The 103,107-nt window shown below is 36.7% G+C and overlaps 7 protein-coding genes across 15 annotated transcripts; 3 read left to right on the top strand and 4 right to left on the bottom strand.

Annotated features, from left to right (window-relative positions):
* The first annotated feature begins 4,141 nt into the window (after positions 1-4,141).
* LOC139824807 (transmembrane 7 superfamily member 3-like) lies at positions 4,142-12,181 on the top strand. The gene is given in 5 exon segments (XM_071797354.1): positions 4,142-4,250; positions 5,971-6,312; positions 6,753-6,808; positions 6,810-7,025; positions 12,015-12,181. Coding segments are annotated over 5 exon segments (726 nt in total). The 5' UTR covers positions 4,142-4,144; the 3' UTR covers positions 12,021-12,181.
* Positions 12,182-21,896: 9,715 nt separating this feature from the next.
* Atp8b (ATPase phospholipid transporting 8B) lies at positions 21,897-76,267 on the top strand. Of its 8 annotated transcripts, none has more exons than XM_071797348.1 (16): positions 50,024-50,921; positions 60,166-60,745; positions 63,983-64,517; positions 65,790-65,848; positions 65,973-66,185; positions 66,376-66,581; positions 66,663-66,818; positions 67,009-67,651; positions 68,238-68,417; positions 69,028-69,769; positions 69,865-70,042; positions 71,081-71,229; positions 71,295-71,647; positions 72,071-72,296; positions 72,408-72,643; positions 72,729-76,267. In XM_071797348.1, exons 2-16 carry the CDS (start codon positions 60,599-60,601, stop codon positions 73,146-73,148), a joined length of 4,443 nt encoding a protein of 1,480 aa, XP_071653449.1. In that variant the 5' UTR covers positions 50,024-50,921; positions 60,166-60,598; the 3' UTR covers positions 73,149-76,267. The 8 variants fall into 8 exon arrangements, with proteins under 8 accessions (XP_071653453.1, XP_071653452.1, XP_071653449.1 ...); XM_071797347.1 differs by having other exon boundaries at positions 71,078-71,229; XM_071797346.1 differs by having other exon boundaries at positions 69,865-70,057.
* A 776-nt stretch (positions 76,268-77,043) lies between these two features.
* Positions 77,044-80,246, bottom strand: Cdk7 (Cyclin-dependent kinase 7). The gene is made up of 5 exons (XM_071797353.1): positions 80,043-80,246; positions 79,747-79,806; positions 79,556-79,664; positions 78,972-79,417; positions 77,044-78,888 (listed from the first exon to the last, which is right to left on the bottom strand). The coding sequence occupies exons 1-5, from the start codon at positions 80,094-80,096 to the stop codon at positions 78,541-78,543; spliced, it is 1,017 nt and encodes a 338-aa protein (XP_071653454.1). The 5' UTR covers positions 80,097-80,246; the 3' UTR covers positions 77,044-78,540.
* Positions 80,247-84,062: 3,816 nt separating this feature from the next.
* LOC139824802 (uncharacterized) lies at positions 84,063-86,471 on the bottom strand. Its single transcript, XM_071797344.1, has 4 exons — positions 85,979-86,471; positions 85,638-85,865; positions 85,238-85,524; positions 84,063-85,114 (listed from the first exon to the last, which is right to left on the bottom strand). Exons 1-4 carry the CDS (start codon positions 86,270-86,272, stop codon positions 84,847-84,849), a joined length of 1,077 nt encoding a protein of 358 aa, XP_071653445.1. The 5' UTR covers positions 86,273-86,471; the 3' UTR covers positions 84,063-84,846.
* A 2,123-nt stretch (positions 86,472-88,594) lies between these two features.
* On the bottom strand, positions 88,595-91,691 carry LOC139824801 (uncharacterized). The gene is made up of 3 exons (XM_071797343.1): positions 90,432-91,691; positions 90,027-90,316; positions 88,595-89,908 (listed from the first exon to the last, which is right to left on the bottom strand). The coding sequence occupies exons 1-3, from the start codon at positions 90,723-90,725 to the stop codon at positions 89,659-89,661; spliced, it is 834 nt and encodes a 277-aa protein (XP_071653444.1). The 5' UTR covers positions 90,726-91,691; the 3' UTR covers positions 88,595-89,658.
* A 463-nt stretch (positions 91,692-92,154) lies between these two features.
* On the top strand, positions 92,155-94,781 carry LOC139824799 (large ribosomal subunit protein mL65-like). Of its 2 annotated transcripts, XM_071797340.1 has the most exons (6): positions 92,155-92,437; positions 92,510-92,579; positions 92,640-93,122; positions 93,286-93,914; positions 93,992-94,385; positions 94,500-94,781. In XM_071797340.1, the coding sequence occupies exons 3-6, from the start codon at positions 92,644-92,646 to the stop codon at positions 94,714-94,716; spliced, it is 1,719 nt and encodes a 572-aa protein (XP_071653441.1). In that variant the 5' UTR covers positions 92,155-92,437; positions 92,510-92,579; positions 92,640-92,643; the 3' UTR covers positions 94,717-94,781. The 2 variants fall into 2 exon arrangements, with proteins under 2 accessions (XP_071653441.1, XP_071653440.1); XM_071797339.1 differs by having other exon boundaries at positions 92,157-92,437; positions 92,510-93,122.
* A 151-nt stretch (positions 94,782-94,932) lies between these two features.
* On the bottom strand, positions 94,933-96,144 carry LOC139824800 (lysosomal acid glucosylceramidase-like). Its single transcript, XM_071797342.1, has 3 exons — positions 95,940-96,144; positions 95,303-95,586; positions 94,933-95,079 (listed from the first exon to the last, which is right to left on the bottom strand). The coding sequence occupies exons 1-3, from the start codon at positions 96,069-96,071 to the stop codon at positions 94,968-94,970; spliced, it is 528 nt and encodes a 175-aa protein (XP_071653443.1). The 5' UTR covers positions 96,072-96,144; the 3' UTR covers positions 94,933-94,967.
* Between the last annotated feature and the right edge of the window lie 6,963 nt (positions 96,145-103,107).

Below are 103,107 nucleotides of genomic sequence, written 5' to 3'. Positions count from 1 at the left end.
CGGTGCGCAGCCACGTTCTAAGATGGTGTAGAAGTAAGACGCAAAAGTAGTTTAGTTTAATATCATTAATATTAACTATTATATTATAAAATTATAATATAGTATACGTTATGTAATATAATAGCTTTATTTATTATTAATATATTTATATGTATATATATTTCATATAATGTTATAACATATTATTAAAATATATCAATTAGATATTTTTATTAAGGTATTCTTAAATAATTTTATCCCGTGGTACTGTGAATTTACGTTTCACTTGTTTCTCGCACCGTTTGACTGGGTCGGAAACGTATCGTTCATATCGTAAACCTGTCCGCGGTGTCCAGCCATGCGCTAACATTATTATCGTCTACGTAATGTTGCATCAAAGTTAGAGAGTTAGAGAGTCATGCGTGTTATAAAATCCCTTTTACGAGTCGTGCTGGCAGATTATACTTCTACATTTGCGACAGAACTGGAGGTTGCGACATTGTTGAACATCATTTAGGTAGTGCTTGGAGAAAAACAATATAATAAAAGACAAAATATAATCTATGGACGTTGCAAAAGGACATTTCATTGTATTTGTCACGTACGGTTAATAGAAAAATTTATTGGTAAATATTTAACGAGATGATTTATGAAAAAATGTCGGAAATCACATTAAAAAAGATAGAAAACTTATTGCAAAAAATTGATGTCTTTCGAGGTGTCGCTATGCAAAAAATTCGAAAGTCTCTTGCTCGCAATGGTAAATTGCGAACGGCTTCTATCTAAATAAAATTACTTATTCATACTTTAATTTAATTCGTCATTGAATTAATAAGAACGAGAAAAATTTTATTTCCACGAAAATCACGCTTGCTCGCATTCGTTTACTTCTCGATCTTCGATAACAAAATATTTCACTGACAGGTCTAGCAAGCTAGTTGTTAAGAACGAGGAGGACTTTATTTCTGCTAAACTGGCGTTGCTATTAATGCGAGTACTTCCGAGGGCTCGTTCTCATTGATGTCAATCATCAACTCACTTACTCGCAGGTGATAATTCCGTGCGGTATAGCGCAAGGTGCTCCACGTGTTCGCGACTCTCGGCTGGTGAATCTAGATTTACGAGTCACGAGTATAATACATGACGGTGCGACATATGTTCCCACACGTGTGGGACGTGTATGATACGAGTTTCGCAAGGCGCCATTTGGTTGGACTAGGTGTATCTCGCGCAAGGTCGCATTGCCGAGCCTCGGTAGACGACCGAGGTGATACGGTTGCTAAAGGATATCTCCTCCCGGGGATTATACTGCTCTGAAGAGCTATCATTGCTTTGAATCATAAGTGGTGGTACGACACCTCGTCTCGCCTTTAAATATCCCGGAAGGAAGACCGCGTTAATATCGTCAAACGGTGCGTGCATCGCAAAACGTGGCCGCGAAGAGGATCCGCAAAGTCCGTCTCTGTCGAGGAGTTCGCGACACTGGGTCAATATAGAGCGCTCGCCGAGTAGACGACGGTGTTTCACTAATTATGCGAGCGTCACTCGTTCGGAACGACACCATCGGCGATCACCGGTATAATTGAATGAGGCGAGAACGCGGCGCGATAATAAATTCATTCGCGTTCAATCGATTCGCTCTACACGTCCGGTACTAATCGTCTGTTTGAATACGCTTTGTATGTACAAGGCATTAAAGCTCCTTTATACTACGTGACCTTTATCGATGATCTCTCTTGAAATGGACTCGTATTGACATTTGTCTTCTGCTTTGTATTAATACAAAATGGTCTTAGAATTCTGACGACTATTTTTTCTATTTTTAAATTTAGAATAAAATTGATTTAAAAATTGTCTTTATTGATCAAGCAAAATGTACTCCTATCATAAAACGTGCAACGACCATCTCGAATAAGAAATAAAGCGATTTATTTCTAGATGCTTTTCACGACGATCGGAAGAGAAATCTATGCTTTATATCATGTCCAAATAACTGGACACGCGATGATATCGTTCAAAATATCGCGCGAATCGATGCGAGTATCGCATTGCTCGACGAGCGTACGACAGCTTCACAAATGAAATGACAATTGTTTTGCTCCGATTTTGACCATAATGACGACACGACACTGCGTACACACACCGGTCGTTAATTATTTTCCGCGTGGAACTTTTTCGTCGGGAACGAAAACACGCGCCCGGTCGCGCCTATCCGATTATTCGTCAGCGCGTTCTCGCGAATAAATGTAGAAATTACGGGAACATTCCCATACGGTAATGTATGTGTTCGCGAGATCGTGTGCAATTAGCGTTAATTCGTTCACGAAGGATTTAAATGTCTTCAACGTGTGGGAAGATCAAATGGACTCTCTCTCTCGATCATGGACCTCCGTTCCTTCGCGGTGGCCTATTATGCGTTCTCCGTGTTATCGATGACCCTTGAAAAATGTATATAGCCTGCACTCGCCAAATAGATCCCTCTCATCTATCGCCTCAAACAGAAAGTAGAGTGACTCGATAAGTGCGTTGCGGATGAAGCGCTCGGAAATAGAGGCGATATATCTTCCGTGTGTTTAATGAGACCTCATATTTTTTTGCCTTACGTATTTCCGTGCAGCTCCGCTGCATATTCCTCGTAGCATGGCAAAAGATATAAGTGCTAAACGATACTAATTGTTTCATGTTAATGAGCTTAGAAAAGTGCGTTTACAGGAAACATTGCGTACGGCTTCCAGATAATTGACAACAAATCCTTGCTCGGTATCAATACATCTGCATGCAACGTCATTGGGTGTACGTGTTCGATATGATTCATCATGGTCACGGTAAAAATCATGAGTTGTTTGAATGGACCAAATTTGTCGAACAGAACGCTGCTAATCAGTGCGCTGTAATAGCATGGTTATGCTTCTAAGAATAGGACAAAACTCAACCATTGTATATTGATTTTGTCTTTAATTAATAGAATAGTTATAACCAAGATAATTCAATTACACAATCATATATAGAAAGATCTTGATAAAACAAAATTACTATGTAAAAGAGAGAGAAAGAAAGAGGGGGGAAGAGGAGCGATATTGAACTACACTTATATTATATTAAATACCATTACGTCTCAAAACGTTATTTAATCGACCTGCAAAATTGAAATGAAAATCTCGTTAACGCGAACGTGTCGGCGGTGGTCGGAAGGTGGAAACGCGAGCAATGATTCGTATAATTAACGGTAGAACTAACGGCAGAAATCCTGGCGAGCGGTCAATCGGCGACAACCAACGGATTAATCGAATAACGACACGGTACGTTCGATCGAGCGTGAAGGAATTATCGTAAGAAGCGTCATCGTGACATAAAAAAAAGGGAAATGAAAAGAAAAGAACATCGGTGTTCATTCATCGTGGGAGTTCATTTAACCCGGTTCGCGTGAGTTTCCTCATTAGTCGCCGCGGGGGGAGGGAAAATAAAGAGCGAAATCGACAGCCTGTCGAGGAACTTCTCGGCCCGGCGAACCCGGCGACCTTATCGGCGAGACGCGAATCGGAGTATGCCGAAATAAGCACGGCACGCGGTGGCGGTTTGATGAGAATGAGAAAATGACTTCGGTAACGAGGAAAGGCGACGGCGAGAGAGGTAGAAGTTGTCGAGTGAGTCTAGGCTAGGCACGGTGACACCCACCTTGCCAGTGTACCACTCCTCTTAGCTCGCTGGCCGAGGATCTTCTCAACGTCGGTGACGTTGCCGCTCCTTGCTGCCTCGAGCAGCTCCTGGTCCTTGCCCATGGTCCATTTACACCGCGATCAAGCCGCAGTGTTCGCCCCGCACCACTTGTCAAGGATTTGTGTTTTTCCTACGATTACTCGCGTTTCATTGATCCAACTTGGCCTTGGGGCGAACTGACGCGCCGCCAGCCGGCGGCCTTGCGAGTCGCCGGAGACTGGGAAAATCTGCTTCTGCTATAAATACGTAATAAGGGTGAGCGAGACGGCGATGCGGCGAACCCCGGCTCATGATATGGAGCGAGCGAGACGGAGCGCGAGTCGTGCGTACCGCCGCCGTATGAGCCGTACAGCCGAGTGTCAAATGACAGCTGTTGCTGGCGTCTGCGTCGCGACCCCGGCTCGCACTTGGACAGCAATTTGGACGAGTAAATATACGGTGGTGCGGGATGCACGCTAACGTAAACGAGCTGTTATCCTTCTATTGGGTTTGGTCGTTGTTCCTTGGTAACGCGACGGCGATGTTAAAAAACACGAAACCCATATCATTATCTGGTAAGCATACACAATCTCAATATTCAGCAAACTTTTCACGAAATTGTAAGCAATATCTTCTGTATGGCTACGTTTACACCCTGAATTAGACCTATACCTCAAATTATTCAACTTAAATTATTTAAGCCGTTTGCTGTAAACACTTGATAGGCGACCCGGACGACCTGAAATAGGTCGTTATCATTTGCGATGTAAACGCGCGATCACGCGCGACGCGTCCTAAAAGCTATTTATCTGCTTGTTCGGATTCGCTGCAATTCAGGGCGATCCCAAATATGATCCCGTCAAGGTCTCTTTCGGTGTAAACGAATGATGGACTAGACCTACTTTGGGTCACAATATAGGTCAGGCCGCGATCAGGTCGTTGGGTGTAAACATAGCCAATGATATTCAGGTATTCGAATACCTGCTCGCTATTCGAGATACTTGCTCATACGTATTTCAGGAAATACGTAAGTATTACTTGCATGTATAAATATAATTTAATACTCGCATATTTTTTTTTCAAAACGTGCAAGAAATTTCCGCATATTTACGCATTTGCTGTTCACAATATATACGTAATATTCAAAGATAAATGAAATCCGAATACTTGCTTGCTATCTCAACTATACGAGTAACATATACGGGCATTTGTATGTGCATTTTTCGAAATGTGCGAGTAGTAACTAGACGAATATAAATAGCAAATCGACAATTGTAAATTTTTATTTTTCTTGTGTAAATATTAAAAAGTTCTTGATTCTTATACTTGGTTTACTATTTTATTTTTTCCCACTTGTGGCACGGAGGGTTAAATAAGCCTTCAAATCCGGTGCATTGAACACCAGCAAATTCCAATTATAAACATGTTTGTACCTCCGATGCACAAGTGTTCGAATGGGTCGTATCGTCAAGTGCACTATCAGACTTGACCATGAAGAACAACGGTATGGTTGAGCAAAAATCAACCATACCGTTGGAAAGAGCGTACTTCAACTAGTAAAATCGCATGCTCGGTTTGGCTGCCCGATTTTTTTTCGAAAACACTCTCAATACATGTAAGTAATATATTATACCTATTTAGCGTAATGATTAAATATATCAAAACTTATTTTACGGATAAGCAAATCTTTATTATTTTTACAATACAAATAATGAATAGTAAATAATACAAATATCCTATAATAATATGGATAATACAAGTAATACTGATTGGGTATTCGGATATTCGCTTATTATTTATGTTTCGGGTAATGAGTATCTGAATACTCGGAAAATTTATTCATTAGTTTAAATTATCAACTCTAATATATTCCTACATTATATGTCAACGATTTCGGTCGATAACCGTGAATTAATCTATTGTTTTTCGAAAAATAAATCTGATGTTTCAAATTAGATTTAATACTAATTAGTGATTTAAATGAGATTTATACTAGTTGATTAATTACTCTTCAATCTTCATTGAATTGCTTCCATTGTGGAATTTTTTATTTAAAACTTTATTGCAAAATATGATATAAATGTTTTGACGTCTGTCGTATATTTTTTTTGTATACTGATTTATATTTAGAACAGGGTTATCTATAATTAATTTGCTCGTGTTGTGTCGCAAATTAGATAAATAGTTCTAAAGATATAAAAATATAACAAAAACGTTTAATTTCTAATAATAAAGTAGCACGTAATTATCGTACGTATTTTCATTAATATCAACGTTTGATGTATTGTATTGCAGACAGCGTCGGGCTAGTCGCATCTTTGTCGAATCATAGCGAGAATGACGCATTTAAACAACGAATAAATTTAGCCCCATTTAATCGCTCGAAAATCACTGTGACAGATGTTCCATCAGATATTTGGTTTATTATTTTACAAATTCATACATTTCAATATAATGCTACGTTATCTTACGACAAAGAGCTACTTGGTAAAGTGTCGAACGGAAGTTTATTCGGATCGAACATTGGTCTGTACTTAAAAACGCATAATGCAACAGCTCCAATACAAGTATTCTTAAAGCATGACAACGTGAACGATCTCGATGCGTTGCTCGTGATTGTCACATACGGTCAAAATGGTAAGTACAAATAATATTAATAAGATATACCTCTGTCTTCGTCACACTTTCCTTTTCGAGAGTAACATTTGTTTAATGGAATTAAATCTGGCGCCGGCGGCACAACGCTTGCCCATTAATGTAACATAAATTAATGACCATATTATATGTGTATAAGGACAATCGCAAGAGTACAATATTGCGTGATAAAGACCGAAAAATTATATGCTGTATTAAATTAAATGGCCGTGTTACGTTGATCGCGAGAGCACAAATAAATCGCAAATCATACTAAGATGTGCATTCGATTAATTTGCGGCGCAATCTCTATTATCTGTCGCGCGTATATAAATGGGTTGAATAGCTAACCGTTTTCGACGGTGTGGGCGCGATGGTAAAATTGATTGAGTATCGAGAGAATCCATCTGCGTCGTTCATTGGCCGATTGTTGTTTTCCGCAGCGCCGATACCAGGTAGATGTAACATGGAATTCGATATCGAGGTATCGCCGAATCAAAAAGCTCCATACAGAAGAATACGAAATAGTAACAGTAGACCCGCAGCCAGCCTCGGTTCTCGCGCCTGACGGTTCACCGATTTCCTGCGAAAAAAGCGAGGTGCAATACAAGTTGTACCGTCTTTATCTGCTTGGGCAGAACTTTACTCCTGATATATATTTCGACGCGATTGCGAGTATGCTGACCACGCAAGACATTGCGCGGAACGGCGACAAGGTATCGCGTAATATTATACATACAGATAAATGTCAATCTCGATAAAGTACCGATAAACCAGAAACTGATAGCACCATCATTATTTTCACTGATTATTCTATTTATTCAATTATTCTGATACATGCATTCTGATATATATGCAATTCAGTAATTATAGCTATCTGCAAGGCTTCACTGACAGAAGTTGCCGATACTCGTTTACTCTTCAAAAAATATATTGATAATTCATGATTAAAGAGAATTAACGTATGATTAAGAATATTTCTTGGTAGATAGAAGCATCTACGGTACGTTTCCGACGGCATCGGCACCGGCATAGGATCCATTTATGCCATAGTTGCTATTTATGAAAATTACACCTCAGCTTATGTCTCGATCTTTATGTGCGCTTGCAACCCTCTGCTCTACCGGGAAGTCATAAAATTTAAGTATGTCTTATCTTTTTTTAAATCACTATTCTGTTGTAACATAATGATAACAAATAATATTTGAATTATATTTGAAGAATTATATATTTTTTCACAACACTCTCTCACGGAAAGTCCGACTTTCCATGCCTGTAGAGAGGGGCGAAAGTGGCCAATTTCACGCCAGGGAGGAAAGTGGTTACTTTCCGCCCTAGGGAGGAAAATTGTTACTTTCCGCCTGCTAAACAGGGAGGAAAGTGGTATACCGGGCAGAAAGTAAAGTAACGGGCAAATCTTAGAACACATATAGGGAGCTTTCCAGCAAGTGACACACACACACACACACACACACACACACACACACTACACACACAGTCGACACAAGTGTTGATTTTTGTTTTTGTTACTCATTGCCAAAAAGAAAAATAAAACGACGTTTGTGTCGACTTGTGTCACTTGCTGGAAAGCCTCCCAATGAATGGAAGGGAAATTGAGCATCGAGTCCAACATCGTGCGAGAAAAAAATATACATTGTGCGAGAGAGAAAGGTAGTGGATCTCAATCGCCCGCAATGCGCTTGCGCATATATCGTCGTGGTTACTTACTGTTTGGAAAGAGAACAAAAGAGAAGTTACTTAGGGCCAGTTTCACAAGTGTCGGTTAACTTTTAATCTTAGATTAACTCACTCTTCGTCTTTTTCTAAGGGGGACGTTAGAAGGAGACGAAGAGTGAGTTAATCTAAGATTAAAAGTTAACCAACACTTGTGAAACTGGGCCTTACTGTTTTGAAAAGAGGTAGGCTGCATTTGGAGATCGTGCTATTAGCGCTATTGTATCATTCTATCTTTATCGCTCATAGCCCAGTAAAATGACAAAATTTTGAGGAAATAATACTGACTGGACTGAAACTTTGTAAACAGACTTGTTTTTAGGGTACTATCACATATTAAAAGTCCCCACGTATAGGCGCTACGTACGGGAGGGGAGGGTCCAAAAGATTCCAAAAATCAGTTTTTTGCAAATAACTCGGAAAATATCGACTTTACAAAAATTTATGTAAATATAAAAATTGTAGCTTACAAAATTCCACACAATTTCCGTTTTTTATTCAAATCTGTACGATCAAATGGAGCAGAGATAGAATTTTTTAAACACCGGTAGTTTTGCCTTGACTCGAGAGTCCATTTTCGAGATATCAGCGAAAAATGCGCGACGCGCGTACGCGTTAGCCTCTATTGAGAGTCCATTTTCGAGATATTAGTGAAAAAATGCGCGACGCGTGTACGGGTTTTTGTTGCGTCGCAAAACTACCGATGTTTAAAAAATTTTATCTCTGCTCTATTTGGTCGTACAGACTTGAATAAAAACGAAATTGTGCGGAATTTTGTAAGCTACAATTTTTATATCTACATAAATTTCCGTAAGTTGATATTTTTTGAGTTATTTGCGAAAAAACTGGTTTTTTTTTATATTTTGGACCTTTTGGACCTTCCTCTGCCCGTAACGTAGCGTCTACACATGGGGACTTTTATATGTTAATAGTACCCTAAAACAAGCCTGTTTACAAAGTTTCAGCCCAGTCAGTATTAATTCCTTCAAATTTTAAAAATAATTCTATCTCTGCTCTACTTGGTCGTACAGACTTGAATAAAAAACGAAATTGTGCGGAATTTTGTAAGCTACAATTTTTATATCTACATAAATTTTCGTAAAGTTGATATTTTCCGAGTTATTTGCGAAAAACTGATTTTTGGGACCTTTTGGACCCTCCCCTCCCCGCAACGTAGCGTCTACACGTGGGGACTTTTAATATGTTAAATAGTACCCTAAAACAAGCCTGTTTACAAAGTTTCAGCCTAGTCAGTATTATTTCCTCGAAATCGACAAATTTCGAGTCATTTTACTGGGCTATCATTAAATGTAAAACAAGGATAGAATAAGCAAATAGCGCTAATAGCGCGCTCCCCGAATGCAGCCAAAATAAGAGAATTTCGAGCAAAAAATGGTTTCGAGTGATAGCAGTGATAGCAGTAATGATGTATTTCTTGTGTTTGGCACACCAGATGAAATCTCGGAAGCAGCCAAAAATGCAGAACAATGTTTATTACCGGCAAAATCTAAAAACCGGTACGAAACCACGTACCTAATCTTCATGATCAATCAGATTTAGTGCAATAATTAAAATTATTTATATATATATATTTTTAAATTTTATTGTCATTTTAATTTTGTATTATGTGGGGGGCTTTGCCCCTGGACCCCACATCACTCTCTTTTTCTCTTTCTATTTAACTACACGCGCGTACAAACTGTACGAATAGAACATCAAACGCATACACTCTACAGGCATTCAAAAGTCGAACATTTCCGTAAAAAGGTGTTGTGAAAAATATCGTGTGCATCTCGGGTTGAAAGCTTTTTCAGATGTGTGATTTGCCGCTTTCGCTACTTTCGCCCCTTGGTGCACAATATAATATTTTGCGAAATGTACATTTCACGATAATAGAATTATGCCTTTGTTATTGTGAGATGCAAATTATTTATTATTTTTCTCTATCTTTCCAAACCCGGAAATATTTCTCAAACATCGCAACTTTACGCAAAACTACTGTACATTACATGTCTGTACATTACATTATGTACTCATGTTTCTCATGTTTCTCTCATTATGTGTGTTACGTGTTCATATTATTCATCATTTTTTCAGATGACGCAATTACAAGGGTTTTGGCACTGTTCCTGATTCTAAATTGTCTGTCAATTATTATAGAGCATAAATACGGTTGCATAGGTCTTTAAACTTTGTGTGCTATATGGTACCTGTGGGTACGCTGTAGCAAGAATCACTGATTTCAGCCATGGAAGTAATCATACTTGAGTCTTTTATCAAAATATTTTAATGAAACAATATATATTTAATACAACTTATCTCTTATAACTTACCTCTCGAGAAGACACGCGCGATCTCTAATGACCTTTGTCTCTTTCAGTCAGCATCCTGATAGGTTTGATATTTATTATTGTATCTGATATGATTTCCTCATATCGCTCAAGATTTGACACATTGAAGGACTTACCGCGATGTATCCGATGTACCGTGATATGGTTATGCAATATGACAGTTTTCTTGATGATGGCATGCATCACATATATTTACGTTCCAGGTACGTATTATGTCTCAACCGTGTTTTAGATTACTGCATAGCTTGCAACGATATTGCAATGAGGAATATAGAAACAGTTAATTCCTTTTTTCAAAAAATCACTTTTCGTATTTTTTTCCCCGCAAATAGATAATTTACATTCTAACTATCACGTCTAGTGCCACAAGTGCTAAAACGCGTCGCGAAATGCAACACAGAATACACTCGACGCGTGAGGATAGGGAAACGAAGGCAGAAATCGTAGGTTGTAGATAGCCTCTCCACGCCGCGGTGTTCGCGAAGGGCTGTTACGAATTATAGGAAAATAATGAAAGCCAGGCTTAAAAGCGGAGGGATAGAACAGTGCTGCCCCGCCACCTCGAAGTTAGTTCGAGTTTAGCGAAGGGATGAGAGGCGCACAGTCAGTTTCTCCCCGTAGCTTCTATCAATGCTGGCCGCTCATATGGAAATCTCGCCCGCTGAATCCCCCATGCAGAAGCGGCATGGCGCGCATTCACGTTGCCTCCCACCTTACTCACTATAATGCCGCGACTACCGGCGTAGTCACTACCCTTCGTCTACCCTTGCCTCGGCACAAACGCAAAAATATGTGCCCGTCGCCGCCGCGCCGCGCGCGTGATACGCGCGTGCACTTACACGCGCGCGCGATGCTGATCTACTCTGTCGGCGCGACTCCCACGTTACGGTGTAACCAGCTTGGAAGATTCGCATTTACCTAATTGTGTCCCCGTTTATTTATTCTGCGCCAGGGCCAATTTAGATTACGCGATGCATGCATGCGCAACTGCACCGGAGCGACGAATCGGGGCCTAATTCTATCCCGTCGACAGATGATCGTGATCGCTATTTACTCTAGGCCAACCGCTTTCACTCCGCACGCCAACATAAAATGGACGATTATGTTGTATCTGAGCGTCTATTAATTGGACTATCGAAATTTTCGTGCGCGATAGCGACATATGTTGAAATTACTAGACAAATGTGTGTATACACTAATGTATAATTTATTATCATTTTCTTATAGCACCTCATTATATGGTCATATTCCTGGCAGAACCTTGGGTGTTCTGGCTTGTGTTCATAATCTTGATATTTTTAATGATTACACTTTCGATGGAACTGAACTATATGGAACTATTTTTTGACTATAGTCAAAAGTCAATCAAATCTGATGTCATTGATAATAATGTGGGTAGATGGATCGAATGCATGATGCCCCTCGGCGTTTATCTCGTAATAACCGCGTTGAATTACTATTTCGAAAGTAGTAATAGTACTGTCATAATCAGGAGGGTAACCATACCTGGATATCATTTAGCCTGCATGTATCCATATCAATTTTCACGTATGTCTTTGTTATTTTATTTCATGTAAATTGAACTCGATATTACACTTTACTGACCAAATCTGTTTTCAGATGTAACTTTGATATTGCTCTGCTTTAATCCGACAATAATACTATTGACTGAACGGTATGTTTCTTCTTTGCTGCCTACCAATCATAATGATGGCCGTTTTTCACCTAACAATAAGAAGAATAAAACTCAAGAATAAAACTCAAGAATAAAACTCCCGCTAAAATTATTATTGAAATTATTATTAAAGATTGACTCATAGACAGGAGCCTCCACATGAGCTTTGGAAAAGCGTCAAGATTACTTAAGTTTTTAAGATTCATTAGTTTACAGTTTCCAGAATAATTATATAATTCTGTTTGTTAAAGATTGATTCAAGTCGCAAAAATTTCAGTTGATAATGTATTTGTATAAGTATCTAAAAAAGGTACTAGTGTTTCTAAAAAAGGTATGGAAAGTTTATTGTTGTGTCTTCCGCGATGGCAAGTAAATCCATTTTGAATGTAATGTGCTATTTAATCAGAGTGCGTGCGGTAGAGCACGCCCGTAGAGTTCTAGTAGATATAAAAATGAGTGTGTGAAGTTGGCCCCCCCAAATGATCCAAATATAGTTCTGTTTAGAGTTCTGAATTCTTTCGGACAATAGGAAGAGTTCCTGATAAGTTTTAAAAAGAGTTCTGGCGATTAAGATAACGAAAACACCTTTTGAAAAAAGGGGGGCCAACTTCACGATTTTTTAAATCAAATTTTGAGATCGAATAGTTCTGAATGGTCTAAACGCTTCATTTTGCGATTATCTAGAGTTCCTGATACACAAAAAATTTTTTTGGTTAATTAAAAAACAAAAAAAAATTTTGAAAATTTTATTTTAAAATCGAGTAGTTCTGAATGCCTTAAACGTTTTATTTTGCGATTACCTAGAGTTCCTGATACATAAAAAAATTTTTAGTTTAATTAAAAACAATTTTTTGGCAAAAGAAAATTTTCAATCATCTCTCGTTCAAATATCGATTATCTTGCAAATCGTTAGCCTAATCGCTTTGAGCCATAAGACTTTTCGTCACAACTCGTCGAAAAATGTCCAAAAGTCCTATCAGAACTATTCGGTACTCCAAAAAAATTTTTGACCCCGGGACTTAGAAAACTTTCAAGCATCTCTCGATCAAATGTCGGTTATCTTGCAAACCGTTGGCCTAATCGCTTTGAGCCATAAGACTTTTCGTCACAACTCGTCGAGAAATGTCCAAAAGTCCCATCAGAACTATTCGGAACTCCAAAAAAATTTTCGACCTCGGGACTTGAAAAACTTTCACCGTCTGTGAAGTTGGTCCGCCTTTTTCAAAATTCGGATAAATTTGTTAGAGTTCTGGATTCTCCAGCAAGAGTTCTAGAGTTCTCTATAATTTTTAGAAAGAGTTCCGTTATTTAAAATGACGAAAACACCATTTAAAAAATGAGGGGTTAACTTCACGGCGCCCCCCATTTTTGAAAAAATGAATTTTTTATGGTAGTTCCGGATAGATTTCGATGAGTTCTGGAGTTCCCAATAGGTTTTTATAGCGCTACGACCAATAATTCAAAAGTTACAGCCCTTTAAAGTGCCCCATTTCGAAAAATTTCTAAGTTCCTAAAAGTAAATTTTTTTTCGGAAATCGGCAGTTCCCGCGGGAGTTCTGGTCGCCCCCCGAAGAGTTCTATCAAAAACTATCAGGGTCCGAAGCGCTGCGACCAATATTTCAAAAGTTACAGCCCTTCAAAGTGTCACCTCTAAAATTAAAAAATTTCTTTTGGGAGTTCTGACGGGAGTTCTGACGGGAGTTCTGGTCGTCCCCCGAAGAGTTTTATCGAAAACTGTTATGGCCCAAAACGCTCCGACCAATATTTCAAAAGTTATAGCCCTTCAAAGTGCCACCTCTAAAAATAAAAAATTTTTTTCGGTAGTTCTGACGAGAGTTCTGTTTGCCCCCCGAAAAGTTCTATCAAAAACTATCAGGGTCCGAAGCGCTGCGACCAATATTTCAAAAGTTACAGCCCTTCAAAGTGTCACCTCTAAAATTAAAAAATTTTTTTTGGGAGTTCTGACGGGAGTTCTGGTCGCTCCCCGAAGAGTTCTATCGAAAACTATTATAGCCCGAAGCGCTACGATTAATATTTCAAAAGTTACAGCCACCCAAAGTGCCACAGCTCAAAAACTTTTTAAGATCCTAAGGGTAAATATTTTTTTCGGAAATTGGCAGTTGCCGCGAGAGTTCTGGTCGCCCCCCGAAGAGTTCTATCGAAAACCATCAGGGTCCGAAACGCTGCGACCAATATTTCAAAAGTTACAGTCCTTCAAAGTGTCACCTCTAAAATTAAAAAAATTTTTTTCGGTAGTTCTGACGGGAGTTCTGGTCGTCCCCCGAAGAGTTTTATCGAAAACTGTTATGGCCCAAAACGCTCCGACCAATATTTCAAAAGTTATAGCCCTTCAAAGTGTCACCTCTAAAATAAAAAAATTTTTTTTTAGAGTTCTGACGGGAGTTCTGGTCGCCCCCCAAAGAGTTCTATCGAAAACCATCAAGGTCCGAAGCGCTGCGACCAATATTTCAAAAGTTACAGCCCTTCAAAGTGTCACCTCTAAAATTAAAAAAATTTTTTTCGGGAGATCTGACGGGAGTTCTGGTCGCCCCCCGAAGAGTTCTATCGAAAACTATTATGGCCCGAAGCGCTACGATTAATATTTCAAAAGTTACAGCCACCCAAAGTGCCACACCTCAAAAATTTTTTAAGTCCCTAAGGGTAAATATTTTTTTTCGGAAATCGGCAGTTCTTGCGGGAGTTCTGGTCACCCCCCGAAGAGTTCTATCGAAAACCATCAGGGTCCGAAGCGCTGCGACCAATATTTCAAAAGTTACAGCCCTTCAAAGTGTCACCTCTAAAATTAAAAAATTTTTTTTGGGAGTTCTGACGGGAGTTCTGGTCGCCCCCCGAAGAGTTCTATCGAAAACTATTATGGCCCGAAGCGCTACGATTAATATTTCAAAAGTTACAGCCACCCAAAGTGCCACATCTCAAAAATTTTTTAAGTCCCTAAGGGTAAATATTTTTTTTCGGAAATCGGCAGTTCTCGCGGGAGTTCTGGTCGCCCCCCGAAGAGTTCTATCGAAAACTATTATGGCCCGAAGCGCTACAATTAATATTTCAAAAGTTACAGCCACCCAAAGTGCCACACCTAAAAAATTTTTTTAAGTCCTTAAGGGTAAATATTTTTTTTCGGAAATCGGCAGTTCTCGCGGGAGTTCTGGTCGCCCCCCGAAGAGTTCTATCGAAAACTGTTACGGCCCGAAGCGCTCCGACCAATATTTCAAAAGTTACAGTCCTTCAAAAAGTGCAACCACCAAAATTAAAAATCATTATTCAAAAGAAATCGCCATATACGGGTCGAGCAATAGATCTAAGGCAGCTCAATATTATATTATCTATATGTATATTAAATACGCGTATTTTTCAACATGTTATTTAGAATATTGATTTTATATCTTATCGGTTTTAACATACAAGTATTAACTTTCAATTATCTCTCGATCAAATATCAGTTATCTTGCAAAGACTTTTCTTATATATTATAGCTTCTGCACACAGGACGCGGAAACGCTTGCCGCGCGGCAAGATGCGACGCGGTAGCCAATAAACTTTTAGTTCTTATGGAAAAGCAACACGTTGATTGGCTACCGCGTCGCTTCTTGCCGCGCGGCAAGCGTTTTCGCGTCCTGTGTGCAGAAGCCATAAGAAAAGTCTTTGCAAGATAACTGATATTTGATCGAGAGATAATTGAAAGTTAATACTTGTATGTTAAAACCGATAAGATATAAAATCAATATTCTAAATAACATGTTGAAAAATACGCGTATTTAATATACATATAGATAATATAATATTGAGCTGCCTTAGATCTATTGCTCGAACCGTATATGGCGATTTCTTTAGAATAATGATTGAAAGTTTTTAATTTGGGTGGTGGCACTTTTTGAAGGACTGTAACTTTTGAAATATTGGTCGGAGCGCTTCGGGCCGTAACAGTTTTCGATAGAACTCTTCGGGGGGCGACCAGAACTCCCGTGTCTCTGTGAAGTTGGCACCTCACTTTCAAAAATCGAAAGATTTATCAACAGTTCTATTTGCACCCGCAATAGTTCTACAGTTCCTGCTAATTTTTAGAAATAGTTCCGTTGATTTAGTTAAAAAAAATGAATTTTGAAAATATGAGGTGCTAACTTCCCGTAGCACCTCATGTTTCGAAAAAAATAATTTTAACAATGACATTTTATAGTTCTCGAAAAGTTCTACAGTTTCTGATAAGTTTTAGCAATAGTTCCGGTCAACAAGTATTTTTAAACAAATTTTTAATCTGACCACGAGCACCTCAAGTTCCAAAAAAATTGATTTTTGCCATGAAATTCTATAGTTCTCAAACAGTTCTATAGTTCCTGATAGATTTTAGCAACAGTTCCGGCCTTTAAATATTTTTTTAACAATTTTTTACTTTTACCGCTGGCACCGCACACAAGAGTAAAGTCATGAATCGCAGGCAGTTCCGATCGACTTCTTGACAGTTCTCGATAGTTCTCGCATAGTTCCAACAGTTTTTATAGGTTTTAGCAACAGTTCCAGCCTCCAAATATTTTTTTAACAATTTTTTAATTTGACCGCTGGCACCTCATCTACGAGAAATACGGGGTGCTGGCAACTCCGATCGTTTTCTTCAGAGTTCTCGGCAGTTCTCACATAGTTCCGAGCATTTAAATACGTTTTGACAAGAGTTCCAAAGAACTCTGAAGAAAACGATCAGAATTGCCAGCACCCCGTATTTCCCGTAGATGAGGTGCCAGCGGTCAAATTAAAAAATTGTTAAAAAAATATTTGGAGGCTGGAACTGTTGCTAAAACCTATAAAAATTGTTGGAACTATGCGAGAACTATCGAGAACTGTCAAGAAGTCGATCGGAACTGCCTGCGATTCATGACTTTACTCTTGTGTGCGGTGCCAGCGGTAAAAGTAAAAAATTGTTAAAAAAATATTTAGAGGCCGGAACTGTTGCTAAAATCTATCAGGAACTGTAGAACTCTTTGAGAACTATAGAATTTCATGGTAAAAATCAATTTTTTTGGAACTTGAGGTGCTCGTGGTCAGATTAAAAATTTGTTTAAAAATACTTATTGACCGGAACTATTGCTAAAACCTATCAGGAACTGTAGAACTTTTCGAGAACTATAAAATGTCATGGTTAAAATTATTTTTTTCGAAACATGAGGTGCTACGAGAAGTTAGCACCTCATATTTTCAATATTCATTTTTTTTAACTAAATCAACGGAACTATTTCTAAAAATTAGCAGGAACTGTAGAACTATTGCGGGTGCAAATAGAACTGTTGATAAATTTTTCGATTTTTGAAAGTGAGGTGCCCACTTCACAGAGACAACTCCCGTCAAAACTCCCGAAAAAAATTTTTTATTTTTAGAGGTGGCACTTTGAAGGGCTATAACTTTTGAAATATTGGTCGGAGCGTTTTGGGCCATAACAGTTTTCGATAAAACTCTTCGGGGGACGACCAGAACTCCCGTCAGAACTCCCAAAAGAAATTTTTTAATTTTAAAGGTGACACTTTGAAGGGCTGTAACTTTTGAAATATTAATCGTAGCACTTCGAGCCATAATAGTTTTCGATAGACCTCTTCGGGGGGCGACCAGAACTCCCGTCAGAACTCTAAAAAAAAATTTTTTTATTTTAGAGGTGACACTTTGAAGGGCTGTAACTTTTGAAATATTGGTCGCAGCGCTTCGGACCCTGATGGTTTTCGATAGAACTCTTCGGGGGGCAACCAGAACTCCCGCGAGAACTGCCGATTTCCGAAAAAAAATATTTACCTTTAGGGACTTAAAAAATTTTTGAGGTGTGGCACTTTGGGTGGCTGTAACTTTTGAAATATTGGTCGGAGCGCTTCGGGCCGTAACAGTTTTCGATAGAACTCTTCGGGGGGCGACCAGAACTCCCGTCAGAACTCCCGAAAAAATTTTTTTATTATTAGAGGTGGCACTTTGAAGGGCTATAACTTTTGAAATATTGGTCGGAGCGTTTTGGGCCATAACAGTTTTCGATAAAACTCTTCGGGGGACGACCAGAACTCCCGTCAGAACTACCGAAAAAAATTTTTTTAATTTTAGAGGTGACACTTTGAAGGACTGTAACTTTTGAAATATTGGTCGCAGCGCTTCGGACCCTGATGGTTTTCGATAGAACTCTTCGGGGGGCGACCAGAACTCTCGCGGCAACTGCCAATTTCCGAAAAAAATATTTACCCTTAGGATCTTAAAAAGTTTTTGAGCTGTGGCACTTTGGGTGGCTGTAACTTTTGAAATATTAATCGTAGCGCTTCGGGCCATAATAGTTTTCGATAGAACTTTTCGGGGGGCAAACAGAACTCTCGTCAGAACTACCGAAAAAAATTTTTTATTTTTAGAGGTGGCACTTTGAAGGGCTATAACTTTTGAAATATTGGTCGGAGCGTTTTGGGCCATAACAGTTTTCGATAAAACTCTTCGGGGGACGACCAGAACTCCCGTCAGAACTCCCGTCAGAACTCCCAAAAGAAATTTTTTAATTTTAGAGGTGACACTTTGAAGGGCTGTAACTTTTGAAATATTGGTCGCAGCGCTTCGGACCCTGATAGTTTTTGATAGAACTCTTCGGGGGGCGACCAGAACTCCCGCGGGAACTGCCGATTTCCGAAAAAAAAATTTACTTTTAGGAACTTAGAAATTTTTCGAAATGGGGCACTTTAAAGGGCTGTAACTTTTGAATTATTGGTCGTAGCGCTATAAAACCTATTGGGAACTCCAGAACTCATCGAAATCTATCCGGAACTACCATAAAAAATTCATTTTTTCAAAAATGGGGGGCGCCGTGAAGTTAACCCCTCATTTTTTAAATGGTGTTTTCGTCATTTTAAATAACGGAACTCTTTCTAAAAATTATAGAGAACTCTAGAACTCTTGCTGGAGAATCCAGAACTCTAACAAATTTATCCGAATTTTGAAAAAGGCGGACCAACTTCACAGACGGTGAAAGTTTTTCAAGTCCCGAGGTCGAAAATTTTTTTGGAGTTCCGAATAGTTCTGATGGGACTTTTGGACATTTCTCGACGAGTTGTGACGAAAAGTCTCATGGCTCAAAGCGATTAGGCCAACGGTTTGCAAGATAACCGACATTTGATCGAGAGATGCTTGAAAGTTTTCTAAGTCCCGGGGTCAAAAATTTTTTTGGAGTACCGAATAGTTCTGATAGGACTTTTGGACATTTTTCGACGAGTTGTGACGAAAAGTCTTATGGCTCAAAGCGATTAGGCTAACGATTTGCAAGATAATCGATATTTGAACGAGAGATGATTGAAAATTTTCTTTTGCCAAAAAATTGTTTTTAATTAAACTAAAAATTTTTTTATGTATCAGGAACTCTAGGTAATCGCAAAATAAAACGTTTAAGGCATTCAGAACTACTCAATTTTAAAATAAAATTTTCAAAATTTTTTTTGTTTTTTAATTAACCAAAAAAATTTTTTGTGTATCAGGAACTCTAGATAATCGCAAAATGAAGCGTTTAGACCATTCAGAACTATTCGATCTCAAAATTTGATTTAAAAAATCGTGAAAGTTGGCCCCCCTTTTTTCAAAAGGTGTTTTCGTTATCTTAATCGCCAGAACTCTTTTTAAAACTTATCAGGAACTCTTCCTATTGTCCGAAAGAATTCAGAACTCTAAACAGAACTATATTTGGATCATTTGGGGGGGCCAACTTCACACACTCATTTTATTTTTTGTTTAATACACCGCGATGTTCGTTTTTTAATTTTCTTTTTACGGAATGAATTAAAGGTATTATAATTAATAGTCGTGAATTACATAAAGTTGTGCAGCATTATTAAATATTTAATTATGTATTGTATGTGATTATATGAATGTTTCTTAAATATTTTTTAGTATTGTGCAATGTATTATGATCTATTATATAAGAGCTTACATAACGTTAGTGGAATATAATATTATAAATGTGGAATATAATATTATAAATGTGGAATATAATATTATAAATGTGAAATATAATATATTAAATGTGGAATATAATATTATAAATAAACAATTATGATTTGGCATTAAAATGATATAACATTTATTGAATCGAGACAGTGACACCTACAATGGTTCTCTATTTCCTACTACTACAATCTTAAAGTTAATCACAGCAACAATATTATCTCATTTATTCACAACACTTACATAGATTACTGTCGCAATAATATATTATTCTCATTAATAAATTTGTTAATATTCGTATATTGTACTTAGTTGTTATTAGTAGTATCATTACAGATAATAAGAAAGTCGCGTAACTACTTCCGCGTAATGTTGGTTGTGTAACGATTAAAGCATAATTTCGCCGAAACGCATTTCACATGCATAAAATTGCGGTAACGTTCAATTCGCAAAAGTTCTATTCAAACGCAGATTTACAAAGGTAATGTAATAAATGAGAAGTACTTTAATCTACTATTCGCCAAATGCACAGCCTGTTGCAAGTACAGCGCCTGTTTGCGGAAAATCTTCGTGCAGACGTATATAATACGCAACCATTTAGTGGATGCGTATTCAATTTATCCTGGAATATTTCTTCGAGTAGAGCAGTAATAACATCGATAAACGTAACAATTTATTTTTTCGATTTTATGTCATTTTTGTAAGTACTGAAGAATTGCATGTGCCACATTCAGAATTTTTGATAGATTTTTCGTTCTTTAATTAAAAAAAGAAGAATTAATTAATGTATAAACGCATAAATATGTGTAATAATTTGAAAAATTTAATTAACAAAATGTCCAAATTTATTCACAAAAAGATGTCAGATATTCCAGTCTACTTTGGATCCTGTGAATTCTTTGAATTGTGGGCGCTTTATATCTTTCTTGTGTGTTTATCTCTTCTCTATTTACTTTTGAAATTACATATATATATATACGCATATGTATATATTTAAAATGGTAATATTTTTACAGATAACAAAATTATAAAACATTTTATAAATCTAACACAAGGAAAAAGGGAAAGATTTTTTGTATAAAAGAATTGTATATGTTTAATTTAACGTTGGAAGAAGTTCTTTAAGGATTCTTTTCACGCTGAATGAAATTTCTATAACAAGGAAGTGGCTGATTCAAATAAAAAGTTGTCTCGAACTGGAGTTTTCGTCGCGAGATCGATTTTACATCAGTGCTACGTTCAAATGGCACCGAAGAATTTCCAGCGTTTCTTTAATTCACGCTGCTTTTATTTTCGTTTTCTTCCAAAAATATGACGTGGTCTACACGTGCGGCTACTCAAAATTCGTTTTCTTCCGCCTACAGCTGGTAACAAAGCATTCTTCTGATCAATACTACAACTCTGTGAAAATGACGAATTTCAAGTTTCAGAAATGATTAATATAGGTGCTTTTGCTTTTATATTGATTTGTTGATCGAGATATATAACAAAAATGATGATAACATATGCCAATTTATTTTTCATTAATAGCTCTAATTTCGAAGTTCTGTATTATATGTCTACCATCTATAAGATAATGCTTATTAGAATTAGAATCTTCAATTTATAAATAATATTAAATTATGGCGCGCGGATCCCTCCCTCCCAACCGCTCCATGAAGTCCAATTCAACCCATTAATATTTCGAAAAAAATTTTATACTATACTCCAGAAGAACCGACAGTCGGTACTCGACGGCATCTTAATTATTGAGATACGATAATTTACGCGCGCGGTTCCGGCGGTTCAAGTTGAAACTATAGTTCCTAGCCGTCTACGAGATGGCGTCGCAATGACCACTCTTCGCCGGAAGCGAGCGCAGGCGGCAGTGCAGTGTCGCAGTTCGCAGTGTCGGTTCGGTTCTCCTCGGCTCTCCTCAGTAAAAATATGGCCGGTACGTCGTGGTGCGCGTGTTATGTCGTCCTCGCCGTGTTCGCCGAGTGCCTACGTCCGTGCTGCGAGCGGGGTTAACGATTCACGGTAAGTGCAAGCTCGAGATTAATTAATACACCTGTCGAGTGGCATGTAAAGAGACATATCGGAATCGCCGGCGTCCGCGCGACGCGACCACGCGCGCGCGCGCGTGCTCGCGTCTGCCTGCGAGACCGCCGACGATTTTGACCGAGAGGAATTCGTTCCCGGAGCTGAGGAAAAAAAAAGGAGAGTCGTGTTCGACGCGATCAGGAGCGCTTCCCCTCGAACTCCCGTCGACCGTCCGTCGCGACGGTAACAGGTGTCGTCGCGTCGTATTAACGGGGCGCGAGTGCGCTCGCGAGTGCACGCGCACTCGTGCCCCGTTAAGTCGTGCGGGTAAAAGGTGCGACGTCGAGACGCTTTTCGCGAATTCGCGAGAGAGAGAGAGAGAGAGAGAGAGAGAAAGAGAGAGCCGCTCCTACCATCAATTCACCTTCGACGGGCAGGCGCGTTCGTCCGCCCACCTCGCGGTTTCGCGACCCTCGCGAACTTGGCCGCGAGTTCCGTTTTTTGCACGCCGGCGACGACGACGGCGCGCGAGAGACGCGCCAGCTCGCGTGGCCGCCGAAGCAACAGGTTTTTTGTACCGAGAAACCGTGCGGCGGCGGCGGCGGCGGCGGCGATCTCCGATGCTTCGCTGCGAGATCCGCATCCGTCGCGAGAGATGCGTCGTCGTCGTTAATCGAGAGCCGAGATTTTCAATGTGTTCCGTCAACGTCGTCCGGACGATCGACTTTCAGATCCTGGAGGATCTGTATAATATAAAACACGCGACGGTTTGTTAAAAAGTTATATCTCGTTTCGAACGAGGTAGACAATTTATTTATGAAGAACTTTGTTTAATAACTTTTTCAACTGATCTCATGTTTGCGCGAAGTTGAACTAATTCGCGTCAAATAAGCGTGTACCTCGGGAATGAGGACGCAACAATTGCGAATTTGAAATCACGGGATTTCAAAATTGTAGACAGATTTACGGAGGAGCGAGAGAGAAAGAGAAAGAGAGAGTGGTACGCCGCGATCGCGGAAAGGGGAATCGCGTCTCGGGGGAGCGGCGCGTGCTCCGTACCGCGCGTGAAAAATCACGCTGTGACGTAAGACGCGCTGACCTCAAAATTCGCGCCGCACGCACGTGTGCGCGCTCTTGCCACGTTCCCCCGGTCGCTTCTCGCGCGAGAGTTGAGGGATTTCACGCGACGCGACGTGGAAGGGAAACGAAATTTCGACGTAAGAATCGGTATTGGAAGAAAAGAGCGCCGCGCGCAAAGAAGTCGCTTCGGAAAATGCCGCGATTCAAGTTTCATTTGACCTCGTTTCATAATTTACAAACTCGGAGCAGAAATTTGACTCGATGTGCCAAATTATGTAACAATTGATTTATAATTGAACAGCTCAGCGAGAGAAAAAGAAAGAGAGAAAGAGAGAAGTCTTAAAAATTTAATGTTTTCTATGTAGTGCTCTACGCTCTGTAAATTAAAATGAGCATAAGAATATGTTACCTCAATCAGGGGTAATGTTATATAATAACGAGGAAAAATGTACTATTGCATATAATAGGTCTCTAGACATCGTCGTCGTGCCTCGTCGTTACCTCCGTAACTTTCATATTAATTAACTTCCTCTAATTCGCGAGATGTAAATTTCATACAAGATCGCGATTGGAATTGTGCTTTTCGCATAATGAAATGAAGGCGATATTCCGAGAAATGATACTTTTACGGCACGCGTGCGATTTGTAAAAAGAAAAGAAAGTATATCTTCCTCTCTTTTCCTTTTCAATTCTTCTCTCGGCGATAATTACCGCGGCACTGCTCGGCTATCCTTTACATTCTCCCTCCTGATTGTGTATTCGTAATATTTACGCGCTCTACTACAGCGACGATAACGTTTTGCGTATAATTATAACTCGACGTTGTTCGTCGAATAATTGTAAAAAATTGTACACTTTGTAATTGCTACCTCGTAGGCCTAATTGAATATTGCAGATCCGTTTCCCAATTTTACTTACTCCCTCGAGTAATTGCGACACTTCCTCGTGAGGAACGGCACACGGTCGCGAAAGAGTTAAACTTCTTCGGGGAAAAGCCGCGTCGCGCCTCTTCGCGTCGCGAGCCGACTCTCTCGCTTCCTCGCGAATGACGTAAGTTGACGCATCGCGGCCTCCTCGTTGCGCTCGTCCGCTAGCTAGTTAATGCTCGGGCCAATGCTAAGATCTCCATTGATTGGTGCCTCAAAAGCGAGCGTCACGCCGACACTCTTTAGCGAAAACAGATTGATAAATCGCGGACACGGCAGATTCGCGGGTATTAGTGACACCGCTCGTATTCCCGAAATAACGAGCACTTAACGTCACGGATCTTTTATTCAATCTTTAACAATCCTCGTCGACATATGTCGTTGAAATAAATTGAGACATTTTGCGTATATGCAAGTCTCCTCTTCTAAAAATATTATGTAAATTGCTCGTGCGGCAGTCGCGTCTTGCTCGAGATTTTAATTTGATGCTCAAGACCTTTGATAAATTAATTAAAATTAAATTAAATTAATAAATTAAAAAGACAAAAAGGGGCAACATAAGCGTCAGACGTGAATGTAGATTTCCATGTATAAATATAAACTTCTGATAAGTACCGGTTTGACATTTCGGAATATTTTTCCCGTAGAATGCTGCGACGTGAAAGGCGACGGCCGCGGCGCTCTCGGAATGATTTTCGGCCAGTGTCTAGAGGGTATTCCGAAAGCGTCCTCGGTCCGTTTCGCGCAAATGGAGATCCTTTCTCTCCGGCGAGGCAAAGACGTCGCACGACCTCGGGACTCGTCGGCGTCACGTGCGTTCTCGCTGAACAGAGGATATACGTCTCGTGCTTATGCAGATCCGTCGTCGTGCAATCTCTGGCCGCCTTCGTCGCGAGCGAATCCTCGAGCGCGCGCGCGATTTTCGCCGGCAATGACAAGACGCCCCTTTGTTGTTGCCAGGTGAATAATCGCGGTGCAAATAGCGATAAGTGACTCGGGGAATAAAGATCGCGACGACTGGCGCACGCGGGGCAAACAGTCGTCGATCTGTTTAACACGTAATCTCTTCGTAGCCTTGGAATCTGTAGATCACTCTACATCTTTTTTCTATTCGCACACTTTCTTTTGACATGTCGCATCGAGGTTTACAGTACATTGTGTTAGAGTTAACGCAATTCGGTTTTAACATTTTTTTTTATTAAGCGGTATCCATAATTAATGTAGAGAATCTAAGCCGATTTTTAGTACTTTTTGAATTAAAAAAAAAACCTAAATTTGAGAAAGTTATAGCTTGCTAAAGTTTCTTTGATGACGGCAACTTCAAAAAGGTATGACGTCATTTCTTGTATAAGGTTTCGTGTACTATATTTTCTTCAATTTTGAAGATATTGCAAAAATTCAAAAAGTTTACAAAGAAAGTGTGCCATGATCAGACCGCTTAATAAAAAAAATTTATGTTAAAACCGAATTCACTACGTAGGGACAATATAACGATAACTATTCGTGAATCTGTATTTATGATTTCACGCACAACGAGCTGAATTTACGAAATGAATATTACTTTTTTACGTAATTTTTTTTTCCAACGCGACACTTCGCGAGCTGATATAGCGTTCATCGCGTCGCGTATCGCTCGGTATAAATACGTCGCCTTATTATCGCCTTATTTTAATGAATAAGACCTGAGTTAAATAACCACAATCGCTCCGATTGTTACTCCGCGTAGTTGAAGAAGTATACGCTATCGTCCGCCTTATCGCGCCTAACGATCGCACGGACAGCATTAGGTCACACACATCGATTCCCTTCACCCCTGGCGTTTTCTGAATAATGGATGCATTTCCATTATTCGTGCGCTCTAGGGGATGTAATTCGCGAAGCGTATATATCCCGCTGTCGTTTTCGCACGGCCTGTCAACAGGCAACAAGATTCCCCGCGACGAAATCGTGACGATACGTTTTGCCGACGCGCCATCACGCATTACCTGACAAGTGTTCTCTCTCTTTCTCGTCAAGTAATATCGCTATAGAGCTAGATAATTATAGAATTATCTTACATACTTAAACGTTAATTACTATAACGTGAGGTCGTTAACGCGCGTGCACGTGGTGAAGTTTGATAATTCATCGTTGTTCCTACCGTCGTTTTTTTAAGCGACAATTAAACGTCGAGTATCTTGTATTTATCTTACAATTAGTTATCATCGATCTTTCTTTATTTCCCTTTGGACTCTTATTTTTCGCGCTAGTTATGTGGAAATGAATTATTCATTTTTTTAAACTTGCGATTCTAAGAGCTATATGAGGCGATATTTTGATTGTTTATTAGGATTGTTTATTAGTTTTGACGTCTTCAAGAATGGCCCGGCCTCGTAAATTGTTTTACCACGGTGCTCGAATGATCGATACGTCGAGATCAGCCGATATTGCGGAGATTTGTACGCGAGAAACGAGAATGTTACGTCTCGTATAGTTATCAGAAATATGAAGGCCGCGATTGCGATTTGCAGCGTAACGAGCATAAAACGCGTCACGCTGTTTACATTTTCGAGGAACGAAATGGCGATTTATCTGATTTATATCTGTCACGGAAGTTGATTTACGAATTCGTCGAGCATCCTCTCGTATCTTGTAAGATGCTAGAATGTTCGGCGTGCTCTCAGAGATTGCTAAACGTAAAAGGGTACGATTTTTTTACCCTTTTTAAAGTATGTAATATAGGTGATAAATTTTTATCGTAAAGTATACTCAATTGTGATAAGCTATTCAATTTCATAACATCTCGATCCAGTAATCTTGACGATCAACTTCACACGCAAGTGTTACGTTGTATTTTAATATTAATTGGAAAAATTTTCGTGGCTATATAATTTGTCTGTATTGATAGCAATCGCATTGTGTTAATGCTTTTTTTTTCGTTTAGCGATATATGAAAGTTTTAACGTCTGCGCTGTACGTACTTTCACACTCGAGTAAAAGGAACGACGAAAGCAGGCAGTCGTTGGCTGTGACGTAGTTCAATCACTTTCTCATGTCTACCATCGGCCTTGACCATCATTAAAAGGTCGGCGAAACAGACAAAAGTCTCTTCTAGAGGACTTAACTCGCGATGTATTTTTCATTCACAACTACCAAGCACCGCCAACTTCCTTGAATATATTTTTCACGTGAGAACAACGTGGGTAATTTAACAATTGTTTAATTGCTTCTTGTTAACCTGATATATATTCATCGGCCTGTCTTGAGTTTGAAACGAAGAAAGAGCGCGTCGTTGTGTACGTAAGAAACGTGCTTTTCCTTCTTATGTACCTTTACCCCGCTTATTTTATTGCTCAGCACAGAGCCCGATAGTATCTTCGTACGTATTACAGCCGTTAGATAAATCGCGAGATATTCTCGAATGCGCGAGACGCATTCTGTCAAACGTAAAAAAACTTTGTAGAGATACTCCGCTTTATCTTCAAGGACGTTCCTTAGAAATTCCTACTGATATGTCACGAAACGGAAATGGTTTGGAACGAGACGTATTCCTCTTTCGTAAAACATTGTCCACGGTCAAACAAATTGAGGTATCGATTTTTTTTTTCATACTTTTAATACGAAACCACGAGACGTGGCTTCACGTCTCGTGGTCGTCTTTTAAATACTTGCTTTTAATAATTATAGCTTTTGCCGCATTATGATTATCCATTTTGTAAGCCATTTTGTAAGCTACGTAGTCGTAAAGTGCGGTTACACAGAGAGACAGGATGCGTATGTAACCACGCTTGCTTGCCGTTATCTATAGAACGAATAACGTAACAAGTAACAACCGAGTGAATGTCCATGGCATATGGCATCATAGCTCGCGGAGTTCTCGTCGATGGCAGCGAGCTGCCTCGTTCTACCAATTTTCAATGTCGCGAACCTTTAACTCGACTCGATGATCTTGCGTGTTGCGTTCTTTATGTAACCGTCGATTATGGAGCGTCTCAGATTGAATAGGTTTCACAAATTGTTCAATTAATTTGGAATTTGTCTTTCTTTTTTTTTCTTAAAGCGAGAACGTTGAAGAAACTTAGATCTTTACTCAATTTAAAAAATTTTATAATCAAGCGAGATATCAAACCTTATCAAACTTTAGATCAAACATACTGTGAGGATATCGAACGGTATCTCTATATATATATGTGCATGATACCCGGAATGTATATCACACCTGTTTTAAAAATATTAAATAAAGTTACACGTGTCGAGACATACGATAATCGTATGAAGGAAATTAACTTTATCGCCTTTTCTGGAAAAAAAAAGAAGCTTTATACCCGTCTCGTTCTTTCGCGAGAAATCTTGACGTGCGTCGCCTAGCACAATGAAGATATCGATCTCACGTCGGGATTCATTAAATTCGCGTGGTACGTGGTACGCATCGATAAACATTTCATCTACGATAATGAAAGTCGAGATAGAATCTATACTATCAACGGCACCGTGAATATTATTAAGACATCGATAGAGTATAGCACAACAATGACAAACTTTTTACTGGTTGTTAAAATTATTAATTTTGTTACTAATTTCTCTTCCATATAAGCGCAGCGTCCACTTTCACAAAGTAAATAATTAAAATCATAAAGAATGAATTAATAAAATATTTCTATAATATATACTTAGTAGTTTGTAACTAATTTATTAATCTTTTTGTTATAATTAATAATATTATTGCATTATCTAGTTATTTAGCTCATTATTTATTACAAATTTTTTAAATACGTCTCTTATTTATCGATATTTTCATTTAATCGCGTTTGGCAGTGAAAGTATCTCTTACCAGACGCTATAATCGCGAGCTCTCGTACGCTTTCGGTGCACGCGCACTTGGACGACGCATTCCGTTCGTAGATAAACGTGACTGGCATCATTAGTCTCATGGAATCAATTAGCGGAGCGGCCGACCGGGCTCTCGCGATAACCAGTGACGAATACCGATACCCGATTGTGCAACATTTGCAGTTAGCCACTACTGTATGCGTTATAGCGACTGGATCCGTTACTTTTCGACAGTCAGCGGAGCGATTTGTGTGCAAAAATAACGAAAATTTTATTATTAAAATATTAATATATTAACTATACACACACTAGGTGCCTTGTATAATTAATTCCGCTGTCCTGGTCTAAGAATCTTTTAGCCAATGCAATTTCCTTTCCGCGAAAGAAATGGAGAAGAAAAAAAGATTTTTATATAAAACAGCATAATTAGAAAATTCTATCTTTTTATTCAATCTTTAATGGACTTTTACAAAATTTTTATTGGAATTTATGCAGGCGGTAATGTGAAAAAAGATTTTAGTTTAGATGTTTAGATAATATAATTATTTGATTTTTTTTCTATAATAAATGAAACAGAACCAATACGAATCTTACGCAATTAATTAGAGAAGATGCCATTTTCGCAAAAATTTTTACTGTAAATTCTTTACAGTGATTTTAATAAAGATACTTATTAGCATCAAAAGTTAAATCGATTATCGATTTAAGTAGGTAAAGTTACTACTCCAACAAAAAGTTGTGTTTGACGACCAACAAATAATCAACGCGCAGTTTATTGAGTTGAAAAAAGTATACAAAATTCACAAATAAATATTATTATTAGGTTACCAAGATCTAACCCGATTGAAAATAGCATTTTCTTTAATTAATTGTATTTTTTTTCTATGTTCAAAAATGTGACTACTGAAGTAGTATTCACGTTTTCTCTAAGACATCTTGTGCCTTGGGAGGAAAAGACATCGTATCACATCGTCTAATCGCGATAAGATATCGGTCAAATAGAACCCCACGTGTACAATATTTTACGATTTTCCTGTTGAAAGTAGGATGCGGCTTCTCGATATTCGAATCGCAATTTAATTATCTAGTCTCGCTCAATAATTGATTCGACAGAAATATGCAGCTTATTTTTCTGGAATTTGACGATTGAGAGAAACAGGTGTGCCAGTGTTTACTAACGAATAGTAGCGTAATTTTGTCACGTAGCTCTCGTTTGTTAATCGACCACCTGTCGAGTAGTATTCTTAAAATCATAGAAACATCTGTCAAATCCTTTCGCGACCGACTTTACATTCAAAGCGATATCAAACAAATGCATATAATCTGGAACGCGTTATTCTTTCACTCCATTTTTATTCCACTTATTTATTTTTTTTTTAAAGATCTTTTTTAATTGCAATTTCTAATCGCCGTACAAAAAGAAATCGTAAGATCATTCCGTGAGATATAATTTTCTATTCTGTTAATGCTGCAGGGAACTTTTATCATCCCATCGACGATTTATCTTATCAGACTAGGTGGCACACCTCTCTCTCTCTCTCTCTCTCTCTCTCTCTCTCTCTCTCTCTCTCCCTCCACCGAATCCTCGTAAATATCACACGAATAATCTACATTGAGAGAGAAAATGCGCATTGTCATTTCGAGCACCAAAATGGATAGCCACTGTATTATGCATCTAATCTTAAGGTTAAATCACCGCGCTTCAATGAAATACATATTTAGAATGTAAGCATAAAAAGTGCGTAGTCAGAGATATTATTTGCTGTTACGGTTTCTAATTACGCTCAATCTTCCCCGAGTGTCGTATTTGATCTTCGCGGACATTCACGCGGAAATCAAATATACGCACGTGTGTGAAGACAGCATCTCAAGTGTTAGCATCTCACAAAATAAACTGCAAATTCACTTGCATCCAGCATAGTTCTACAGTTCCTGATAATTTTTAACAATAGTTCTGATGAATTTACTATTAAAATCGCATTTTTAAGAAATGAGATGCTAACTTCCAAAAACACCTGACAGCATCTCATCGTATTTCGAATACATGATCACGGAGGAGTAAGATTCCATAGAGTTCTCCAGTCTAGACACATTCTGTCAATAGTTTCTGACGATTAAACTCCGTAGAAAATAATTTATAATTACAAAACCCATCTGATCTCATGTCTATGAAGCTGGCGTGGAAACTCACTAATTGTTTACAGTTCTAGAGTTTCTCTATGAGTTAAACAAATAATTCCGACCATTAAAGCAAAAGAATTGATTCAAAGTTGACTAAGACGACAACTTTACGCTGCGTCTTAATTTGTCTTACATAGTTCCTGGAATCTCATCAGATTTTGATTTGCATTTTAAGACAGATAAGGGTGAGATGCTAGTCGATATTCGATAGAGTTCTGGTCATCGTAAAATATTTTTCATGCAGTTCTAAACGTATTTAACAATTTCTCAAAGAGTTTCTGGCCACTACCAGCGTTGTGTTATTTTTAAATAATTAATACTGCCTGGAAAACGCATTTTAAGACAGATAAAAGGGTGAGATGCTAGTCGATATTCGATAGTTCTAGTCATCGTAAATATTTTTCATGCAGTTCTAAACGTATTTAACAATTTCTCGAAGAGTTCTGGCCACTACCAGCGTTGTGTTATTTTTTTAAATAATTAATACTGCCTGGAAAACGCATTTTAAGACAGATAAGGGTGAGATGCTAGTCGATATTTGATGGTTCTGGTCATCGTAAAATATTTTTCATGCAGTTCTAAACGTATTTAACAATTTCTCGAAGAGTTCTGAGCATTACCAGCGTTGTGTTATTTTTTAAATAATTAATACTGCCTGGAAAATGCATTTTAAGACAGATAAGAGTGAGATGCTAGTCGATATTCGATAGTTCTGGTCATCGTAAAATATTTTTCATGCAGTTCTAAACGTATTTAACAAATTCCGGAAGAGTTCTGAGCATTACCAGCGTTGTGTTATTTTTTAAATAATTAATACTGCTCGGAAAATGCATTTTAAAAGCAGATAAAGGTGAGATGCTAGTCGATATTCGATAGTTCTAGGTCATCGTAAAATATTTTTCATGCAGTTCTAAATGTATTTAACAAATTTCTCGAAGAGTTCTGGCCACTACCAGCGTTGTGTTATTTTTAAATAATTAATACTGCCTGGAAAACGCATTTTAAGACAGATAAGGGTGAGATGCTAGTCGATATTCGATAGTTCTGGTCATCGTAAAATATTTTTCATGCAGTTCTAAACGTATTTAACAAATTCCTGAAGAGTTCTGAGCATTACCAGCGTTGTGTATTTTTTAAATAATTAATACTGCTCGGAAAATGCATTAAAGACAAATAAAGGTGAGATGCTAGTCGATATTCGATGGTTCTGGCTCGATAGTAATGCTCAGAACTCTTCAGGAATTTGTTAAATACGTTTAGAACTGCATGAAAATATTTTACGAAGACCAGAACTATCGAATATCGACTAGCATCTCACCCTTATCTGTCTTAAAATGAGTTTTCCAGGCAGTATTAATTATTTGAAAAATAACACAACGCTGGTGGTGCCCAGAACTCTTTAGGAAATTGTTAAATACATTTAGAACTGCGCGAAAAATATTTTACGATCAGTAGAACTCTCGAATATCGTCCAGCATCTCACCTTTATTTGCATTAAAATGCGTTTTCCGGGCAGTATTAATTTTTTTGAAAACACAACGTTGATAGTGTCTAGAACTCTTTAAAAAATGCATAAATGTATTCATAATTATACAGAACTATGTTGGAAAAGCCAGAACTCTGAAAAATCGTTCAGTTTGATATATTTGTTACACTATATTCGTTAGTTTTTTACGTTATTTTAATCGATGTTTTTGGTTTTAAACTGCAGAACTCTTTATAGAACTCGTTTTTAACTGCAAATCAAAATCTGATGAGATATAGTAAGGGAACTGCTGTAAGACAAATTAAGACGCAGCGTAAAGTTGTCGTCTTAGTCAATTTTGAATCAATTCTTTTGCTTTAATGGTCGGAAATATTTGTTTAACTCATAGAGAAACTCTAGAACTGTAAACAATTAGTGAGTTTCCACGCCAGCTTCATAGACATGGGATCAGATGGGTTTTGCAATTATAAATTATTTTCTACGGAGTTTAATCGTCAGAACTATTGACAGAATGTGTCTAGACTGGAGAACTCTATGGAATCTTACTCCTCCGTGATCATGTATTCGAAATACGATGAGATGCTGTCAGGTGTTTTTGGAAGTTAGCATCTCATTTCTTAAAAATGCGATTTTAATAGTAAATTCATCAGAACTATTGTTAAAAATTATCAGGAACTGTAGAACTATGCTGGATGCAAGTGAATTTGCAGTTTATTTGTGAGATGCTAACACTTGAGATGCTGTCTTCACACACGTAATATACGCGCAAATATTAACACGTGATGTACTTAAGATACAGAACAGGCGTAATTCACTATAAACACTTTTGTTTGAGCTAACAAATTTTATGAAGCTAAAGTCTGTACTTTTTTTTCTCTTTGTTTCATGTTTTCTGTTTCGAAAAATGTGTGCGAGCAGAGCTCATTAAAATATTATTAATATAAATATAACATATATAATGCATTTTGCATTAAGAAAATTGAATTTAAAAAAATAAAACATTATTATCTGATTAGACATTAGATTGTATAATATTTTATGCAAGCTGATTTTTATTAAGATACATAATTCTTAATTGCATTGCAGCATTAGCATTTCGCAAATTATTGATGAAGTTTTTATTGCGATAAAAGCACATTAAAAATTATCATGTCAGTGAAATCTCATGTTCAATCTTCATTCGTGACTAAATTAATAGCACTTGCAGAAATTTGCCTCTGCGAGAATCCCTTTAACATTCGAAACAATAGCGAATTATTTTTAAAATATTGTCTACTTAAAATCCATTATGCTTAATATTTGTTATTAGCATCTAATATATTTAAAATGACCAAAATACAATATCAACATGACTAAATAACTTCAAAGAACTTTCGTGCTATCTTTAAACAAGCATATATCGAAATGGTGGAATGGATATGCTTTACATATGTCTCTTTGTACTGCAAAGAACCTAATCTACTTTATTTTTATTATCGATATTATCGTTGTTATATGAGAAGAAAAAAAAAAGAGAAAACATTCAGATTATTTTTCATTCGCATTAACTACACGTTAAAAAGTCGCTGGTATAAAATTAATTTACGCGCAGTAGTAAATCCCGATTTAAATCCGACGTATCGCGTGGACTTTAAACATATCGATGGTAACAACGCTGGATATTGTGACTTTTTACAACCAAATTTATGGCTATTTTTAGACGTTTTGTTGATAATGTTCTGAACTCGATGACGAATCAACTTGTGGTCGCAAAACTGTTGACGTGATTTCGACAGAATTTTATTTTTTTATTTTTTCTCTTCCAAGTGTTTGTATACATGTGACAAATATTATTAAATTTTAAACAGTTTTTTGATTAAATTTATTTTCCGTTGATAAGTAATATTTATCTGACTGCTCTGTTAAGATTGTTAGTATATAAATCTGCTGTGTATCTTTTGCGGTTGCCTTATTCTTCTGATGCTAATCTTTCGTTATCGTGTAATAAAGAAACCGCAGGTTAGGTCGCATTTAACTTGAATAAACGTGAGTTAAGCTAAATGGGACAATACCTATCATTGGCTGCCGCACCCTTCCTATCTCCGGCCCTACCCTTTCGGTCATCACACAGGGGGTTGTCCCGGTTACTTTGAAAATCGCCGCTTTCTAGGAGCTAATATTCCTGCATTACCGCAGGATCTTTATTGACCACAGTCACGGATGGCAATTTGAGACTTTTTGATTACGTGCGATATAGATACCACAGCATTTGGACATCTATGTATAAAATGTTTTTGTTGTATAAAATCTATAAGCTTACACGAATTAATATACTACATCGAAGTTAACTCTTTAGATTAAAATTAAAACCCGAACGTACAATAGCGGTGTAATTACTCGTATTTAAAAGGGATTGCTGTAAGTCGATTGGTGGATTTTGGAACTAATATGAATTTATTTGAATAAAATAAATTAATAATAATTAATGTTAATCGCGCGTTATAATAAATCAATCAAATAGTAAATCAAAATTAATAATAATACAGTTGTGATAATTAAAATGTGTTTTGGAAGCAAGTAAACGCACTGTAACTACAAAAGCGCGATTTTCAGAGTAGTCGTAGACGAGCGATTTGCAATTATTAAATCGCGATTGATCTATTCCTGTGACGCATCGACGGCTTACTTTACAAACCGTATTGTAGGCTTCGCGTATACATCAAGATATAGACTTACGCGCCGTCGCGACGGATGATCGACCCGCTGTCTATAAATCGTGCAATTATAGGGATGGATAGACTGCCACTTTTCCTCGCCGACGCGCCGAGGTGCTATTTACTATGCAAATGAAGCAATTCGGTGGCAAGTCTCCATTCTCTCGTCGTAAAGCAGCTGGACTATCACGTTATCTCGCGCAAAATATCAGGGCGGAGGCGCTGACACGTTGCAAGGTCGCGATGGTCGCAATGTATTATGAACGCGTGAGAGACGTTGGAGGCACGCCTTCGTTATACGCTTGCACAACAGATATTTAACTGTCCATTAGTTTCATTAATCGTTCGACATTGTGTTATCGACATTTTATTCGCGCCGATCGTAGATTCCACTAATTTTGAGGACAAATTATTCCTCGCAAAATCGCTCTTGCTAGTTCGCGAGCGTGCCTTTTATAACACGTGGTACATTGTTAAATATTAAAGAATAAAATTTAAATCAATACGTTGAATTAATAACATTTTGTTACTGTTAACTACTATGTATGTCAAAATTTATTATTTTAACACAAAACAGTATTATTTTAACTTTATTGATTTAGTTAAATTAACGACATATTGAGTAGGAGCAGTGGCGACCTATAGGAATGGTTAAAAACGAATATAATTGAATATAATTTGACACTACGAATTTAACTGTATGTGTGTGTGCGTGTATGTAAATAATATGGATGTAATTTTAGTATTATACAAAAATTTATTTGTTAAAACATATATTAAAAAATTTATTTAAGTTAGTGTAATTGGTCGGTGTAATTTAATTAACCAATACCACCAATTAACCATACTTATATCACATTAATTATATTATTATTTTGATATTCCGAACATCGACTATGTTACTGCAGCAATATACCATTTAAATAATATGTATAATATGTACCTATATATTCTGATATTTGCACATCTCACATTATGACATTATTATAGAGGGAGGGTTAATACTGCAGACATTATCGCGTGCGAGAGATCGGTGTAAATATTATTATATTATGTAATAACGCTCTATCGTCGTATTGAATACGTGTGCATAGACCATATATGTATATAAGAGCGAGAGCTAGTTGATCTACTCGCTATACTTTTGTATACATATATCGCATCGATTGACCTGCTATTACGTATGAAAGGGTATAGTATATTTATCGACACATGAATATCCACTGTGATTCTGAAAATCCTGCGAGATATAATATTTTAGACACTATTATAGGCTAAAAACGTTTGTTTTTTACGCATGCTCTGTCAAGTAAAAGAACTGTAAATTATCGATTATCATCTTCCCGTTATTTAAGCCATTCGTGTGATTAAAAAGCGGATCGATACGCTAGGAACATACATGGTTTTCCGCATATTTAACTTTCGCCGTGTGTTGTTAACGATGTTTCATTTAATTGTTTACTTTATTATCTTTACTTTATAATAACGGTAAAGACCGATACGCGCTTTTGTTGAATAACTTTTCCGTAACATTTGCTCTAATTTATATAACTAGTACCTTATGCAACTAATTGCACGTTGGAAAGGTCACGACTGAAAGAGTCACACTTACAAATTAATAAAATTGACGATGTGTAACAAGCTTGCACGAGGCTAATCCCGGCCTTTTTGTGTAGATCGCGTGCTTATTTTCACCTGTTTCTGTTACATCATAAATCACATTTTTTTTGAAAGAATACATGATTGCGATTCTCAAGTCCGACGACACTTGGCTTAATTGAAACGGCTCCGTTCTTTGTCAGACAAATGAAACTGTCGTGGCAATGATGTATCATGTTCGTTGTGCCCGACGCGCCTTTCCTGATATAATACCCCAAACACGTGTGACCAAGAAACCTCTGACATCGTCGAGATTTCCAGCCTTTTTCATTACGCGACTTCCAATTTCTCTATCTCTACCGAATTGCTCGTAAATATTATATATCAGCTCGCTGGATAATACAACTGTGGTGTTCGCGGACATTTCCGGAGAACTTAATTATCAACTCGCACAAGTGGGACGAACTCGGTGTCACGATACGTGGAGTATCTAATCCCAATTAGTGAAATTAATGTGCCATCAGCACGCATATATATATATATATATATATATATATATATATATATATATATATATATAAAATAAGGTGACATTATACGATAAATTACGAAAGTTGATTAAAATTAATCATTTTTTTAACGTTGGGAGATGAAGTTCCTTCTTTGGTTTTTTTCTTTATTTTTGGTATTCCTCAATTGAATTTTTGCGTCTATTTATATACGTATAGTTATAAGTTATAACGAATTTCAATATTTTTTCATCAATGTTACCAATGCGTTATAGCACCCGTGAGAATAAAAAAAAATATATGTATACTGCTTCAATATTGGACGTGCCATAATATTTGGGACAATGCCGGGCAAAATGTCGCGGATTGGCATTTCTAAAATGTCAATCGTGTCATGCATTAGCATGGTATTTCAGCACTTTGTTACTCTCAGTGACCTAGCTTCGATTTTTTTGTCCGAGATGCTTTTGTGTATCACAGTAACCTTGTTTATCGCTTAATCTTTTCAAATGTTCCACCCGCGCACCTACTGAAATATTACATTTATTTTTTTGCAGCATTTTTCTACATGGAAAATATGCCAAATTTGAATGAGAAAACTGTAATTATGAGTAATTGTCTTTTTTTAGTTTCGCACGATTTACCAAATCTTATATAAAATTATTTTATGTGTTAATTGGATTTTGAGATAATTTTTCTTCTGCTAAAGGAGTTTATTTATTTCTCGATACTATTATCGCATGACGACTATGACAAAAAATAAAAGGTTTAATGTCTGCTGCAAACAAGAGATACACCTAACAATTCGTCTTTATTTAACTCTATTTAAAATATCGTCACATCGAATGCGGATCATGTTAATTAAAGCTTTGTCTCATTTTCTCTTATATATTTTTATTTAAATAATTACTTCCTATCTTCAACAATGCGTTTAGAATAATCGATTATTTAATATGTTAATTGTATCGTTCCATTGTATCCGTTAATTGGTTTGACTTTTCGTTGATCAGATAATTTTCTGCCAAAGGAGTTTATTTCTCGATACTATTATCGCACGATGACTATGGCAAAAGATGAAAGGTGCATGTCTTGTTGCAAAAAAGAAATAAACCTATAATTTTTCTCCATTTAACTGTATTTAAAATATTATTTATAGTCATATCGAATTATGTTAATTAGAGCTTTGTCTCATTTTTCTCTTATATTTTGTTTAGATAATTACTTCCTAATTACTTCCTATTTTGCAACAATGCGGTTAGAATAATCGATATTATTTAATACGTCAATTGCATCGTGTGTGTTCCGTTAACTGGTTCTCTGATAACTGTCCTGTTGTAAGAGGCTCGCGGCGGTTTCCACCGTCGTGGAGGCCGATGTCGCGACGCGCGGTGCCGCGATTCCAGCCTTGCTCGGCCGCCTTCAATCGCCCGTCCCGTCAGTGCCCCGTCAGTCGAGTACGGCGCGCGCCTCCGAACGGTCTGGCCTATCGCGTGTATATACGGCGTCGAAGAGCGGAGTCACTCCGTCGCTCTCGGCACGAGCCGTCGTGACACGCGATCGACACTCCGCCGCGCCTAACGTACGTGACCGGATGCGAGGAGCAGTGACGAACAATAAGTCCAAGTGCTTTTCCCGTTCCGTGAACCGCGTCATTGTCAATTTTAGCCGAAAGAAAACGACTGGGATTTCACAGGCAGATTCGCCGACGAACAAACGCCGCGGGATTCGCGAAGCGACTGATAACCTCGCTGGGATTTACGCTGCAAATATCGAGGAACGCTATCGTATACCGCTCTGCCGGGGATTTTTATACTTGGGACAATAGAGGAGAAACGAGAAGAGCACCGACCGGGTCTTCTCTCGACTGACCGCTCAAAGCTTGCGGTGCTTTTCTAATCGGCGCGAGCAAGGTCACTTTTTCGAGTGGCGTGTGTCTGGTGATATCGGCAAACCGTTTTACAACGATAATCGGGGTGCCGTTTTCTTCGATCCGTTTCTCGTCGTACCCTTTAAATTTTCGCGCTGTGCGAGAAACAGGTTCGACAACGAATGATTCCTCTTCTCGCGACGCGAAAGATTTCTCAAGCTTTCGAGCGAGCTCATCCTCGACGTTGATCGCTCGATCGAAGATCTTCCCGCGACCTTGACCCCGCGGGGGTAGTTCAATCGATCGTCGCGAGCCAAGTCCTCACGTGGAGTATCGATAAATATCGCGTATTGAGGAGAGAATGGTGTGAGGCGAGGACGAGTCGGCAACGACGGCGGCCGCGCCGAGGACGTTCAACCGCGAGCGTAAAGTTTCCGCTGGGAATTCCACCATGGCGCGATGCCACGGCGATTACGTAGACGAGAGCAGTGATCGGAGAAAGTCACTGATTGATTGAGACTCGGGGATCGCGCCGCGGTTTGCTGTCTATCGTGTGTGGGTGAAGCGAGGAGGAGCGTGTGCGAAGGGCGAAGTTTTCTTCCGACGGTCACGAAGAGCGAACGCGCTAAATGAAAGTCTTACTATGCTAAGATATGACGACGAGGAGCCGTCTGCAAGGTGAGCGTGTTCGTGATCTCGCCTATCGCTTTCGTGCGGAACACCTGACGCAAAAGGAGAAATGTTATAAGAATGGATTTGCATTTATTATTGCGATACATAAAAAAAAACTCAATTTCTAATCTTCTTTTTAGTTCCAGTGTAGGGTTTTTACTAACTATTTAATTTTTACGGTATATAAGGAATGATTAGTAAACAAACGTATTTTGATGTATTCGATCTACTCGAGGAATTTAAAAACGATTTTTTTTTTCCAAGTTAAATGGCAGCTTTGAAATATTATATATAATAAAAAATGACAAAACTATATTTCTACACTGAGAAAAAAAATTTTTTAATCCGAAAAAATATTTAGTCCGATACGAGCAACTAAACATTTTAGTTAGTTTAACTAAACATTGGTTGAATTAATTAATTCTTGATTAAAAAATTTTAAAGGTTGACATAAATGCACTATATCTTTTTTAGTGCAATTTAATAATTGTTGAAACAACTAATGTTTAGTTAACTAACATGTTGAGTTGCTCGTATTGGACTAAATATTTTTTGGGATTGATAAATTTATTTTCTTAGTGTATAATTAGATTAATTTTCTTTTAACAGGAACTTTTTGTATAATGTAGCTATTATAATATTTAACTTGAAGAGTTTGAAAACTGAAGACAATTATGTTGCTCCGAATTGTGTGGAAAGATGAGTTTAGTTTTTAACAAGGAATACATCTCCCTTTATTAATTACACGCGCCTATTACCGAATTTTCGACGTCTTAGAAACACTCGATTAACTTCTCGTACTTGTATTTTAAAAGTGAAGATAAATTTGTGCGAAGTAGCTAAATTTGCTCGTGTTTTGTAAAAATGGGTTTGTATAAAAAAAAATCGAATTTACTCGTGAATTAAAACGATTTATTCTCGCCATGTTCCGAGGACGACGAGTTGCACGATGTTGCTCGTGGCCACTGAACGATCAATGAAGATGACGTTACAATGTCGTTTGTATTGCGCGATACATTACTCTTTCTTGGATGCTCATGCACGTTTCTTCTATGGACAGTTAGATATACGTACGAGAGGCGTGAGTTTACGTAAGGATCGCGAGCGGAGACCGCAGATCGTCGCATAAGATTCACTACTGTAGTCTGGCCGTATATAATTGTCTCTTAATTATTACATTGAATAATAAGCGGAACTTCGTATTCTCTTACTCTATATTATGCTATTCGTTCTCTTTTTCTCGGAGGCTATAGATATTGCTACGTAATACCGATCCCAGCTATACGATTACGCGTTACACAACTTATAAATGAAAATTGATTTATTGATAGACGCGTAGAGAATTGAGAGAATGACCGTAACATTTTCAAAATGGAAAATTGCTCCATATTTTGAGACGCAATTACGCACTCCGTCAACTTCGGGAACAGCTTGCAAAAGTTTGATCTCTTCTGCAAAGGTCATGATCGGAGCTTGGATATTTGGGGAATAGCAATCAATCCGTGGAAAAGTCAACAGCGATTCTGGCCGAACGCCAGTCGTGATTTCACCAATGTGCGTGCATCGGATCGCTTATCTTCTCAACGAGCTTTCGTTATTCGCGCGAGATGTTTTCGTTTCATGAAAAAAGAAGCATTGTAATCTCCTCTACGTACTTTGTTCATATTCTTGGCACTTTCCGCATATTTCCGAAATGACGATTTCAGAAACTTCGCTCTCGAGTGAGTTTTATAACAAGAGCGAATTTACAGGTTCTTCTTTAAATCTTAAATTATAATTTTTACGCAATAAGAATTTTTTGTATGTAGGCGTTACGTCTTATGAGTTACGTAAACTAGATGCTATTAAATGATATGCTAGCAAACGATAATATTAAAATTACGTACAAAAAATTCATTATATTCTACGCATAAAAAAACGATTTTCTCGTGAATTTGAATGTCTAGTATGTTTCTTCGTTGTTTGCTCGGGGAAGTATGATTTACTACCGGTTCTGCGACTGGCAATTTCTAAGACTCGACTCAGATTTCAGGCTGCGTGCACTCGACTTTTCGCCTTAGGAACGTGCCGATTGCATGTCGCGGCACTCGACATGACGAAGTTGAGTTTTCCTAAATATATATGGTCAGAGCAGGCTGCGTAATAATATTGCGTCTTTCAACGGGCGTCTGCTTTAGTGTAACGATGTGCAACAGTGCACACGTCGATGAACCGTGAAAATGACAACTCAAACAATGTCTTTACGATGTTTGACACCGATGCCCTTCTCCAATATTCCTACTCCCACAACTGTGAACTATTTTTGGTCAATAGTTGTGTAATTGAACGTCTAATCTTAAGCTGGTATCTCATGGCCGTTGCAATCGTTATAATTATTTACGAAAGTTTACGAATAATCGCTAAAAGTTTTTTCCTCGCGACATATGTTCTTACGGAGAAAAGTTTGTACGTGAAGAAAAAATTCTTATTAATTTTTTAAAATTTGTATGAAAAAGAACATAGAAAAGAAGTGGAAATAAAAACTTTATCACAATTGATATTTAAAATGCGCTTGATATTTAAATTACGCTATTTAATATAAACTGATGATTAACTTTTATATAAAAATTCAACTGCATTTGATAATGGACATTGGAGGGTTTCTGGATATAGGAGTAGTAGAGAAGAATGTGGTAAATTAGGACCTGATAGAACTCGGATCTCAGCCAAACTGAGAAATATAAGGAATGCCATGTGTGTGCGTGTAACTACCTGTCGCGTTAAAATAATATTTATGTTTCGATATTATATAAAGAAAGTATGCGAAGTATTCACATAAAATTGTAATACGTAATTACGATGACAAAATAACGTAATAAAAGATTCGGAGTGCGACACATGCATCGTCGCAATATAGGCGCGCGCAAACAGGTGGTACATGCATTGCAATATGCATGCACTCCTGCATGAGACTCTCGAGTCTTTAGTAACAATATAGGCAGTTCATACACGAGTTACTTTATCATACATTCATCGCTTCTTGAGATAACTAATGAGAAATGAAAATGCGAATTAATCCATTCTCTTTTCGATGATTTATATGTTTTGTGATTTCTCGTGGATACATTTTTAAGTCTGATATCTTTTAATAATTAATACGTAATAATTTAATTGCAAAACATTTTTTGATATTAGCAAACAACATTAATTTTAAATAAAAATATTTATACATTTTTTGAGTTGACAAAACTAGCAGCATCGGAAAAAATGACTAGCGATAAGTGGGAAACGCACGTTTGTATAATAATAATAATAATAATAATTGAAGATTGCTGATATTTTGATACCAAAATCTTCGGGTGAAATTGTCAGGATATTTTTGCAATATAATTATTGAAAATATATAAAATTTAATATTTTTGTGCGTATTCTCTCTTTCTTTCTCAGTTGCGTGATGTGGACTTTTAATGTGAAACAAAACGATGAATAAGCGTGTGTTTTATATTTTAGTTACTCATGGTATATAACGAGAGGAGATAATAATCCATGCTATTATACTTATGCGCATTTCAGCATAATCATATCAAACTTATTTATATTTAAACTCGATTACTCATTTCATATTCATGATTATATCATATTTATGTAGAAGTCTACGTTCTCGTTTTCCGGTATCTTTTCCTCGCCTACGCTCTGAACCGTTAAAAAGTCACTCATCGAAAGGACGAGCGATGATTAGGACGTTAGCACATTGATTTTGTTATCTCGATTGCTTTACGACCAGTGCTATACTTTGTGTTATGATATACGCGACGTAGGGAGATACGTATCGTTATCGTCGTGCAACATTTACTATACGTCTCGACGTATCGATGTGCAAACGCTTTCGGAGGATATAAATGTTTACGGTCCCAACAAGTCCTGCTTTCACGTCGAAGAACGCAATTTGACGTCTAAATGATTCTCACGAGAGAGTTTTTTTTATCTCAACATGTATATCTTATACGTATGAATATATTTTAAAAAGAAATTTAAATAATCTTTAAATTAATTTGAAAAAATATGAAAAATATGAGTTATTTGAAAAATATGAATATGAAAATATAAAAAATATATATACGCGACGAGAATGTTGGAATTTGATAAGGCTGCTGAAAAGAATTACGCGTATTTTGATTGTTTATTTAGTATTCTCAAAATGTAATATTGTAGATATTATCTTGGAAAATTTTGCTTTAAGATTAGCTTTTCTATCGTCTTGTACGCACAACCAACAGTCTTAGCAAAAGGACATTATTGTTCGCATTAGCTACAGAACTTAAATACCCATTCCCATTAGTAATTATAGCAGATAATCTGCTGCGATTATATTCATTTTTCACTACTTTTCCGCTGCTTGCTTTCACATAAGCTGATAAATATAAGTTATTTATTCAACTTTTTGTACGACATTACTATTATTTTCCCATTACAATATTGATCGACGAGAGCCTCTAAATATTCGGCCACTTGAGTAAAGAAATATTCCAAGTATTGATCCGAGGCGAGCTGTACCTAGTTACACGTGCTGCCATTATACTTTACAGTTTGCGAGTTGAAAATGGATTTTGCTATTAATAAATTCGCTTAACTGCCATAGTAAATTCGTCCAAGAAAGAATTATACATTTGTCAAAATTAAAACTAATTAAGATTAATAGACGCGTATCTTGCCAGCGCCAAAATTTTAATTTTGAAAGTCTTGGCGAAACGCGTGAATAAATCTGTCCTTATGCAACGTATATTAAATTCACAAGTTTCATTATAAACTAAAAAAAAAGTTAGAGGACTCATATCATTTTCTTTATAAATGATTGATACACGACCTGTGAAATACCCTCGGTGAAAAGATCGATAATATACATATATGTATATATTCATTCACTCTACCGCATGATTTATGGGAGCTGCAGAAACTCGTGCGGCCGGAGAGATATAGCTTTATCCGCGTTATCCGATCTTTATTATCAAGTCAGTGATGTCGCGCCGGCGAGGCTCGGCGTTGGTGTGCGAGAGTTACGTTAACCGTTAATTCATTACGATGATTTAATTCCGAGTACGAGCTAAGCGAGCTCGCGTAAGTTGATGCCCGATACCGCCTTCTTGGGTTGGATTTCATTCCACACACGCCGCACACGGCGTTAACTCAATTATCATCGTACGGACGATAAAGCATACGTTAAGGCCTCATTCATGCCGACAGCTGAAACCTTCAAACGACGTCACGGCTACCTACCCCGTGGCACGAGAAGCTACGCGGTTATTCGCGAAACGTTTCTGACGCGTATGAGGTCTCTTAAAAATTGTTAACTCTCTAGAAACACAGTTACCTTTCAACGAGGAACGTGTCGCTTACAAGCGGATTATATAATTTTTAATTAATATATTTAAATCATTTCTTTTTTATCGCGAAAAGTGAAACACGAGTCAACAGATGTCTGATGTTAGAATAAAAAAAAAGAACCTAGTGTAAAGCGACAGAGAAAGAGAGTTAAAACAGAAAAATTCTCGTGACAATCTTCGGGCCATACATCTCTTAGCCTCCATCGCAATCTCCGATCACAAACGCGCACGTGACCCCCCCCCGAAAGAATCCACGGTACGCACGCGAGGCCTAAACCGTCTGTGCAAGGCCACAACGCGAACTCTTAACTCATGTTCCCCGAAAAGGAACTTACAATTTGCGAATAAACGATTCCTTCGTGGACACGTCAGACGTGACAAAACTTTGCTGTGAATCAAGGATACGTGAATACGTAACGAGGGTGGTAAGCTGGCGCGACTTAGCTTCGATTGACCATCGGCCTGTGTGTATCGTTGATCCGTCGTACGGTCGTCCGGCGCGGCGGTGTAGCGGTGTGTCGGCTTATGCCGATGTGTCCTTGAGATACGCGATTGAGAACTGGATTTCATGCGTTCCATATTCCACGTTCGTCAGCTTGCCCTATTCTCGTGACCGGCCGCCATTAAATACAATACGTATTCGTTAAGTGTCCGATATACAATTTGATTGCGTTGTTAATTTTATATCGTGTTAATTTGTTTAAATCGTTAATTTTACGGGGCTAACGTTTTAATAATTAATAAATGTTCTGATTAATAAATGTTCGAATCAGACGCTATAAAAATTTAGAAGTGTTATAGCTACTTCTTTCCTTGAGTTCTGGCTTGCAAATTTCCCGCGGGGATCATACAGTGTATGATTAATTAGTTCATTTGTTTAGTGATTACTTGTCCAACACAGTAGAGCTGTTTATCGTAACAGAACTGTTTATTATCGTAACGGAATACTTTTAAAGCCAACTGTAATAGTGTAATCTAATACTGCGTTCAATGTTGATCGGCGGTGAAAGTGTTTAGAAACAGTGGAGCCTACGTGTATATCTTGTTACTGCAAATGATATATAGATACGCAAATAGAAGTATTTAATAAATAACTAATGAATGCGTAAATGATAATCGATATGATTGCTAGATATTAACGTGTATATATTTCCATCACAGATACGTATAAACACCAATATCTGGTATACAAATTATTTCCACAATATATCATATGTCAGTTTATTTATGAAGGTAAAGAAGCATCTGGATTTTTAATCAATAAAATATATAAATTAACGAGTATACGATTTACGTCATGATGATCTATCAGTCTTTATTTCCGAAAAGAAAAACAAATATTATTCTTGATAATTATTTGCCGATTTACGTACATGATATCTGAGATAAGAGCTTTAACCGTAACATTTTCACACAGGTTAATCGAAATTATGAATTATTTGTATCACTGCGTGTTTTAAATTGTGTGCATTTAAATGAAATATTTAGATATGTAAATTACTGTTGACTTGTAAAATATCTATTTTAACGAAGATTGTACAAACGAAAATCACTCTCTTAATTTAAAGTTAATTATACTAATTTGCGAACTTTGTTTTGTGATAATTTATAATAATGCCTATTGTTTCATCATGGTACTGTGATATTTGATTATTCAGAAGTTCGCACATTTGTCAAACATGTCATCTAGCTTCTTTGGTCGCATGGCGTTCTTTCAGAAAAGACGTCAGCATATTTGATGTTATATACATCAAATATTGAATACCTTTATATGAACAGACCCTTATCGATAGGCCGGACTCTCCATCTCGTCAGAGCTTTCCATCGCATTTTCCTTCATTTTACTGCCGAGTATTCGACCGCTCTCTTTTTTTATTGAACAGAACAATCTTTTGTAAGCAGATCAATATATCGAAATATATCTGTCATCGTGGAAAAGATGTTTATTTAAAAGTAGTTTATTTTTATAAAAAGTATATATATATATTTGAAAATTTACTTTTAATTATTACTTTTAAATATATATACCTACAGACCCCTACATATATGAAGAGTATAAGAAAAAAACGATCAAAGTCCACTTTTTGTTGAAGTTGATCTGATCATACTATCTTGTGGCATTTTCAAAGAACTTTCATAATTATCTGTTCTGATCAAGAACAGTTGTAACGTAAACTATTTGATGTCTTAAAACTTAAAATTGCGTTTTTTTCGAAATTACTCCGGATGGACATTGATCGTACATATAATATAAATTTTATTATATGTATATATATATGTATATAAATTATATATGTTATTTTATTATTTTGTAGAAGTAGACCTCAAAGCGAGACTAAAATTTATAAGATGTCAGGAAAATTCATTGACATTAGCTTGTTAATTGAACTAACAATAGAGCAAAAGAGTTAACGGCACTTGATCGCGGTCTCTCTTTGTTGCAGCCTGCACCCACGAAACCTAAGAACGTGGGAGCCGATCGGTGAAACTTGGCGGCGCGCGAGGGTGGTGTCCGCGGGCACCACCGAATACTGGGGTACCTCGAGGACAAGGAGGAAGTCCTGGAGGAGGAAGAGGCGGTTCGCAGGCGGGAGGGAAGGCGGGAGGTGACTATCCACCCCACATGGACGCCACCCCCAAAGGACCACCCGTACCCCCCACACCGGATATCCTGTCGTCATTATCTCGCCGCGGAATATCCGACTTAAGCGTCGTCGCGGTGTCACCGCACCGTGCCTTACGTCGCCGTCAACGCCGTCGAATATCCACCAGGAGGCCACCTTCATTGCTCGTCCTCGGTGGTGGTAATTGTCGCGTGCCGAGGAAACCATTAAGAACGTCATCCCCGTCGTCACCTACGTGCCTCGATCCTCTTCGTCTTCTGCGTCCCGCGGTGGAAGGGCCATCGATTTCACGTCGTCTCTACAACATTCTGGAAACGAGACGTCGCGCTCGAGGATCGTCCGTCGCTGCTGGCAGTGAGACGATCCTATCCCTGGATCGCCTGGATAGTTCCACGTGGCGCCCGAACACGACGACGACGTCGACCGCTCGCCAGGCGGAGGGAGAGTTTTTTACGCATCGGGTTTTTACACCACGTCAACGCGCGTTTGATGCCTACTTTACAACAGCTGACCAACGTCGTCGCGCCGGAAGGTCGCTCTGTTTAACGGCCGTCATCTTCCGCGTCGACGGATATATCGACAGACTCCGTCCACAAGCGCCTAACTCGAAAGTACAGCCTAAAACTAAACCACGCGAACAATGTCGCGCAGCGCTGCCACGCGGCCTATGCAAGGTGAGTGATCTCAAATATTTATTTATTGACTCGCGATACACGTTGCATTTCTTACACTCACCTTTTGCGCTACGTTATGATATAAGTATTTGTAGACATCAATGATTCTTATTAGAAATAGCACATGTACGATATAGACGTAATATGATACACGCGTCAACGTTGCATCATGGATAAGAAAGAAGCTCTATACTATAAAAAAAAAAACGTTAAATATATGAAATACTCGAAATAAACGCATGTCGATCAGTTTTGATGGCTCATTGATCTGTTAATTCTAATTTTACTTCTTTCGAAGTTTTTTTAAATCGAGTAACGGAACGCCTTTACGCCTTACGTCATTTTTGCTTTCAACTTCCCCGAATGATGAGGCCATACTTCCAGCGAAAACGTTGTGCGAAACGGAGTTTCGCCACCCACGCGTTTATTCCGGCAATCTCCCGCTATTCAACTGCTCGGTGATCGGTCTGTTATTTTCTCGCTAGATATTCTGTAAAGAGAACAGTCATGATAGCCACGTGTTCTCCTAATTTCGATAAACGACCTATTTTTAAAAATGAAAATTGTAATAATTCCTAATATTCCTAAACTGGCTCAGTTTTATGAAATTTGTTTATTTTTGTTCTGACATATCTTCTGATATCTTCTGATGATACAAACGCAAATAATATTGATCATCGCGCATATAAAGTTCTCTTACATTATTTAGAGTTACTTCATAAGTTTAATAATTCTTCTATCCTATTCTTCTTACTTCTTCTACAGCCGTAATTTTTGTAAAGAGCTAGTTTCTTTAATGAAAACCACACTGTTAAATATTAAAGTATGAAATTTGAACTAATACTTTGAAATAAATAACATTTTGATATTTTTAACTACCATATGTGTTGACATTTATTATTTTAACAGAAAATAGTATTATTTTAACTTTATTGGTTTAGATCAATTAACATTGTTTTAAATAACGACATATTGAGTAGGAGTAGTGATGACTTAAAGGTTCAAAATGACTCGAATTGAGTATAATTTGACATTACGAATTCAATAGTGTAGTACAGCTTTTCATTTTATAAAACACTGTTCAATGACTCTTGTTAAAATTCAGAACTTATCAATCAAAATTATGTATCATATTTAAAACTATCCCGCTCTTTAAAGCGAGACTTTTAATTTTTACCGACTCGTGTCGCCGTTCCCCGTTAAATAGCTCGAGTACTCGAGTTCTCTGGTCGTTCGTACCAGCTGCGTAGCAGCGGATCGATCGAAACATTCGAAACCCCGGTGCCGCACCTGCGTTCACCACCGTCAGTGCAGCAGCAACCCTCTTTACCCCCGTGGCCGTCGACGCACGGCGTCGTCTCGGCGTCTCGAATTTTCGCCGCGCCGTTAATCCTGGCGTCGCGACGCCGAGCGTCGCGTGGCGCCGTCGCTGGACGACGCCTCGAGGTCGCGCGTCTCGACACTCGAGCCAGCCAACCAGCCAGCCAGCCCTTGTGTGTGTCGTGCGAGACTGTTTCGTTACGTCGCGGTAAAGTGCGCCGTCGTGCTCCTCCGCCGGAGGGAGAGAAACGCGGACACCCTCGGTGCGTGCCGTTGATTCGCGATCCGCGGTGCTGTGCGTGCGTGCGTGCGTACGTACGTGCGTACGTGTGCCGTCCACGGGTTCGTTGTCAATCAGGTGTCCTTTCGCGCGCGCCGGCTCGTCGTCGTCGTCGTCGTCGATTCGCGCTTGGTGCGCTCGTGAGGCGATAACGGTGACGGTGAACGACGACGGATACGGTGATGGTGATGGTGTTGGTAATAATGATGATGATGCCGATGATGGAGAAGATGATGATGATGATGTTAGTGCCGGTGCTGCGCGAGACAAGAGACAGTGTCCGCCCAATCGCCGGCTGATCTACTCGCGACTCGCGACTTATATCCCAGAGGAGAGAGGATCTCGCGTGTGAATCTCCCATTAGACGTCGACGATAACGACGATGTGACCATTCGGACGTCCGTCTTACTGTCGTCATCGTCGTCTCGATCGCGTTTCAGTCGCAGAGGGATCGTGCCATGTAAAACGTAACGTAATCGCGGACATTCTCGACGAGATACCGAGTACCGGGACGGTATGATGACACGGATTCGCTATCACGCATGCCGACGTCATCGCACCTACATCCACCTCTCCGTTCGGATTTCTGGTCAATCGAGGGATTCGTCAGGGCGTTGATATATGACGAATGCACGACGATCCTGAGACCGACGTCTACTAACTGCGAATCTCCGTCGCGTTGATCCGCGTATACGCTCCGGGATAACCAACGTTGACCTCATCGCGACGGCGATCGATTGCCGTTTAAAAGCCTCACGGGCGTTCGTACGCGCCTCGTCGTCGCTGCACGCGCTTACGCGGTAAGGCTCCTCTCTTTTCTGACTCATACTCTTTTTCTCTTTCCACGAAATCGAGATCATATAGATTTTTTTTTTTTTTTTACCGAGAAGAGAATACGAACGAATCAATTGAGAGAGCATTCATTAGTCGCGAAAATTGTTTGGAAAAAGCTTTATTTATCGAGAAATGTTGATTAAATTGTTGTGGAATTTATTGTTTAATCAAGGGATGAGGGTATTTGATACTGAGAACTGAAAAATTGATCTATTTCAGTTCAGCAAGGAGCATCGATTAGCTCTTTATTTTTACCGTGTTTTTACCTTGTTTTTCAGCGGAGATCAATTAATTCACGAACAATCGTTTGATTTCCGGAGATGAAAAATTAATTTAGTTTATTTCGCAAGAAAACGTCAATTGAACTTTCCCTTCTGTTGTTTCCCCTCCTGTTGTTTCGGTGGAGATGTAATTATTGGTGAATTCTGTCGGTTTCGGGAAAAATTAATTTAGTCCACACAGTTGAATGAGAAATGCCGATTAAGTCTCTCTTTATATGTTTAAATCGGAACAGTCGGATTTTTATATGTGCGGAGCCTATTTATTTCTCTTTCTTCTCTTTCGGTCTTGAATTTGCTTTTTTTCTTCCTTCTATACATGGATGTGACGATCGTTAAAACGACGTCGGCGAGGGTGCTTTTGTTGCGAGCGCGACGAGAGTAAAGAAGTCGCTCCCTCGAGAACGACGTAATGACGAGTGGAAAAGCACCATGCCGGGGTATTGAAATGGGGCAGATCATCCCTTGTGGCCGAGGAAATCTTCAAATTGCATCGAGACTGTATTTAAGCGTATCTCGGGGAAAACGTGACGTCAACGTAACTTTGCTGGAGAGGATAAGGGACGGTTTAAAAGAAGCAAAAGATTTTTGTGTTTTATCCGGGTTCTCGTTTTCGATTAATTCGCTTTGTTAGAACGGGCAAAGAGGCCGCAAAGCGAGGAAGACAATATCGCGTTAGCGTTTATCGAATGAAAAGTGCATTTCCTTTTCGCCGCAGGATGAAAAGTAGGTTGCTCAACCTTTTTTTTTCGATGTTGATTTTGCAGCTGCATTTGCGTGCCTGTCGATCGATAAAGCCGCAGAGAATGACGGGACAGGATGAGGTTCACGTTTTCATTTGAACGCTCGGTGAAGTTTAATTAATTAGAAGTCTTTTCCAGCGTGTCGCGAAACGCGTCGTTTAACTTGTCTTTCACGATTTCACGGCGAGACGTTTATCGGCTCGCTCGAGCATAACCCGACCTTGGAAATGTATTCGCCGGGAGAAATTACGGTTAGCGTTACGTTGATGACTAGGGCCCCTCCACCCCCCGGGGGAATTTTTTCGTACGGTCGCGCGCTGTCAGAATAAATGGGAGCGTCGCCAATGCCACGTGTTGTTAATCATCTTTATCGGTCGCTTTACAAACGTACGCGCGGATCAATAATAAACACGCAGATGGACTGGACAATCAACTAGTGGCTGAATTATTGCAAGGTAAAAGGTAAATAGGTGGCTCATTGAGAATTCTATTATATTCGCGGAGTATCTTGATCGAAAGTGCTGGTCGTAAAGTCGTCGGACCAGCGGGCAGACAGATTGTCAATTTTGTAGCCGTACCAGGGCCAACTAACAATAAAATCAATTTGCACTGAAAACGAGCTTCCGTTTATCCTAAGCGTGTATAAACTTCAGCTGCACTGACCTGAGGAATCAAGCGGATGCGTTTTTACGAATTATTTATGGAACTTGTAAACATGTTCGCGCGCTATCACTAAAGTTTCTCATTATTGCGCAAAGAATTAAAAACCTGAATTTATGGCAAGAGATTCAATTGCTCGTTACGTGCGCTGGTTACGTACACTGTAAAGTCGAAGGAGGTTAAGATCAGTTATTGCTAGCTAGTTTACCGCCCGGATACTTATAGATGTAATGACGCAATTTACTTTAATCCGCCATTGCTTAATTGCTTCGCTCCATCGCGGCCGATGGAAATCTGGACCCCTATTACATGAAGTGTCTCGCTTCATCAGCTATAATGACTGTTGACATTCGTTGATAACTTTAAAATAGATTTTCGCATAATTTGATAGAACATCTAATCAACGTCGGTGACACTTAACGTCAGAGATTAGAGATTTTTGGCCGGGCTTCAAAGATATAAATGAATGATCAAAGCTTGTTTTTCGTCAGTCGAGCTTAAATTAGTTCCGTCAGTCAGCCTAAATGTTTACTTAAAGGGAAATTTAATTTGAGCCAAGATTTTTTTAGTCGAAAATTAAAAGTGTTTCGAGTCGCAAATTTTCCATGCATAGATTTTCTGCAATTCTATCTAAAGAATTTGCGATCGAAAGGACATCCGGCAATGGTAATAGACACTCTGTATAGGGACGTTGATTTACGCAAGACGATACTGCCTGTTGGCCTGGAAAACTTAAACTGGAGCAACGAGCAACCTAATAATGCTCGACACTCAGAGGGAATGAGCAATTCAGTTATTATTAATATCTCGCGGCTGGCTGTGTATACACATTGCGATGATTAAATATGTTCGATATTGTAGATATCGTATATCTACGTTGTGTCACCAATATCTACGTTTGATCATAAGGTACAAATTCTTACTTCGTACATCGATTCCGTATTAATCTTTTATAGATTTCTTTTAGAGTCTCTATACCATGGACAGAATACTTACCAGAGCTAAGGAAAAGTAAATTAAATGTTAATTATAATATTATTATTATTTTTTTTTTTTTTTAGAAAAATTACTTTAAATAAAATATTCTCTGAATTTTTAGAATTGCATGCAGGAGTTTTCTGAAGAAATTGATACAACTAGGATTTAGTTTCTAAGCAATTTTTAATTTTGATGATCTCGTGAATCTTCTCAAAGTTAGCACTCTTCTCAAAACACAACAAAACTTTCTATTAGATAATAAGCAACGTGTCAACATTTAGGATCGTAAAAGCACGACACGCTATGGTCGTACTGTCGTTTATGTCAATCTGTTTTTTTAACCCGTCGACGGAATTAGGCACAAATGAAACTAATTCGAGAGTAGCCAGCCGGCGATAGTATCGATTGGCCGGTCTGAATAAAATATACGTGAAGGAAAGAAAAGGAAGAAAAAATTTATTAAGAAAGTTTCACGACGTTTTAGACAGACTCTTTTTACGCGTTCCTTACGTTCCTTTTTATGCGAAATAGTTTGAAAATTGTTTTCACTCTTCGATCAACGAAAGATACTTTATCTTCGGAATATCGAGATTGCTGCCTACGTGATGATACCCCAGAGATATCTTGATTTATTTACTGATTCTAGATTACGTATATTAAAATAAATTTCGTTAAAGTTTACTTTCCGTATATTCTCTGGCAAGCACCTACAGATAAATTTATATATTTTATATATATATATATATATATATATATATATATATATATATTCTATGTAGATATCTAACAAATTTAGAAAAGCTTATAGATCTTTTTAATCGTAAAAAAGATTTGAGTTAAGATTTAAAATTTTCATGTTTTAATTACTTTGAGAAAATAAATTATTGAGCTTTTTTCCAAAAACTTGGAGCCATTATACAAATTCTGATAGACTCATGCGCCTAAATGATAAAATGTCGTCGGTTGTCATGCGACCATTGGCTCCGACAGCGATGTTAGGCGTCCCACTTTTACGTATGTTTCCTAGGAAATTGTAACTTCGCGTGGGTCGTTTCATTATTGTTTCATTATGCGATAATCCGAGAGTGAGGCCGGCCGGACTTGTGACCCTTCGACTTTTGGCATGCAGCGGTTCCTGTTGTAATGCAATACGGTTATGAAAATGATTTATTCTTTGTCCTTTCATTTATATACTTTTACTCAATTATTCTGGTATTTCGTGTCAAACAAAAAAATACGTAGTATTTTTCAATATTGTTTTAATATGATTGCTTTTGATAACTGGATTTTCAATTTGCACAAATTTATTTAAACTGAATCCCAGCCACGTTTGTGAAATCGTATCAATATATCAATCTAAAGAAATTATTTAGTTTGGAAGGCATATAGAGAAACAAAACGAAAATAGCATGTATACTTTCGCTTACAAAGATAATATTTGGTGTCGAAACTTGCGTGCGCAGTCCGGAATAATCGTTAAATCCAAATGGGTTTACGTTACATCGCACAATCGCAGCGTTTCTCATTACCATACAGCCGGGTTGAATAAAGGCGAGGGAAGGAAAAAAGGCGCCCGGCTCATCAGTATTGCTCGTCTGGGTGTCGCAGAGCCGATTGTGTCACCGACAAAGCCAGATAATTGAAACGAATGACAGGAGGTTCTGGTCGAATGCCAATTATCGAATACACATCGCCGTTACCGCGGCTGAAGGTGCAAAAAAGCTCTATGGCACGGTTAGCACCATATATCGCTCGTGTTCCTTGAAGTGCTTCATCGTAGCCCCGCGTAAAACGATACAACGACTTACATAACGGATCTGAGATGCTGCAAAAAGTGATGATGCAGCTGACACGATAATAAGAGCACGCGGGCGCGTCGGATTTATTTCGATTTTAGTTTCGCCTTCAAATTCATATTTTCGAGGAGCTCGTAAATGACGTAAGATGGACGAAATCGCGGTATCATCAAAAACATGTCTATAGAATATTCTTACGGAATGTTAATTTTTTTTATTATACAATATTATTTTTTCTTTCTATTTTTTTTTCTAAATCGAGACGTGGAAGCATTGTGAATGACATTTCATTTACAACCTAGCGTTACAAAGATGGTCTGTCATGCATAGCATCAGCGAGTTGCACAACGCATCTCGGATGCTGGAGACGATCGCGTACGACGACGATGCACCCAATGCGATCGATAAGAGAACGCACGTTGCATTTATTTCACGTTCTCTCGCATCGACGGTATATCCGTTTCGTCATCAATACCACGAATTACAATCGTTACTATGAAGACCGTCGGCACCTTTGTAGGTAATGTATATGGAGCGTAACACGATTCCTATTGAAGTCCGATGCAGATATATCGACGCCTGTTCCGGTTATTTTACAATTAATTCTACAATTAATTTTAATAATTTATTTTGCGTCTATGGTAAAATTCTCTTTGAGGAGGAAAATAAATAAGGTAAAAGTATCAATATATCGAGACAGGTCCCGATATAGGTGGAGAGTTAGTAATATATTTACGATATACTAAGAATTTTGAATTATAAACGCAAAAATAAAAATTAGTTCGCAAAATATAAGATATACAAAATATTATGAAAAAGAAATTGTATTGGCATAAACATTTGTTGAAATAAAAAATATTTTTTTATGGACATAGCTGAGAATCACATTTTATTAGTGTTACAGAATATAAGTCATAAGCAGAACGACAATTTTCTTTAAGATAACTATAAGTGTAAATATTAACCGAACGTGACTTATTGATATGTATCAATTTTCAAAGTTGAGATAGACAGAAGATATTATAATCCTTTTATACTATAATTTTTCAAGTGTTCACGTATTGGGTCATTTCAACTGGTTAACATTTTAATAAAATTTGATGTTCAAAAGCAATTTTCCAACAAATATTTACTTTTCCATTTATAAAATATAGTCTGCTTTCACACTCTACCATGTCTTTATCAAAAATTGAATGGTTCTTCAACTTTTAGTAAGAAAATTCTTCGTATGTACTCTGTGTCCCGGTATATTGATACTTTTATCTTACGTGACGCGTGCGCGAAGAGAAGTATAAATGGATGTGCGTATTTCGGTCGCAAACCTACACCTCGAGATTGCACACGTGTTCCGAACTTTCTCTTTCCTTTTTTCATCACTCGCGTTTTCGGTCCGTTCGAATTTTTGTTTTTGTGCGCGTACAATATATAGGAATGCTTCTAAGTCTTCTACTTTTGTTTTTAGAAAGAGATAGAGAATTGATTAGTTTTGATGTTTTATCAAGAGAGTGCGTCTCACATACACACACTTGCACACACCGAGCAATATATTGCCTTCGTATTGACGTAATTGCTCTACTCTTTATTTAGTTTCTGGGATCTACGGTTCAGAGAAAATATACGCAAAATTTCCCTCGCTTATTCTACAATTTTTACGATTTAGAAAAAATATGCAAGATCTTTCTCGCGTGTTTCATACGATAAACGAATACCAAATGTTTATCCATGCAAATTGTGGATAAAAATTTACGTCTCACCGCACAATAACAATTTAGACTATACTATTATAATAATCCGTTGTAACAGCAAAGAGTCATCACGCTACGCACTTACTAACGGAAGTGGAGTACCGCGCGGTTCCATTATTGTCGAAAACTCCGCGCTGTGCTTTTCCAGACGAAATCCAGACGAGATCACGAAAGCCCCTGTTATAGACTGCCGGCCGCGCGTCACTCTATGCCAGAAGATCCGGGGTTAATTATGCCGTACGTACCATCCATATCCGTACTCGCATATAGCCATCGTTCTATACTTAGCCGCCCACGAGTATAGAGTGATTTGTTTATGATTTCTCTGAGCGAGAAAGGAAACCGACAGTTGGTTTCACTAACAGATATCTAAGCTTCATCTTAACCGCCTTTCATCTTCAGATTGAAAGTAAAAAAACATTTATTTTTTATTCGGAAATAATTAAACAAATGATTAACTCAGCAAGAAAAGTAAAAGTTATCGAATTGTTATCTTTTTTAACCAACTTCAAAAAAAGGAGGTTCTATATTCGGCGTGTATGTATGTATGTCCACGATTTTCTCTAAAACTATTGGACGGATTCAAGTGCGGTTTTCACTGTCCTATAGAGCAATTCTCCAGGAAGGTTTTAGTACATAAATATCGCGCTAGAACATTAGGGTACGGAGCAGTAAGAAAATATGCGATAATAATTATTCATATTAATTTAATGAAGCACTAAGAAAGTATAAAATAAAAAATTTTTTTTAAATCGAACCAACTTCAAAAAAAGCTCTAAAAAGTTTTTAAAAAATAAAAAAAATTGAAAAAAGCTTTAAAAAAAGGATAAAATAATACTTTTAAGAATCCCTTTTAATTTTTTGAAATCGGTGCAAAATGAATAATACTTTTCAATTTTTGAAGTCGGCGCCAAATTAATGATTCTTAAAAGTATTATTTTATACTTTTTAAAGCTTTTTTCAATTTTTTTTATTTTTTAAATATTATTAAATGCAAAAGTAATATATTGTTACTTGTTCCATTTTCTGAAATGTTTCTGAACGTTAAACATACGTGTAAGTATCGCGAGCAAAAGTTAGACAGCGCTATTTCTATCGATGGTATTTCGGCAGTCTAGAATGCTGGAACAATTTCCTGGTTCGGCACCATTATATCTTATATAAGAGCCCTCTTCTATATATCGCGTCTCCGGCGCGATCGACTGATAGGTTTCGGCGGCGGAAATCCTTGGAAATCTCTCGGGCTCGGATACGCGCGCGGTCACCGCAAGGCTTGCTGGTTATATTATTTTGGGAGGAAGCCCGGATATTTTCGTTGCTAGACGCGGCAACAGAGGTGGCGGCTTCGGCGAACGATGACATCACTCTAGTATGCGGGATCAAGGACGGCGAAGAGCGAGCGTGCCGAACGCTACTCTGGAAGGATCTACTTGAAGCGTTCGCTCGAGTGCACGTGTACTTAGTACGCGAGAGGTGTTCTTGCTCTCGATAGCAATTTTCGAGGAGCGTTATCTCACACATTATGTTTATTAATTAAATATACGCCGATATATACTTTCGTATTTTTTTTAATGGTTTCGTGAAAGACGACGATCAGCTTTTAATTCACGCGCCCTTAATTAATGGACAATCGCTGTCGATTCTTTGCTTGTTTTAAATTCTCATTATCAGAAGTCGCTCTTTCTAAAAAAGAGAGAGAGAGCAATCTTGAATTGCTCGTCCCTTGCCCTTCCAGCATTCGCGATAAGCTCATTAGGGACGAGGCGGAAGTGCATCAGACGCGTTTCGCGATGCACAGTTGTTTTGTTACCTGCCCGATAAGGTCATTCTGGTCTAGAAGCGGAACGGATGCGCCGCTTTCCGAGCGGTCAATAGGTATTTATGCATAAATACTAAGGGTAGTTGATTTCATAGGCGTACCCAGAGCTAGAATTAGCGAGAAACGGACGGCCGCCTCTGGAAAACGGGATACCGCACACCGTCCATTGCGAGCCGTCTCCGGTTACTGACACATAAACGCGATAGTTAGCCTACACGTGGGTAGATAAGTGTGCGTTGCGATCTTTTTCTATGACATGTTTTCGTGGATGGGAAACGTCTATTTAACTTGGAGAATAGCCCGGCGAGTGTGTGCGTGTCGGATACAGGCGGCAACGTTTCAGTGCCTATATTCCTCGCTGTATCTATTCGATTTATGCACGCAGTAACTATTTTTTTAATTTATTCATTCATCAATCTTGCGAAATGATTACTTGCTGTACAATTTGGCAAATTTTCTTGTCTTACAACTACAATGGTTGACTTAAAAATATAACTTAAAATGATATTTTTGTACGAGTGCGTTTAAAAATCTTTTTAAATCTTTTAGAAGAAGATAAAGAGAAATTGCTTTTAGTATTTTTAATATGCGAACGAGGATTAAATTAATTAATTCAAAACGAGCCAATTGTGAGTACAATAATCTACTGGTTAGATGCCATTGTTTCCCTGCTTCCTTGATAACAGAATTCATCAGGAGAAGGCGTGTTAGATAACGCGTCTAACCATGAATAAACCGCGTTACCGCATGTAAGGAGAGCAACGATGATAATAATAATACGCCGTTCCTTTTTTTCCCTACACGTGGCAACTCGTTGCCAGCTCGAATTAGCCCTTATATTTCCAAGGTTGTATAAACAATTAAAAGAGTATAACCTGTAAGTTAACATTGATTGCGATACCAAAACGTGTTTTTCCGATACAAGCGATAACGATAATTTTCCCAGAATGTTATATTTTGGATAATAAATGATAAACTTTACTACGAGATTCATGCTTAATTCACTCTGTATCGCAACGATCAGTCTTCATTTGGAAAGTTTCCAAAAACCTGACTACAAGGGATGAATAGCGATGTAGCGTCGTAACAATCCCATTGCGAATAATCCAAGTTTGGTCTTTTCCACATCGTTGTTTTCTTGATCTTTTGCCGTGTACGATCTCGATGACAGGATCGCCGATTTCCTTGCAGAAGTTACTACTACAGACAAGACGTGGCGATCGCATTGAAGAGGAAGACTTTGACGTTTCGAGACCTTGTCGCGAGGAGAACGCGACTTTTTTGTCTTGTCTAAAAGGCAAAATTTTCGTGAATCCAAATTTCCGGTGACTTTGGAAGACCGAGAGAAGTCTCGGGCGGGATTCCCTCGCGGTCACTTCTCGCGGCGGCGGACAATTGCGTTCTAACGGGTGAAAGACGCGTACGCTCAGCAGGTGGTACGCAACATTGAGCACGGGGGCGTCGGGTGTTCGGACCCTACGGGAGAATGTCGATTGGACGACCGAGTCAATCGAGTCACCGGAACGAGAGGCAGTCGAGTGGTGGGTACGGTGGTGGTGCGGTGACCAGGTACGTCGGAATTTGGATCGCGAGGTGCCAGCTGGTGGACTAATGCGGCCCCGCGATGATCGGCGGAGACGAGAAGACCGCGGTGGTGGGCCCCAGGTGGAAGAACTATGTAAGAGGCGAAGCGCGAAGCGGGGGGGACGAGGTCATCGTCTCGCCGCCGGCGACGGCGGCGCGGCTCAGGTGCCAGAAGGTGGCAGAAGAGGTTGGCCTTATAGAGGGTTTATAGTTTGCGTAGGATAGACGATGAGCGTCGAGGTCGACACGCTGGAACTCGAGGTCTTCGAGGTGAGTCCTCAGCCCCTCTCGAGGATGCGACGAACGGAAGTCGGCGCGAAACACACCCGCGCGTCGTGGAAAAAGAAGCGGTCACGTTTGCCCGCGCTAACGAGGAGATCGTTACTCGAGGAAATGCGGAATGCTCGACGATTGTATCGAGCGGTCTCGCCGGCGAGATTTTAATCCGCGTGTTTAATCCGGACGAAGTAATTGCTTAACGTCTCGCTGTTGTTTTCGACGCTTCCGATTGAAGGAAAATTTCCCGGGATTTTTCTTTTCGTTGAAGAAACTTTTGGAAGACGAGCAGAGCATTTTTTAAATATATTATTAAATATATTATTTTGGGATTTTATGATTTTGATATTGATAACATATCAATCAATATTATTTTTTATTATCTAAGTTTTTATTAAATATAGATGATACGAAGAGTCTGTAAAGACTGTCTTGTATATAATTTGCAAGCTTATATTAAACGAGCAGGATTTTACGTCTATTTTCGTGCTTATGTAACTTAAGTATCTGACAATAATAACGTACTACAGAGTTTTAACCATAGTTACAATGTTGCCTGTTGCGTAACACCATGGCAGAAGTTAACCACGATCTCCATTAAATTAGAACTTTTTTCAAAAACGTTTAAAAAATTATTTTTATAGAACATAATATTTTTTTTTTACAATAACGTTATAATAATATGTGTATATAGAATTTGGCCTTTTTTTACACTAATGCAACGCACGAAACGTGCGAAAGATTTTAATTTCGTTCGGTATCGAGTCGAGAACAATACTTGTTGGGAGAGCAATTTGACTTCCTGACTGTACAACGGCGAGACTGTAGAGTTACGCAATTTTCGATATTATGCAATGGACTTCCGTTCGCTAGCCCGCGTGCCGTTTGACAAGTAATGCGCTTTGGACGAGACTTTGTCGGCGCGAATGAGCTATCATCGCGGAGCATGTAGATCCGTCAAGTTTTTTTCGATTAACATGAACGCACTCCCATCCTTATTCGTTTTTTATTCCCATAACATATTATTCATACCGAACATTTATACCTGCCTGCCCACATAAGGAAAAATGATCAGCGCTTAGAGATAATTGATAGCCTTGTCACTGCGATATATCTACTCTCGTGAATACTTATTTCAATTATGTAAAGTGCACACGAATTCACACGCGAGTATAAAAATATAATATAAAATTGAAATTATATATGTACATATGTAATAATATATATGTACAGTGGGGAGCTCATTTATGCTCCCCACTGTACATATACGTGTTTATATGTTTTCTAATGAAATAATTTTTTAAATCTAATCTTGTTATAGTAAAGTGTTTTGATTTCACTGATCGATATTCCCTTGCACTTTCTCAAACGCAAGTTTAATCTTGTTACACGTGGAATTACCATCGCGTGTGGCTTAGAACCAGCTTGCGAGAGTAAATCGGAGCATTTGAGCCAGTCGGTCGAAATATTCAGACAGTTTGGTCAAGCAAGCTCCGTACACATTTTCAATCATTACAGAAGATTTCAACATTCGCAGGGTCAAAATGCAAAACGCGAATATTAAAAGGATAGAATCGAAAACATTTCATATATAATCAAAGATATTAATAAAAAGATAATAATGAGATTAGACTTTTACTCTTTTAACATTAGAATCTTAATCTTTTAAGATTATAAAAATATTACGCAAAATGTTCTTCGCGGTCTTGCGTTTGTTTATATATGATTATATGCATTTCGCTTCTGAGCGACTCGTACATCGTAGTACCGATTATCAGCGTAGACTTTGACATACACTTTCTCACGCGCGTACGTCATCCGCGGAGGGAAAAAAAAATCAAACGCGGCAGCGCACGGTCGCAGCTTATAACGGCCAATAAAGCTCTTATAGACGTTCAACTTCACGTTCATCGACGTGCTGAAGCTTTATCGCGGAGTACCGGAAAAAGTCTCGATTCGCTTTGTCCGTGACATGTTTTCACGCACGCGTGCCGCGCGATCTATATTCGTATGGCGCCGCGCGCGCGCTGCTTTTCACGCGTTTTCTAGAGCACCCCGCGATCTTCGGGATTTATTTTACGCAGTCCACACGAATGGCAAATTGCTGCCGGCAAAGTGGAGCACACGCTGTGCAATCGTCCTTCACGAAATCAATACCCCATTTGCACAGAATTTCACTGTAATTGATAAAGATCTCTTCTTTCTAGAATTCTAACGCTTCTGATACGATTCGAAAATAGTTTAAGTAGATCCCCTAGATTTTTTATACTTTATTTTTAGAACTTTTTTGAAAACAAAAGTTTATCGATTATATCTGTGAAAAAGGCATGCTAGCTTCACAGAAATGTGTAATCAATATTTACGAAGAGTAGAGATATATCGCAACAACGGCTCCTTTTCGAGTTAACGTATGCATGTGAAATTATTGTATCAATCTTAAATCATCCTTATTTTTACATTTGTCATGAAGAAACAAATGTATTTTTTCTGCATCTTCATCATCCATGATTAGCCAAGATTAATTGGTTTGAATCGGTTTAGATCTCCTTTATGAACAACGTCCCTCGCGCTTTTACGCAATCCCGCAATCCTCATAAAAATATATAATATCGCGAGGTGACGTTGAAGTCTCGCGAAGGCTTCCCAAAGTGGCCGATTTCTTTTTAAGCGTCGACAAACAAGATCTGCAGAAGCAAATAATGGCGCCTATTTTAATCCTATTTTAAGCTTGGAAAGTATTAAATCTAATAGTCATCACAGAAGCCTCCTGGCTAATAGTCTGACTGTATAGGCGGAGTGTTTCATCAGGTGCCGCGTCTGTTGTTAACAAAAAATTCATGAACAATTACTACTACCAAATTCTTGGCTACTTTTCGGACAATTCTATATCAACGAAATGAAGCCTTTGCATATCTTCGACGCCAATCCTCGACTTTATCTCTACCCTGCGTCTCTTTACTCCCCCGTTCGATCTTTTCTACGCGCGTCGCGAACAACGGGAATTTTCACCCTCGCCCATGACCGTGAACGTTAGAACGAAAAAGCGCATTTGTCGTGCCAAACGGCGTGTCCTCGACCGATCGTTCCTACCTGTCCTTGAACGTGAGTCAAGTAACGTGAGCGTTCACATGTCGCGCCGACCATGAAGGTGAAGGACTGCGACGGCGAGGTCGAGTCGGCGGACGCGACGACGCGTCGCGGTGCCGCGAGGACGACGACGGCGATGTCCAGGAGCGGCAGCGAGGCAGGCGGGCAACGCAGATGCTCGATGCAGGAGGCCGAGGAAGACGACGACGGTGGCGGTGGTAGCAGTCGCAGGAAGCGGAAGAAGCGACGGAAAGGGCAGCGGAGCAAGCAGCTGCAGCTGCAGCAACCGCAGCTGGAGGTGCTGACAACCGACGGTGGTCAGCAGCGGTCGCACGCGACACTCACCCTCGCCTCGTCGTCCGACGAGGTGGAGGCGATGGGCGAGTGCTCGAAGAGGGACTCGTCCAGCAGCCTGGGCGGCGGCAGCCGGCACAACACTCTGCGAGAGTCCCTGCTGACGGTGCTGGGCAAGCTGGTGATCTGGAAGGGCACCAGGTACCGCTCCGCCACCACCGCATCGTCCTCCTCATTGGCGCCACCGAGTTCGCCACCCGCCACCGAGTGCATCGGTCGTAGCACGTCCTTCTTCTCCAGCGGTGAGTTCCTACGAACGAGATCATCGGCTAGTTTTCCCTGGGAGTCGCACCGCTGGCTCGAGTCAAGGTTCCGGACGACGTGCATTTATATAGTTGATACTTGCCAAGGCGGATATAAACAGTTACCATACGTGTCGATGCGTGACAATTTCTCTTTGATGAAGTAGTCTCGCGATAGGATTTGATGATACGTGATAGAGAGCAAAATGATATAAAATGATATATCTTATATGGAAATATATTTTTGCGTTTAACTTGTAGGTTTCACGAAGAGAGTTTCTTCTTGACATAATAAATTATTACTTAATTTTGTACGTTCCTATTCTATCTTATATTAATATCTCGGAATTTTACATCATTGGGAAGAATAAACCGCGAGCTTCCTTGACACAGTCACTATTTGGCACCAACCGCGTGCGCGTTTCCATTTAACTGACACGCTGCATTTAAATTTTGTTTATGTTACTTTTTATTTCGACTAGAATCCATCGCAAACAATAGTGCATGCACAAAGTTACGCAATGGATGGACGGCGATCAATGCCACTGATTTTAGGTATAATGCAAGTTTCAGCGACATATACTTTGTACAAAACTATCCAAGGCTCCGCGCCTCGGACACTCGAATAATTTATTAAATTTCATAAATAAAGAAAACGGAGTATGTAACACCCACGTAGTTTTCATGAACACGTGACGGCGGGGTGTGCCTACTACGCAAGGATCGATTCGATCGTTCTTCGTGGTAATGCCATGCAGTAGTGGACTTTGCCACACTTCGCATGACGAGCCAACGATTAATAGTTTATCCAGTTATGTGGAACTGCCGCGGTAGATATATTACAAGCGAATGTAAAGCAATGCACTTGACTATAAGACCGATTAGCGGCGAAAAAAAAGAAATATCCGGCGCAGCTACTATATTTTCTATTTTAAAGGCTGTAAAATTATTATTTGTTTTGTTCCGGTGTATGGTGCGAAACTTAGAAAATAATACGTGATTAAAATAATTTTGTTTGCCTAATCGCTATGTAAAGAAACGTTTATTTCCCTTAGTATCTGTAAGTTTATTGCAACATCCGCATTCTTTTTTTCTCAACACGATCTATACATGGTAAAAATAGACAACGAAAGTATATAACAATCTACTGTAGGATCTAATGAGAATCATTGATGTATATAAATATTGTTGTATATATATCAGCTACTGTTATACAGACACATGCGATAAATGTTTCGTTTATTGTATTATTGTATTCTATTATTTTTACAGAAACAGAGAGGCGGATTCGCGCCAATAATCGCGAGTACAACTCACAGTTTAATTATGCGGTAAGACGGAACATATCTTCTTGCATTACTCTTATCAAATCTTAAAAATTAAAAAAAAAATGAAAAAATGAAAGGTATTTAATGTGTAACGGATATGAACACGAATATTTCTATTGATTTGCAGAATAATTACATCAAGACGTCCAAGTATTCGGTTCTGACGTTCCTACCATTGAATTTGTTCGAGCAATTTCAGCGGCTCGCTAACTTTTACTTCCTATGCCTGTTGGTGCTTCAGATGATCCCCGCCATATCCTCTTTAACCCCTATCACCACAGCCATACCGCTTATAGGGGTACTCACACTCACTGCCGTCAAAGATGCCTATGACGACTTTGTAAGTATTCCGTAATCAACGTCTTTACTACTTTTTGCTACATTTTGTGGAAAAAAATACCAATATATATATCATCAAAATAGATACATAAAATTATAAAAACATCTTTTAGAACAGTATTCAAATAAAGTAGACTTTATACAAAGAGTAGAGTATGATCCGCGAAAACTTAATACAATTTAATTTCCAGCAACGGCATAGCAACGACTCTCAAGTAAATAATAGGAAATCCCGGACGCTGCGGGGTTCTAATCTTCGTGAGGAGAAATGGTCGCAGGTTCAAGTGGGCGACGTAATTAGAATGGAGAACGATCAGTTTGTCGCAGCGGACGTTTTGCTGCTAACGACGAGTGAGCCGAATGGCCTCTGTTACATCGAAACAGCGGAATTGGACGGGTACCGTTTATGAAAATCGTTCAATTAAATGTAAAATTGTGTATCTATGAAGATGTAATAATCTCTATAAACTTTGTGTAGGGAGACGAATTTGAAATGTCGTCAGTGCCTGCCCGAAACTGCCGAGATGATGGAAAATCACGAATTAATCGGCCAGTTCGATGGAGAGATCGTTTGCGAAACCCCTAATAATTTATTAAATAAATTCGACGGAACGCTAACGTGGAGAGGAAAAAAGTAAGATGAACGCTATATAAATGGAGCACAGCGAGAGCCAGATAAAACGGAATATTCCACAGAAGGCCACAGTTTCTTGTAGAAATTATATATAAAGATATCTGATTCTTGCTTTGCTCGCGTCAAGTTTACTTAACTACTGTTTATCAGCGATACCGATATGATACTAATATTTCACAATTAATTGCAGATACGCATTGGATAACGACAAGATTATTTTACGGGGCTGCGTGCTTAGGAACACGCAGTGGTGCTATGGCATGGTGATCTTTGCGGGCAAGGATACCAAACTGATGCAAAACTCAGGGAAGACCAAATTTAAAAGGACCTCTATAGATAGACTGCTGAATCTTCTCATCATCGGGATAGTGTTTTTTTTACTTTCCTTATGTCTGTTCTGCATGGTCGGCTGTGGTATTTGGGAAAGCCTTGTGGGCCGTTATTTCCAAGCGTACCTACCGTGGGACTCGTTAGTGCCGAGCGAACCCATTACCGGTGCCACAGTGATTGCCCTACTCGTGTTCTTTTCGTACTCTATCGTACTGAACACGGTGGTGCCAATCAGTTTGTATGTGAGTGTCGAAGTTATTCGGTTCGTTCAATCATTTTTGATAAATTGGGACGAGGAAATGTACTACGCGCCCACGAAAACGCACGCTAAAGCAAGGACTACCACGTTAAACGAGGAGCTGGGCCAAATAGAATACATATTCTCCGACAAAACCGGGACGTTGACGCAGAACATAATGACTTTCAACAAGTGTTCTGTGGCAGGCAAGTGTTACGGCGACATCATTGACGAAGTTACCGGCGAAGTCATCGATTTGAGCGAGGTGAGTCGTTCTTTTATTGACGCGAAGATCCCTAACTCGATGCTGAACGACAGGGTACGTGCTGCAACATAAATTTTCATGTTATTACAAAATTATACATATTATCTAAAATAAGACAAATACATTATCCGCATTATATTAGCTATGCTTCCAATGCTGCGTGAAAAAAAAAACGTCATTGATCATATGCTTTCGCTGAAAATTCTTTGTTATTGTTATAGAGGGGTTACATACTGCATTGTTACGTTATATATGTTATATTCTTTTTATTACAATCTGTGCTACATTTTATCGTGAATTATAGCCTATAAATAATCATGCGAAAAGCTATAGAACGTCCTTTTTTTTCTTCTTGCAAAACACGTTAAAACATGTTTACATTAATAATGCAATTAGCATTAAAAATTGTCCTTGCACACTATTACATGCATACGTGATTTGTTGAATATTCCTGATTGTCTATATCGTGATTCCTTTTTTACTCATACATGATAATTGTCTTCAGTTACATGCGAATATGATATCAATTCGTGGTCATATCTTTGCAAGAAATTTCATATACTTAGCATGTGTGTGCTGCATGTAGACGGACAGAGCTGTTACAACGTCGACGATGCGGTGGAAGAGCGGACAGGAATTTGTACGTCCAGTTTATACACCATTAAGTGGTCCGAATGTACGTCTTCTGGAACAAGCAGACAGGGTGTCTAATACAACACCGGAACCCGGGATCAACGGCAGCCCAAAGATTCCACACAAGTCTTCAGTACGCATGTTGATAATTAGCACCTCTTGTCAACGATCACGAAATCTGTACACGAAATCTTTACACGCTATCGCTTTTATCTGTATACCCCGTTGTCGTCCTAATTGTATATATCATATTCAATATCATCTGTTTATCGTTACACTAGTAACTTATCGCATATAATATCATATAAGTAACAGAAGCATTTCTATTGTTTTTATTATACGCTCAATAACTGTATCTGTAGTGTTTGTGCACGTTAGAACTTTACACTGTGCCATAAACTAGATAAATAAAAGTCGTACCTATTCCTTGTATCACACAAACGCATGGTTAAGGCTAATTTCTTTTGTAGCTATTTTCTTGTAATGTATATACTTTGATACAATGATACAACTAACGGTATATAATCCAGGTCTTCCAACAAACCTATTTTTATGGAAACAAGGTACATTACTCTGGATAATATGCTTTCTAAAGCTTTCCGTCTAGCTTTCTTTCCTTTCTTTTTTAACAACAGCGGATTTCCCGATCTCTGCCAATAAGATTAACTTTCTTTTACATTAACCTCGTGGTACACGAACAAAGTGCAAAGTTCTTAAAATAAATTTCATTACACATTTTGCAGACAATGCCACCCTTGGATTTCTCGTTTAACAAGGACTACGAACCAGACTTTAAATTCTATGATCCCGCGCTGCTCGAAGCTGTGAGACGGGAAAATCAGGACGTCCACAGTTTTTTCAGACTGTTAGCACTTTGTCATACCGTTATGCCGGAAGACAAACACGGCAAGATCGAATATCAAGCACAATCGCCCGATGAGGCTGCCTTAGTATCCGCGGCTAGGAACTTCGGTTTTGTCTTCAAGGAGAGATCGCCTAACAGTATAACGATCGAAGTAATGGGAAAGAAAGAGATATACGAACTTCTCTGCATTCTGGATTTTAATAATGTGCGAAAGAGAATGTCCGTGATTTTGAGAAAAGACGGACACCTCCGATTATACTGCAAAGGAGCGGACAGCGTTATTTACGAGCGATTGAAAAAGGACAGCGACGAGATAATGGCAAAAACATTGGATCATCTAAATAAATTTGCGAGTGAAGGCTTAAGAACACTGTGCCTTTCCGTGAGGGATTTGGACGAAAGTTTTTTTAATAATTGGAAGCAACGCCATCAAGAAGCCGCGTTAAGCCAAGAAAATAGAGACGACAAGCTAGACGCGATTTATGAAGAAATAGAGAAAGATATGTCATTATTGGGTGCTACTGCCATCGAGGATAAATTGCAAGATGGTGTACCTCAGACCATCGCCAATCTCAGCCTCGCTGGCATCAAACTTTGGGTATTGACCGGTGACAAACAGGGTAAGCTTGAAGATCATACAAGTATTATAAGGACAAAAAGACTTGTGCTTGTGTTCGTAGAATAACATCTTTACGTCAAACTTTTTTTTGTACAGAGACGGCTATCAACATCGGATACTCATGTCAGTTATTGACGGATGATCTCACAGATGTCTTCGTAGTAGACGGCACCACTTACGATGGCGTGGAAACGCAATTAATGCGATATTTGGATACCATTAAGACGGCCTCGACCCAACAGAAACGGCCGACACTCTCCATTGTCACATTCAGGTGGGACAAGGAAAGGTCAGGCACATGAAAGAGACGGAGTACAACCTATCAATTTTTTCTATTGCTGATTCTAATTAACGCATTCTTGTTAAGAAAGGAAAAGAAAACTTATCTCTCACACTGAATGTGGCACTATGTTTTTCATGTAATGCTTTCTATGTCTATACAGTCTTGCCTAAAAATTTATCGTACTTAACTGCAGAGAACTCGTATGCTTTATACCCAAGCTAGCGGATCTCGCAATGCAGTTCAAATTAAAATTTTTGTAAGAATGAAAAACTTGGTACTTGTTTTCCGGATGATACGAGGATGCGACAAATTTGTATTTTGCTAGCTTAATTCATCATACGTGCATTGGTTTATACATATCCCATCTTCTCTATTTGTCCATCGCGAAGCCCGACTTTGAATTACAATCTGCATGCCCTATATCTGATAGTATTCATATCCTCTGTATTTAAAAAGCATTACAAAATTATCTTCCATTTCTTCTGAAAGATATCAACATTTGCTACTTCTTTTTGATAATATAACAATATGGCTATATTTAGAATGATAGATTAGGTCTGCCTTTTTAAATCACTTCAGATATTTTCCAGATACTGCATATGTTATATCTGAATATCCTACAATTTAGTAATATATATAGTTATAGATAACTGAGATTTACCATGATGCTTGATACTCACTCCTTCTCTTTCTGTATGCTTAATAATTAATCTTAGTGATAATATTAACACAACTGGTATGTTGTTTGTGTCACATTCTTGTATCTATAGTTTATTAATACAATGCACTGTCTATTGTTTACGATTACCGTGCATCATTTTCTAATAGCAAGAAGTTTCAAAATTTCTTTTCATTTCGTTAATGATCACGATTTATTATCTCCGGTCCAATTTCTGTTATAACTGTGTCTGTTTTAATTGTGAAGTGAATAAATTTTAGAGTGAATTTCATTTCGTAAATACCAGATGATCAGCTTTTGTATGAGAAGAGATCATCTTTTGTTTGAAAGCTATTTTCTCTGCACAGCAGTGATACCGAATACAATCCTAGTAGGGACGAGCAAGACGAGCACGAGATGGAGAATTCAACAGGATTCGCGGTAGTTATCAACGGACATTCTTTGGTTCACGCGTTACATCCACAACTTGAACACCTTTTTCTAGAAGTGTCCAGCCAATGTAAGTTAAAGTGGATCACGCATGTTTATAGAAACAATTTATTTGATGGCTCGAATCTCTTGTAGGTAAAGCTGTAATATGTTGTCGGGTGACGCCACTACAAAAGGCGATGGTCGTCGAGTTGATTAAGAAAAATAAGTCCGCGGTGACTCTGGCAATTGGCGACGGCGCCAACGACGTCTCGATGATAAAAACAGCTCACATCGGTGTTGGTATCAGCGGGCAGGAAGGATTGCAGGCGGTATTAGCCTCCGACTATTCGATAGGGCAATTTAGGTTTTTGGAGAGGCTGCTTCTGGTCCATGGCAGATGGTCGTACTATAGAATGAGTAAATTTCTTAGGTATTTTTTTTACAAGAATTTCGCGTTTACTCTCTGCCACATCTGGTTTGCTTTCTTCTGCGGATTCAGCGCACAGGTAAGATCTTCAAAAACTACGGTAACTACTTACGGTAATAATGATGATATAATAAAGATAATGATAAAGATAACGAAATGAATGATGATTTAAAGGCGAATATTATTCATAATGCTCCTTTGTAAGAGCTTGTTCCAAAGGAGTATTATTCATGATAGGGCTGTTTGTTTTCGTTGCACTTCTGAACTAGTACAATAATTTAAAATGAAAGAACATATATTTGTTTTATTCTAACTTATTGCACTAGTTCAGAAGTGCAGAGAAAACGAACAGGCTTAAAACTCCTTTGTAAGAGCTTGCTCCAAAGTCGAGATTTTGAATATGAATTTAGATATTTTTCTGACATGTTGTAGAAAATAGTACATAGATTGCGCGCAATTAAAGTTAATTGTATGTTCATCTCTTGCATATATTTTCTTGCAGACTGTATTCGATCCTATGTACATTTCCGTCTACAATCTATTTTATACCTCGTTACCAGTCTTGGCGGTTGGCATTTTTGATCAGGATGTTAACGACAAGAACAGTTTAATGTATCCGAAGCTATACGCACCAGGATTACAAAATTTGCTCTTCAACAAGAAGGAGTTTTGTTGGAGCGCTTTACATGGATTTTACGCTAGTTGTGTATTATTTTTAGTACCTTACGGTAAATATTTTACATCTAATTATTAAAGGGATTGGTTTATATTATATTTATTTTGAAATTGTAACAACGCAAATTTATATGCTAACGTACATATCTTGGGTATTTTGACAGGGACATACAAGGACGGGGTATCACCTAAGGGTTACGTACTTTCTGATCACATGCTGCTGGGCAGTGTAGTAGCCACTATATTAGTTATAGTCGTGACCGTTCAAATAGCCCTCGACACGTCGTACTGGACAGTTTTCAACCACATCATGGTGTGGGGCTCGCTCATCTGGTATTTTATTTTAGATTATTTCTACAACTTTGTCATAGGCGGTAGTTACGTCGGCAGTCTTACGATGGTACGTATCGTCGCGAATCCTCGTCCGTACTCTCCGTAGTTGCCAGTATATGCAACACTTATTAGTACTTAATTCATGTCTGCAGGCCATGTCGGAGGCGACCTTTTGGTTCACTACAGTGATATCCTGTATAATTCTCGTGATACCGGTACTGTCGTGGCGATTCTTCTTCATGGACGTCAGACCGACACTGTCCGACAGAGTCAGACTGAAGCAGAGACTGGCACAACTGCGTTCCCGTCAAAGCCAGGACATACTGCGTACCCCGTCTACGAGACGTACACGGCGATCCTTACGCTCGGGCTACGCCTTCGCCCACCAAGAGGGCTTCGGCAGGCTCATCACATCTGGGAAAATTATGCGCAAATTGCCAAATGGTGGTGATTTTAAGTTTTCTATGCCGTTTACGAACAATGTTACGAAGCAGGTTAACGCCGCTACGACATCACCAAAGGACAACAGCGCATCTAGAAATTCACACACGCTGGACACGATTAATTTATAATAGTTCGAATGTTTTAGTCAACTCAATGGACACTAAAGTGCAGGTGACTAGTGAGGTTCTCTTAATATACTTAGTTACGGACATTAAGCCAAAATTAAACGCGTCGAATTTATCGATTCTGGTGTATCCCATTGAAATCGTGTTCCCAATATCTTTTTTTCTTTTCTTTTTATGTTAATTGAGAGATGCAAGTGATGTATTGTACGTAGTATTCGAGAGGATCTCGTGAAGCATCGATGTCTGTGATTACGTTACATTTAATTTACATTTATTTATTTGAGGAAAATTTTGATCAATTAAAAAAATCTATTACGATTTATAACGGATGCCTATAAACAACGATAATAATGTTAAAATACAAATGTATGTAATTTCATTAATGCATGTATCTAACGCAATGAATTCCAGTGGGATACATTGAGTTACACTACAATAGAAGTAGCATATGCTATTTTATGTCTATACTTCACTGTTAAGCATTTATATATTTGTTATAATTATGACTTAAGTGTTATGTATTTACGTGTTCAATATTTTTAAATTTATATCTTTGCACTTTTGCCAAGTAAGTGCACGGAATATACATACTTGATTTAACGTTTTGTTGACACAATGATTATGTACGTAAAAATAATGTTTTATGATAATTATATACTTGTATAGAAAAATAGCTTATGCTACGATATAGACTACGATATGTTTTTAGTTGTTATGAAATTTCGTATTAATATATGTGAAAACAATCTTAAATATCAACATGTAAATAATTTTTGATATTTTGTTCGATGAAAAATGATAACTATCTTAATTCCATATAATAATATAAAACAACGTTGAAAGCAAGTATTAATAGAAAATACAGAGAGATATATGTTTTTTTTTATTTTACCTGAAATTATGATATTAATTTTCAATAATTTATTAATTAAATACACGAATCTTATTACAGTTTATTTATACATACTGTAGGTATGTATAAAATGTTTAATTATAATTTACTACAGAAAGTTGAGACGATTTTTTAATATAATTCACGTGTCTTAAAAAACCTTTCTCTCATTAAAAACTCTAATATGGATTGGAAACACATGTTCTCAACATTTAATCGTATTTGTAATTCTGTGGATAATTCTCAGTCCATTTTACTGAAAATCGTAATACAAAAAAAAACCAATGCAGTAAAACGATAGATGAAATAATTTGCATTATCATGCACTGTATATAATAGAAGTATTGCATAGAGGTGTCAAAATCTTGTAATATCTTATCTTGTATTATATATTATCCCAATATGAACATTATTATTGTAAAAACAGAAAAAACGCGTTTACACAATATATTATAAGAATAATAGTTACATTGATAATTGCCTTTATAAAACATGAATATAACAAATGATTTAAAATATTGTATTATAGAATTGACTGTACATATTTTAAAGAGATATATATATTATATTAAATGTTAAGTATACACATTTTTTAAAAGAAAGTAATATATAGATAGATCGATTTAAAATAATATGAAAATAGTAGTTATATTATATATTACACTATCGCGGATAAAGTTTGCCTTGGACTGACTATTGAATACATATATAATATATTAAAGCGAAAAAAACAGTAGCGAAACAATAGAGAGTATGTATTTCTACTTTTAATATTACAATGAAAATTTAGAGAGAAATAGTTTGTACGGGGAAAGTATGCTCCACAATCAAACTATAATTTGAACGGAAAACATTAGAATTTTGGTTGCTTTCAAACATTGTGCCTAATCGTCAAACTACACAGAGTTTCTCGAGCTCCCGTGATATTTCGTTAGTTTAGATTTATATGATGTACACTTTGTTTTTTTTTTCTATGTCAATAACAAACAATTATGAAATAAGTGTATTTACTTTAACTTACTAGTTCCAGGCGCAGGCATTCAGTAGTTTATACCGCAGTCTTTTTTGTATCACATAATATGCTCCTCCAAAGTTTGCAATACAAAAGTTGATTCTCTCAAATAAGTTTCTGAAGTTTTTCTTTTGCTTATCATGAAGCGTCGAATTTTGGGCAAATATTACATTCTGGAAGAAAGTAAATCACCATTAATCCGTGAAATGCTAGCGTAATGTCCTCAATTTAAATGATAATTGAGTTTTATATGACGTCTCGTATACTCGTTACAAAACAGATTTTTATTCTGAAGAAATTTTGTGTGCTTCTAAAATGAATTTGAATTACAAGCATTACAAGTAATAAGATATTAATAAATCTTTGCGCGGTAAAGATGAAATACTTATTAATAACAGTATAAATGAATTCTAAGAAAATAATTTGGAAGATATATTTATATAAACTAAAAATGATACACTGTATGGAATTGTATAATATTCAATATTGAAACAATATTGGACATGTTTCTTCTTTACATGTGGGAAAAATACATATTTAGGTGTGCACATGCACAAGTTACATTCTTTGTAGAATGTAACTGATTTATATGCGCATTCATTTTGCTAACATTTTGTGTTATATTAACAAGATATATATGTAATTTTATCACCTACGAATTACTTGCAAAATTAAATATTAAAATTCTGAAATATCTTGTTATATGTGCTGTATAAGTTTCCGAAGTATTAAATGATTTTTATTTTAAAGAAGCTAAAGAGACTCAATTTTTTTTGCTAATATCCATATTGTTATCTTGTTTTATTAAGTGTAAAAAAAGAGGAAATATATAGATATTATTTGAAACTCTTGATATAATTAATATTGATGTGCTTATTTAATGTAAGACGGGTAAGAATTATAACGCGTAGTCATAAATTGTTGATTGCATAAACTGTTATATGTACGTTATAAGTCAAATGCCGAATCAAATTTGGAAGTAAACTGTATTTGTCTACTGCATGTGCTCTATTGATTATCAAACATTAATTATTGGGACATAGTATAAACCTGAGAAATATAGTAATTTATCTAAACTTCAATTATATAATTTGTATTTTTCATAGCAGTTTGTGTTCATTTCTCTAAACATTTTTCTTATTTGTACGTTTTTTAATAAAATGTTAATATATGACAATAATATGAACAATTAATTAAATATAAGGCAGATATGCATTATATGTGGTTGCTAAACAATCAATCATATGAATATAATTGATATTTTTTAATATAATTATTTATTTTAATATTTCTTTCTTGTCTAAAATAAATAATTTTTCTCTTGAAATAAACTCAATAATTTAATTTTACTTACTATATATATAATTAGTTATCACATATCTAAAACAGTATTATTTCTTTCTGATATTATGTCCAGTATTTTTCATTTTTACCATAGAGGGATTTTTAATAGTAACTTGTCTTTTTAAATTTAACTATTTGTTAGTTGTAATAAATATTGAAATTAATATTTCACGATAGAGCTATGCAAAGGCGTACGTACTTTATGCAAATAAATATTAAAGTTTAAAATGTTCCTTGTACAATGTATGTATGCATTAACGAAGTTTAATACAATTGCAAAATTTTATATATATACATACACGTATGTTGTAATATTCATAAGCAAAAAAAAATAGAAAACTAATCATGGTACCGAGTAGTGGCATACATAGATAAACACGTCAGATGTTCTATTTTTGATTTAATGCAGATTACTACACAGATTAATCACATTTTCGTTTTTATTGATTCATCTCTGCTACTTTCCTTTAAGAGTTTCAATATTCAGTAATATTATTACAAACACACATACACATTTAGCAGTTACTATGCTACTAATCATATGGAGATAATAATATTTAGAAAACATAGATATTTCTTATATTTCAATTCAAACGAAAGGGACCAGAGTACGATATGTGTTAACATAAATTTATCATTTATATAGCACATTTTGTGGTGCTTTTTAAGATTACTTTTCTAATTAAATTACTCCTAATTTATCCGTTTGCTTTCAAGATGTTTGCAATATTGATCGACGAGAAGATAAACGAAGATATACTTGTAATAACTGTAATATAGTCGACGATGCAAGGGAGAGACGTGTAAATAAAATGTGCTTTGCCACAGAGATCGAAATAGTCTTACGAACTCATGTATATTTGTACATGTAAATTAATGACGGCCCTAATCTCCAAACGCATCTTACATCAAAACAATTATGTATTATTATTTTACAAAGAATTTTTTGTTCCGTTTTACCAAATTTAACAATTTAAAGAACAAGGCACGCATAGGTGTAAATCACACATACATTGCTTCAATATTAAAATGTCTATCATCCTAAATTACGCTCGTATGTAAGAAGATATGTAATATAAGATATACTTTCGTAAGGTAAATCTTCGCACGGCCTTTGTCGTTAAATTTAAGGATCTTTGCGTTTTATACTGGAAGCAGAGTGACAGAGGACAGATCTCTTCCGTTCCGAATGCGGCCGGTTCGTTTCGACGTATGCATTAATATAATAAATTAAGAATAATCTTGTACTAAATTGTATTTTTGTTGCATAACAGTATTGATTTATAACTTCATGTACATATGTACATACATAATTGAAGAAAGTTTGCACGTTTTGACGTGTGCATTGAAGAGAGAAGCAATTTCAATGCAGTACAATTATGAGCATTACCTACAAAATGTGCATTAGCAGAATCATAAGACGTAAATTTAGTGAAATGTTCTTTGATCGAAATACGCGAAATGTAAGGTGCGAGATAAATTACAAGCTTCTGTAACTTATCTCGGTTTCTCCATGAAATCCAACAAATCCACCCATAATACGATCACAGATTAGCGAACTGAAACATGCTACGTGAATATCGTGTTACTCGTCCGTACTTATCGTAAATATCGGCCTGGTGTGAAAGAAAATTAATGCTTTATGATTAGCTAGTTACTTTTTTCGTATTCTTTCAGATTGGATGTTTCGTGGTTTACGAAATCGTTTGAATATCTCGTTTTTTAATCTTTAAGTTAATAAAGATATCGCAGCGTAACATTGTATTTTTCAACACGCGTATTATTATTGCCTGTATATATATATCTCCTCCCGCTCCTCTGTCATTTTCACCGATCAATTAGCGGAAATATAGTGATTTATTGAAAAATGGATTTATATGATATTATCGTACAAATTATTATTAGAATTTCTTGCCACAAAATTCTAGATTATTAAAATATAATCACACATGCTTTTTTATGTACTATATATGTGTAAGATATTAGAATTCGAGTAATACTTTTATAAAATTATTTGCTACAACGTGACACAATACTTCGACATACAGTATCACAATTAGAGATCTCTCTAATCTTCCGAAATTGGCATTGGTTGCATCTGGCGAGCAATTTCTTATCTCGTCCATTTGTTCTAGCATCAATCACAATTAAAATTGCAATTTCTTAGCTAAAGAGGCTCCTTCCATCGAATCTAACAGTTTTCTTTTTAGACTAGGTCTTTCTTCACGTTGACGTTTAATGGTCATGGGTAGAGGCAGTTTAGATCCAGCTGTAGGTGCGGGTTTATTGCTAAAGTATGGCATTTGCAGCGCTTGATCACACGTACACCTTTCCAGAGGATTCACGTTCAGAAAACTAGCAATTAAATCCAGGAGATCGTCGCCAGCAGCAGTGAATATATGCTTCAAAGGCGTGCCAGGGAAGGGCTTGAATTGAATAAAGTCCGGTAATTCGGTCATCCCTTGCCATGTTTCTTCCGTTGGAGTACCTAGTGTCTAAACAGAGAAATGATACAACATCAAAATTAGAGAAATAAGATAATTTCACAATGATATATTTTATATTGACGTATTAATACCTGAAATATCCTAGTGAGTTGATCTAAATCAGATTCGCCAGGCAAAAATGGCACTCTTAACAGAAGCTCGGCTAATATACAACCCACCGCCCACATATCAATCGCAGTTCCATAAAGTCTAGCGCCGTAAAGTAATTCAGGCGCTCTGTACCACCTTGTGACCACTTGATGAGTGTTTATCCGGTTAGGTGATCCGAAAAATTTTGCCAGGCCAAAATCTCCTATTTTTAGAACGCCTTCTGAGTTCACCAGTAAGTTATTCGGCTTCAAATCTCTATGAAGTATCCAATTGAAATGAAGATAGTCCAGGCCTTGTAAGGTTTGAATCATGTAAGCCTTTATATTGGCTGCGGTTAAAACTATATTGCTATCTTTTATTATTACTTCCAGATCGGTATCCACAAAGTCGAATACTAACGATACGTTTGATTTATAGCCGAAAACGTCTGAAATTTCAATATATACGCATATAATCATAAAAATGTATTTCTACACAAACTGTATTATATAATTTTGCATGTTTGCCTATTATTTGTTTTAACAATTGAGTATTAATCAAACTTTTCCATGTTAAAATAAAGTACCTAACAGGCCAATAATATTATCATGCTTTAACTCTTGCAGCAGTTTAATTTCTCGCAAAGCAGTCCGGTTTATACCATCTCTAGCTTCTGCACGACTTCCGACCTTAATCTATATTTACAGATATAAAAAGTTTATGACACAAATTGTACAAAAAGTAGAAACATATATTTTGTATAACGTCGGAACTAACCTTTTTCACAGCCACAATTTTATTCGTTTCTATGTCCCTCGCCTTGTAAACCGTGGCAAACTGAAATATACACAATACGGTATATTTACAAATTATATTTATAATATTTTTATACTTAAATCATTGAATCATGTATTGCAATTGCTATGTATAAATATGCATTAAATATAAGTTGCGTATTGTGTGATGCTATCTCAAGCAGGCATCGTACAATGCATAAAAAAACGTTCTAAAAATAAATAAATATTATACGATGCAGTACTTAAATCACTGAAATGGCAAAACGGTGTTCTAACCTGTCCTTCGCCCAGAAAATCGATTTTCTCATATCTCCGCACTTTTTCCGTCATTGTCAGTGAGAGTTTATTCTTCTACCAGCTTCTTTTTCTTAATTATTCTATTTTTACACGACACGTCTTGCACGATACTCCACTTTCTTGGATAACATAGGACGACACGTGTTCACATGACATGAAAAGAAGGAGCACACGAGAAGGAGAAGCAGAATATCTGTGATTTCTGTAGTGCCTAGACTGCCCGCATCGAGCCGCCGCGCCGGCGCCGCGGCGGCGAGAGCGGCCGAACGTGATTGGCCGGACTCGGGGGCTCGACTCGCGAGCCAATCACGTTCGACGTCTCGCCCGACTGCGCGGCGGCAACGGCGCCCGCCAAGCGGCGCAAGTAATACGCGAGTCGCGACACGTTCAACGTCGGTGTGAGACGTCGTCGGTCGTGCAATTCTTTTCTCGCGAACGAAAAGAAATTCGGTTACGGGGTGTTGCAAGCTGAACGTACGCCGAATATTCCGTTCCTTCTTCGTGTCGGCTGAGACGAGTGAGATGCCGTCGCTAGACGAAATGAACGTCGAATGCCGTGCTGGACGTCGCGCCGTACATATCACCCTGCCGGCTGTGATTTGGCGGGTCTCCTGTAGTGCGTTGTGACTGAATGGTGAGTAAATTATATGTACGTATGTGAGAAATAAGTGATTCCTCCTCTCCCCCGAAGCGCGATACATCCGGAATCTTAATGGAATCGTTGTTCCGCGTGTCGCAGTGAAACGATAACCTGCTCCGGAATTCACGTCTCATATGTCTCCGTTTCGATCTTTTCGATGAATCGCGCGGGAAGACGCTAATGAATAGCTTGAACCTCTCGTTAAGTGCGGGAATTAATAATTAATAAGTGATTGAAGAGAACGATCGCGCGTTTGACGTTTCGCACTTTGCTTGTTGCGATCGCAAACGATCGCGAACGAGGTTCGAGGAAGCAAGCTTGCTTCGAAATGCGTATATGAATATCGTGAGTGCGAACAGCTGAAATGTGCATTCACGAATACAATTTCGTTTTTCGTTCAAAAACATCAGACACCTAATTCGTTCGTTCACGTAAAATTCGTTACGTTTATATAAATGTTTCGAATTTATTTGTATCTGCTTTTTTATTCCTCCTAACCTCATATATCTACTCATTAAATTGTATCGTTTGTAAAAATTTCGTCGCGATCGTTCTTGCAGCGCGGTGATCGCGCTACCATATAAGACGATAAACCGTCGTCATCAAGATACTTAAAAATTATAAAACATTCTCTGTTGCTTGTTCCCCAAATATTATTCGTTTTACTTACAAAATTTTTCATAAACGCCTGTTGTCTTGTATTCAGATTTTTAAATTTTGATAGGAGATAACATATCTTTTATTTAAAATAATCCAGATAAAATAAAACATAATTAAGACGCGGTCTAAAAGACGTCTTGTTATGTCCCGATTTTGGACATTGCGCTGTCTGGGAAGTGTGAAAGTGAAAGAAGAGAAAAAGTGAGAGAGGGAGAGAGGGCTATTAGATATTTAACTTAACATATAATATAAATATATAAAATAAATTAATATTTATCGATACATGTAAGATATAAATATTCTCGATTGTAATTGGTTGAGAATCAGTTTAATATTTATATCTTACACATGTATCGATAAATATTAACTTATTTTATATTTTAAATATTTTTATATTATATGTTAAATATACGTAATAGCCCTCTCTCCCTCTCTCACTTTTTTCTTTTCGACACTGCAAACTGCAATGTATATGTACATTTGCAGATGTAGCACGGACGTGCACCAAAATAATGTTTTATCGGAAATCAGTGTCGGGGAAAATGAACGTGGCTACGTAGTACCAATTTCGAAAATAGGGGCTTTCGGTGGTCCCACGAAAAAGGCCGGGATGGCCTCTCTCAGGCTTCTCTCTGATACAATAGATTTATAGATATAGTATCATTGAATCAAAGAGAAGTCTGAGAGTGAACGTGCTTCCGTTTTTTAGATGGAACTTGTCCAGTGACACCTCCACGTGTCACTGAACGACACGTCATTGAAATATACGTAACGTAGGATATTTCTGGTGGGTAACATGCTATGTTCATAATAATCACGATTCTGTTACATACACGATTGTTTGGTTCTACTCCGCGTGCTGCATTCACATCAACACATTATAAAAATAATAACTATAAAAGTTGGAATAATTTAAACATAAAAAAGACATATAAGAATATAAAAAAAGTATGTTTTTTTATTTTAATATTGTTAATTTTTTTATAGTATATAAAACATATGTATATAATATAAAAAAACGAAATGGAGAAGATTAAATATAATATATACGGCATTGCTTAAACATATAATGTATGCATGACGAAAAGATGCACAATGCACCAAGCAGTTATAATTGTTTAGACTATATATATCTTTTTGACCGAATATATAATTACGATAGAAACCTTGAGATTTTGAAGTTTAGAATTTTCCTATATACAAACTATATATTTTTAATTGAAAAAATCAATTAAAAAATTAATTTAGGTAAAACAAATCAATCTGTAGGAGCTCTTTACTATCACCCTCCTTCAATTTTAAAATCAGCGGTTTTCCTAGCTTTCTTCAAATGCATGTTTTTTTTTCATTTCTTGTTTCTTATCGTACAATTTTTATATATACAATTTAAAAAATATAATATTACGTTAAAAAATATACGTACATACAATTTAAAATATAAAAAAGTTATAAAATATATTACAATTAAATTGCTTACACATTTCAGATATCAATAACGATAAATTGTGGACAATAACATTAAATATATGAATATATGTATAAATGTGATAAAATTTCGCATTTCTTATCTTTTTTAATGTAGGCTATTTTGTTTTTTACCGAAAATAATTATAACACGGAGAAAATTTTATAGTAAATATTACTATGGTGTCGCACTAGCTGCGGACCATCGAGGAATTTTAAGTTAAATTACTATGTTTATGGTAAAAATTACGTTATTTTATCGTTTTTAAAACAATAATTATAGTATTTTAACTTGAAATTCCTCGATGGTCCGCAGCTAGTGCGACACCATAGTAATATTTACTATAAAATTTTCTCCGTGAATATATATAGAGACCTTGATTTGGAATTTTTCTTTACAAAATATTAATTCGTAAATGATACACTCTTAACTATTTGCAACAGATAAAATAATTAGATACCGTAGGTAATATGATTTGATTTCTCAGAAAAGATTGATTTATGTAACGGTAGCGAGATTTATTTATGAATTTTAACTTAATATTTGATAAAGAACGAATAAATAAGGAGTTTATTGTATAAATTATTGTATAATAAAAATTTATCACATAATATTTAGAATATATCTTAATGTTTTGTCCTAATATTTTATCAATACTTTTTTAATACATCATTGTGTAAAATTGTAATACAGATAAATACAGACTCTAAATACAGATGATAAATACTAGCAATTTTTAGTTGTCAATTGGCATGTAAACAATTTGTCTTGCGGTCTACTACAGTAATTAATTTACTGCAAGAAGAGTTTTATTTTAGTCATCTCTAAAGAAATGGAAATTTTTTAATTTATTATTGAGCATTTATTTTAGATTACTAACTTTAGACTATTTTTATCTGTACTTGGCCTACGTCTATAATTAAGTACAATTAAAATATATTAATAATGCAAATTGTATACAAATATATTTATACAATATATTTATTGTATCTTAATATATTTATATTAATTGTTCACAAATTTTATATAAATTGTATATAAATATATTTATGTTAATATACAATAATAAAATTATCAAAGAGATAACAATATTTTCTCTCAAAAGTAAAAGATTGTACCAATTGTATTAATTATCAGTTTATGTAAAAAAATGTCTTATCGGTATAATAGTAGATTTGTATATATATACTTAAAATTAATTTATATAAATTTATATAAAATTTGTATCGCGAAATATGTATGGTAAGTACAATAAAATAGCGTAAACAGCTAAAATTTAAAAAATAAAAAATAAAACAGATTTAACGAAATGTTTGCTACAAATTTTATCAGCAAAATAAGTGCAACAGAATCTATATTAACGGAACATACATAATTGCCAGCAAAAAACGAGATTCTGCGATTTCGTAATTATTTAAATAAAATATTCCATTTAAATTGTTACAAAATGATGGATTCTACTCAGTTTCTGCTAGAAATCTATTATGAGAATTCCTCGATAAATTCTGCTATGCGGTAAAATATGAGCTTAATGCAGATGCAGTTGTCAATCGGCCAATTAAGCAGCCACAATTTTGCTCGAGCAAAACATTGTGGCAAAGTGGCATAATATTTTGCTCGAATCTGCTGGCAAACTACTGCAGGATACATAAAGTAAATGTCAAAATAAAAAAATATGCAAATATGATAAAATTGTGCAATCATTTTGATTATATGTTTAGTCTTGCATAACGAGATTGTCAGGATTTCGGTGAGCCCATTTTCTTTTGTTAATTTACAAATTATATAAGTATTATATGTAAGTATTATACATACAATACATTGCGACTGCGCACAAATGAAGTTTATTATTATAAATTAATGTTATAAAAATTATTGTAAACTATTATAAATGGCCGGACGTTAATTGTGATATTAAGAGATTAGAAGACGTACCTCAGAGTTATTTTATCACGAATCGAATGTTGAATATTACTCTTAAACTTGCATATAACTGTTCAAGTTCCAAAGTTTATCTTCTACTCCAACCAAATATTACAAATCCTCGATTTTTCACGGCAATCGGGCGAACAGAAGTAACATTGAAAAGACAAGATTTCGTTTTCTTCTGTGTCCAATATCGTCGTATTGGCAATACAGAGCGGGTTAAGCCTCGTGAACTCCGTTATATAAGAGTCTAAGCAAGGCCTATTGCAATGAAGGCAATAATTCGTTTCAGTCTCAAGAGACTCGAACTGCTTGAACAACTCAGGTGGTATGTTGTCTCTTTCTTTTCGGTATGTTGATCTACAGAAACGTCAGAGATATAATTATTTCGGCTCGAATCGTGTATCTTATTTCGAGCGGCGACATGCGTGTGCCATGCCCACAATGTGGGCAGAAAGAAGAATGGATGTGAAGCCAACAAACCTGTTCTTCAAGACCACTTTAGCTGCCAAGGTACGAAGCGTCAACTCCTTGAAAATAAGAGTACCATCAAGTGTAAGAAAGTCATTCGTCGAAACGTCCAAAGTTTCCAGTTGCATGTTCATCATACTTCCCGGTAAATAGAACAATTTGTTATTCGATGATCTCAAAAATCGCAAGTTTCGTAGATTTCCGATGCTCTGCGGCAAATATCTCAGCGAGTTGTGGCAAACTATCAGCTCTGTCAAAGCACTTAACTTCCCGATGCACGCCGGTAGTACAATCATCAACTGTAATCAATAACAAATTGTGATCACCAATGACAATGGTCAATTAAATGCATTTCTCCGACAACAAAATTTGCGATCCATTTATTCCCGTGTAAAGATATAATACAATTTACTGAATTCTTGCTCAGATCCAGAAAACGTAGATTATTCTGAATGGCCGTTTGTTGCAGCCAGTGCCATTCAAATTCGTGAGACGCTCCAAAACCATTGTTCGATAGAACGAGCTTCTCAAGGTGAGGTAAGGTGCCCAAATCCCGCGGCAAAAATCTCAGCGAGTTATGGCAAACTATCAGCTCTGTCAAAGCACTTAACTTCCCGATGCACGCCGGTAGTTCAGTCAACTGTAATCAATGACAAATTGTGATTACCAATGACAATGGTCAATTAAATTCATTTCTCCGACGACAGAATCCGCGATCCATTTATTCCCGTGTAAAGATAAAATACAACTTACTGAATTCTTGCTCAAGTCTAGAAAACGTAGATTATTCTGAATGGCCGTTTGTTGTAGCCAGTGCCATTTAAATTCGACGGACACTCCAAAACCATTGTTCGACAGAACGAGCTTTTCAAGGTGGGGTAAGGCGCCCAACTCTTTTGGCAAAGTGGTGATTCCACTGCAGTTTGATAAGTTCACGTATGTTAGCTGGTACCATACTGTAGGATCATCGAATGTAAGAGAGGATGGAACGTTATTATTGTTCCGACTGAAGAATTTTCGTAAACGTTTCCTTATTTTCGTAAACATCGTTTGATTCAAGCGTGGAAAAGAGCTATCCGGATTTAGAAGGTTCTTAAAGTGAATAGCGTTAGATGATTTATACACTTATGGTTATCGCAATGTGGTCGCATAAATTTTATTGTAATTTTGTTATTATTAAGAAATAAACGTTTCGTGAATTCGTGAATTGTCTCGTTGTATGTGATTGATCTGAAAAATACGTTTATTTGATAACGTTTCTTTATATAATTGGAAGCAGAATTGGAAGTTTTTCAAGGACTATAGAAATTATCACAAAATGTTACAGCCAAATTGTCTCTTAAATTTGACAGATTATAATTAAAAGAAGAAAAAGAATCTGTTGCGCATTATTCTGCGTTTTATTACCTTGCTTGCTCCACCGCGTTTGCGAAAAAGGGTGAATTATTTTCTCTTCGACGCGGAAATTACCGAAGGTAATGTTTCCTTACTAGAGTCTCGACATTTACTGACGTGTAATTTCATTGCTGTTTACTTGTTTCGTATATTGACGTTAGATTCAAATCTAAAGCAATGTCGAGGTCAACGTTTAAAGTTGAAAATATACCTTTTTTTTGACCGAATATAATTAGTATAATTACAATAGAAACCTTGGTTAAATTTAAAATTTTCCTATACAAACTGTATATTTTTAATTTCAGAAATCAATTAAAGTTTGATTCAGTAAAAACAAACCAATCTGTAGAGACTCTCTACTACCCGCGTCTACCGGGTCTACCCCCGCCAATTAAAATCGGCGGTCCTCTTTTCTTCAAATGTATCTATGTTTTCTTTTCTTTTCGAAATTTTTTTATCGTACAATTTGTATGTAACATACAATTTACGCGTCAAACAATATAATATAAGTAACGTACAGAATATCATAAAAAAAATACATTATACAACTAAATTACTTACACATTTCCGATACCTAGCTAATGGCAAGTTGCGGACAAAACCATCCGAAATGCATATAATATGACGAAATTCGCAATTCTTATCTTATTTTAATGTAGGCTGTTCTCTGTTTTTACCGAAAATAATTATAATAGATGAGACCTTGCTGAAATTTAGACTTTTTCTATACAAACTATATATTGATTAATAAATGATACGTACGCTCTTCTTAATTATAATATCTGTAGTAGATAAAATAATTAGATACCGTATAGGTAATATGATTTGATTTCTCAGAAGAAGTGATCAGTATATAGCGTAGACGCGCGGTAGTATATGTAACGAAATTTAATTATAAATTTCAACTCAATACTTGATAAAGAACGAATAAATAAGGAAGATATTGTAATTATTGTAATAAAAATTAATCATATAATATTTAAAATCTTAAAATGTCTTGTCCTAATATTTTTGTATTAATACTTGTAATACATTATTGTATAATAAAATTGCAATATAACTAAATTTATAGATGAATACTATTAATTTTTAATAATTAAATGTGGATGTAAATAATTTGTCTACTAGAGTAATTGATTTGCTGCAACAAGAGTTTTATTATATATATAGTCATCTAAAAAAATGAAAATTTTATAATTCGTTATTAAACATATATTTCAGATTACTAAAATTTCAGGCTACTTTTTACTTTTTACTGTACTTGTACTACGTATAATTAAGTACAATACAATTAAGATATATTAATATACAATAAAAGAGAGAGAAAATATTGTTATCTCTTTGTTAACAATATTTTCTCTTAAAAATAAAAGATATTGTACATCAATTATCAGTTTATAAAAATGTCTTATCGGTATAATAGTCGATTTATATACTTAAAATTTACTTATATAAAATTATATAAAATTTATATCACGAAGCATGGGAAATACAATAAAATAGCGTAAATAGCTAAAATCTATGAAAATAAAACAGATTTAACGAAATGTTTGCTGCAAATTTTATCAGCAAAATGCCGGTATAAGTGCAACAAAATCTATATTAACGGAACATACATAATTGCCAGCAAAAATCGTTCTGCGATTTCGTAATTATTTAAATAAAATATTCCATTTAAATTGTTACAAATAAGTGACGGATTTTACTCAGTTTCTGCTAGAAATCTATTCTGAGGTTATCTAGATAGGTTCTGCTGTGGTAGAATACGAGAACTTACTGCTTAATGCAGATGCAAAATTTTATGTTAAATTTTACTATGCTGCCGCACCAACTGCGGACCATCAAGACGCTCAAGTTTAAATGCTATAGTCTTGTGTAAAATTACTATGTCCATAGCATTTAGTGATACGATCATAGCATTATTATAGCATTGAATGCTATGACCGTAGCATTAAATGCTAATGGACATAGTAATTTTACACAAGACTATAGCATTTAAACTTGGGCGTCTTGATGGTCCGCAGTTGGTGCGGCAGCATAGTAAAATTTAACATAAAATTTTCTCCGTGCAGTTGCCAATCGGCCAATTATCCAGCTACAATATTTTATTCGAGCATAATATTGTGCAATATATTTTGCCACAATATATTGTTCGAATCTTATGGCAAACTGTTAGCATTTTTCTTACTGGATGCGTAAAGTAAACCTCAAAATAAAAATTATATACAATATGATCAATTTGTGGAATCAATTATTATTTTGATTATATTTAGTCTTGCATAACGAGATTGTCATCATCGGTACGTGAGTCCATTTTTTATTCATTTAAAAATTATGTAAGTATTATATGTAAGCATACGCATTGTGTAACGGTATGTAACGGCGCACAAATAAAGATTATGATAAATTAATATTATAAAAATCATTATAAACTCTTATAAATCGTCGGACGTTATTGTATAATACTATAAAATTAGAGGATGTATCTGTGACTTAGATGCTATTGATATAGATCAATAATGTTAATCAAATGTTGAATATTACTCCCTATTAGCCCTGTTCACAATACAGCATATATTAGGAATAAGAATAAATATTAATTAAATATTAGGATATGTAGATGTATGAATATTCCTGTAATAAATATTAAATATTAGGATACGTAAATGTAGGAATATTTCTATGTATATCTTTTATATCTTACATTTTATTCTTTTTCATTGTGCGTTACGTTTAATTATTATTTCTAATTCCGATTCCTAATATTTAATATTTAATATTTAATATTCTTATTTCTAACATGTGCTTTATTGTGCACAAGGGAGACTTTAAGTGCTGGTCATTGCTTTAAAGGGTATTTAAGCTCTAAGCCGTAAGAAATTGACCAATCACAGTCGAATATTCTCCTCAAATTCTATTGTGATTGGTCAATTTCTTACGGCTTAGAGCTTAAATATCCTTTAAAACAAGGTTGTAGACCAGCACTAACTTGGATAACTATAACTGGTTCAAGTCCAAAAGTTCATCATTTTCTCCAACTAGCCATTACAAATGCTCCATATTTCAAAGCAATCGTACGAACAGAAGTAACATTCGAAAGACAAGATTGGTCTTTTTCTTTCGTCTCCGTCCAATATCGGCATATCGGCAACATAGAGCGAATTAAGCCGCGCGAACTTCGTTATATAAGATTCGAAGCAGGGACTCTTGCAATAAAGGCAATAATTCGTTTTCTCAAGATACTCGAGCGACTCAGGCGATATGCTGTCTTTGTCGCAATATGTTGATCTGCGGAAACGTCAAAGCTGTTATTTCGGCTCGTATATTATATTTCGAGCGATGGACATGCGTGTGCCATATGCCTACAACGTGGGCAGAAAGAAGAAAGGATATGAAGTCAACGAACCTGTTCTTCAAGATCACTTTAGCTACCAAGCTACGAAGCGTCAATAATTGTGTGTGAACGACAATAATGTCAAATGTAAGAAAATCTGCGTTAGTCGAAACGTCCAAAGTTTTCAGCACGTTATTTATCATACTTCCCGGTAAATATAACAATTTGTTATCCGACAATTTCAAAACTTTCAAGTTTCGTAGATTTCCGATGCTCTGCGGCAAGTATTTCAGCGAGTTGTGGCAAACTATCAGCTCTGTCAAAGCACTTAACTTCCCGATGCACGCCGGTAGCTCAGTCAGCTGTAATCAATGACAAATTGTGATTATACCAATGACAATGGTTAATCAAATTCATTTCTCCGACGACAGAATCCGCGATCCATTTATTCCCGTGTAAAGATAAAATACAACTTACTGAATTCTTGCTCAAGTCTAGAAAACGTAGATTATTCTGAATGGCCGTTTGTTGTAGCCAGTGCCATTTAAATTCGCCGGACGCTCCAAAACCATTGTTCGACAGAACGAGCTTTTCAAGGTCGGGTAAAGCGCCCAACTCTTTTGGCAAAGTGGTGATTCCACAGATTCCACTGCAGTTTGATAAGTTCACGTATGTTAGCTGGTACCATACTGTAGGATCATCGAATGTAAGAGGTGGAATGTTTTTCCAACTGAAGATTTTTCCTAAACGTTTCCTTATTTTCGTAAACATGATCGTTTGATTCAGACGTGGAAAAAAGCTATCCGGATTTGGAAAACTCTTGAAGCGAATAGCGCTAAAAATGATTTATGTATGATTTATATTTATTGTTATCGCAATAATGAGGCTGCATCAATTCTATTGTAACTTTATTAATATTAAGAAAGGAACGTTTCATCAATTCGTGAATTCTGTCGTTTGATGTAATTGATCTGAAAAAGACGTTTATTTGATTGTTTCTTCATAATTTGAAACCAAAATTGGAAGCTTTTTAAGAACTATAGAAATTGTCACAAAATATTACAGCCGAATTAAATCTGACAGATTATAATTAAAAGAAGAAAAAGAATCTTGCGTTTTATTACCTTGCTTGCTCTACCGTGTTTGCGAAAAAGGATGGATTATTATTAATCGTTACTTTCTGGTTTTCTCTTCGACGCGGAAATTACCGTAGGTATAGTGTTCCGTTACGAACACTCGACATTACTGCCGTGTCTTCATTATTGTTTACTGTTTTGTATACTGACGTTAACAGAATCGAATCTAAAGTAATGTCGAGGTCAACGTTTTAAAATTGAAAGTTATTCCTCCGGAGCACGCAACAGTGATTGCGTTACAGTCATACTTTTGCCTGTTCGACTATATTTTCTCGGAATTTACAACGCATTACTTTCGATTAGCTTAATTGTTAATATTTAATAACATAAATAATTTTATTTGACTTCTTCGAAAAAGATGAGCGCGTAAGCTTGGGGAAGAGAGAAAGGAAGAAAATAAAATATAAAACACACAAACAGCATTAATTGTTATTAATATACATATATATGTTAAACAAACAGTTCTATTTACTGTTTTTCTTTCTCTTGTATATAATCGGTGTATATGTGCGAGAATAATAATAAAAAGAAGAATTAAGAAATAATTATAAGGATAATTTTTTAATAGTTCATTTTGCAAGGATTGTTTTTTTTTTTTACACAAAAGTTAAGTTTGAGGAAATTAGAAAAATTACTCGTATGTAATTATATAAAATATTGTATAATCTAATCGCAATTTTACCTTTTGTAAAAAAATAATGCAGTTATTTTTCTATAATTGTTTTTCAATTCTTATTATTTTTCTTATGTCAGAGATTATATCTAAGAGATTATCTAAGAAAAAGAAAAAAATATGTAGACATTTTATATATGTATAATTAGTATAATTATATAAGAAAAAAAATTTATCTCAGGTAACTTTATTTATTACAATAAGAATTTGTCGCAGAGAGTTATTTTGCTTTTCAGTTTTTCTACAAAATTTACAAATTCTTTTATTATACATATATATAATATTAATAATGTTTAATATAGAGTATCTTATAATTAATGTAATAAAGAAGCTTAGATAATTTATGTAAACTCGAAAAAGGAGTATTCGAGTACAAATTTAATGCTCGATCGAGTTTGAAATCCACGTGATGAATCGTACGCAAATACACAGAGGTCACTCTCGAAGTTATTTCCGTCTCTATCGGTTCCTTGCTTTCCTCGTGTTTTATAACCCTAATTTTTTGACGATTTGTAGTATATTCGGGACTGAAGTTATAAAAGAATTTTCGTGAAGTCGTTGTTAATCGATGTTGGTTACGTTTTATCGTTATTTTTTCTGTCAGAAACGCCTTCAAAACGACAAGTCGAGGCGAATTCCGAGACGCAACATAACCTGCATGAATCTGTTGATTGGTGTGTAAGCATAATAAAAGCTAATATTAATATTAATCAACATTGATTATATTTTTCTGCAATATTTTTTAGATTGAAACCATGTTCACGAATTAGCTCATGGTATTTAAATCAGGCGATTAGACAACATAGTCTGTGTAAGGTGTGAGTCGCTGTTTCTCGCTTACAAGAGGCTTTTAAAGAAATTGTTGCTTCTGTTTAGAAGTATGTTCGCTCATATTCGACAGAGGCTATTATTTAATACGGTAATCAAGTATGGCAAACAGAAGGGATACAGCAGTACATCGGCTGTCAGCGAAGTCAAGAGTGAAGTCAAGAGCGAAGCAGAAGATGTGGCAGAGCCAATATATCCGCCTGTTAAAGACCTAAGCTGGAAAGCTCAGAGGAAGAGGAACAGACAAGCTTGGTATGACAAGATTAAGGGCTTAGAAACCGTGGAGGAGAAACAATTTGAGATCAACATGCCACGTTATTACGGCTGGAAGTCGCTGATCCTAAAGGAACATGTTATACCATACAATGCTCTGGCACATGCGCAATATTATACGAGAACACATGTTGTCCAGGAATCTGGTCTCCCAGCATTTTACAACAATATAGTTTCCACCGAGCAATTGGATAGGATGGTACAAGCAGTCAAGAGTGACATAGAAGATAATATAATTTTCGAACATTGCATTAGACGGTAGGTACTTACATTTTTGGAAACAAATATTCTTTTAGTTATGACATAATGTGCAAGTAATAGTTAATTATTATCTGATTATCCAGTATTAATTATCTATAATTACATATATTTAAATTATTTAAATCTGAAAGCTTGTTGTTTATACAATATATTATTGCAGAAGAGACCATGAGATACCACCAGATAAGTTCCCATTGGACGAAAACGTTAAGGCTCATGACAGAAAAATATATATGGAAGAAGTTATATCTAAAGCGTTAATTCACAGAATTAATAAAACAATGCTGATACATCTCGCCCCTGAAAATCTGCACTTATTGCACGCTGAAGTCGATTTTGAACCGAGATTAGAAGCATCTTGGTTTATGGGTAGTTTATATCCCTCTACTTTTCGAAGGTTGAAAAGAAAGTCTATTGAATTTATGAAGGATGATGCTGATGACCCAATAGATTTGCCTGTTCAATATATTGGTCAGCCTGTCATGCATTTAAGGCATAAACATCCCCTGAGAGAGATTATTCCCTTAAGCGATTGTGAAAATTCAGCTTTAGACGTACCTATGTTCAAATTGAATCCCGGTGTATTGACTTATAATTTTGAAAAGAAACACTTGACCAATATACCCGGCTTTTGGCCTGGTGATGAAAGTGAATTCGGACTTTTATCGTATCACAACTGCACGTACTTGCAGACAAGGCCAGAAAAATATAACGACACCTCTACAGCACTTACAGTACAGGCTATATTATCATCTTACAGCTGGTTATTATCGCAAGCTTGTTATCAAGGTACTTTTATAGTTTAAAGTTATTGTTTAGATGTTAATTGAAATTTCAGCTTTCTACACGTATATCTAAAATTTCAGGTTTCTCTACTTTTAACGATATCACGTATCCATTAACCACTCAAACGGTTATAACAAACGGACAATGGTGGTCGTTTTTTGTTTACCAACTCAACACTACTTTAGTGCATTCTGAGCACGCGGATGAAAATCCGAAGCGCAACATTTGTTGGGTTACAGAGCCGATAAAATTATTCGATAAAATAGAAAACGAGAAAGTTCACGGTTTAAATGAAGAAGTTTTGAAAACTTTAATTAAGTTTTACATGAATGTTTCTGAGGAAAGGACGGGCGTAGACTTGAAACCATATTTAGGGAAATCCGTGAAAGTAGTAGCCGACATAGAACACGATGAAAGGAGAAATTGGCTCGAAAAACAATATAAGTATCTCGTGAACAACAGGCCGAGGCACAGGTGAGATAACATTACAATTATTTCAATACTCTTTTTACTGTACTTTTAATGTAAGTGTTAAACAGATTTATAGAGTGAAAGGAATATTTATTAATATGTAATCTTTTTTTTCAGACGGACACCGGAAATATATGATTGGCAAAAAATCTATTTGATACGATTTAAAACTCGTCCGTTGGATAAGAAACGTGAACCTTGGCAATTCGGCGTTAAAGCGTACAAACGTAGATTAGATGATCATTGTCCACCCTATATACCAAGATGTTTACGAGGTGCCAAATCTCCCAAAATGAGACAGAAGGGACGATTTGCAAAAACGTACTACCCATAATTAGAAACACATATAATTATCATATGTCGAATGTATAAATACAATACAGCGATTGTGAAAGACAATTATTAATTTTTGTCATAATATTTATAATCCTGTACAATATACAATTTACTTTTGTTTCCTCGTCAAAAGTTCGCGTACAAAGAATGTTAAAATTCTTGTACAATCTTGTCTTTTTGTAAAGAAAGCGAAGAGAATTTTATCTAGACGTATATTTTTTATTTACAATTTGAGCACAAGTTTCTGCATTATTGCTGCGCTAAATATAATAATGTATTGAAAGACTTGGCAGATAGATTTAAATTTATTTTGCTGTCGGTATACTTATCTTTCACTGTTATAGCAACAGGTGAAGAACCTCTGCAACAAAAAATTTCGAATTATGTGTTTTAAGAAATATATTATAACAAAATGTTAAAAGAAAGTACAGTAAATTTAAAAAAAAGTAAAATAGTTTCTTAAAAGAATATACATTTCAAATTCTTTTAGGAATAAAAAATTGTTATACATTTTTCTGAAGAATTTTTCCACAATGTGATTGCTATAATATATTATATATAGTATAAATATATTTTTTACTAACTTGTTAACGGCCACGATAACAATCTGTTGTTCGGGCGTCAAAAAAGCTATCGCTTCAATATCTTGATTGCTTTCAAGACCTGTAGATAAGATTCTGTAAGAATCCCGTGGCACAAAGCTGCTGAAGTGAGAAATCGCGTAAAACATCGGCTGCTTGTAGAATTCATCGTTCTCCGGCATTACGATAATCGGGGAATCCACATAATTTTTAGCCCAATTTGGTGCCCCATTCTTATTGAGCGCCATATTCCAATCTACCCATCCGACTGTCCAATGCGACAAGTTCTAGAAATATATTTATAAATTTTATAATACACAATTCAAAGCATTTTAATATATAATTACATGTATGATTTACTATCATCTTTACACAATAAAACTATATTGTGCTAATTCTCTAACAAAAAATTCTCTAATATAAAAACCGGATTAACACTGAACAATATATACTTTTAATTAAACTCCAGTGTGTCCGCAAAGGTTCTCATCATACATTTAGAATTAATTGTATTCAGCAGATTCTTATTTTACAACTAAATCGAGAGTGTTCTTTATATTAGATTAGATAAAATTGAAAACGGTACAAACGCGTTTATGATTTGAAATATAAATTGTGATTAGTACATACATATACAAACCTCGATTATATCTAAGGCATATTCTTCTCCTCGGTCCCATGATCCCAATATTACCTTTCTTATTTCTAAGGGGCTGCTACCTATGAGGCGAAAATTACATGAATTTCTTTTTTGAAACTTTTGGAAAAACATATCTATCGCACAGTTATATCTTTCATTATTCACTGTGTAATGCTGGCCTGTGTTTAATTAATAATTTATAATGATCGTGATTTATGTTTCGTTGCAAATTTAACTGTTTTGTCTCGCGTTCGACTTATCTCATTCGTTGCGTCTGATTTATCGTCGTCCGTGCTGCAGTGGCTCGTGCTTTATTGGTTCTAAGGGAAGGGTCGTTTCGAATTATGGCGTTGCATGGACTTGCAATAACCGCTTCTACGATCCAACATTAAAATGACATTTTCATAATACGCGCTGTAATATTGACGATGCTTCTTACGTTTTTTTTTTTCGAAAGTAAAAAATTCCGCCTTGGAATATAACGCGGCAAGCTAAGGTTTTTGAAAAGTTTCATTTTTAAGACGCGATTATGCTGGAGCGTTGAAACTTTTCTGGATGCTGCTTTGACGAATTCAAGAAGGAACGACATCTTTAACCTACTTAGCTCGCATTTTATTTTTGCAGACTCGCAGAGTCTTTAATCGAGTGTACGACACCTCGTAGATAATTAATCATCTTTTCTCCGATTATGTCCGCGATGCGATCTTGCAGCATGTGCGATGCACATGTACGCCCATACATAGAAAAGAAGAACGAGATGAAAGAGAAATGACGGAGCAGATTGCGGAACACGGGCAGCGTTTTCGGATCGTTATTCGGAAAATTTATGTGTACGAGTCGTTGTCGTCGCCGTGATTCTGGGAGACGTAAGAAGAATTTTGCGCGATATACACGCTCCCCGGTTCTTTCACAGCGCGGCTAACAGTCGGCGAACACGACGGCCATCGAGAATAGGTGAAATAGCGTCGGCTAAGCTCGGTACGAAACGGTTTTCATGGCTTGTAAAACCGCGCTATCAAAATTGGTTTCGTAACTGAAAACGGTATCTCGTGTCCGAAAAAGTTCCGCGGCGAAAGACCACTTCATCGATCGGCAACCAATCGGACGACGAAGCGAAATGCGTCGACCCGTAAATGTTCGCGTCGTGAAAAACGTGTATCTCTTAAAAGTTCTGTTGAAGTAAGAATAATATAAAGAACATATATAAATGTTATAATATCAATGTTTTTAGTACAACTCATAAGATTATAACGAAAAAAATCTGTTACTTAATTAAAGTAAAGCGATTCGCGCAAAAATGACAGTTTGATATATCAAATTTACCTAATTCGAATATGTTTATGCACGAGGATTCACAGTCACTTTGACGTTCTAATAAACAGAGTGTGTTTCCAAACAAGAGAAAGTGATGGGAAGTTCAAAACAATACCGTGCTTTTGTGAGATCAGTTTAGACACAAAGATCTATTATCACAAGTCATTTGGAAAGGCTATAACGTGACTCTCTGAAATGGATACCGCTGGCCCTACCGAAGAAGATACATATTCTTCTGCGAAACCAGGTATGTTAATTATTTTAATTATAGCTTCATAAGCACAATATAAAAAAAAATTAATTTATCTATTTATTTTTAAAGAAAATGAAATACGCGGAATATTTGTGAAATTCAGTAATATCTTTGAAAAACGAAATTGCCGTACATATCTTTAGTTCTTTAGTAATTTGCAGTTTTCAAAATTAGATTATTCTTTCACAGTTTTAATTAACTGATACTGAGTGTTTTCTTAATCCTAGATAGCCACACTTATTTTCGAGTCTGTAATTTGCCATACTCCGGACAATGCGACAAAGTCAAACGGTCTCATGGCGAGAATTAAATGTATAAAATATATTGTATTCATCACAAAAGTTTTAAAATCTGTTTGAATTTTACGAATACTATAATAATATAATAACGCAATTGTATGATAATTTTAATTACAATATGCCATTTTTTGTTATGTACTTATGCACTACATTTATATATCGTTATTTATTACTTATATATTTGTTACTTTCTGTATCTTTCTAATTATTAGATCTTGCGCGTGTAACCCATATCGATTTAGAATTGTATGTGAATTTTACTGATAAGGTTCTCAAAGGAAAAGCAATTTTAACTATAGAAAGGAAACCTTCAGTTAACCAAATAGTAAGTAAATATTTTCCTCCATATCGAACAATTAATTAGCCGCATACGTCTCGGTTCTTATCTTCCCCGGGAGCGCGACGCATTTTCCAGGGGCGAGGAGGCGCGCGAAAGTCGAAGGATTGTTCTAATTACACGCGGGACCGGAATATACGGGGGTGTGGGCGGGAGAGGCGAGAAGGGGGGGGAGAGAGAGAAAACGCAGGGACCGGCTTATATATAGTCGCGAATATTTCACGAAATCCCTCGAGTGAGTATCTCGACTCGAGTCGAGGAATTTATTCTCGCCTTTATGCACGAACGCGCCCTTTCTCGTAAGTGGATTCGACCGGGATTTATAAGCTAATGGATCGTTACAGCTTCCGATTGCGCGCGTTTGCGCCCGTAATCGCCCTGCCCGACCGGTCGGTCGATCCTTCGAGCCGTGCGCTCGCGTCCAGAGATTACTCCGAAACTTCCTAATCTCGACAGACCAACGTCCCGCCTTTGCAGTATACATTTCGAATCGTATAGATACGCGAATCGCGCACGTTTCCACACTCGTGGGCGTGTATGCGAGCGCGAACACGATATAGCTTTTCGGAGCTAATACATTTTGATAGACGCAAAGTGATTAAAAATTATAATTAATTAAATCAGGAGGCATCGAGAAAAATATACGCGTGTCTCTCTATTCTCGTAGTGTAATTAAATATTATAAAATGTTTTTGAATACAATTATTCTGCCTTAACAATAATAGTAATAATACAAAATTTAATTCTCTTTTTCATAAATTATACAGTGTATTTATATTTTATTTACATTTATAAGTTATATTATCTATAATATATATTTAATTTTTGTTTCTTTTGTTTTACAACATAAAAGTTTGTCAGTTTTTATACAACGTGTACGTTGGCGTGTAAAAATTTTTGCGAATAAAATGCAATTTTGCACTGAGAGAAATTTAATTAATAACGTAGTAAAAATATCCGATTGCAAATCTCTCTGTCGAAAGGAATGGGCGCGTATGGCGAATGCTCGTATATATAAATTCGCTTCGATCTTACACGGAAATGTCGCGCTACGATTTATACGTCGTGCTTCGTTTTACAGCCATTAGTTCGAATTAATAGGATCTGTACTCACGTCACGCATCTTTTATACTCTACATATATTCACATTTTATATACTTTTTTATCTTCCTATTCACTCTGTGCCTCTCTCTCTCTCTCTCTTTCTCTCTCTCTACTTTTTCATGTTTTATATATTTCGCCGAGAAAAGATAAACGATGTTTTCATTACGTGAAGTCAATTTAGAGAAACTTCCGACGGACTTTTTTTGTAAACGACATCCCTTGTCTTTACTTACCGCGGTATCCGCGCGGTGTCAACAATAATTTTGTCTGGTGTTAATATGTAATATTGCATGTGTAATATTTATAGATTTTAGATTGCCTCGGACTTAATATATCAAGTGTCACAGACATTGATGACAAACCATTAGATTATCTAGATGTTGATAATGCAGCTCTTGGAAGTCCTATTAACGTACAGTTACCACAAGCTGTTGATATTATTAATAACTCTGAGTAAATATAAGATATTTTTTAGAATAGTACAATTACTAACAATTATTAATTTAGAAAGTTGAATACGCTCATAAAACGCTATTTTTAGATATAAAATTCAAATTAAATATGAAACAAATTCAAACTCTCCTGCATTACATTGGCTAACACCTGAGCAAACTGCCGATGGCGACTATCCCTTTTTACTGTCTAACAACAAGGTAAACTGGCTAAACAAAGACACTTTTCTACATTAACATAGATTATGTAAAAGTTTCTATTTCTTTTAGCTAGTTTATGCTAGAGCATGGTTTCCCTGCCAGGATACACCGTCTGTCAAATTTACGTACTCTGCTACGGTAAGAATTTAACACAGGGCATATGTGTATGTATTTCGTATTTAGTCATTCATATGAAAAAAACGATGATATACAATTGATTATTGATATTATTGATAATAATAAAAATTTTTCGAAGAAATGAAATAATTACGTGAAAAAGAAATTAAATGTTTTTAAACCTATTTTTTAGAAACGGTTTTAATTAAACTAAAATAAAATATCTATTTAATTTTTATTGACGTATATACATATATATATATATATATATATATATTTACTTTTTTAGATCACAGTACCTAAAAATTACGAAGTCATAATGTCTGCAAGTCAGCAAGAGATGTGCAAAGGTCCGGAACAAAACGTAGTCAAATTTAACCAAAAAAATCCGGTACCATCCTACGTGGTGGTTATTTGTGTGGGCGCACTAACAAGAAAAAACATTGGTGTATACCATGGTACCCACATAGATATATACGTAGAAAAAAAATATTTTGTCTCTGATATTAATGCGTTTGAAAGGATGATGAAATATATATTAGAGCTTGCCGAAAGCGTGTGTGGACCTTATTCTTGGGGTAAGATTACTAAAATTTGTTGATATTAATCTATTTAAATTTATATGCAGGGTGGTTGAGGAGGAATCTGCAATATTCCGAGAGGTGATAGTAATGATAATAATTCTATGAAGCAAAAAGTGCATATAATAAATTTACCTTTGTGGATTATCAAATCAATCTTGCAATTTTTATTTATTGTTATTATTTTTATGTGTTATTACATTTAAAATGATATCTCTAGATAGATGCGATTTATGCGTGCTTCCACCAAGTGCTGCCCATTTCGAAATAGAATGTCCATGCGTAACATTTATTTCGCCGACTTTCTTTCCCGAAGATCGTTCTTCTCTCAGTCCACTTACTCGAAACATCTTACAGAGCTGGACAGGAAGTTTAGTTACGTGTTCGAATTATAAGCATTTGTGGTTGAGTAAGAGTTTTAACATTTTTATTAACAGGAAAATGAACAGCAAACTATACGATGACAAAGACACGATGTCTTTTTTAAAAAGGGAAGGATTAAATAACCTGAAAAATATGGTAAGATATTGACTTTGATTACGTGACTAGGATTATAGGTCAAAGAAATTGAGTAATAAATAATGTTATACCAAATGACAACATTTTACATCGTATACACAAAACACACATTCTCATGCATTCATACTGTATTATTTTCTGGAATTGTATTATAGCTCGAAGATCCCAAAAATGTTGGCCTAATAAAATGCTTATTACCTAATTTGATGGATTTGTCGCCTCAGAAAGTCACTGAATATGTGCCTTACGAAGCGGGATGTATGCTCTTAGATAATCTAGAGAATATGTTAGGAGGTCCCTCAGTATTCGAACCATTTTTGAAATCTTACTTTAATAAATTTGCATTCAAAAGTATAAGCACTCAAGAGTGGAAGGACTACTTGTATCAATACTTTCCTGAGAAAAAAAAGGTAACATCGATTCTATACATACAAACTAGTATTCATACTTCTAATATTTAAAAATAATAACTTTAATGTTGTTTTCAGATGTTAGATGATGTTGTATGGGACACATGGTTCTATAATATCCCTCCTCTACCTGATGTGCCGGCAAAGACCAAATGGGAAAATAATTATTTCGAGTTAGCGGAAGCATATGTCCAATGGGATACAAATCATCCCGATAGAGACTCTGCTATACTGCAAACCGATATAGCGCCCCATTTTATCATTGAGTACATAGCGTTTTTAAAGAATTTAATATTCTTTTATACGGACTTAACCGAGGAGAAACTGGAATTAATTTCAACTTATTACAATATTAATAAATCAAAAAATCATGAAATACGGTAATTACACATCTTTATTCAGATTGATTTACATTGGTTTAGTGTAAAACATCCGTATTTTACAGGTGTCTTTGGCTACAATTGTGCATTAAAGTTCGATGGGTTAAGAAAGTTAAACCAGCTTTGGACTTTGCCATTCAGTACTGTTCGTTAAATCATGCACGTCCTATATTTCAACAATTGTATGAATGGAAAGAAATGCGCGAACAAATAATCGATACATATAAGTGTAATAAAGTAAAATGATATATGAAACCCAGAGAGAATTGAACGAAATTCTACATCTACAATCATAATTATCTGGTTATCATTAACCTAATTTTCCGTTTTAATCACTAACTTGTTAGTAATTGTAATATAAAATTATTTATTTACTATAAAAAAAGTTTTTAAACTGTTTATGGAACAAATATGAGGGAAACAAATTTTTATAACACGCATTTGATATAAGATAATTTCATTAAAATGTAAGGAATTGTTTATGTAGCTGTTTTGTTTAAGTAGTTGCAGAGTCAACAATTAAAGAAAGATCGGTTCGCTGTGATACATGATAACAATTCCCGTTGGATCGTCAAAAAACGTATTTTATAAAAACAAAAATGTATCTTTATATACAAAATATCTTCTAATTAACCATTGTAATGTAATTTTTTGTACGCAACATAAATATATCTGCATACGTTTCTGAATATCGTAGATACACGTAAATGATCTCATGACGTGCAATGATCTAACTCCTTGATTAATTACGTTAGCCACAGCTCAAACTTTATCTATTTAATAAAAAATAATTATATAAGGTGAAAATAATGATTACTTCATATTCTAGCTTCAAGAAAATTTATAATGCATATTATGCTGATAATGTCTAGTCTCTATTTAATTTGTAATATCTATAATTGATGCTAAAGGATCAATTTTTATTATTTATCACTTTTGCGACAGCTAAGACGTTATCCCTTATGAATTTTGACAATCCATTAATGGTTGTCGCTCGCTGGATTTCAATTGCTAAAGAAAAGCAGTCTGCGATACGAAATTATTCGCTTCGCAGCAAATTTGTGCGCTAGAATTAAATAACATCAAAAGTAGATCAATCAAAATCTTGACGTAAAACATTGCTGAAGAGTAATATATTAATGTACCTATATGAAGGAATATGTAGGTATGTATTCATGTGGAATTTTATATTAATACGTAC

The sequence above is a fragment of the Temnothorax longispinosus genome, unplaced genomic scaffold (genome assembly GCF_030848805.1).
Source record: "Temnothorax longispinosus isolate EJ_2023e unplaced genomic scaffold, Tlon_JGU_v1 HiC_scaffold_58, whole genome shotgun sequence".
NCBI lineage: Eukaryota > Metazoa > Arthropoda > Insecta > Hymenoptera > Formicidae > Temnothorax > Temnothorax longispinosus.
The sequence above is the reverse complement of the archived record's forward strand: the minus strand, read 5'-3'. Positions and strand labels throughout refer to the sequence as shown.

What these genes read in the sequence shown, in the direction of transcription:
- LOC139824802 (XM_071797344.1), bottom strand. Translation starts at nt 86,272, where the DNA reads ATGTTTACGAAAATAAGGAAACGTTTACGAAAATTCTTCAGTCGGAAC. An exon ending in TGGATCTGAGCAAGAATTCA is followed by an intron (nt 85,525 to 85,637) that starts GTAAATTGTATT and finishes TATTGATTACAG; the next exon opens with TTGATGATTGTACTACCGGC. An exon ending in AAAGTGGTCTTGAAGAACAG is followed by an intron (nt 85,115 to 85,237) that starts GTTTGTTGGCTT and finishes ACGTTTCTGTAG; the next exon opens with ATCAACATACCGAAAAGAAA.
- LOC139824801 (XM_071797343.1), bottom strand. Translation starts at nt 90,725, where the DNA reads ATGTTTACGAAAATAAGGAAACGTTTAGGAAAAATCTTCAGTTGGAAA. An exon ending in TAGACTTGAGCAAGAATTCA is followed by an intron (nt 90,317 to 90,431) that starts GTAAGTTGTATT and finishes CATTGATTACAG; the next exon opens with CTGACTGAGCTACCGGCGTG. An exon ending in AAAGTGATCTTGAAGAACAG is followed by an intron (nt 89,909 to 90,026) that starts GTTCGTTGACTT and finishes ACGTTTCCGCAG; the next exon opens with ATCAACATATTGCGACAAAG.
- Cdk7 (XM_071797353.1), bottom strand. Translation starts at nt 80,096, where the DNA reads ATGACGGAAAAAGTGCGGAGATATGAGAAAATCGATTTTCTGGGCGAA. An exon ending in ATTTTCTGGGCGAAGGACAG is followed by an intron (nt 79,807 to 80,042) that starts GTTAGAACACCG and finishes TGTATATTTCAG; the next exon opens with TTTGCCACGGTTTACAAGGC. An exon ending in AAATTGTGGCTGTGAAAAAG is followed by an intron (nt 79,665 to 79,746) that starts GTTAGTTCCGAC and finishes CTGTAAATATAG; the next exon opens with ATTAAGGTCGGAAGTCGTGC.
- Atp8b (XM_071797345.1), top strand. Translation starts at nt 60,599, where the DNA reads ATGATCGGCGGAGACGAGAAGACCGCGGTGGTGGGCCCCAGGTGGAAG. An exon ending in AAGATGCCTATGACGACTTT is followed by an intron (nt 66,186 to 66,375) that starts GTAAGTATTCCG and finishes TTTAATTTCCAG; the next exon opens with CAACGGCATAGCAACGACTC. An exon ending in ATTATTTTTAGTACCTTACG is followed by an intron (nt 72,297 to 72,407) that starts GTAAATATTTTA and finishes GTATTTTGACAG; the next exon opens with GGACATACAAGGACGGGGTA.
- LOC139824800 (XM_071797342.1), bottom strand. Translation starts at nt 96,071, where the DNA reads ATGTTTTTCCAAAAGTTTCAAAAAAGAAATTCATGTAATTTTCGCCTC. An exon ending in ATGCCTTAGATATAATCGAG is followed by an intron (nt 95,587 to 95,939) that starts GTTTGTATATGT and finishes ATATATTTCTAG; the next exon opens with AACTTGTCGCATTGGACAGT. An exon ending in GTTATCGTGGCCGTTAACAA is followed by an intron (nt 95,080 to 95,302) that starts GTTAGTAAAAAA and finishes TTTTTGTTGCAG; the next exon opens with AGGTTCTTCACCTGTTGCTA.
- LOC139824799 (XM_071797340.1), top strand. Translation starts at nt 92,644, where the DNA reads ATGTTCGCTCATATTCGACAGAGGCTATTATTTAATACGGTAATCAAG. An exon ending in TTCGAACATTGCATTAGACG is followed by an intron (nt 93,123 to 93,285) that starts GTAGGTACTTAC and finishes ATATTATTGCAG; the next exon opens with AAGAGACCATGAGATACCAC. An exon ending in ATCGCAAGCTTGTTATCAAG is followed by an intron (nt 93,915 to 93,991) that starts GTACTTTTATAG and finishes CTAAAATTTCAG; the next exon opens with GTTTCTCTACTTTTAACGAT.